At 41.9% G+C, this 121,896-nt stretch overlaps 2 protein-coding genes, 1 long non-coding RNA gene and 4 pseudogenes across 5 annotated transcripts; 4 read left to right on the forward strand and 3 right to left on the reverse strand.

Annotated features, from left to right (window-relative positions):
• Gm4982 (predicted gene 4982) lies at positions 10,748 to 11,845 on the reverse strand (annotated as a pseudogene).
• Gm9141 (predicted gene 9141) lies at positions 16,481 to 17,519 on the reverse strand (annotated as a pseudogene).
• Spopfm1 (speckle-type BTB/POZ protein family member 1) lies at positions 38,082 to 41,222 on the forward strand (annotated as a pseudogene).
• Positions 52,020 to 84,099, reverse strand: Gm36010. 2 transcript variants are annotated; one of them, XR_375841.3, is made up of 5 exons: positions 83,918 to 84,099; positions 79,607 to 79,671; positions 73,981 to 74,081; positions 65,987 to 66,033; positions 52,020 to 52,320 (listed from the first exon to the last, which is right to left on the reverse strand). It is a non-coding gene; the product is annotated as a predicted gene, 36010 (long non-coding RNA). The 2 variants fall into 2 exon arrangements; XR_867460.2 differs by lacking the exon at positions 79,607 to 79,671.
• A 78-nt stretch (positions 84,100 to 84,177) lies between these two features.
• Them4 (thioesterase superfamily member 4) lies at positions 84,178 to 106,586 on the forward strand. 2 transcript variants are annotated; one of them, XM_030252868.1, is made up of 7 exons: positions 84,293 to 84,334; positions 91,436 to 91,622; positions 93,867 to 94,053; positions 97,628 to 97,787; positions 98,323 to 98,430; positions 103,808 to 103,932; positions 105,586 to 106,586. In XM_030252868.1, exons 4-7 carry the CDS (start codon positions 97,654 to 97,656, stop codon positions 105,624 to 105,626), a joined length of 408 nt encoding a protein of 135 aa, XP_030108728.1. In that variant the 5' UTR covers positions 84,293 to 84,334; positions 91,436 to 91,622; positions 93,867 to 94,053; positions 97,628 to 97,653; the 3' UTR covers positions 105,627 to 106,586. The 2 variants fall into 2 exon arrangements, with proteins under 2 accessions (NP_083707.1, XP_030108728.1); NM_029431.1 differs by lacking the exon at positions 93,867 to 94,053 and having other exon boundaries at positions 84,178 to 84,334; positions 105,586 to 106,578.
• Gm52664 lies at positions 87,083 to 87,243 on the forward strand (annotated as a pseudogene).
• Positions 106,587 to 116,144: 9,558 nt separating the features above from the next.
• On the forward strand, positions 116,145 to 121,398 carry Them5 (thioesterase superfamily member 5). The gene is made up of 6 exons (NM_025416.3): positions 116,145 to 116,427; positions 117,301 to 117,502; positions 118,455 to 118,593; positions 120,195 to 120,305; positions 120,594 to 120,718; positions 121,008 to 121,398. Exons 1-6 carry the CDS (start codon positions 116,305 to 116,307, stop codon positions 121,052 to 121,054), a joined length of 747 nt encoding a protein of 248 aa, NP_079692.1. The 5' UTR covers positions 116,145 to 116,304; the 3' UTR covers positions 121,055 to 121,398.
• Positions 121,399 to 121,896: the final 498 nt, after the last annotated feature.

Raw genomic sequence — 121,896 nt, forward strand, 5'->3', positions numbered from 1 at the left:
TATTGCTTAAGTATAGATAACCATATATCAGGGGAGGTACCGTGTTCTAATGCTGCAAGTGCTTGAGCTATTACCATCTTGTCCATTTTTGTTTGGGCTTTGAGTTTACAGACCATCCAGAGCAAAAGCAACACTCCACCGCATAGGATCATGGCAATCAAGCCTATCCCCACCCACTCCTTAAAGTAGGAAAATGCAGAGGAAATCCAGGTGGAGAAGCACTTAGTCAGCGAAAGGTCGAGATGCATAGAATTCACTTGTAGAATAGCAACTCTCAACTCTAGAAGCGTTTGCTCAAATTCCATGGTCCAATTCTGTAACATATAATGAGACAAAGTTTTTGACAAATTTGCTGCTCTTGTAGAATTTTCAAACTGAACATAAGTAACACAAAGGCCAGGCATCTTGTATTCACAGCCCAATTGAGCCAACTGCCAAAGAATATCCACTTGCTCTTGGACTAGGTCGATGCGTTGATTTATCAACATCAACCCTCCTTGTATCTGTGAGTTGGCTGTGGCCTGTTTATCTAAGGCCGTTCTGACCATCATAGAAAGCTCGTTAATAGTTTGTGTTGTTTGAACAGTAGTAGATAGAGCGAGTGCCAAGGCCGTGACAGAGGCTGCAACCGCCGCTGTGGCCACCAGTCCAACTATGATAGCAAAAATACCAAAATCTCTTTTCCCTCGAAACAAAGTCAAGCTATTAGGGGCATCTGCAGGAACGGGAACAAATCTAGGCATGCTGGTAACCAAAGCAAAAGGATATTTCTTAGCATCCCAGCATAAGGCATACAAACATCTTTCTTGTGAGCAATCTATCTCTACCTGATTCTGATTTAAGCTTTTTCTACTTACCACCCACAAAAACGGTGGCCATGCACATACCAGGGTGGCGGTAAAATTTACCTCTTTCTGTTTTTTATATATAACATTGGAGGTGGTCCATTTAAAAGAATTTGGACTCTGTTTATCAGACCGACTGGTCTTCAAGGTACCTTTCCAATCAAAGGTCAATTCTCCTTTCTCACTAGAACCTCCTCCAATCATTACCATGGGGATGAGATCAGTACAGCTTCCATTAACCCCACAAAGCAACCACTGATCAAAAGGGTTAGTATTAGTTCGGAGGGGGTCCATAGTACTAAAATCATATCCAGCAAAAGTATCATTATATTCTCTACTAATATATGGGGAAAAGGAAAAATATTTCTCTACTGCCCAAGTATATTTTTTAGCTTGGCAACCTGTCCAAGGTAACATTACATCTTCTATGGATCTTTCCTTGCAAAAGGGTGCCATTCTTGGTTGTGAAGGCAGCTTATTTCCAGGTTTTCGGCTAGGCCACCATCCTCCAATAACTATGGTATCAGCCTTTATATCAGTCGTTATGCCCCAAGAGCTCTTTCTTAACCAGGCTGCTGATTGATAATAAAAGGATATACATTGACTCTTATCTTGTAACGAGGAAATTAACATAAAGCACAGGCTTCCCTGTAGGAAGAAGGTTCTATTTTCTAGTAAAGCCTGAATCTGTTCATCTAAGGGTAAATAAGCAAGTCCCAGTTCTTTATCTGTAGTGAAAAGGCGTGGAAATATTTGTGCATTGTGCATAACTGGCATAGGAAGAGGGAAAGTTGACATAATTCCCCATCTTAACTTTCCAGATATACTAGGAACCAGAATCCCCAGCATGAGGAGTATGATCCATCGATGTCTTGGGATCTTGTTCCTGTGACTCATTGTCCAAGAGCTGGATCCTTCGAGTGAGGCACTCCAGAATTCAAAAGGGATTATTTTCCTCCTGTGGAAAAACACATATAGCTCCCTTGGATCTTATTAAAATAGGATCCGGGCCTCTCCATTTTCCTGTCAAGACATCTTTCCACTTTACCATTTCCTTGGGGCTATCCGGTTCTGAACAGTGACGTTCAGCCACAGTATGGCCTTGAGCATCAAGATTTAAAAAATTAAGAACGAAGAGTGCCATGGAAACAGCTACTCTTGGTACTGAACGTAGAGCCTCCTCGACTCCCCACTTTTGTTTAATTAAATAGGATTTGAGAGTATGATGGGCACGTTCTACAATGCCTTTCCTTGAGGGTTGTATGGAAGACCAGTCAGATGAGTCACATTCATCTGATGGCAAAACTGTTGAAATTTTTGAGAAGTATAAGCTGGTCCATTGTCTGTCTTAAGGATTTTAGGTTGTCCCCAAGCACTCCATGCCTCGAGGCAATGTTGAATTACATGTGAGGCCTTCTCTCCTGTTAGAGGTATAGCAAATATAATACCAGAGCAGGTATCAATAGAAACATGTAAATACTGAAGTCTTCCAAAAGAGGAGATATGAGTAACATCCATTTGCCAGACCTGTAAAGATTTTATACCACGTGGGTTTATCCCCACATGAGGTACAGGTAAGAATTCACAGCAATTTTGGCATTGAGTAACAATTTCTCTAGCTTATTTTCTAGTTAATGAGAAGCAGCGATGTAAAGTCTCAGCTGTCACATGAAATCACTTATGAAATTCTTTTGCAGCTTCTGTCTGTGAAGACAGAGCAACAGCCACAACCTTAGTGGCTTTATCTGCCAAATAATTTCCCAAAGACGTAGGACCAGGAAGGCCTGAATGTGCTCTAACATGAGTAATATAAACAGGGAATCTTCTATTTAATAATACAGATTGTATTTGTTGAAAAATATTGACAACCCTGCTGGAAGGTTTTATTACTCCAGCTGTCTCAAGAAGGTTAACTGCATTAACTACATAAGAAGAATCTGATACAATGTTAAGCGGCCCTGGAAAGGTTTTAAGAACCTCCAGTACCACTAGGCATTCTACAATCTGAGGTGAGGTTTCATTATATTGTTTTGATACCACCTTGTTATCAATCACATAAGCACCTATACCAGTTTTTGATCCATCAGTATATACTATAATCCCATCTTTGAGTGGTTCTCTAGTTGTTACTTGTGGAAACACAATAGCCTGATTTAGGGCAAACTGTAAAATTGGATGTTTTGGATAATGATTGTCAGTCTGCCCTGAAAAGGAGGTGACTAAAACTGCCCAATCATTAGATGTAGCTGCCAAGGTTTGAACTTGTGTAGCAGTATAAGGCACAATTAAGAAATTAGGATCTCGTCCAAAATCATCCCTTGGAGCGCAAGCTGCACAACTGCATTAGGATACCAATCTATTATTTTAGCAGGAGATGCATTTGGATGGACCCATAATAAAGGTCCATGTTGCCACAAAACTGCAGTTGGCAACTGAGCTGTCTTAAAGACACACAAATTAAAAGGCTGTGACTCATCAATGCGCTGTAATTGAGCCTTTTGCAAGGCATTTTCTACTTTTGTAAAGCCTGATTAGCGGCAAAAGTAAGAGTCCTAGGGGAGGAGATATGAGAATCCCCTTCCAGAATATCAAATAAAGGTTTTAACTCAGCCGAGGAAATCTTTAGAAATGGTCTCAGCCAATTTATATCTCCCAACAATTTTTGAAAATCATTTAAGGTGCATAAATGATCTCTGTGAATCTCTAGTTTTTGAGGAGTTATTCTAGTGGGGGATATAATAGACCCCAAAAATGTGCCCACTTCTGAAATTTGCACCTTTTCTACTGCTATTTGTAATCCCCATTGTGCCAATATCTGTATCAAATATGGGTAGGATTCTTGCAAGATTGTCATATCCTTGTGTGAAAGAAGAATGTCATCCATATAATGTATGACAAGCAAGGTGGGGAACCAATGTCTTACAGGCTCCAAAGCTGCTTGTACAAAAAGTTGACACATAGTAGGACTATTTGCCATGCGCTGAGGGAGTACCTTCCACTGAAATCGCTTATCAGGCTCCATATGGTTAAGGGCTGGAACAGTAAAGGCAAACCGTGGCCTATCTTGATGACACAAAGGTATAGACAAAAAGCAATCTTTAATATCTAGAATAACAACTTTCCAATATCTGGGTAGGGCAGATAATAAGGGTAATCCCCGTTGAATGGAGCCAAAAGGTTCATTTCGGCATTAATTGCTCTGAGATCATGAAGAACCCTCCATTTTCCTGATTTTTTCTTAATTACAAAAATAGGTGTATTCCAGGGAGAGGTAGAGGGTTCTAAATGACCCAAGTGTAGCCTTTCAGAGACCAATTTTGTGGCTGCTTCTAATTTTTCAGAGGAGAGAGGCCATTGAGGAACCCATACAATTTTCTCTGTAAGCCATGGTATGGGCATAGAGCCCCCAACAGCCCTTAGAAAAAACCCAAACCACCAATCTTGGAGCTGGAGTTAACTATGTCTCCAGCCTGATTTACAGGAAGGCCTTTGACCACAAAGGGTCGAACAGCACCAGTATTGTTTTCTTTGTCTGACCATGTTAGCAGTTTAGAGCTTTGTAACGTTTCCTGTGTTTGACCTATGCCTTTTAAATGAGTGGCAGTGGGCTGTAAGGGCCAGGCTGCAGGCCAATGTGTTAAGGAAATTACTGTCGCATCTGCCCCAGTATCCAGGAGCCCTTGAAACTGTTTGCCCTCTAGAAACAAAGTAAGCATGGGCCGTGAATCAGTTATTTTCTGGGCCCAGTAGATTTCTGAGGATCCCGGGGAGGATGGTACTCACTCCTCTTTCATATAAGGGAAATGGCCGAATAGTGGGAGTGGTAGGGCTTGGGCTATGTACTCTCCAGCCCTAAAGGTAAATGGTCCCTGCGTGGCGGTGACTAAGATTTTTATCTCCCCATGGTAGTTGGTGTCAACCACTGTAGGAGTCACCGTTAGGTCTTTTAAAAGTCTGAACACTTGGCCAATGACAAAAAAAAAAAAAAACGTTTTTTGGGGAGGGGGGCAAAATTCACCTGTTTCGATGACCACTGTTGCCTCCTCAGGAGTTATAATCCTGGATGTGGAGGAAGACAGGTCCAATCCTGCACTCCCTGCCATGGCCCTGCACAATCTCCCGTGGGTGTTATGGGGTTGTCTGCAGTTGTCATCAGGGGAGACGGGCCCCGCAGGGGGGCCCTCTGGCCATTTCACTGGACCGCAGGGAGTGGGTGGCCATTGATGTCAGTCTTAGATTGGCAATCTCGTGCCCAATGGCGGCCTCTCTTGCACTTAGGGCAAAGACGGGGGCGGGGGGAATTTTTGTTGGGTAACAGGCATGGTTGAGACTAGGGTGCTCTGTCTTTGTGTAGGGCATCCTCTAGCAAAATGTCCAGGTTGGTTGCATCTATAGCAAGTTTTTTCTCCTTTATTTAATTGTAAGGCAGCCCCAATTTGATCATACCATTTATATCTAAACTCTTGGTTTTACCTCTCAGGGCAGCCCTACATGCCGAATTGGCATTTTCAAGAACAAGTTGTCGGACTAACAGACCCTCACTTTCCTCAGGCCCATTATTCTCTCAGCTGCTTCCTGCAATCTGGCAACGAACTGCGCATAGGACTCTTGGGGCCCTTGTATAATATTGGTTAGGGGCATAGTCAGCGCCCCTGCAGCAGGGACAGCTTGCCAAGCTCCCAGGGCTGCCTGTGCTTCTGGGCGAAGACACCAGGGGAGAGCCCTAATTGTTTTTTGTCTGCAGTGAAATTGCCTTTACCGCAGATTTTATCAGCAGTCCAGGAGGCTGTCTTACTAGTAGGATTCTTTCTATTATTTGCAGCCATATTTTCTCCTCTATCCACAAACTCTGACTTCCAAGTTAAATATTGGCCTCTAGTGAGGACAGACTGAATAACTTTATTCCATTCATTGGGTATCAAATAGCCTTCTCCTGCTAAACCTTCCAATATAGATACTGTGAACGGGGCATTAACCCCATAATTTTTGACTGCTGAATGAAGATCTTTTACATGTTTCAGTTTTAGCTTTTTTAGACTGGTTGGCTGTTGGTGTCCAACCCTTCATCGGGGGACATGCCACTCTCATCAGAATCAGAGTTTGCTTGATCCTCCTCCTCCTCACTCTCTGGTTCCCCCTGATCTTTATCAGAGGAGCCAGTGGGGAGGGGGGTCCTCATGAGCTGGAGCAGCCTGATGGGCTCGAGATCGGGTGAGGACAGGGAAGGTCAATTTTTTATTCCCTTGTTTCTGAGAGGGACCCTTGCAGCCAGTTTGAGGGGTTTTGGGGATGGGACCTTGAAGGTTCCCCATGAGGGCCCTTTGTAGACTCTGAGTCTCTAGACTGAGGTCTTGTAGCTCTTTTTGAAGCCCTAGAACATCTTTAAGATTGGTAATCTGAGTCTGAAGCTCTCTCTTAGTTTGAAGTAATCGCTGAACGGCCGGAGAAGCCAGCGATATGGGATGAGTGGTAGGGGGAATAGGGGGCAAGTAAGGAGGGGGTGGTGTTTAAAGGGCTCCATGGCAATGTAGGCACCAGGTCCCGGACCATAGCAGTCCGGTTCATAATTGAAAGCCTCTTCATCAAGTTCTGCCTCGGAGGAGGGATCAAGGGGGTCATTTGACAGTTCTTTATATATAATTGGATAAATTCTCTTGGGTTTTGTTGAGGGCTGAAGAGTACTCTTTTCTCCTGAGGCAGACCTAGCCTGGGGAGTGAGGGGAGTAGGGAGCGAATCTTTAGGAATAGGGTCGTCAGTTATCGAAGGCCGAGATACCGGAGGCATCAGGGGTTTGATTTCACTTTTACAGGACTGCAAACAGGAGTTTTCTAAAAAATCTTCAGTAAGGGCTAAGAGGCGGGTGCCTTCTCTGCCCTCCTCTGCCTGTTTAAGGAGATCTCTGAGGATTCCCCAATAGCTAAAAAAGGACTCAGAGACATCTTCTCCTTGTTTTATTAAAATATAGATTTCTTTGCCTACTTTATTCCAGGTTAAAGGGTGTATTTCAGGACCACTCAGTATCAGCCGTGGACATCTTTCGTCCACAAAACAAACAAACAAAATTATTAAATCCTTTTTCTTAACTCTAATCCCTCTCTCCTTAAAAGACCCCTTCATCTCTTGAATAAAAACTGCCTCTTTGGACAGAATCTTCCCCATGGTAAATTGGACAACAACTGAATGCCCAGGCTTACCTCTCGACGTCTGCAACATTCAAGCGAAGTGGCGTGGGAATGTCTCACTGTCTGCGCAGTACCTCTCGAATCCATTGTCCGGAGGGTGGCCGTACCTCATGCCCCACATCTGGTGCCACTTGACCCATCCAGCAGGTCTAGTTATTCAAGGGTCTCGAGGGGACCTTCTCCTAAGAACCAAATGGGGGGAGGGAGAGATGGACGCCAAGTGCAAGAACACATGGAAGCAGTCTGAGTAGCATCAAGGTGTCACTGTATTCAGCAAGGCTCAAGGCTTAAATGCACAAGCAAAAGGGGAAGTACTTCTCAGCAGGAGGAATGGGGCAGCAGAAATGCACAAGCAAAGGAGGAAGTACTTCTCAGCAGGAGGGATGGGGCAGCGGAAAATTTTCTTTTGGCAACCACATGGGGAAGAAGGAACTTGGTGGTATCAGGGTACATCTTGTGGTCAGGACATCTGGCGCTGACTTAGGGCTGGAACATTCTGTGGTTGTTCTCAGAACGGTGCATTAGTGGCCCGCTTTTGACCCCCTTTTCTTCTCGGGGAGAGAGGCCCAATTCGGAGATCAACACAATAGAGATGTCTTAATAGCTCCCAATAAGTTTCTCTCCATTTAAGATAATGTTGATTTTGAGCTAATTCTATGCTTCCATAATTATACTTAGGTATATCACCTGTATGTCATTCTCTCCAAAGCTTTTTATCATGAAGGGGTGTCTTCTTAAAGACTTTACTCAGGCCAGTTAAATGATAGTGCTTTTTGTTTTTTGCCTGTAATGAATGAATCTCCATCTCCCTTTCTCTCTCTCTCTCTCTCTCTCTCTCTCTCTCTCTCTCTCTCTCTCTCTCTCTCTCTTTCTCCTGGGTTGCCTTGTCCACTTTGATATGAGGATTTCTACCAAATTAGGCTAGGTCAGTGAATATCCCTGGGAGGCTTCCTGATGTATTTGAAGAGAAATGAAAGAGGAATGTATCTGGGGAAGAGGGAAACAGGGGTAGAAAGTGGAAGGAATTGGAGGGACATAAAACTGAGGTTGGGATATAATGTATGAGAGAAGAATAAGAGAAAAACACAGTTTTTCCTGAAAAGAGTTTCCAAGAACTAGTGTCAATCTAGGAATATAAAGCTCAGTGTTAAAGCACGGTGGCAAGCAAGCTCTAAACCTTGTTATCAGTACATAGAATAATATGGTAATTGATAATGAGATTACACTTAGGTATGGAGATAGGTTAGAAGTTTGAAGGGGTTCACAAGAGGGAGGAGATTCCACCAGAATCTGCTATTTTGTCTCCTTGGAATTCAGGGGTGGTGGGGGAGTACCCTCATAGAGGCAGGGAAAGGAGGATGGAAATAGGGAGTTTCCAGAGAGGAGGCCTGGAGAAGGGATAACATTTGAAATGTAAAAGAAGATAGTATCCAATAAAAGAAAAAAATAATTTAAAAAAGTATGTATCCTTATGAATACATTAAATAAAAAAGAATAATTAAACTTATTTTTAAAAATAGGAAGGAAGGAAGGAAGGAAGGGAGAGAGAGAGAGAGGAAGAAAGAAAGAAAGAAAGAAAGAAAGAAAGAAAGAAAGAAAGAAAGAAAGAAAGAAAGAAAGAAAGAAAGAAAGGAAGGAAGGAAGGAAGGAAGGAAGGAAGGAAGGAAGAAGAAGAAAGAAAGAAAAGAGGTTACCCTAGAATAGAAGGATTGCTATAGAGCTGGGAATTGGACTGGTAGGTATTCTACAGGAAGAAATGGAGAGGGGAAGATCTATAGACATCTTCCATGCTTCACATACAGGAATGGTCAGTGAGTTATCAGTGAGTGCATTCTGGAGTTAGGGGCTAGAATACAGCAAGGATTTAGGGGGAGGGACCTTACAAAAGAATTGTCTGTGGGAATCACAAGAGATGTAGTCAGGCAGAAAGGAAGGGTACAGCTATTGTTATGATATAGCTCTACCAAAGAACCTAGATGATTGAAGTTGGCATGGCGGAGGGAATAATTCCATAAATGTTTCTCTGCCCTGTTCTTTTGCTGTGTTCTTAGTGAATGCCTGCTGCCTTTGGAAATTGAGATGATGGGCTATGTTTGGGAAAGGATGACTAGGGAAGAAGTTTTTGTGATCCTCCTGGGTTGGCCCTTTACAGGAAAGAAGAAGCACAGCAGATTTCCTGCTATACATCTGAGAAAGAAAACAGGGAAATTTTAAGTGAGAGAGCAAAGAGAGAGATGTGGATCTGCCATTAGGTTTCTGTTACAATGGAAAGACTGGCGCTTCTGTTAGCATGAGGGAAAGGTGGCTTGGGGTCTGGAACAGTGCAAAGAGTAGGAGGAGGGAGGATAGAAGGGGAAGATGTGTGTGGTCCACAGAAGTATGAGCAATGAAAACTCTGTCAGGTGGTATGCTACAGAGATGGGGTTGAGAAAGTGGGATAGGGTCTGGTAGAACTGATGTAAGAGAAGATCTGTAAGCAGTCCACCTGGTATGCTGGCAGGCATGGCCTGCAGCCATGGTACTCAAATTGTAACTCCCCTTCCCTTTCGCAGTCTAATGACCCCTTCATAGGGGTTGAATATCAGATATCCTGTATATCAGGTATTTACAGTATGATTCGTAACAGTAGCAACATTACAGTTATGAAGTAGCCAGGAAGTACTTTAATGGTTCTGTTTGTCCACAACATAAAAAACTCTTTTAAGAGGTCCCAGCATTAAGAAATTTGAGAACAATTAGCCTAGGACATGTAGATCCGTAATGAATCAGTCCCTTCAAATGTTTTCAAAACAGATGAAAGATTTTTGCATGTGTTGACCCACAAACATTTCTCTCCCAGAAGGTGTAGACTTCCTCCACTTTGGCCTGCTCTTCTCAGTTGTCATAAGAGCATGATAATGGAGTTCTCATTTGCCAAGATTAAATTCCAAGAAAAAACACAATGAGTTTCTACTACTCGTGGCACAATAAGAGTTCTGCAAAAACATCCACACTAAGCTTGGCTGTTTGGACTACACGTTACTTATCTTAACAAACAGATCTGGAATCTAGACTGACTTCAAAAGTTTTATTCATATTAAATATTATTTGGTTAAGGTTTTGTCTACAGAGATGTTTGTGGCCATGGAGACCAGAAGAGGGCTTCAGGTCCTCTGAATAACCAGTTACAAGTGGTTGAAAATTCTTCCATGTGTGCTGGGAATTAAACAGAGTTCTCTGAGAGAGCAGTAATTGCTTTTGCAGCTGAGTTCCCACAAACTGAGTCTTTAAAAAGAAACTCTACACTGTCTTTCCTTCCGTAATGAGTAAACACTCATGTTTGATTTTTCCTTTCCTTTGACCACGGTCATCTATTCTGCTCAGTCCAATGCAGATATGTTTCTTCAAAGAAGCTCAGTTGGCCCATGCTTAGGGCCAGCACCTAAATTGAATCCCAGTTTGCAAGACATCAAACAAGAACATCAAAAGTATAGATGGCAGGTAGAGTATCCCAGACTGTAGTGCTGCCCTTCCCACCCGCCCCCACTATTTTAACATATTATAGATGATTTAAATCCTCATTTACCATGCTGCATGTCCCCAGATTCACTGTAAATTCTTCCACAACATGATTGTCTAACCAGAAGTCATTGGTAACACTGGTTGTTATTGTTGCTGTTGTTTGTTGTTGTTTGTTGTTGTTGTTGTTGTTGCTGTTGCTGCTGGAAGAAAGATGTAGATCATAGCTGGCTAGATTCTAAGACCACATTTGGCTCCAAGAAAGAACACTTTGCAGAAGCCAGGGAGTGGAATGCTTCAGCCACCAAGTGGGGATGGGACTTCCACATTGACTTCCACTCTGAGGTCTCAGAAACCTCACAGGCATGAATGGCAATGAAACCCAGGGCCTGACTCTTCAGCTTCTCTGTGCTGTTGAGGTCAGCCAGGATGAGAGTGTGTGCAGCATTCTTCACAGAGAGGCTCCTGCAGAGGACATCCTCACACAGGACCTTCAGGCCCACCAGGCCATACTTGTCAGCAGCTGGCAGCACATCACAGGCCATGGAGTGGCTGTGGAGGTGTGGTGCCTTCCCTGTGTAGATGAAACCCATCATCTCCTTAAAGACATCAAGATCCAGGTCCATGATCTCAATGGGGTTCTTTAGACTCTCCTTCATTTCATTTTCAAACATGGCTCTGAAAACTGGAGAGCGAGCTGCTAGGATTGCCTTGTGAGCCTTGAATTCATGGCCAGCTACCAGCAGGCAGCAATCTGTGAAGAGGGAATTCTCCCATAGCTCCCCTAGATCATCTGTCAACATGTGCCTTGGGTCCTTGATTGCAGGTATCCTCTTCTGTCCAGGCATGTCAAATATGGTTCCAACTATGCTCACCTTGCAGCATATGGTGAACTGGTCTTCAGGGAGAAACCAATTCATATGGGAGAGGAGAAGACCTCGAAGGAGAAACTTTTTTAATCCCCTGTGTTCGTATTGCAGAAAGCATTGGACATTGGAGATCTTCCTACTTTGATATTTCTCTCCTTGGGAATTTATGATCCAGAACTCGAACTTTGCCAGAATTGGGCTCTCCAGAGCGCTGAGCAACTCCAGATAAACTGACAGGTAATCTTTGCTTTCTTCATCAACCCCATTTGGGTACAACCTCAAACACCATGCCACTTCCTTACTGGCCTCTAATGAGAACACTGGGCTTGTAATACTTTTCTGATGTACCCCCATGCAAAATGAAAAGTTGCTAATGGTCCAATTATAGCAGAATTTCTGGACATTGATCTGTGTGTAGCCCCAGCTCTTGAATTCCAAGTCCCCTGCCATTTCTGCTGGCGATAGTTTGGAGGTTAAAGTTGGTCTGAGAAGAAGAACTAGAAGTTATTTATTCTTCCTCCTGTTGGATACAATTATAGGTATACTTTAGATTTTAGATTGAATTTCTTTTAGATTCCCTCTCTCTCTCTCTCTCTCTCTCTCTCTCTCTCTCTCTCTCTCTCTCTCTCTCTCTCTTTCTTCTTTTTCGGTCTGACTTTCTCTGCCTCTCCTGACTTCTCACCCTACACAACTCTCCTCCCCATGCTCTAAACAAAATCTATACTAATCCTGTCATATTGCTTCAGGGGGAAGGGATGCCTCAGCATGTATCCACCACAGTACCACTCCCTACCTCACCATACCTGGCTATAGCAAAAATATCCTGGATTTCATTTTCTAACACTGATGTTGTGACTCGGATTTGAAAAATTGCAGGTTAATATATTCATTGCCACATGAAGTTTCCATCCAACACACCACTCACTAGAACTCTCCATCCAAACACCAGCAAATGGGTAAGCTCCCTCTCCCACACTGGTGAGTGTAAATATCTCCTGGTTCCAAGGGAGGGCTGTTGAACTCCCAGCCACCCTGTAGTATCATTGTGGATGGAGACAGTCCCGGTCTTTATGATTGTCCTTTTTGCTGAGTCCTCATTTTAGGACATTTTCCCTTGGGTGAGATTTCCTCTCTCCTCTGTGTCTTTTTCTTTTCTCACTGCTGAGAAACCCCAGGCCTGGGTAAACCATTCTTCATCTCTCTACCCACTCAGGTACTGGCCTGAGCTCAGACCCCAATTGACTACTTGAAATCATTGTGATCTGTCCCTCCTGTTATTTTAGTTAACTTATCCTCAGGATGCTTCCACTCTCACCCAGAAAGGATATGCCTTTGCAGCCACTCCCAGGATCCTTACTGAGATGCCTCCCACTCTTTAAGGCTTCCGAATTCACAGGCTACATTTGGCCCCAATATCCACTAAGCAATGACTCATCATTGCTGTTTAAGGACACTTAAATTTTTTTTACAAGTCTCTCACTAGCCATCCAGATAAATGGAAAGATTTCTATGCAGGGTCCCCTCCCACCACCTCTATATCTTGCCATTTTACTTCTTTGCTCTCCCTCCTGCATACAGGCAGTGACAAGACTGCCTGGATTTTGGTATGATAACCACTGAGGAAACAGTGTTCCCCCTTGATTCTGACATTGCCCCTGTGGCTGAGGTTAGCCTCCTCTCTCTGCTTTCTCCATTGCATGTTTACTCCCTGCCTGACCCAAAACCACAGGGCATAAAACATGCTGTGCTAGAGCAGAGTTGCAGATAGACAGAGCACAGATGCAGGACCTGCCTCTTACTCCCTGCACCACCCCAGGTGCTTGCTCTCTTACCCTGCCCCACTTATGCCCTGCTCACACCAGTTTGAGTTCTGCCTATGCTTCTGTGCTCCTGGGCCCCCTCCCCCACCACCACCACCACTGTCAACTCTCTGGTTTCTTTCCATTCTCTTCTGTATCAGTTCTAAACCAGGTGTAACAGCTGACCTGCTCAATGAGTAGATCAGACCCACTGCTCTGGCTACAGTAACAGAGGCTGACTATGGAGAAAGCAGTGACCTCTTGTCCATCAAACAAAATGTGTCCATTTGTATGTTTGTCTTTTTAATGTTTTTATCTGCTGATAAACAATTATTTCTGCCATTCCAAGATATAACAAACATGTGACATTCCTCCAGGCAGAGCTGTAGCTTCAGCACCACCTTGGTTTGGGGCAATCTTGTGAGTGTCTGCCATTTTTTCTATGGGCAGATAAGGTTTTTCTATGCTATTGCTTCAGTGCCATTTTAGCTAAGGGAGGTCACATGAATGACTGTATCTTCAGGGCCATCTTAGTTAATGACAGTCCCATACCCACCCACAATCTTTTTTATGGACAATTCCTGCCTCACTGCCTTCCCATCTTAGAACATAATGACTTAGGGTTTCCTATGTCTATCCTGCCTTGGTAAATAATAATTTTAATATTAATTTAAAGATCTACAACAGTAAAAAAGTTAAAGTGGTCACAGGTGCGTGGTTTCATTTCTGGGTCTTCAAATCTACCTGTCTGTCACTGTACCAGTACCATGCAGTTTTTATCACAATGGCTCTGTAGTACAGCTTGAGGTCAGGGATGGGTGATTCCACCAGAAGTTCTTTTATGGTTGAGAATAGTTTTTGCTATCCTAGGATTTTTGTTATTCCAGATGAATTTGCAAATTGCCCTTTCTAACTCGGTGAAGAATTGAGTTGAAATTTTGATGAGGATTGCATTGAATCTGTAGATTGCTTTCAGCAAGATAGCCATTTTTACTATATTGATCCTGCCAATCCATGAGCATGGGAGATCTTTCCATCTTCTGAGATCTTTGATTTCTTTCTTCAGAGACTTAAAGTTCTTATCACACAGATCTTTCACTTCCTTAGAGTTAGTATTATTTGTGACTATTATGAAGGATGTTGTTTCCCTAATTTCTTTCTCAGCCTGTTTATCCTTTGTGTAGAGAAAGGCCACTGATTTGAGTTTATTTTATATCCAGCTACCTCACTGAAGCTGTTTATCAGGTTTAGGCATTCTCTGGTGGAATTTTTAGGATCACTAGGGCACATGCTCCACTATGTTTATAGCAGCCTTATTTAGAATAGCCAGAAGATGGAAAGAACCAAGATGTGTTTCAACAGAGGAATGGATACAGAAAATGTGGTACATTTATACAATATGGTACTACACAGCAATTAAAAACAATTAATTCATGAAATTCTTAGGCAAATGTATGCATCTGGAGGATATCATCCTGAGTGAGGTAACCCAATCACAAAAGAACACACATGATATGCACTCACTAGTAATCAGATATTAGCCCAGAAACTTAGAATATCCAACATACAATTTGCCAAGCACATGAAACTCAAGAAGAAGGAAGACCAAAGTGTAGAAACTTCGCTCCGTCTTAGAATGGGGAACAAAATATCAATGGAAGGAGTTACAGAGACTAAGTTCAGAGCTGAGATGGAAGGACCATCCAGAGACTGCCCCACCCAGAGATCCATCCCATATAAAGCACCAAACCCAGACACCAGAAAGATTTTGCTGACAGGACCCTGACATAGCTCTCTCTCTTTTTTTTTTTCTTTGTTTTTGTTTTTCAAGACAGGGTTTCTCTGTATAGCCCTGGCTGTCTTGGAACTCACTTTGTAGACAAGGCTGGCCTCAAACTCAGAAATCTGCCTGCCTCTGCCTCCCAAGTGCTGAGATTAAAGGCGTGGGCCACCACGCCTGGTCATAACTTTCTCTTGTGAGAGTATACCAATGCCTGGCAAATACAGAAGTAGATGCTCACAATCATCTATTAGATGGAACACAGGGCCTCTAATGAAGGAGCTAGAGAAAGTATCCAAGGAGCTAAAGGGATCTGCAACCCTATAGGAGGAACAACAATATAAATTAACTAGTACCTGCCAGAGCTGTGTCTCTAGTTGTGTGGGGAGCCGCCCTCACATTCGCCGTTACAAGATAGCGCTGACATCCTGAGTTCTAAGTGGTAAACAAATAATCTGCACATGTGCCAAGGGTAGTTCTCCACTCCATGTGCTCTGCCTTCCCCTTGATGACAACTCGGCCAATGGGCTGCAGCCAATCAGGGAGTGACACGTCCTAGGAGGAGGATAATTCTCCTTAAAAGGGACGGGGTTTCGCCATTCTTGCGCTTGCTCCTGAAGATGTAAGCAATAAAGCTTTTGCCGCAGAAGATTCCGGTTTGTTGCGTCTTTCCTGGCTGGTCGCAAACGCGTGTAAGATAGTTGCATATGTAGCAGAGGATGGCCTAGTAGGCCATCAGTGGAAAGAGAGGCCCATTCGTCGTGCAAACTTTATATGCCTCAGTACAGGGGAATGCCAGGGCCAAGAAGTGGGAGTGGGTGGGTAGGGGAGTGGGGGCCGAGGGTATGGGGGACTTTTTGGATAGCACTGGAAATGTAAATGAAGAAAATACCTAATTAAAAATTTAAAAAAAAAAGGAATGGAGATAGGTTAGAAGTCTGAGGGGTTCACAGGAGGGAGGAAATTCCATCAGAATCTGCTTACATTGTCTCCTTGGAATTCAGCAACACAGTGAAAGGTGGTCAGGCCAGGCGGTGGTGGTGCATGCCTTTAATCCCAGCACTTGGGAAGCAGAGGCAGGCAGATTTCTGAGTTCAAGGCCAGCCCAGTCTACAGAGGGAGTTCCAGGACAGCCAGGGCTACACAGAGAAACCCTGTCTGGGAAAAAACAAAAAACAAACAAACAAACAAAAAAAAAAAGAAAAGTGGTCAGACCAGAAAGATTCTATAGAGTTGGGGATTAGACTGGTAGTTGTGGTTTTACAAGAAGTGAAGGAGAAGGGAAGATCTACAGGCATCTTCCATGCTTCCCCTCAGGATTGGACAGTGAGTTATCAGTGAGTGTGTTCTGGAGTTAGGCTCTAGAATACAGCAATGAGTTAGCCTGTGGGATCTTAAAAAAGAATTGTCTCTGGGACTCGAAGGAGATGCACGCAGGCAGAAAGTAAGGCTACAGCTGGTGTTATGACATAGTTCTATAGATGAGACTGGTTGTTGATTTTGGAAGAGAGGTGTTGGTCATATCTGTCTAGCTCCTAAAATCCCTTAAGGCGTTTGAATGATGATTCTAAGAAAACACTCTGTGCAGAAGCCAGGGAGTGGAATCTTTCATCCACCAAGTGGGGATGGGACTCCACCATTGACTTCCACCCGGAGCTTTTAGAGACCTCAGAAGCATGAACTGCAATGAAATGGAGAGAGCCCGAGTCTTCAGCTGCTCTGTGCTGTGGAGGTCAGCCACGATGAGAGTGTGTGCAGCATTCTCCACAGAGAGGTTCCTGCAGAGGGAATCCTCACATATGACCTTCAAGCCCTCAAGGCCATACTTGTCAGCAGCTGCCAGCACATCACAGGCCATGGAGTGGCTATGGAGGGTTGGAGCCTTCCCAGTGTAGATGAAGTCCATCATCTCCTTAAAGACTTGAAAATCCAGCTCCTGGATCTCAAAGCAGTTTGCTAGTCTCTCCTCCATTTGATGTTCAAACATGGCTCTGAAAACTGGAGAGCGAGCTGCTAGGATGGCTTTGTGAGCCCTGAATTCATGGCCAGCTACCAACAGGGAGCAGTCTGTGAAGAGGGGATTCTCCCACAGCTTGCCTAGGTCATCTGTCAACATGTGTCTTGGATCCTTGATTGCAGGTATCATGTTCTGTCCAGGCACGTTTAAGATGGCTCCTACTATGCTCACCTTGCAGCAGAGGGTGAGCTTGTCTTTAGGTAGAAGCCAATTCCGATGGGAGAGGAGGGAATCTCGAAGGATGAACTTACTGAATCCCCAGTTTTGCTTTCTCTGAAAGCTAGGGACATTCAAGCTCTGTGTATATTGGTATTTCTCTCCTTGGGAATTTTTGATCCAGAATTCAAACTTTGCCCTAACTTGTCTCTTTGGGCAGTTGACCAACACCAGGTAAACTGACAGGTAATCTTTGCTTTCTTCATCAAACCCATTTGGGTGTACTCTCAAACACCAGGCCACTTCCTCATTGGCCTCTAAGGAGAACACTGGGCTTTTAATCTTTCTCCTAATTCCCCCCATGCAAAATGATTTATTTATTATTATACATAAGTACACTGTAACTGACTGACTTCAGACACACCAGAAGAGGGCGTTAGATCTCATTATGGGTGTTTGTGAGCCACCATGTGGTTGCTAGGATTTGAACTCAGGACCTTCCGAAGAGCAGTCAGTGCTCTTACCTGCTGAGCCAACCCGCTGAGCCATCTCACCAGCGCCAGTCTGGTTTTTAATTGGATCTATCTAAAAAAACAAACAAACAAACAAACAAAAAAAACGCATGCCCTCAAGTTTTTTATGGTACTTAGGTCCATAGGTAGTAGCACAAGAAGAATAGCTATCACCAGTTTACTTTGCTTGCTAGGGTCAGTCTTCCATAAATAAAGTGATCATGTGAATCTCTGCACAGAGATTGCTTATTTACCCTTGTGCTTGTCTTACACTGATTCCTGCCTTAAAAATGATCAGAGAAGGGGTGTTTTCCTTAACTGGTCAGAAGTCTGAGTGTTCACAAACTGGAGGGAATGTGGCAGAGCTCCTATATGGTTCTATATGGTGGGCAGGAAGCAGAGCCCCAAAACTATGAAGGTGCTCTTCTTCTTTCCTTTGTGTTATTCTAATCAGAACCACCAAGCTTATGATGACTCTGCCCAATTTGGTTAGTGATCTTGTACTTTACCTCAGGAAATCCTCATTGGAAATCCTTTTCAAGAGCCATTTAAGGGTGTGGTTTAGGGATATTCTAAATGCTTCTCAATTCAATCACTTTAATTGGCAGGAATCACCTCTTACTCTGCATTCTCCCCTGATGAGTTCTGTCCTTTATAGACTTGGACTGCCATGCTTTCTCTGCTAGTCCTGAAAAGGGAGAGATTTTGCTGCTTTCCAAGGGCTGCAGCATATATTGGAGAGATATCAAAGATTTGTTATTACTGCCCTTATGTACAATGAAGTGTAAAATTCTGCCTATATCTCTCATCTCTCCAGTGTGTCATGTCTTACACCTATAGTCTAAAGGACACAGAAATAACTACAGTGATTCAATTAGTTCATATACTCCCAGCTCTCCTGTATGTCTGTCTCCAATGCTACTTATCCCTCTGGATAAATCAATTAATTTGTTTTGATTTTTGTTTCCTTCCTTGGACTTATTGCTATTATTAACATCAGTGACTCTTTATCAGGTTGTTTTATGAACTTGGTGGGAAGGACCAGAGACTCAGATCAGAGTTCTAAAAAACCTAGAATCACATGGTTCACAGTTTCTGGACACTGGTATCTAAATTGAAGATGTCTTAACCAGACTTTCCTCCAGAGTTGATCTAGCAGTTGACTTTCTAACATGTTTATTGTAAAACTAACTATTATTCATCTGTATTTATTATCATCTCTGAGGCTTTCTGCCTCCACATGCCAACCTTGGCCTAACCCTGGAAGTTTTGAGTTTCCATAAAATCTATTCTACTCCTAGAATGTTTTTAGCATCTGAGAGTTATATCTGAATAATCTCACTCCTTCCTAGTTCATTCTGAGCGCTGGTTGGTTGATTTAAGGCTTCTCTCCGGGTAACCAATTCAATCTGAGTTCTGTCAGTTTTTCCTGAACTGCTCTGCTTGACCTCAAATTAAATTTGACAATCAATTCTACTCTTTCTGGGTCTCTGAATCATTCTGTCTTTCTATACCTTTGTCTCCATTGTTCTCTCTTCTTTCTATCTCTGAAAAACTCTCCTGGAAAACCTACCTCCTCTCTTTCTTTTCTCTGTATTCTGGCTTCTTGGTTTTTTCATTATTTATTTTATTACTTTGCATCCCAAATGTTGCCCTATCACAGTCCCCCCTCAGATTTCTTTAGTCCTTCCCCATCCCCTTTGCCTCTAAGAGAGTGCCCCATAGCACTTCCCCTCCTTGGGGCATTAGGCCTCTCCAAGATTAGACACTCCTTTTCCACTGAGACCAGACAAAGTAGGCCTCTACTACATTGCACTTGGCTCCTCCATGACCTCTAGGAGCTCACAGATGAAATACATTTTGGGGTGGACCATCTCAAACCATTGGATCTATGGTTAGATTGTCACACATTGTGTTAGCTCAGGCCTTGTGTCCTAGTTTTCCTGCAATTTTTTTTAATAGCTGAGTAACACACCATTTTGAGAATGTACCACGTTATCTTTAGTCAGGTTTCTAATTTCTGGCCATGAGGAATAAGGAAGCAATAAATATGGTTGATCAAGATCTCTGTGGTAGAGAGAACCATCCTTTGGATATATGCCCAACAGTGATATAGGTGGGTCTTGAGGTAAACTGATTCCTATTTTTCTGAGGAATCACCACAGTAATTTATGCAGTGGCTGTAAAAATGTTCATTCCCACCAGCAATGGAGAAGTGTTCCTATTATTCCACATCCTGGTCAGCATGAGATGTCACTAGTGTTACTGATCTTAGCCATTCTAACTGATGGAAGATGGAATCACAAAGTACTTTGACTTGCATTTCCCTAATATCTAAGAATGTTGAACATTTTTAAAGTGATTTTCAGCCATTTGAATATTTCCCTGAGTTCTCTGTTTACTACTTGTACTGGCTACTTTTAGGTCAACTTGACACAGGCTAGAGTTATCACAGAGAAAGGAACTTTAGGTGGGGAAATGCCTCCATGAGATCCAGCTGTAAGGCATTTTCTCAATTAGTGATCAAGGGGGGAAGTCCCCTTGTGGGTGGTGCCATCTCTCGGCTGGTAGTCTTGGGTTCTATAAGAGAGCAGGCTGAGCATGCCAGGGGAAGCAAGCCAGTAAAGAACATCCCTCCATGGCCTCTGAATCATCTCCTACTTTCTGACCTGCTTGAGTTCCAGTCCTGACTTCCTTGGTGATGAACAGCAGTATGGAAGTGTAAGCTGAATAAACCCTTTCCTCCCCAACTTGCTTCTTGGTCATGATGTTTTGTACAGGAATAGAAACCCTGACTAATACACTACTATAATCAATTTTTAATTTGCTTATTGTTTTTTCTCAAGTATCATGATTTTCTCATATATGTGTATGTACTTTACACTAACACATATATGTGTAAGTGTGTGTGTGTGTGTGTGTGTGTGTGTGTGTAATATGACAGAAATTCACTCTCAGTCAGATGATGATATGGTAAGTAAAAATCTATTTGCATTTTGTAGGTTACTAATTTATCAAAATGGCAGTCCTCTATAAAGAAGCTTTTCAGGACCATCAGTTCCTATTTATTAGTTCTTGATCTTACTGCCTACAGTATCTGTGTTCTTTTTAGAAAGCTGGCTCCTTTGACAATGAGTTCAAGCTTATTCCTCACATTCTCTGCTATGAGGTTCATTATACCTGATTTTATCTTGAGGTCTTTGATACATTTGGACTTGATTTTTGTACAGGGTGAAAGGTGTGGATCTACTTGCATTTTATATCTATATGCAGCCATCCAGAAAATTGGAACAGAGTTTGCATCGAATCTGTGGATTAATTATTTGATCCATGAACATGACAGATCTTTCCATCATCTGAAACAATCAATTTGTTCAAAGACTTGAAGTTTTTTTCATCATACAATGCTGAATTACAAAGACAGCTGAAATATGATGGTTACACCTTGGTGTTATGTAGTCTAGCAGTTTTAAATTCTTCAGACAAAATTGAAGGGTCATGAAAGTGGTCTGCATCATTTACTACAATTATACAAGGGCCAAAGAAGCATTCGCTGATTTTTAGCAAAGATTGATTTCAGCTGTAAATAGGATAATATGAGATTCAGAAGTCAGAAAAAACTGAAGCTTTGACTTTTGAAAATGCCAATTCAGAATGCAAAGGGGTGGTTAGATATTTAAAGGCAATATTAGAGCAAATAGAGGAATGGTTTAGACATAGAACTGATATTGGATCTCATGTGCATGGTGCTAATTTTAAAGAAGCAATTTCTAAAGGTATTAAGAAAAATTTAAATGGCAGATGGGTTAATTGTGGTAAGCAAGGTCATTTGAAATGGATTTTAGGCAAGGCACTCCTGGAACCAATTTTTTTTTCTAGAAATAATCCAAAGAGAAGATTTCAGCCTTCTGGGATATGCAGAAGGTGTGGCAGAGGCTGGCATTGGAGTAATGAATGCTGATCAACAAGGATAGGCAAGGATAACCATTCAGCATCAGAAAAGGGGACCTCCTGCACGCTCTGATATCAAATTTCATTCAACCTTTCCCTGTCAAGGAACAGACCTGCTACCCAACACAGGCAAATGTAGAAATTAGAATCTAAATCTTTAACCATTGCAATGCCAGAATCTTAGATGCTAGCAAAGACAACACAGTCAAAAACAGCTAGGACTTTATGTTTAGAATAGAGCTCAGGTATACTAACACAGTGCCGCAGACCCTCTGGACCCCTATGTCTGCGTGGAACGGGTCTCTAATCATGGGTGGGCAAAGCGTCGGATGAATTGACAGACAGATGCACACAGGAGAGGTTGTGTGTAGAATCTGAATGTAATTTGTCAAATTGAGCATCAGACTTTTTATGCAGAAGACAATAAGGAAGTTGGGTGACACACCAGCAAGGTACAAAGAGGTTACTGGATTTTTACATAAAACAGAGGAATGCAAACACAGAAGGTCTAACAGGAACCACCTGGGATAGAATTCATTGTTAACAACTGGGATCAACAAGGGCTTCACATAAGATTCACTTAATCTTAGAAGCCAGGGTCAAGGGCTTCATGCCCTTGCCATAGTTCCTATTTTAGTATATTGTATAGTCCACCTTCCCCTTAGGCCATTGTAAATGCGTGTGTATGGGTGTAACTCAGCTATAGTCTTAGAAGCCAGGTGTGAGGTCTTTACTCTTCTAGGGCAAGGGCTTTCACACCCAAGTCATGGTTCTAACTAGGGAGTTCCGTTCTAGCTAACCATCTCATGTATAATGTAATACTCTAAAACCACAGCCCGATCTACTTCCTAAACCATTGTAAATTCCTGTATATGGGTGTAACTCAGCTATAATTCTAAGTATCTATTCTGGTTTCTCCTACAGTCAGAAACTTCTTTCTTCCTTGGTGATGGTAGATTCCTGTGAAGGGCAGTGACCTAACTTTTACTCAAAGTGATAGTGTAATACCAGGGGCAGTACTGAATTCCAAGCCCAAGGTCTTGCTCAAGGATGTTCTAAGACTCTTTCACTGATTTATTGTGGTCTATATTAAATGCTTCTGCTTTGCTTTGTTGGATAAAGCACAAAGAGATAATGCGTTAGAATTTGAAGATTGTTGGATGTGCTTTTCTGCTTCCCCGCCGTTTTATGAGGGCATAGCCTTATTTGGAAATTTTACCCTGCTTTCAGATGCTAGGCAGCTTCCCTTCGAGTCAGTTCAGCTTACCTTGACAGAACTCTCTGGGGTAAGAAGTTGTGTGTTGGGCCCAGGCATGCTTCGAGGCCCTTGCTAGAGATTAGCAATAACACATTTAGAGTAAATAAAAATGGGTTTTAAAGAGACTTCATAAAGGTCAAAATATAGCTCAATTCTTACTGTTACCTTATTTACAACTCCCCAATCCTACATTGTGTCAAAAAATTCATAGATTAGGTTTTATTGGAAGTTAAGAAATCATTTTCTAAAACATATATAATTCATTTTGTCACTGGTGTTTTTGTTGGTTGCAGAAAATAGAGAGCGTTTTTGCAGATGGCTATAAAATATTTAACTAAGTGTGGACTGATAATGGCTTCAAAAAAGATTTAGCATGGTAAACTTTTAGGCTATTTGAGGCATTTAGTGTATAGAGATTGTGTGTTTTCTCAAAACTTTGCCCTCAGATTAAATAAATTAGAAGTTTTAGATGCTTGCCAGAAACTGTTAGAAAATTTTGGATTTTAATCTTGGTTTGACAAGCTACCTCTTACAAGCAGGAAAGGAAAGGAAGGAATAAAGGAAAATGGATTTTAGAACTCTCCCAGGGACAAAGAAAAATCGGGGAATGCCCTGTTTTATTCTCTCTGGCCCCTACAGGAGAAGCTCTCTACCCTCTTTCTATTGTCTATGTTTGGTGCACCAATCACGTGTCAATTCATGTATGTTTTTGTTTCATTGTCTGAATGACTGACTGTTTTATGTTTCATGTTAAAAAAAAGAAAAAAATAATAAATGGTTAAAACTTTACCTGCTGAATCACTCTCAGTTTGCATAACTGAGGCTCAGAGGCCCCTCCCTTTAGCCAAAAATCAAGCACAGCAAAAGAGGTCCTGCTGAAAAACTTGTTTTTAAAGAAAAGGAATCTACAGTTCTAAGACAAATAAGCTGATAGTTGTTGGGTTTTTTTCCCTAAAAAATTCTCTGCAATTTTGTGATTATTGTGTTTAGCATATGATAAATTGCTTTTTTATCTTATAAGTATAGCTATAAAAAGTAAAATTCTTTGAATGATCTAAATTTATAAGATTCATGTAGCCACTTCATTTGGTTTTTGATTGGTCTTAAAGGTATAAATATGATCTGCATATCTTGCTCATAGAGAATTGACTTATAAGTTATTTGGGTATGATTAAAAAGGTATAACACTGGTTACAAAGTTAGCTTAAGTAGTAACTCAGGGCTAGAGTCATTTTCAAACAAAAGCACCTGGCATAAACCAGCCCAGAAAACTAGTCCTCTAAAGATACTTCTAAATTGAGATAAAATTTTGTGTAATTCTTATCCCAGAAAGTAGACTTATAGAGATAAGATTTTAAAACAATGTCTCATAATGTTGTTCCACCTATAGGGTTGCGTACCCCGGAGCTCTTGACTCTAGCTGCATACGTATCAAAAGATGGCCTAGTCGGCCATCACTGGAAAGAGAGGCCCATTGGACACGCAAACTTTATATGCCCCAGTACAGGGGAACGCCAGGGCCAAATAGGGGGAGTGGGTGGGTACGGGAGTGGGGGGTGGGTGGGTATGGGGGACTTTTGGTATAGCATTGGAAATGTAAATGAGCTAAATACCTAATAAAAATGGAAAAAAAACAATGTCTCTTTAATAGAACATTAAAATTTACACTGTCATGCATTCATGAATTGGCAGCCAAACTTCGTAACGTGATAGTGATGTTTCTAGTATTGATTTTAAAGAGAATAAATTGTTTAAAATTGGGTCTTGCTTTCCAAAAGTTATAGATATATTCTAATATTGCAATAGAAACTTAAAAATTATGGTTAAAATTGCAAGTGTCCCATTGACTGCAGTTTGCAATTTGATCAAAAGCTTAAGATTTTTAACTCACCATATATTGTAATTAAGATAATTATAAGAGTAATCATCTTTGAGAAAGAGTATCAAAAATTAGAGGCATAGACAGTTAAATTGTTCCTCTAAAATCGGTCCTTATTACAGGAAGGCCAAAATGCTCAGATTAGAAAATATATACATTTGGGTTGATACTAAGCTTAGAGCAGCCTCAGGGAAGCTTGTGCAATGTTTCTTGTGTTTTGCAGACTGCGCCTAGGGAAGTTCTTGAAACTTCACCCCTCCCTGCCTTCAGGGGGATTTCTTTTCAGCTAAACAACTTTTTTTTTTCAGATCTACCCAGGTGTTGTTCATAATAAAGTCTAAATTCAAGATTTATAAAAGGTCAATCAGGCTGTAGAACTTATAAAGACATTACAAGATAGCTTGCCTACTTCATATAAAATTATTATAGATTTGAAAGATTATTCCTTTTATATCCTGTTAATTGTAAAGAGTTTACTTCTAGTGAACTGGTTACCATTAGAGGGTTTTGCCCCTAGGTATGGCTAATATAGTCTTACATTATGTAAGAAATTTTCATTGTCCAGGCTTCAATACAAGAAACTAAGACTTTGAATCTTTCAGTGTATATTGTTTCCTGGGTGAAACATATTTTAGCTAATGCCTCTAAAGGGAAGTTTAAAGTTCTGAGGAATAATTGTTGCTCCATAAGATTCAGAGGCAATATTTTTAATATTTAGGGTTTTAGTTATACTGGAAAATTGTGGTACAAATTTGCTTCAAAATTTTATTTTCAAAAGCTTCCAGGAGATGTTAATTGGCTAAAGACCTCACCTTAAACTCACCACAGGAGAACCTAAGCCTTTGTTAGGTGCTTTCAAGTGAGATTCAAATTAACTGGTGAGAACCAAAAAGGCTTTAACAGAAAGTAGAGGAAACTTCTATAATCTATTGGTATCGATTATAATTGGTAGTAATCAAATATTAGCTACACATTCTAGTTATTGTTATTAAATGTGTCCACAGCTATTCTTTGGCAAGAAAAAAACATTAATGTAAAATCATTCTTCTTCACTTTAAAGTTTTAACATCCCATTATAAAGCTGCTGTGGTGCTAATTAAGAATTCCTTGTTCCAAACAGCAATTGGTTATTGCAGAATATTGATATTTGACCTACTACATACCATCATTTTAAATAAAATTGATACTCATCCTAAAATTAAGTTAGAAATTGCTTATATACATGCTTTTGTATCTTCTATAAATTCATGCATGCATGCATCCCATTTACTGTATTTAAAAACAACCCTTCTATGAGAAGAAAGTATATGTGAATTGGATTACATGTTTATTCTTTTGAGTTTCTGCCTGCTTTAGCACAGATAATTAAATTATGTGCTGTAGATGGTGTTTTAAAATGTTGAAGATTGCCTGGAAAAGACCTCTTAAGACAATGCCACACTAGATTTATATCCCAGATAGATTATAGAACTTATACAAAAATAATTGGCCATTTAATCTCATTCTTTTTTTTTTAAAGGTACAAATAAATAGTTTATTTTATTTTTTAAGATTTAATCTCATTCTTTACATCATCAAAATAGTAATGGCTTAAAATAATAATTTGGTACTTAAAATAAATAAATAAATAAATAAATATGCATGTCATATTGAAAAGATTTGCTCTCAGTGTCCTCAGTTTCTACCTGTTCCACACATTGGTGTTAATTCTTGAGGACTTATACTTAATCAATTATTGCAAATGGATACTCATTTTTAATTTTTAAAAAAAATAAAATATGCACATATGACTATTGATACCTTTTTAGTCTTTCTAATTACAACTGCTTTAACAAGAAAAGCAACTAAAAGTATAGTTAGTCATTGCCTGTGTTGATTTTTTTTTTTTTTTTGCTTGCTTGGTGTTCTAAATCAAATTAAAACTGACTATTACAGCCAAAGATTTGAGATGTTTTGTCAACAATTTAATGTTACACATGTTACTGAGATATTTTATAATTCTCAAAGACAAGGTATTGTAAAACTTTAAAAACTATACCTTCTTTAAAAACAAAGAAGGGGGAAAATTATATCCCTGTGCACATTATTTAAGTCACATTTTTATTTAAAAACAAAAAACTAGATATAATGTCTAGGGCAGATAAAAAGGATCCACTTGTTGGCACATGCCATGATCCTGTTCAGATACTTAATATGGGGAAAAGGGGAAATGTTTCTGTTTTTTCCACAGAATTCGACAAGAGCATACTAGCTTCCAATGTGACAGGCTGACCTGTGACCTGTGAGTGTCCTGACAGTGGTGACCAGAAAGCTGTGTTGAGTGCACAAAAGAGGAGAAATCGGAGAGCAGCCACTTACAAACAGATAAAGAAACTTCGTATCTCCACCATGGGCTGCAGCAAGGAGTACCAACCTGGTGCCAACTTAAAATAAAAACAACTAAAAGAGCTGACTCGTGAGGCAAAAAGACTGTTACAGAGAATGTACAAGATGCTTTCATCAGAGACACTGTTTTTGGCCATTCAGGCCAGCTCCTTATAGCTATGAAAGTTTGTGTACCTTACCTATATGCTTATTATTAGATAATTTTAAAAGTTAAAATTGCCAATCTTGGCAAGTCTTTTCATATTCATTGAAATTCATGTCAATTAACTAATTGTGTAGATCCTAATTTAGATAAGGAATCTACTGTTATGTTTTTGTAAGAGACCTGCTTATGTTTTGCTGCCTATTAGAGTTAGAAAATGATCCTTGGTTTTAAAATCTGAAAATGCAAACTTTAAAAAGGTATCTACCACAGCTTTAGATCAGCAGCTACATACTGCCCATTTTGTTAATGATAAGCATAGGAATATTTCCATAGCTTTGTCAGAGCAACATATTATATAGATAAAAATTTGGAGGCAAAGGATAGCATCCTAGAAAGTCCTTGAGCTGACCATGGGCTTAGAATTCAGGAAGAAAGTTGCCTATTCAGTGACATTCAGAATTGCCTCTGGCATTACACTATCACTTTGAATAAAAGCTAGGTCACTGTGTTACACAGGAATTTACCATCATCTAGGAAGAAGGAAGTTTAAGACCTAAAGAGGAACCAGAGTAGATACTTAGAACTATAGATAGCTGAGTTACACCCATACACACGTATTTACAATGGCCTAGAAGAAAGGTGGACTACTAAAACTGGTTTTCAACCTCCCCCTGGCTTTCGACCTTGTTGCCCTCCCTTTTAGGGCCCCTATTGGGACTCCTATTATTGATTTCCTTCGGTCCTTGGGCATTTCAGAAATTGACCCGATTTGTTAAATCTCAAATTGATTCATCTCTTTCAAGCGCATTTGTTTCAGTTCATTACCATCGGCTGGACGTTTGTGATAACAAGCAGGTTGCTGGAGAAGAGGTAGACATGGATACCACTCATCACCCTCTTCTCGGGGAGAGAGACTCAATTTCCATTAAATGCTTAAGTAAGACCATTCCCCTCCCCCTAAATTCGGCCATCAGTCTCATGCCACAAATCATTTATAGATTGCCGTAGTCTGTGCTTCCGACATGGTAATATACATTCTCGCCACATTGGAAACTAAACAGTCATCCCAGGCTAGACACATCAAAAAATTGGAACTTGAAGCCATCGCCCGTGAGAGTTGTCAGACTAAGTACTGCACAGAGATTAGTCTAGAAGCTGTTAGTCTCTGAGAGGCATGTCTGATTGCATGAAGGTTGAGTGCCCTGGGGTCCTTCCCAAAAAAAAAAAAAAAAAAAAAAAAAACCAGCACAGGAGCAGGTCAGGGTTACACTGGGTAAAAATCTGTGGGCCTGAGAGTCAATCCTGTACATGGCCCCTAACATTACACACTGGGGATCAGACCTCTACCTCTACCCACGGAGCTTGCTTTGTTCCTTAATCCCTTGGCTGGCCCAGGTTATACCCAACAGACTGGGACCATTAATTCAAGCCTCATAGATGACTTGTCCTTGTGTCCTTCGTGGTTTTAGAGAATCACCCAGTGAGCAAACAGACGTTTAGGCGATCGTTAAAAACATGGCTACAAATTTATTATACAATATGCCTTTATAAAAATATTAAAACGGGGGGAGATGTTGGGAGCTATTAAGACAACTCTTGATCTCTGAATTGGGCCTCTCCCCCCGAGAAGAAAAGGGGGTCAAAAGCGGGCCACCGACGCATCGATTCCAAGAACAACCATGGGATGTTCCAGCCCTAAGTCATCACCGATGTCCTGACCACACCCTGATACCACCAAGTTCCTGCTTCCCCGTGTAGCTGCCAAAAGAAAGAATTTCTATTGTCCCCCTCCCACTGATAAGTACTTCTCCTTTTGCTTGTATTGACCCACGCCTCCTGCTGATAAGTATCTGTACTTCCCCTTTTGCTTGTGCATTTAAGCCTTGGGCCTTTCTCAATACATTCGGGGTCTTGATGCAAATCAGAACGGTTTCTGTGTCGTTATTCCCACAAGACCCTCGTCTCTCTCTACCCCCTCCCCATTTGGTTATTAGGAGAAGATCCCCTTGAGACCCTCGAATAACTGGACCTGCTGGACGGGTCACATCAGGAAGAGAGAAAGATCCTGAGCCTGGCTTGTGCTTATGAAACCGCAAATCCCTTGCCCAAGAATACACTTTGTTAATTCTGAGATTCACCAGAGCAAACCAATTTCACCATTTTAGTCCACAATTAAAATCAGGCTTTATTAAGTTTTAAATAACTACCAAGAGGTTAGAGATCTATATGCTGATCCAAAGGCACTCAGGATGATATTTAGCTCTGCAAACAACCATAAGGAAGCTCTTTTACTGACTGTGCAGAGCTCGAGCACAAGGAGTTGTGGTAAATCTTCAACTCTCCAACCCCAATAAGCCTCCCTCAAAGGCTGCCTACACTGTGAGTGACACAGAGAGAAGAGAGAGGAGGAGTGAGAAACAGAGATGAGAAAGAGAGAGACAAATACAGAGAGAGATAGACAGAGAGACACTAAACAGACAACTAGTAGAGACTGCCAAACATCCAGACTCCTAGAAAGAGGAGAATCTGGGGCTGTTTTTCAGTTTCTGGACACTGGTATCTAAACCAAAGATGCCTTAAAAATATTTACCTTCGGCAGTGACAGCCTAGGCAACTTTCAAATAATTTCCTGTAGAAGTAACTTTGATTTGCATGTATAAATTGTTGTCTCTGAGGCTTTCTGCCTTGGTCTGCTGCCCTAGGACTAGTCCTGGAAGGTTCTAGCCCCCATCAAATCAAAACTAGGCTTAGAATGTTCTCAGCTTCTGAGACTTACAGCTGAATAAGGTCCCCACTTTCTAGTTCTTTCTGATCTCTGACTGCCTGATTTAATTTGTTCTGGCTCAAAACTTCTCTCCACTGTAACTGAATCAACATGGCTTTTCTCAGCTTCTCCTGAATTGCTCACCTGGTCTCCTACTAACTTTTACAATCAGTTCTAGTCTTCAGACTCCTTCTCACTCTCTGGCTTGATCTGTCTTTACCTGTGTCTCTCTTGTTCTCTCTTCAACCTGCCTCTATACCACTGTCCAAGGAAAACTGCCCTCTCTCCTTTTCTGTCTGCACTGATCTCTTCAATAGCTTCTCTTTCCTCTCTCTTCTAGTAACAGTTGGGCATATCCTTTTCTGTGCTATCTTTCTCTCCTTTTTCACTTTCCCTGCAAACTGGTACTTCTTTCTACACACTAATTTTACTTTCAGTGTTTGGAATTAAAGATGTGTACTACGGGTTTGTCTGTATTCCAGCCAGAAGGATTCAAGGTGTGTGCCAAAGCTGAGCCACTCCACAACTAAAAACAGTTTTGTTTTCAGTAAGTAACACAATGTTGTGCTAAACAGTATCATCATATATGCTGTAACAGTTTACTTTTGGAGTGGAGGTATCAGGCTCCTTCTAAGTGTTTTGGGAACAAATTGATCAAAGGAAATCTTGGCAGTCAGGAACTCAGATTGAGCACCCTCTGGAATTCCTTGACCACTGCCCTCTTCCTTGCTCGGAGGGGCTCAGAGACCCTAGTGTCTCAAAGTGTAGTCTCCGGAATTTCTGTGGAGCCTCCAGGAATATTGTGGGGTGTTCTTCTGAAAAGTCTCCTTGAACATGAATTTAATTTTATGGTATTTACCCTCTAATTGAATTTTTTCTTATATATCACATCCCTACACCAGTTTTCCCTCCCTCCTTTCTTCCAAGTGCTTTGCGCACCCCCCCCCCAACACTCCCTCTTCCACCTCCATTCCTCTGCTTCCTTTCAGAAGAGAGCAGGCCTCCCAGGGATATCAGCCAAACACAACCGTTTACAATAAGACTGGCACATGCCCTCTTACTAAGTCAAGACAAAGAAATTCAGTAGGAGGAAAATGGTCTCAAAAACAGGCAAAAGAGTCAGAGAAATTGAGCAAGTAATTATAAAAAACAATCCACTCTATTCACTGTCAAAAGTGGTCTTCTCCCTCCTGCATGGTTTCCATGGCTACCTGGCTGCTGAGCTGCCCAGATCTTCTCAGGACAACCAACTGCTTTGGCTAGCTGGCAGATGGACAGTTCAGGCTCCATACCCCTACTAAGGGTCTTTGGTGGATCCCCCTTGTAGATTCCAGGGAGTATCCTTGGCAATGGATTTGTTTCTCACCCCTGAAAAGATTTTCAATTCTAGTGAACTCTCCCAGTACTCTCTCCTTTGATTATAGACCCTCAGCTTTGCTTTATCCATCCCCACCTGTCCCCAGTCCCCAGGAAATGTTTTCTATTGTTCCTTCCTAGAGAGATCCCTGCATTCTACACTTGAGCTCTCCTTGGTATTAATCCTATCAGTCTGCCATATGACTATCCTTTGTATTAAAACTAATATAGCAGCCTTATTTATGATAGCCAGAAGCTGGAAAGAACCCTCAACAGAGGAATGGATACAAAAAAAAAATGTGGTACATTTACACAATGGAGTACTACTCAGCTATTAAAAAAATGAATTTATGATATTCCTAGGCAAATGGATGGACCTGGAGGGCATCATCCTGAGTGAGGTAACCCAATTACAAAGGAACTCACACAATATATACTCACTGATAAGTGGATATTAGCCCAGAAAGTTAGAATACCCAAGATATAAGATACAATTTGCTAAACACATGAAACTCAAGAAGAACCAAGACCAAAGTGTGGACACTTTGCCCCTTCTTAGAATTGGGAACAAAACACCCATGGAAGGAGTTACAAAGTTTGGAGCTGAGATGAAAGGATGGACCATCTAGAGACTGCCATATCCAGGAATCCATCCCATAATCAGCTTCCAAACGCTGACATCATTGCATACACTAGCAAGATTTTGCTGAAAGGACCCAGATATAGCTGTCTCTTGTGAGACTATGCCAGGGCCTAGCAAACACAGAAGTGGATGCTCACAGTCAGCTATTGGATGGATCACAGGGCCCCCAATGGAGGAGCTAGAGAAAGTACCCAAGGAGCTAAAGGGATCTGCAACCCTATAGGTGGAACAACAATATGAACTAACCAGTACCTCCCCCCACCCCCCGGAGTTCATGTCTCTAGCTGCATATGAATCAGAAAATGGCCTAGTTGGCCATCAGTGGAAAGAGAGGCCGGTTGGTCATGTAAACTTTATATGCCTCAGTACAGGGAAACAACAGGGCTAAGAAGTGGGAGTGGGAGGGTGGGAGAGTGGGTGGGGGAGCATGTGGGGGACTTTTGGGATAGCATTGGAAATGTAAATGAAATAAATACCCAATTTAAAAAAAACTAATAGCCACTTTCAAGTGAGTTGATTCCATGTGTGAATTTCTGGGACTGGATTACTTCACTAAGGAAAAAATTTATTTTTATCCATTTGCTTGCAAAATTCAGTATGTCGTTTTTATGCTCTATTATGTAAATATGCCAATTTTCTTTATCCACCCTTCTCTTGAGGGTCATGTAGGTTTCCAGTTTCTGCATATTATGAACAAGCTGCTATGAACATATTTAAGCAAATTTGAGTTAGGATGGAAAGTCCTTTAGGTATATGCCCAGGAGTGGGAAAGCTGGGTCTTGAGGTAGATAGATTCCCAGTTATCTGAGGAACCACAATATTGATTTCCAGAGTGACTGTACACGTTAGCATTTCCACCAGCAATGGAGGAGTGTATTTGCTCCACAGCCTTACCTGCATGAGCTCTCACATGTGTTTTTGACCTTAGCCACTCGAAAGGTTTGAGATGGAATCTCAGAGTCATTTTCATTTTCCTGATGACCAAGGATGTTAAACATTTCTTTAAATTCTTCTCAGATATTTGAAATTCCTCTGTTCAGGATTTTCTGTTCAGATCTGTACTCCATTTTTAATTTGCTTCTTTGGTTTAAAAGTATCTAGATTCTCAAGTTCTTTAATGTACTTTATAAATTAGTCTTTTATCAGATGTTTGGTTGGTAAAATTTTTGCATTTCAATTTTACATTTCCCTGTTGTTTTGTAGCATTGTTAGGATTGCCATTCCTCTGACAAATACTATGACCAGAAAGCAAGTTTCTGAGGAAAGGCTTTATTCAGCTTATACTTCCATATTGCTGTTCATACCTGAAGGAAATCCAGAGGTAAACTTAAATGGGGGCAGGGACATGGAAACAGTAGCTGATTCAGAGGCCAGGAAGGGGTGCTGCTGACTGGCTTGTTTTGAGATGCTAAAGCTCTTAAGTTCAGACTCCATTTTAGAGAACCTGACCTAAGTTTGAACACAGGTTAACAAACAGGCTGGTATCTAGCATAGTTTTCAAGTTGACCCCCAACAAAACCTGAGCCTAGCTCCATGCTCTAGGCTAATCCCCAACAGGACCAGAGTTTCCAGGTTACACCCTCAACAAGACCAGTGTCTCTAGGTTATTCCCCAAACAATTCTGCAACCCTTGCCTAAGGACTACCAATGCAGAGGGGAGCAAAAGTCAAGTTTATAATATGACTCCCAGCACCAGCCAATCATGTTAAAGGCCACAGCAGCTTCCCAACTATATATACTAATAACTTGCACATGTACTCCCTGCTTGCTTCTTACTATAAAGCCTTGCCCCAATAGACATTAGGGGATCCCCCACCATGAAAACTGTCCTGCATGACAGTGGTGCATTGAGGATGGGGTGGGATGAGCTACCTCAAATAGAATAAAGACCTTGCTGTGCGGTGCATTAGATTGGCTCCTGTGTGTGTTCTCAGGGATCACTAACATTCCCTGGTACTACACTTTGGGGCTGTGCATTGGCCGGGAAGTTCCCCATGACACGCAGGTCTACCCTACTGGAGGGTCTTAAAGCTGGCAAAACTCGTCTAGATATGTGTGTTTTTATGTTTGGAACACTGTGTTACACCTTCTGCTTTTTCCCTGTCTGATCAATGAATTTGTCTGAGCTTTTCCTGTGAGATCTGTAAGCTTGTGCAGAGGTAACTGTGGTAATTCTTCCAGCAGTGCTGAGATGATTTATTTGTGTGGAACCTGGTGGCTCATGTTGCTGTGGTGATTCTTCTAGGTTTGAGCCTTTCTGTGGAATCTGAGTGTTAAAAGTTTTCTATGTGGTCTGAGTCAATGAGTACTTGTGCAGTGTCTCAAAAGCTTGTGATTTATGTGGCGACTAATTTTTTCTATGTTAGAAACCTTCTGTGAGATTTACAGAGCATAACAAAACTTGTGCAAAAATAAAAGACTTTCTGTTGCCATGGCGATTTTTTTGAAGATTTTCTTATTTATTTTATGTAGGTGAGTACAATGTAGCTGTAGAAATGGTTGTGAGCCTTCATGTGGTTGTTGGGAATTGAATTTTTAGGACCTCTGCTTGGAGTGGTTAAGCCCTCCACTCTAGCCCAAAGATTTATTATTATATATAAGCGCACCGTAGCTGTCCAGAAGAGGGCATCAGATCTCATTACGGGTGGTCGCGGGCCACCACGTGGTTGCTGGAATTTGAATTCAGGACCTTCAGAAGAACAGTCACTGCTCTTAACTGCTGAGCATCAGCCCTGCAAAGATGATTTTTCCAGGTTTGAGTAAAGACTTGTGCAGTACTGAGGGTTGTCATATGTGTGTGAGCACCATCTTCTGGTTGGTTCTTGTGACTACAGGCTTTATTTTTCTCTGGTTGTTATTTGTTGCTGGCTGTCTCTGTCACTGATTCTAAAGGTTGTCATACCCTTCTGGGTACAAGGCCTTGACTTTGTTTCTGTGGCCAGTTGCGGTTAGGATAGAAATATCTGGGAGCCATGACTACAGTGGGGGCAGGAGATGTCCTGGTTTTTGGTCTGTGGTGGATAAGGGCTGGGGAGCCGAGAGACGCCCACCAATCTTGTTCTTTTTTTGTGCATATACACAGCTTTCTGGTTATTTCTCATCTCTGCCAGATAAAGAGAAAAGGTTAGGCTTGTGTTTTGGTGTCATAGAGAGCTCTTTTACATGAGTGGCACTTTCTGGCTGTTTCTTCTTTCCCCTTGAAAGACAGGGAAGTTTTTATATGTGCTTTTGTATATTGTGTTTGTGTTTCTCATAACAAGATGACTTTGACAAAGTAACTTTGATGAGATGACCTTGACAGGTAACTTTGATGACATGACTTTGCCAGTTGACTCTGACAAAGTAACTTTGACTTTGACAGACTTATTAACAAGTGACAGGCTATGTCTACAACATTCTACAGGTTTCCTTCATCACACAAGAGACCAGGAAGCTGGTTGCTGGCCCCACAGGGGATCCCCCTCCCATATGCTTCCTTTCCCCTGACTTGCCCAGACAAGGATTTTTAACACCATTGAAGGTAAGAGGAGGCTCTTGGTCAGGCTCTGCAGGTAGGTCTCAAGGCCACAAGGCCAAAAATTTGACCATGATCTATAATAATAGACAGTAAAAGCCCTTTTAGAGAGGGTCATGGAGGCATTTCAACAATACACCCCAATGGACCCTGAATTACCAAAAGCAAAGGCAACAGTTGCTTTAGCTTCTATCAATCAGGCAAGACCGTATATTAAGAAAATTTTACAGAGGTTGGAGAGGTTAAGAGAAAAGAGTCTGGGAGACCTAGGGATAGTGACAAAGAGAATATTTACTAAACGTGAGACTACAGAGGAAAAGCAGGTGAAAGGACTGAAGCAACAGACTCCAAACCTAGCAAAGATATTGTTAGCAGCCATGTTCAAAGCAGAAGACCATAGCAGACACCTGAAACAGATAGCCTCAGAAGAAGGTGATAAGGGAGACGCAGAAGATCAAAGGTGCCCCTTCCCCAAGCCCAGAATAACGCTAAAATTAAAAGGGGAAACCCACCAGCTTTTTTATTGATAACAAAGTTCAACATTTTGTTTTGCTAAAATCTGAAGATAAAGTCTCTTCATCAGTTTATAAATGACTTTCCAGTGGCAACAGAAACAAAACAAAAAAAACCCCAAACACTTCTTAGGTATCCTGAAAAATTTGGACTATTAAGCCCCTGCTAAAAAGGCTTACTTTTTACTGTGTCAATTACAGGTGACCTCCCTAGATCCGGGGATATATACTCAAAATTGGGTCCCTGAATTCAGCCAATGGTCAATATATCACCAGTTGGCAGAATCTGGCTCTCATCCTGTTTACGCATCAGAGCAGCAACGACCTCCTGGTTAAAGATGATGCCAGAATGACTCATTACCATCCTCTTTGCCTGCATGAGCCCCCTTTTCTGATGGCAAAAGGCTACCTTGCCTATCCCTTTTTGATCTGCAATCATTATTCCAATGCCAGCCTTTCCACACCTTCTGCATATTCAAGAAGGCAGGAGTCTTCTCTATGGATTACTTTTCAAAAAAAGAAAAAGGAAAAGAAAAAGAAAGAAAAGTTGTTGCTAGGAACGCCTTGCCTAAAATCCATGTGAAGTGACCTTGCTTACCACAACTAAAGCATCTGCCACTTTGACTTTTCTTAATACCTTTAGAAGTCACTTCTATCGCACTAGCAACGTAAGCATGAGATCCAATGATCCTAGATTGTAATATGGAGAAAAAAAGCCACAGAGATGACAAGAAATACACATGAATAATAGTTACTTTTCCAATAAACACCTTAGAAATTCAACTGCTCTGTCAACTCTGGAGTTAAGTCTTGTTAAGGCATCTTCAGTTTAGACACTGGTGTCCTGAAAATTTGAAAGATGTGATCCCAGACTTTACAGGATTCTGATCTGAGGCTGGGGTTCCAATATCTGAAAAGAATCAGCTGAAGAGTCACTGATACTAATAGTAGCAAGAAGTCAAAGGGAGGAATCAAAAATCAAAACCAACTGATTGATTTATGCTGAGGGATGAGCAGCATTGGAGCCAGACATACAGGAGAGCTGGGCGTGGCTGAGCTGATTGAATCACTATAGGTCTTCTGTGTCCTCTAGACTATAGTTCTAAGACATGAAGAACTGAAGAGATGAAAGATATAGGAAGAGATTTACACTTCATTTTTCATAAGGGCAGTAATGACAAACCCTAATCTTTGATATCTGCTGAATGTATGCTGCAGTCTCTCCCCTTTCAGGAATAATACAGTAAGCATGGCAGTTCCGTGTCTGAAGAGGACAGAACTCATATGTGGAGGATGTAGTCTATGAGGAATTGATAAAGTGAATCGTGCCAATTAAAGTGATTGAATTAAGAAGCGTTTAGGATATTTCTAAACCATACCCTTAAGTTAAAAATGATTTCCAGTGAGGTTTTCCTGAGGGGGTCTTACAAGACCATGAACCAAATTGGGAGGAGTCATCACAAGATCTGTGGGTCTAATCAGAATAACACACTGGAAAAAAGAAAGTCACCTTAAGAGGTTTGGGGTTTTGCTTTCTGCCCACTATATAGGAGCTCTTCCACATGCCCTCCATTTTGTGAGCACTCAGACTGCTGACAAGTTCAGGACAAAACACCTTCCTTAATCATGTTTCTGGCAGGAATCAGTGTAAGACCAGCACAAGGGTAAGTAACAGATGTGCAGAGGTTGACATTATGCCTTCATTTATGGAAGAGTGACCCCAGTAATCAAAGTACACTGGTGAGGGCCACTCTTCCTGTCTGGATAATCTGGGCTGACATAACATACAAAACTAGAGGGCACAGCTTTTAAAATTTTTTTGCTTAAGATGAAGTAGTTAGATCCAGTTCAAATACAGACCCATGGGGTAGAAAAACACACACCTTTAATCTGAGTCTTGAGACAGGAAAACACACACCTTTAATCCAGAAATTGAGATCAGAAGACACACCCTGAACGGGGCCATACCATCTGATAGGAGCCTATATAAGCACATGGAAGAAGGAATATTTCATTCTTGGCCTGCTTGCTCTCACCACACTAGCCAGCTCATTTCTTCAGTGACATTAAAAACTACTTCTTCAGGATTCTGGTACATATTGAAGAACACCTGAGACTTCAAACTTTGTGGACTAAGTAAGTACTGGCTTTAGCAACTGTTATATTAGATCGACCTCCACCCGTACTCTTTGGTTGGTAGTCCAGTCCTGGAGAGAGTGTAGCCAGTTGACACTGTTGCTCAGAAAATGGGCCTGAAAACACCCTCAACTCCTTCAGTCTCTTCTCCAAATCCTTCATTGGGGACCACATTCCACCTCACTACTTGTGCTCACTGAAATGGTTTGTCCTTTGAGTAGAGGAAGGCTACTGATTTGTTTGAGTTAATTTCATATCCAGCCCTGCTGAAGTTGTTTATCAGGTTTAGGAGTTCTCTGATGGGATGTTTGGGGTGGCTTAAGGATACTGTTATATCAGCTGCAAATAGTGATTTTCTTTTTACTTCTTCCTTTCCAATTTGTATCATTTTGTTGACTAATTGCTCTGGTTAGGACTTCAAGTACTATATTGAATAGGCAGGGATTTTAGTGAGGTTTCTTCAAGTTTTTCTCCATTTAGTTTGATGTAGGCTACTGGTTTACTATATATTGCTTTTACTATGTTAAATTATGGGCCTTGAATTCCTGATCTTTCCAAGACTTTCACCATGAAGGGGTGTTGAATTTTGTCAAATGCATTCTCAGCAGCTAATGAGATGACCATGTGATCATTATTCTTTGAGTTTGTTTATATAGTGAATTATGTTGATGGATTTTCCATATATTGAACCATCTCCGAATCCCTGGGGTGATTCTACTTGATTGAGGTGGATGATCATTTTGATGTGTCCTTAGATTCCATTTGTGAGAATTTTATTGAGTATTTTTGCATCAATGTTGATGAGGGAAAGTGGTCTGAAGTTCTCTTTCTTTGATGGGTCTTTATATGGCTTTGGTATCAGCATAACTGTGGCTTCATGGAACGAATTGAGTAGTGTTCCTTCTGTTTCTATTTTGTGGATTAGTTTGAAGAGTATTGGTATTAGGTCTTCTTTGAATGTCTGATTGAATTCTGCACTAAACCCATCTGGTCCACGGATTTTTGGGTTGGGAGAATTTTAATGTCTGTTTCTATTTCTTTAGGGGTTACAGGACTGTCTAGATGATTTGCAGGAAGGGCAAATCACAATCAGAACCAGCGAGACCAACTAACACCACAGATAACCAGATGGCAAGAAAAATACAGCACAATATAAATAAGAATGTTTAAAATTTTTCAAACTCTTAAAAAAGTGGATAGAATAGCCAAAACTAGTTACCACAGACCTAAGATTCAGTAAACACACAAAGACACAGAAAGGCAGAGACAAAGAGAGACACAAACACAGAGGGGGGAGACAGAGAAAGGAGAGGGAGAGGGAGATTTAAAACTCACCATAGATCTATATTATCTTCTATAAAACAAATATTGAAACCTAGAAAAAAAATACATGTTTCCAACATAATAGATGGGGAAATTTAGGAGAAATTGACACTAAAATCTAAACTGTATCTATAATTGTATCTGATATGATGAAGGGGAAATAACTTCTAGTTCTTCTTTTACAGATCAACTTAAACCTTGAAACTACCTCCAGCAGAAATGTCAGGGGACATGGAAGCCACAGGGTGGGGATACACACATATCAGCGTTGACAGCTTCTGCCACAAGTGGACCATTAGCAACTTTTCATTTTGCATGGATGGAATTATGGAAACGATTACAAGCCCAAAATTCTCATTGAAGGCCAGTGACAAAGTGGAATGGGGTTTGAAGGTACACCCAAATGGAATTGATGAAGAAAGCAAAAATTACCTGTCAGTTTACCTGGCGTTACTCCACTGTCAAAAGAGCCCAGTTTGGGCAAAGTATGAATTTTGGATCATAAATTCCCAAGGAGAAAAATATCAAAGTAGGAAGAGCACGAAAGTCGTTAGCTTTCACAAAAACAAATACAGGGGATTCAAAAAGTTTATCCTACGAGATTTCCTCTTCTCCAATCCACATAGGCTCCTCCCTGAAGACCAGCTTACCCTCTGCTGCCAGGTGAGCATAATGGGAGCCTTCTTTAAAACACCTGGACAGAGCATAACACCTGCAGTCCCGGATCCAAGACACATGATGGCAGATGACCTAGGGGAGCTGTGGGAGAATTCCCTGTGCACAGACTGCTGCCTGTTGGTAGCTGGCAAAGAATTCAGGGCTCACAAGGCCATCCTAGCAGCTCGTTCTCCAGTTTTCAGAGCCATGTTTGAACATCAAATGGAGGAGAGACTAACAAACCGTGTTGATATCAATGGCCTGGATCCCAAAGTCTTCAAGGAGATGATGGGCTTCATTTACACTGGGAAGGCACCACACCTCCACATCCACTCCATGGCCTGTGATCTGCTGGCAGCTGCTGACAGGTATGGCCTTGAGGGCTTGAAGGTCATGTGTGAGGATGCCCTCTGCAGGAACCTCTCTGTGGAGAATGCTGCACACACTCTCATCTTAGCTGACCTCCACAACATAGAGCAGCTGAAGACTCAGGCCCTGGATTTCATTGCACTTCATGCTTCTGAGGTCTCTGAGAACTCAGAGTGGAAGTCAATGATGGAGTCCCATCCCCACTTGGTGGCTGAAACATTCCACTCCCTGGCTTCTGCACAGTGTTTCTTGGAACCCTCAATCAAACACCTAAAATAAGTTTAGGGGATGGAAATCTATGACCAACATCTGTCTTCCAACAGGTATAACCAGTGTTGTTACCACTGATTTCTGGTTAGAGTACAGTATTGCTGGAACATTTATAGTGAACCTGTGAAAAAGAAGCATGGTGGCTCAGGATTTAAAACAGCTGTTATATGTTAAAATGGTGGGTGGGGGATGGGCAGCACTGGAGTCTGGGACAGTCTCCTTGACTTCTACTCTGTTAATGTTCTAGTATGATTTTTGTCTGATATTTAGGAAACTGGGATTTAATTTAGGTGCTGTCCCTAAGGACAGACAAACCTGAGTTTCTTCTGAGAAAACTGTCTGCACTGGACTATGTAGAAGAGATGAGTGGGGCCCAGAGCGAAGGATAAATCAAGCACAAATGTTAACTCATTGGGATGGAAAAGACAATGAAGACTTTTCATTTTTAATGATTCATTTATGGGAACTCAGCAGTAGAAACAGTTAAAGCTCACTCAGAGAACTCTGGTTCAGTTCTCAGCACACAGGAGAGTTTTTCAGCCACCTGTAACTTGTGATCCAGAGGATCTGAGGCCCTCCTCGTGTCTCCATTGCTACAAACAGCTCTGTAGACAAAACCTTAACCAAATAAAATATAATATGAATAAAACTTTTGAAAACAGTTTGTGGGTTCTAGAGATGTTTATGTTCAGAGAAGTCACATGTAGTTCAGTTATCCTGCTCAGCTCTGGATGTTTGTGCAGACCTCTCACTGTCCTACCAGTATTAGAAGCCCTCTAACTTTTTCTTGGCATTTAGTGTTGACAAATGAGAACTCTACCATCATGCTCTTATGACTACTGGGAAGAGTAGACCAGAGTGGAGGGAGTCTACTCCTTCTGGGATAGATGTGTTTGTTTTTCAAGGTAGGCAAAAATCTTTTGTATGTTTTGAAAACATTAGAAGGGATTAGTTCATTACAGATTCATACTCCCGAGGCCAGTAATCTTCCAAAAGTTGTGTCCCCTTAATACAGTTCTGCATGTTGTTGTCAACCAGAACCATTTTGTGGCTACTTCATAAATGTATTGATGCTACTGTTATGAGTTATATTGTAAATAGCTGATATACAGGATATGTGATATGCACCCCCTATGAATGACTCATCAGACTGCCAAAGGGATGGGGACCCACAGGTTAAAAGCTGTAGACATCCTTTCTGTGTGCCTACACCTCCTGTGAGTCCCACAGATAATTCCCTTTAAAAAAAAAAAGATAGCATTTATCTAGTAATTCCTTATTTCAGTAGCTGCACTGTTGTTACTTTCTTCCTCTACAGGCTCAAGTTTCTTACATTTCAAAACTCCACTCTTGAAGACAAATTCTTCTCAAAAAAAGAAAAAATAGAGTTAATCAAGTCTTAGAAAGAGGGGGTAAAAAGTCAAGAGACAAAACAGGAGATAGTCCTCTTAGCCTTGTGTAACTTAGTTTAAGTTGGAATTAATTCAGTAGTTCAACCAAAACCTGACGTTTAGGCCCAAAGAAGGATTCTTTAAAATATTCTCCATACGTACGAATTCTTGAAAAACTAAAAAGATCCTTTTTGTTTTCTTTAATATAAGTAACTAGCGGAGGCGGCCTAAGCCACAGCAGCAGCGGTCGCCATCTTGGTCCGGGACCCGCCGAACTTAGGAAATTAGTCTGAACAGGTGAGAGGGTGCGCCAGAGAACCTGACAGCCTCTGGAACAGGCAGAAGCACAGAGGGGCTGAGGCAGCACCCTGTGTGGGCCGGGGACAGCCGGCCACCTTCCGGACCGGAGGACAGGTGCCCGCCCGGCTGGGGAGGCGACCTAAACCACAGCAGCAGCGGTCGCCATCTTGGTCCGGGACCCGCCGAACTTAGGAAATTAGTCTGAACAGGTGAGAGGGTGCGCCAGAGAACCTGACAGCTTCTGGAACAGGCGGAAGCACAGAGGCGCTGAGGCAGCACCCTGCGTGGGCCGGGGACAGCCGGCCACCTTCCGGACCAGAGGACAGGTGCCCACCCGGCTGGGGAGGCGGCCTAAGCCACAGCAGCAGCGGTCGCCATCTTGGTCCGGGACCCGCTGAACTTAGGAAATTAGTCTGAACAGGTGAGAGGGTGCGCCAGAGAACCTGACAGCTTCTGGAACAGGCAGAAGCACAGAGGCGCTGAGGCAGCACCCTGTGTGGGCCGGGGACAGCCGGCCACCTTCCGGACCAGAGGACAGGTGCCCACCCGGCTGGGGAGGCGACCTAAGCCACAGCAGCAGCGGTCGCCATCTTGGTCCCGGGACTCCAAGGAACTTAGGAATTTAGTCTGCTTAGGTGAGAGTCTGTACCACCTGGGAACTGCCAAAGCAACACAGTGTCTGAGAAAGGTCCTGTTTTGGGCCTTCTTCTTCGGCCAGGAGGAGGTCCAAATACAAGATATCTGCGCACCTTCCCTGTAAGAGAGCTTGCCAGCAGAGAGTGCTCTGAGCACTGAAACTCAGAGGAGAGAATCTGTCTCCCAGGTCTGCTGATAGACGGTAACAGAATCACCAGAAGAACAATCTCTAAACAGAGTCAACTATAACTACTAACTCCAGAGATTACCAGATGGCGAAAGGTAAACGGAGGAATCTTACTAACAGGAACCAAGACCACTCACCATCACCAGAACCCAGCACACCCACTTCGCCCAGTCCAGGGAACCCCAACACACCTGAGAACCTAGACCTAGATTTAAAAGCATATCTCATGATGATGGTAGAGGACATCAAGAAGGACTTTAATAAATCACTTAAAGAAATACAGGAGAACACTGCTAAAGAGTTACAAGTCCTTAAAGAAAAACAGGAAAACACAATCAAACAGGTAGAAGTCCTTACAGAAAAAGAGGAAAAAACATACAAACAGGTGATGGAAATGAACAAAACCATACTAGACCTAAAAAGGGAAGTAGACACAATAAAGAAAACTCAAAGCGAGGCAACACTAGAGATAGAAACCCTAGGAAAGAAATCTGGAACCATAGATTTGAGCATCAGCAACAGAATACAAGAGATGGAAGAGAGAATCTCAGGTGCAGAAGATTCCATAGAGAACATCGGCACAACAATCAAAGAAAATGGAAAATGCAAAAAGATCCTAACTCAAAATATCCAGGAAATCCAGGACACAATAAGAAGACCAAACGTACGGATAATAGGAGTGGATGAGAATGAAGATTTTCAACTCAAAGGTCCAGCAAACATCTTCAACAAAATTATTGAAGAAAACTTCCCAAATCTAAAGAATGAGATGCATATGAACATACAAGAAGCCTACAGAACTCCAAATAGACTGGACCAGAAAAGAAATTCCTCCCGACACATAATAATCAGAACATCAAATGCACTAAATAAAGATAGAATACTAAAAGCAGTAAGGGAAAAAGGTCAAGTAACATATAAAGGCAAGCCTATCAGAATTACACCAGATTTTTCACCAGAGACTATGAAAGCCAGAAGAGCCTGGACAGATGTTATACAGACACTAAGAGAACACAAACTGCAGCCCAGGCTACTATACCCAGCCAAACTCTCAATTATCATAGAGGGAGAAACCAAAGTATTCCACGACAAAACCAAATTCACGCATTATCTCTCCACGAATCCAGCCCTTCAAAGGATAATAACAGAAAAAAACCAATACAAGAACGGGAACAATGCCCTAGAAAAAACAAGAAGGTAATCCCTCAACAAACCTAAAAGAAGACAGCCACAAGAACAGAATGCCACCTTTAACAACTAAAATAACAGGAAGCAACAATTACTTTTCCTTAATATCTCTTAACATCAATGGTCTCAACTCGCCAATAAAAAGACATAGACTAACAAACTGGCTACACAAACAAGACCCAACATTTTGCTGCTTACAGGAAACTCATCTCAGAGAAAAAGATAGACACTACCTCAGAATGAAAGGCTGGAAAACAATTTTCCAAGCAAATGGTATGAAGAAACAAGCAGGAGTAGCCATCCTAATATCTGATAAGATTGACTTCCAACCCAAAGTCATCAAAAAAGACAAGGAGGGACACTTCATTCTCATCAAAGGTAAAATCCTCCAAGAGGAACTCTCAATTCTGAATATCTATGCTCCAAATACAAGAGCAGCCACATTCACTAAAGAAACTTTAGTAAAGCTCAAAGCACACATTGCGCCTCACACAATAATAGTGGGAGACTTCAACACACCACTTTCACCAATGGACAGATCATGGAAACAGAAACTAAACAGGGACACACTGAAACTAACAGAAGTGATGAAACAAATGGATCTGACAGATATCTACAGAACATTTTTCCCTAAAACAAAAGGATATACCTTCTTCTCAGCACCTCATGGTACCTTCTCCAAAATTGACCACATAATAGGTCACAAATCAGGCCTCAACAGATTCAAAAATATTGAAATTGTCCCATGTATCCTATCAGATCACCATGCACTAAGGCTGATCTTCAATAACAAAATAAATAACAGAAAGCCAACATTCACATGGAAACTGAACAACACTCTTCTCAATGATACCTTGGTCAAGGAAGGAATAAAGAAAGAAATTAAAGACTTTTTAGAGTTTAATGAAAATGAAGCCACAACGTACCCAAACCTTTGGGACACAATGAAAGCATTTCTAAGAGGGAAACTCATAGCTATGAGTGCCTTCAAGAAAAAACGGGAGAGAGCACATACTACCAGCTTGACAACACATCTAAAAGCTCTAGAAAAAAAGGAAGCAAATTCACCCAAGAGGAGTAGACGGCAGGAAATAATCAAACTCAGGGGTGAAATCAACCAAGTGGAAACAAGAAGAACTATTCAAAGAATTAACCAAACGAGGAGTTGGTTCTTTGAGAAAATCAACAAGATAGATAAACCCTTAGCTAGACTCCCTAAAGGGCACAGGGACAAAATCCTAATTAACAAAATCAGAAATGAAAAGGGAGACATAACAACAGATCCTGAAGAAATCCAAAACACCATCAGATCCTTCTACAAAAGGCTATACTCAACAAAACTGGAAAACCTGGACGAAATGGACAAATTTCTGGACAGATACCAGGTACCAAAGTTGAATCAGGATCAAGTTGACCTTCTAAACAGTCCCATATCCCCTAAAGAAATAGAAGCAGTTATTAATAGTCTCCCAGCCAAAAAAAGCCCAGGACCAGACGGGTTTAGTGCAGAGTTCTATCAGACCTTCAAAGAAGATCTAACTCCAGTTCTGCACAAACTTTTTCACAAGATAGAAGTAGAAGGTATTCTACCCAACTCATTTTATGAAGCCACTATTACTCTGATACCTAAACCACAGAAAGATCCAACAAAGATAGAGAACTTCAGACCAATTTCTCTTATGAACATCGATGCAAAAATCCTTAATAAAATTCTCGCTAACCGAATCCAAGAACACATTAAAGCAATCATCCATCCTGACCAAGTAGGTTTTATTCCAGGGATGCAGGGATGGTTTAATATACGAAAATCCATCAATGTAATCCATTATATAAACAAACTCAAAGACAAAAACCACATGATCATCTCGTTAGATGCAGAAAAAGCATTTGACAAGATCCAACACCCATTCATGATAAAAGTTCTGGAAAGATCAGGAATTCAAGGCCAATACCTAAACATGATAAAAGCAATCTACAGCAAACCAGTAGCCAACATCAAAGTAAATGGAGAGAAGCTGGAAGCAATCCCACTAAAATCAGGGACTAGACAAGGCTGCCCACTTTCTCCCTACCTTTTCAACATAGTACTTGAAGTATTAGCCAGAGCAATTCGACAACAAAAGGAGATCAAGGGGATACAAATTGGAAAAGAGGAAGTCAAAATATCACTTTTTGCAGATGATATGATAGTATATATAAGTGACCCTAAAAATTCCAACAGAGAACTCCTAAACCTGATAAACAGCTTCGGTGAAGTAGCTGGATATAAAATTAACTCAAACAAGTCAATGGCCTTTCTCTACACAAAGAATAAACAGGCTGAGAAAGAAATTAGGGAAACAACACCCTTCTCAATAGCCACAAATAATATAAAATATCTCGGCGTGACTCTAACGAAGGAAGTGAAAGATCTGTATGATAAAAACTTCAAGTCCCTGAAGAAAGAAATTAAAGAAGATCTCAGAAGATGGAAAGATCTCCCATGCTCATGGATTGGCAGGACCAACATTGTAAAAATGGCTATCTTGCCAAAAGCAATCTACAGATTCAATGCAATCCCCATTAAAATTCCAACTCAATTCTTCAACGAATTAGAAGGAGCAATTTGCAAATTCATCTGGAATAACAAAAAACCGAGGATAGCAAAAACTCTTCTCAAGGATAAAAGAACCTCTGGTGGAATCACCATGCCTGACCTAAAGCTTTACTACAGAGCAATTGTGATAAAAACTGCATGGTACTGGTATAGAGACAGACAAGTGGACCAATGGAATAGAATTGAAGACCCAGAAATGAACCCACACACCTATGGTCACTTGATCTTCGACAAGGGAGCCAAAACCATCCAGTGGAAGAAAGACAGCATTTTCAACAATTGGTGCTGGCACAACTGGTTGTTATCATGTAGAAGAATGCGAATCGATCCATACTTATCTCCTTGTACTAAGGTCAAATCTAAGTGGATCAAGGAACTTCACATAAAACCAGAGACACTGAAACTTATAGAGGAGAAAGTGGGGAAAAGCCTTGAAGATATGGGCACAGGGGAAAAATTCCTGAACAGAACAGCAATGGCTTGTGCTGTAAGATCGAGAATTGACAAATGGGACCTAATGAAACTCCAAAGTTTCTGCAAGGCAAAAGACACTGTCTATAAGACAAAAAGACCACCAACAGACTGGGAAAGGATCTTTACCTATCCTAAATCAGATAGGGGACTAATATCCAACATATATAAAGAACTCAAGAAGGTGGACCTCAGAAAATCAAATAACCCCCTTAAAAAATGGGGCTCAGAACTGAACAAAGAATTCTCACCTGAGGAATACCGAATGGCAGAGAAGCACCTGAAAAAATGTTCAACATCCTTAATCATCAGGGAAATGCAAATCAAAACAACCCTGAGATTCCACCTCACACCAGTGAGAATGGCTAAGATCAAAAATTCAGGTGACAGCAGATGCTGGCGAGGATGTGGAGAAAGAGGAACACTCCTCCATTGTTGGTGGGATTGCAGGCTTGTACAACCACTCTGGAAATCAGTCTGGCGGTTCCTCAGAAAATTGGACATAGTACTACCGGAGGATCCAGCAATACCTCTCCTGGGCATATATCCAGAAGAAGCCCCAACTGGTAAGAAGGACACATGCTCCACTATGTTCATAGCAGCCTTATTTATAATAGCCAGAAACTGGAAAGAACCCAGATGCCCCTCAACAGAGGAATGGATACAGAAAATGTGGTACATCTACACAATGGAGTACTACTCAGCTATTAAAAAGAATGAATTTATGAAATTCCTAGCCAAATGGATGGACCTGGAGAGCATCATCCTGAGTGAGGTAACACAATCACAAAGGAACTCACACAATATGTACTCACTGATAAGTGGATACTAGCCCAAAACCTAGGATACCCACGATATAAGATACAATTTCCTAAACACATGAAACTCAAGAAAAATGAAGACTGAAGTGTGGACACTATGCCCCTCCTTAGAAGTGGGAACAAAACACCCATGGAAGGAGTTACAGAAACAAAGTTTGGAGCTGAGATGAAAGGATGGACCATGTAGAGACTGCCATATCCAGGGATCCACCCCATAATCAGCATCCAAACGCTGACACCATTGCATATACTAGCAAGATTTTATCGAAAGGACCCAGATGTAGCTGTCTCTTGTGAGACTATGCCGGGGCCTAGCAAACACAGAAGTGGATGCTCACAGTCAGCTAATGGATGGATCACAGGGCTCCCAATGGAGGAGCTAGAGAAAGTACCCAAGGAGCTAAAGGGATCTTCAACCCTATAGGTGGAACAACATTATGAACTAACCAGTACCCCTGAGCTCTTGACTCTAGCTGCATATGTATCAAAAGATGGCCTAGTCGGCCATCACTGGAAAGAGAGGCCCATTGGACACGCAGACTTTGTGTGCCCCGGTACAGGGGAACGCCAGGGCCAAAGGGGGGGAGTGGGTGGGTAGGGGAGTGGGGGTGGGTGGGTAAGGGGGACTTTTGGTATAGCATTGGAAATGTAAATGAGCTAAATACCTAATAAAAAATGGAAAAAAAAAAAAAAAGTAACTAGCAAGGTACAGTGCTACTATAAGCAAGCTAAATTGGATTAAAAATTAAAAGCAAGGCCAAGCATGGTGACCTTTAATTCCAGCACTCGGGAGGCAGAGGAAGGTAAATCTCTGAGTTTGAGGCCAGCCTGATCTAGAGAATGAGTTCCAGGACAACTGGACCCTGTTTTGCTCATCTTGTGATCAAGCCAGAGGAGAGCATGGTTCCTTGACAGCACTCTGCAATCAAAGGTGGCATTATCCTGTGCTGGTGGACAATGTGCCACCGAATGGCTGATCTTGATGGGCTCATCCAGGTAGACATGACACTCCTGAAATGGGTGTCACTTCAGGCAGCAAGTGAAGATGGCCGAGGCTGACTGGGGTGGGGTGGGGTCTGGACCAGCGACAATGATGAGCTCAACCAGATATGAATGCTCTTCACAAGCCTACACCCTCACCCGCACAACATTTTTCAATTAAACTGTGCATTGTCTAAGCATAGACATCAACAACTCTTCAATTGGGCAGGAAGAAGCCAGCACAACACCCATCGCCTCCTTTAAAATAGAGAGGCTCCTTGACCAAAAAACGTCCTCAACTAGCAGCTTTCATTCCATCTTCCCTAGGAAGAAAAGGCTCAAACATTGTGCAGCTTCAACCAAAAAAAAAAACTCCTGCAAGACAGTTTGAGAAACTGGAGGCTTCTGAGCAGATGAGTCACACATCAGTTTTGTGTTTTGTTTGAGATCCCTGTTGCTTCTCTGCTTCTCCCCTTCCACAGCGAAAAGGTGCAGCACTGAAGCATGAAGAAGATTGACTTCTTCATGCTTCAGTGCTGCCAGGAAGGTACTTCAGGGCCCAGGGAAGAAAATCAGAGGATCTCAGGGCAGCCACTGTGGAGTTTCAGGGGCTTTGCGGGAGAGAAGAGGTGAAAGGACAGAGTAAGACAGCTAGAGCATCAGCGGGCCGGACTGCATTGCCCTGCTGTGCCTAGACCACCCGGGAGTGGCAGGGGTCGCAGGCCCAGCATGAGCCCAGGCTGTGATCTGGGCTGTGGGCATGGTAGGTCTGCCTGGGCAGAGGCGGCCTCTGGGTCATGAGTTCTGGGCACCTAGCAGGTATCCCCGCGACCAGGGCGGGGACCTGGCACTGCAGTATGGTTCGGAGAGAGAAAGGAGCTAACCCAGTGAGGCTTGGGCCACCGGGCCAGCCCGAAGATGGTTCCTTGGAGCTCTGGGCTCTGCTACTCAGCACTTGAGCCATCTCCCTTCAGGAGCACCCTCCCCAGGGTTGCATCTCATGGATTGGCAGCTCATTGAGGAGGAAGGGAAGGGAAGCTGGCTCAGAGGTGGAGGGAGAAGCCTGGAGGCCAGGGCTGGGACCACCGCAGCCTCTTCCACTTGCAGCCAGTGAGGCAAGAGGCAGGAATGTTTCTGACCTTGCCAGCATTGGCGGCCATAGTGACTCTGACTGAAACCGACCTGGTACAACACCACCTGAATGCACACCCTTTTCAAGGGCCCTCCTTTGCCTTCTCCTATGGAGTAGTCTGGACATACCATATATTTGACACTGTGGAAGTCATATTTGTCACTGGAAGAGAAGAGGGCAATCTTATTTTTGACATGATTCCCCTACCCCATTCCCCAGCCCCAACCATCCTTGTCTTCAAAGCTCCAGACAACCTTAAGGGCCATTTGAGGGGTTGGATATTTCAAAAACACATGGCAGCAAAATATGAGTAAGAAAGTACCGATGCGTACTTAATGTATTTACTACAGTTCACACTAAAAATACTAACATGAAAGGAGCATTCTTCCAGGCAAAGGAAACACTCATAAGCGCCCATCATAGCTGTGGGCAACTGAGTCACTCACCCCTGCACTACAGAGGACCAAATTGCACAAGTCCCTAGATTTGATGACACCCAAAGGACTTTTCTCCCTCTGCTAAATTCCCAGTGTTTTATGAATTCCATCCCAAATTCCCGTCATTTTCACTGATGCAACAATGTTTCTCAGAACTCCTTCCAGGATTCTAACATGGAGAATGGAAAGTTGTTGTTTGTTGATTGGTTGGTTTTTGGGGGGTGGGGGGATATTTTGTTTTGTTTTGTTTTGTTGAGGTGATGGTGGGATTAGTGACAGCTTTTCTCTGGCTGTCCAGGATCTCTTTATGTAGATTAAGCTCAACAATTCCTCCTTAAGCTCCCTCCCCCTAACTCCTTGCTGTATGCTAGCTGCTAACTCCAGCATACACTCACTGAAATCTCACTGACCAATCCTGACAGGGAAGCATGGAATCTGCCTGTAGATGTTTCCCTCTCCTTCACTTCTTGTGGAAACACAACTTCCAGTCTAATCCCCAACTCTATAGCAATCCTGGGGTGACCACTTTTCACTGTCTCCCCAAATTGCAAGGAGACAAAATAAGCAGGTTGTGGTGCAATCTCCTCCCTCCTGTGAACCCTTTCCTAAGTGTCAGCTCCCTGTACACGGAAACATTGAACCACCAGTGCCAAAACTCTTAGGTCCAAAGAAAAGTTCCACTGGGCGTGGTGGCGCACGCCTTTAATCCCAGCACTCAGGAGGCAGAGGCAGGTGGATTTCTGAGTTCGAGGCCAGCCTGGTCTACAGAGTGAGTTCCAGGACAGCCAGGGCTATACAGAGAAACCCTGACTCCAAAAAAAACAAAAAACAAAAAAAAAGAAAAGTTCCTGCCTGACGGCAATGATGCCTGTTCTCAACGGTTAACTTGACTGTATCTGGAATGTATTCTGGAACTACAATCCAGAATTTATAAAGATCTTGTAAAAATGTAAACAGAGGATTATTTCCAAGCCTAGTAGTACATGCCTTTAATCCCAGCATTCAGGAAACAAAGCCATGCAGATCTCTGAGTTCAAGGTCAGTTTACAGAACTAGTTCTAAGACAGCCAGGCCTAGGCAGTGAACCTGTAATAGAACCAAAGAAGCATGTTCCAGTTCTAGCAAGCAGCAGCAGTGGGCAGTTTTGATCAAGATGTAGAGATGTTAGCACTTCTAGCAGCAAGCCTGCCTGCATGGTTACATGCTTCCCACCGTGATGATAATAGACTGAAACTCCAAAATGGCAAGCCAGCACCAAATAAATGTTTGCCTTTATATGAGTTGCTTTGGTCATGATGTGTCTTCACAGCCATAAATCCTAAATGTCGACAATATATAGAGATCACACTCTTCAGAAATCTAGAGAGGGAACAGAAGTCAAGGATCAGAACTGCTACCCAACACAGATAAATGTAGAAATTAGGATCTAAATCTTTAACCATTGCAACCCCAGAATCTTAGATTCTAGCATAAACAACACAGTCAGTAACAGCCAGGCCATTATGTCTACACTGCAGCCCAGCTATCCAAACACAGAAGTCCCTGAACATTCCAACATGCCTGAAGCACAAGCAAAAACCTTAAAAGAATCTGTATGAAGGTGACAGAGGTCATTAAGAAGAGAATGAAGAAATCCCTTAAACCAATCCATGAATGCATATATAAACAGTGTAAGGAAAGAAAGAGATCCATTAAAGAAATCCACAAAAACAAAACAAAGAGTAGAAAGAAATTAGTAAGTATGTTTAATTTGTGAAAATGGGAAAAGAATCCATAAAGAAAAGAAATACTCAGGGAATTTTGGAAAGGAGGAATTTAAAATTTCCATACAAGTAATTAATGAAATAAGACTTGGTTCTTTCAGAAAATCCAAAAGAACAATAACTCCTATTCCAAACTAACAAAAGTAAAGAGAGAATATACAAATCCACCTACAGAGAAATTAAATGTGAGATGTAATAACAGACACAGAACGTCCAGAGACTCACAAGGTCACACTTTTTTTTTTAATGTATAGAGCTTTTTTATTACATGTTCTCTTCATTTCCATTTCAAACGCTAGCCCCTTTCCTAGTTTCCTCTCTGAAAATTCCCTATACCCTCTCCCCTCCCACTGCTCCCCAACCCATACACTCCTACTTCCTGGCCCTGGTATTCCCCTATACTGGGACATAGAATCTTTGCAAGGTGAAGGGTCTCTCCTCCCATTGATGGCTGACTAGGCCATCCTCTGCTACATATGCAGCTAAAGACAGGAGCTCTGGGGGTACTGGTTAGTTCATATTGTTGTTCCTCCTATAGGGTTACAGACCCCTTCAGCTCCTTGGGTACTTTCTCTAGCTCCTTCATTGGGGACCCTGTGTTCCATCCAATAGAAGACTGTGAGTATCTACTTCTGTATTTGCCAGGCACTGGCATAGCCTCACAAGATAGAGCTATATCAGTGCCCTGTCAGAAAAATCTTGGTATATGCAATAGTGTCTGGGTTTGGTGGTTGTGTATGGGATGAATCCCCGGGTGGGGCAGTCTCTGGATGGACCTTCCTTCCATCTCAGCTCTGAACTTTGTCTCTGTAACTCCTTCCATGGATATTACATGGTTCCCCCTTCTAAGAAGAAACAAATTATCCACACTTTGGTCTTCCTTCTTGAGTTTCATGAGTTTTGAAAATTGTACCTTGGGTATTCTAAATTTTGGGGCTAATATCCACTTATGACTGAGTGCATGTCATGTGTGTTCTTTTGTGATTGGGTTACCTCAGTCAAATTGATATTCTCCAGATCCATCCATTTGCCTAAGAATTTCATAAATTCATTGTTTTTAACTGCTGAGTAGTACTCCATTGTGTAAATGTACCACATTTTCTGTATCCATTCCTCTGTTGAGGGACATCTGGGTTGTTTCCAGCTTCTGTCTGTTATAAATAAGGCTGCTATAAACATAGTGAAGAATGTGTCCTTATTACAATTAATTATTACATATTATTCTGGGTATATGCCCAGAAGAGGTATTGCTGGATCTTCCAGTAGTACTATGTCCAATTTTCTGAGGAACTGCCAAACTGATTTCCAGAGTGGTTGTACCAGCTTGAAATCCCACCAGCAATGGAGAAGTGTTCCTCTTTCTCCACATCCTTGCCAGCATCTGCTGTCACCTGAATTTTTTATCTTATCCATTCTGACTGGTGTGAGGTGGAATCTCAGGGCTGTTTTGATTTGCATTTCCCTGATGATTAAGTATGTTGAACATTTTTTCAGGTGCTTCTCAGTCATTCTGTATTCCTCAGTTGAGAATTCTTTGTTTAGCTCTGTACCCCATTTTTTATTGGGGTTATTTTGTTTTCTGGAATCCAACTTCTTGAGTTCTTTATATATATTGAATATTAGTCCCCTATCGGATTTAGGATTGCTAAATATCTTTTCCCAATGTGTTGGTGGTCTTTTTGTCTTACTGACAGTGTCCTTTGCCTTAAGCTTTGCAATTTTATGAGGTCCCATTTGTCGATTCTTGATCTTACAGCACAGGCCATTGTTGTTCTGTTCAGGAATTTTTCCCCTGTGTCCATATCTTTGAGGCTCTTCCCCACTTTCTCCTCTGTAAGTTTCAGTGTCTCTGGTTTTATGTGGAGTTCCTTCACACACTTAGACTTGAGTTTTGTACAAGGAGATTAGAATGGATCAATTTGCATTCTTTTATGTGATAACTGCCAGTTGAGTCAGCACCATTAGTTGAAAATGCTGTCTTTTTTCCACTGGATGATTTTAGCTTCTTTGTCAAAGATCAAGTGACCACAGGCATGTGGGTTTATTTCTGGGTCTTCAATTCTATCCATTGATCTACCTGTCTGTCACTGTACCAGTACCATGCAGTTTTTAATCACAATTGCTCTATAGTACAGCTTTAGGTCAGGCATGGTGATTCCACCAGAGGTTCTTTTATTGTTGAGAATAGTTTTTGCTAGGTTTTTTGTTATTCGAGATAGATTGGTAAATTGCCCTTTCTAACTCTGTGAAGAATTGAGTTGGAATTTTGATGGTGATTGCATTGAATCTGTAGATTGCTTTTGGCAAGATAGCCATTTTTACTGTATTGATCCTGCCAATCCATCAGCATTGGAGATACTGCCATCTTCTGAGATCTTCTCTGATTTCTTTCTTCAGAGACTAGAAGTTTTTATCTTACAGATCTTTCACTTCCTTAGAGTCACACCAAGGTAGTTTATATTATTTGTGACTATTGTGAAGGGTGTTGTTTCCCAAATTTCTTTCTCATCCCATTTATCCTTTGTGTACAGAAAGGCCATTGATTTGTTTGAGTTAATTTTATATCCAGCTACTGCACTGAAGCTGTTAATCAGGTTTAGGAGTTCTCTGGTGGAATTTTTAGGGTCACTTATATATACTATCATTTCAACTGCAAATAGTAATATTTTACTTCTTCCTTTCCAATTTGTATCCCCTTGACCTCCTTTTGCTGTCGAATTGCTCTGGTTAGGACGTCAAGTACTATATTGAATAGGTGGGGAGAAAGTGGGCAACCTTGTCTAGTCCCTGACTTTAGTGGGATTGCTTCAAGTTTCTCACCATTTAGTTTGATGTTGGCTACTAGTTTGCTGTATATTGCTTTTATTAGTTTAGGTGTGGGCCTTGAATTCCTGATCTTTCCAAGACTTTTATCATGAATGGGTATTGGATTTTGTCAAATGCTTTCTCAGTGTCTAATGAGATGATCATGTGATTTTTGTCTTTGAGTTTGTTTATATAGTGAATTATCTTGATGGATTTCCTTATATTAAATCATCCCTGCATCCCTGGGATGAAACCTACCTGATCATGATGGATGATCTTTTTGATGTGTTCTTGGATTCAGTTTTCGAGATTTTTATTGAGTATTTTTACATCATTATTCATAAGGAAAATTGGTCTGAAATTCTTTTTCTTTGTTGGATCTTTGTGTGGTTTAAGTATCAGAGTAATTGTGGCTTCATAGAATGAATTGGATAGAGTACTTTCTGTTTCTATTTTGTGGAATAGTTTGAGGAGAATTGGAATTAGGTCTTCTTTGAAGGTCTGATAGAACTCTGCACCAAACCCATCTGGTCCTGGGCCATTTTTTGGTCAGGAGACTATTAATGACTGCTTCAATTTCTTTAGGAGATATGGGTCTGTTTAGATCGTTAGTCTGATCCTGATTTAAATTTAGTTCCTGGTATCTGTCTAGAAAATTGTCCATTTCATTTAGGTTTTCCTGTTTTGTTGAGTATAGGCATTTGTAGTAGGATCTGATGATGTTTTATATTTCCTCAAATTCTGTTGTGATTTCTCTCTCTCTCTTTTTTTTTTTTTTTTTTTTTTTTTTTTTTTTTTTTTTAGTTTTTTGAGACAGGGTTTCTCTGTGTATTCCCTGACTGTCCTGGAACTCACTTCTGTAGACCAGGCTGGCCTCAAACTCAGAAATCCGCCTGCATCTGCCTCCCAAATGATGTCTCCCTTTTTATTTCTTTTTTTAAACTTTATTAGATATTTTCTTTATTTACTGTTTAAATGCTATCCAAAAAGTTCCCTATACCCTCCCCCCACCCTGCTCCCCTACCAACCCACTCCCACTTCTTGGCCCTGGCGTTCCCCTGTACTGGGCATATAAAGTTTGTAAGACCTAGGGGCCTCTCTTCCCAATAATGGCCAACTAGGCCATCTTCTGCTACATATGCAGCTAGGATGCTGTTCCTGTGCCTTCAAGTTAGTCTGGCTAAGGGTTTATCTATCTTGTTGATTTTCTCAAAGAAGCAGATCCTGGTTTGGTTGATTCTTTGTATAGTTCTTTTTGTTTCCACTTGGTTGATTTCAGCCCTGAGTTTGATTATTTCCTGCTGTCTACTCCTTTTGGGTGAATTTGCTTCCTTTTGTTCTAAAGCTTTTAGGTGTGCTGTCAAGCTGCTTGTGTATTCTCTATCCAGTTTCTTTTAGCAGCACTAAGAGCTATGAGTTTTCCTCTTAGGACTGCTTTCATTGTGTCCCATAAATTTTTGGTATGTTGTGGTTTCATTTTCATTAAACTCTAAAAAGTCTTTAATTTCTTTCTTTATTTCTTCCTTGACCAAGCTATCATTGAGTAGAGTGTTGCTCAGCTTCCACATATATGTTGGCTTTCTATTATTTATTTTGCTATTGAAGATCAGCCTTAGTTCATGGTGATCTGAGAAGATGCATGGAATAATTTTAATATTTTTGTATCTGTTGAGGCCTGTTTTGTGATCAATTATATGGTCAATTTTGGAGAAGGTACCATGAGGTGCTGAGAAGAAGGTACATCCTTTTATTTTAGGATAAAATGTTCTATAGATATCTGTTAAATCCATTTGGTCCATAACTTCTGTTAGTTTCACTGTGTCCCTGTTTAGTTTATGTTTCCAGGATCTGTCCATTGATGAGAGTGGAGTATTGAAGTGTCCCACTATTATTGTGTGCAGTGCAATGTGTGCTTTAAGCTTTACTAAAGTTTCTTTTTTTTTCCCCTTTTATTTTTTTTTTAATTTTTTTTCTTTCCATTTTTTATTAGGTATTTAGCTCATTTACATTTCCAATGCTATACCAAAAGTCCCCCATACCCACCCACCCCCACTCCCCTACCTGCCCACTCCCCCTTTTTGGCCCTGGCGTTCCCCTGTTCTGGGGCATATAAAGTTTGCGTGTCCAATGGGCCTCTCTTTCCAGTGATGGCCGACTAGGCCATCTTTTGATACATATGCAGCTAGAGTCAAGAGCTCCGGGGTACTGGTTAGTTCATAATGTTGATCCACCTATAGGGTTGCAGATCCCTTTAGCTCCTTGGGTACTTTCTCTAGCTCCTCCATTGGGAGCCCTGTGATCCATCCATTAGCTGACTGTAAGCATCCACTTCTGTGTTTGCTAGGCCCCGGCATAGTCTCACAAGAGACAGCTACATCTGGGTCCTTTCGATAAAATCTTGCTAGTGTATGCAATGGTGTCAGCGTTTGGATGCTGATTATGGGGTGGATCCCTGGATATGGCAGTCTCTACATGGTCCATCCTTTCATCTCAGCTCCAAATTTTGTCTCTGTAACTCCTTCCAAGAGTGTTTTGTTCCCACTTCTAAGGAGGGGCATAGTGTCCACACTTCAGTCTTCATTTTTCTTGAGTTTCATGTGTTTAGGAAATTGTATCTTATATCTTGGGTATCCTAGGTTTTGGGCTAATATCCACTTATCAGTGAGTACATATTGTGTGAGTTCCTTTGTGAATGTGTTACCTCACTCAGGATGATGCCCTCCAGGTCCATCCCTTTGGCTAGGAATTTCATAAATTCATTCTTTTTAATAGCTGAGTAGTACTCCATTGTGTAGATGTACCACATTTTCTGTATCCATTCCTCTGTTGAGGAGCATCTGGGTTCTTTCCAGCTTCTGGCTATTATAAATAAGGCTGCTATGAACATAGTGGAGCATGTGTCCTTCTTACCAGTTGGGGCATCTTCTGGATATATGCCCAGGAGAGGTATTGCTGGATCCTCTGGTAGTACTATGTCCAATTTTCTGAGGAACCGCCAGACGGATTTCCAGAGTGGTTGTACAAGCCTGCAATCCCACCAACAATGGAGGAGTGTTCCTCTTTCTCCAAATCCAAGCCAGCATCTGCTGTCACCTGAATTTTTTATCTTATCCATTCTGACTGGTGTGAGGTGGAATCTCAGGGTTGTTTTGATTTGCATTTCCCTGATGATTAAGGATGTTGAACATTTTTTCAGGTGCTTCTCTGCCATTCGGTATTCCTCAGGTGAGAATTCTTTGTTCAGTTCTGAGCCCCATTTTTTAATGGGGTTATTTGATTTTCTGAAGTCCACCTTCTTGAGTTCTTTATATATGTTGAATATTAGTCCCCTATCTGATTTAGGATAGGTAAAGATCCTTTCCCAATCTGTTGGTGGTCTCTTTGTCTTATTGACGGTGTCTTTTGCCTTGAAGAAACTTTGGAGTTTCATTAGGTCCCATTTGTCAATTCTCGATCTTACAGCACAAGCCATTGCTGTTCTGTTCAGGAATTTTTCCCCTGTGCCCATATCTTCAAGGCTTTTCCCCACTTTCTCCTCTATAAGTTTCAGTGTCTCTGGTTTTATGTGAAGTTCTTTGATCCATTTAGATTTGACCTTAGTACAAGGAGATAAGTATGGATTGATTCGCATTCTTCTACATGATAACAACCAGTTGTGCCAGCACCAATTGTTGAAAATGCTGTCTTTCTTCCACTGGATGGTTTTAGCTCCCTTGTCAAAGATCAAGTGACCATAGGTGTGTGGGTTCATTTCTGGGTCTTCAATTCTATTCCATTGGTCTACTTGTCTGTCTCTATACCAGTACCATGCAGTGTTTACCACAATTGCTCTGTAGTAAAGCTTTAGGTCAGGCATGGTGATTCCACCAGAGGTTCTTTTATCCTTGAGAAGAGTTTTTGCTATCCTAGGTTTTTTGTTATTCCAGATGAATTTGCAAATTGCTCCTTCTAATTCGTTGAAGAATTGAGTTGGAATTTTGATGGGGATTGCATTGAATCTTGCCAAAATCTTGCTTTTGGCAAGATAGCCATTTTTACAATGTTGATCCTGCCAATCCATGAGCATGGGAGATCTTGCCATCTTCTGAGATCTTCTTTAATTTCTTTCTTCAGAGACTTGAAGTTTTTATCATACAGATCTTTCACTTCCTTAGTTAGAGTCACGCCGAGATATTTTATATTATTTGTGACTATTGAGAAGGGTGTTGTTTCCCTAATTTCTTTCTCAGCCTGTTTATTCTTTGTGTAGAGAAAGGCCATTGACTTGTTTGAGTTAATTTTATATCCAGCTACTTCACCGAAGCTGTTTATCAGGTTTAGGAGCTCTCTGGTGGAATTTTTAGGGTCACTTATATATACTATCATTTCAACTGCAAAAAGTGATATTTTGACTTCCTCCTTTCCAATTTGTATCCCCTTGATCTCCTTTTGTTGTCGAATTGCTCTGGCTAATACTTCAAGTACTATGTTGAAAAGGTAGGGAGAAAGTGGGCAGCCTTGTCTAGTCCCTGATTTTAGTGGGATTGCTTCCAGCTTCTCTCCATTTACTTTGATGTTGGCTACTGGTTTGCTGTAGATTGCTTTTATCATGTTTAGGTATGGGCCTTGAATTCCTGATCTTTCCAGAACTTTTATGATGAATGGGTGTTGGATCTTGTCAAATGCTTTTTCTGCATCTAACGAGATGATCATGTGGTTTTTGTCTTTGAGTTTGTTTATATAATGGATTACATTGATGGATTTTCGTATATTAAACCATCCCTGCATCCCTGGAATAAAACCTACTTGGTCAGGATGGATGATTGCTTTAATGTGTTCTTGGATTCGGTTAGCGAGAATTTTATTGAGGATTTTTGCATCGATATTCATAAGAGAAATTGGTCTGAAGTTCTCTATCTTTGTTGGATCTTTCTGTGGTTTAGGTATCAGAGTAATAGTGGCTTCATAAAATGAGTTGGGTAGAGTACCTTCTACTTCTATCTTGTGAAAAAGTTTGTGCAGAACTGGAATTAGATCTTCTTTGAAGGTCTGATAGAACTCTGCACTAAACCCGTCTGGTCCTGGGCTTTTTTTGGCTGGGAGACTATTTATAACTGCTTCTATTTCTTTAGGGGATATGGGACTGTTTAGAAGGTCAACTTGATCCTGATTCAGCTTTGGTGCCTGGTATCTGTCCAGTAATTTGTTCATTTCATCCAGGTTTTCCAGTTTTGTTGAGTATAGCCTTTTGTAGAAGGATCTGATGGTGTTTTGGATTTCTTCAGGATCTGTTGTTATGTCTCCCTTTTCAGTTCTGATTTTGTTAATTAGGATTTTGTCTCTGTGCCCTCTAGTGAGTCTAGCTAAGGGTTTATCTATCTTGTTGATTTTCTCAAAGAACCAACTCCTCGTTTGGTTAATTCTTTGAATAGTTCTTCTTGTTTCCACTTGGTTGATTTCACCCCTGAGTTTGATTATTTCCTGCCCTCTACTCCTCTTGGGTGAATTTGCTTCCTTTTTTTCTAGAGCTTTTAGATGTGTTGTCAAGCTGCTAGTATGTGCTCTCTCCCGTTTCTTCTTGGAGGCACTCAGAGCTATGAGTTTCCCTCTTAGAAATGCTTTCATTGTGTCCCAAAGGTTTGGGTACGTTGTGGCTTCATTTTCATTAAACTCTAAAAAGTCTTTAATTTTTTTCTTTATCCCTTCCTTGGCCAAGGTATCATTGAGAAGAGTGTTGTTCAGTTTCCACGTGAGTGTTGGCTTTCTGTTATTTTTTTTGTTATTGAAGATCAGCCTTAGTGCAAGGTGATCTGATAGGATACATGGGACAATTTCAATATTTTTGAATCTGTTGAGGCCTGTTTTGTGACGTATTATGTGGTCAATTTTGGAGAAGGTGCCATGAGGTGCTGAGAAGAAGGTATATCCTTTTGTTTTAGGATAAAATGTTCTGTAGATATCTGTCAGATCCATTTGTTTCATCACTTCTGTTAGTTTCAGTGTGTCCCTGTTTAGTTTCTGTTTCCATGATCTGTCCATTGATGAAAGTGGTGTGTTGAAGTCTCCCACTATTATTGTGTGAGGTGCAATGTGTGCTTTGAGCTTTACTAAAGTTTCTTTAATGAATGTGGCTGCCCTTGTATTTGGAGCATAGATATTCAGAATTGAGAGTTCCTCTTGGAGGATTTTACCTTTGATGAGAACGAAGTGCCCCTCCTTGTCTTTTTTGATGACTTTGGGTTGGAAGTCAATCTTATCAGATATTAGGATGGCTACTCCAGCTTGTTTCTTCATACCATTTGCTTGGAAAATTGTTTTCCAGCCTTTTATTCTGAGGTAGTGTCTATCTTTTTCTCTGAGATGTGTCTCCTGTAAACAGCAAAATGTTGGGTCTTGTTTGTGTAGCCAGTTTGTTAGTCTATGTCTTTTTATTGGGGAGTTGAGACCATTGATGTTAAGAGATATTAAGGAAAAGTAATTGTTGCTTCCTGTTATTTTTGTTGTTAAAGTTGGCATTCTGTTCTTGTGGCTGTCTTCTTTTAGGTTTGTTGAGGGATTACCTTCTTGTTTTTTCTAGGGCATTGTTCCCGTTCTTGTATTGGTTTTTTTCTGTTATTAACCTTTGAAGGGCTGGATTCGTGGAGAGATAATGTGTGAATTTGGTTTTGTCGTGGAATACTTTGGTTTCTCCATCTATGGTAATTGAGAGTTTGGCTGGGTATAGTAGCCTGGGCTGGAATTTGTGTTCTCTTAGTGTCTGTATAACATCTGTTCAGGCTCTTCTGGCTTTCATAGTCTCTGGTGAAAAATCTGGTGTAATTCTGATAGGCTTGCCTTTGTATGTTACTTGACCTTTTTCCCTTACTGCTTTTAGTATTCTATCTTTATTTAGTGCATTTGTTGTTCTGATTATTATGTGTCGGGAGGAATTTCTTTTCTGGTCCAGTCTATTTGGAGTTCTGTAGGCTTCTTGTATGTTCATAGGTATCTCTTTCTTTATATTTGGGAAGTTTTCTTCAATAATTTTGTTGAAGATTTTTGCTGGTCCTTTGAGTTGAAAATCTTCATTCTCATCCACTCCTATTATCCATAGGTTTGGTCTTCTCATTGTGTCCTGGATTTCCTGGATATTTTGAGTTAGGATCTTTTTGCATTTTCCATTTTCTTTGATTGTTGTCCAGATGTTCTCTATGGAATCTTCTGCACCTGAGATTCTCTCTTCCATCTCTTGTATTCTGTTGCTGATGCTCAAATCTATGGTTCCAGATTTCTTTCCTAGGGTTTCTATCTCCAGTGTTGCCTCACTTTGAGTTTTCTTTATTGTGTCTACTTCCCTTTTTAGGTCTAGTATGGTTTTGTTCATTTCCATCACCTGTTTGTATGTTTTTTCCTCTTTTTCTGTAAGGACTTCTACCTGTTTGATTGTGTTTTCCTGTTTTTCTTTAAGGACTTGTAACTCTTTAGCAGTGTTCTCCTGTATTTCTTTAAGTGATTTATTAAAGTCCTTCTTGATGTCCTCTACCATCATCATGAGATATGCTTTTAAATCTAGGTCTAGGTTTTCGGGTGTGTTGGGGTGCCCTGGACTGGGCGAAGTGGGAGTGCTGGGTTCTGTTGATGGTGAGTGGTCTTGGTTCCTGTTAGTAGGATTCCTACGTTTACCTTTCGCCATCTGGTAATCTCTGGAGTTAGTAGTTATAGTTGACTCTGTTTAGAGATTGTACTTCTGGTGATTCTGTTACCGTCTCTCAGCAGACCTGGGAGACAGATTCTCTCCTCAGTTTCAGTGCTCAGAGCACTCTCTGCTGGCAAGCTCTCTTACAGGGAAGGTGCGCAGATATCTTGTTTTTGGACTTCCTCCTGGTCGAAGAGGAAGGCCCAAAACAGGGCCTTTCTCAGAAGCTGTGTTGCTTTGGCAGTTCCCAGAAGCTGTCAGCTTCTGTGGTGCAGACTCTCACCTGTGCAGACTAAATTCCTAAGTTCCAGGGAGTCCTGGAACCAAGATGGCGACCACTGCTCCTGAGGCTGAGGCCGCCTCCCGAGCCAGGCGGACACCTGTCCTCTGGTCCGGATGGTGGCCGGCTATCTGCAGCCTGCAAAGGGTACTGCCTTAGCGGCTCTGTGCTTCCGCCTGTCCCAGAAGCTGTCCGGTTCTCTGGCGCACCCTCTAACCTGTTCAGACTAATTTCCTAGGTCCCGCGGAGTCCTGGAACCCAGATGGCGACCGCTGCTGCTGAGGCTGAGGCCGCCTCCCAAGCCAGGCGGACACCTGTCCTCTGGTCCGGACGGTGGCCAGCTGTCTGCGGCCCGCCAAGGGTGCTGCCTCAGCGGCTCTGTCTAAAGTTTCTTTAATGAATGTGGATGCCCTTGCATTTGGAGCATAGATGTTCAGAATTGTGAGTTCATCTTGGTAGATTTTACCTTTGATGAGTCGAAGTGCTCCTCCTTGTCTTTTTGATAACATTTTGTTGAAATTCGATTTTATTCGATATTAAAATTGCTACTCCAGCTTGTTTCTTGGGATCATTTGCTTGGAAAATTGTTTTCCAGCCTTTTACTCTGAGGTAGTGTCTGTCTTTGTCCCTGAGGTGGGTTTCCTGTATGCAACAAAATGTTGGGTCCTGTTTAGTAGCCAGTCTATTAGTCTATGTCTTTTTATTGGGGAATTGAGCCATTGATATTAAGAGATATTAAGGAAAAGTAATTGTTGCTTCCTGTTATTTTTTTTTGTTGTTGTTAGAGTTGATTCTGTTCTTGTGGCTATCTTCTTTTAGGTTTGTTGAAGAATTACTTTCTTGATTTTTCTAGGGCATACTTTCCCTCCTTGTGTTGGAGTTTTCCCTTTATTATCCTTTGAAGGACTGGATTCGTGGAAAGATATTGTGTGAATTTGGTTTTGTCATGGAATACTTTGGTTTATCCATCTATGGTAATTGAGAGTTTGGCTGGGTACAGTAGCCTGGGCTGGCATTTGTGTTCTCTTAGGGTCTGTATAACATCTGTCGAGGATCTTCTGGCTTTCATAGTCTCTGGTGAGAAGTATGATGTAATTCTAATAGGTCTGCCTTTATATGTTACTTGACCTTTATCCCTTACTGCTTTTAATATTCTACTTTTATTTAGTGCATTTGTTGTTCTGATTATTATGTGACAGGAGGAATTTCTTTTCTGGTCCAGTCTATAAAAAACTGTGCTTCACCACGTTAGAAAATCTTAGATAACTTGAGAGATTTTTGCTTAGGTAACATTTCTCAAAGCCAAATCACTATCACATAGTCAATTTAAAAACATATCTCTGAGTAATATAGACATAGTCTATAAATGTCACCTCACGTGTCCCCCTTCCAATCAGTCTCCCCCAAACCTCTTTCCTCCTTGTTGCTGTGTACAAGCCTCCTACTCAGGGGGGCAGTGGGGGATTCCTTCTTGGACCAGAGGCCACAGAGGCCAGGCCATGAGAATGCACGCAGGCCAACTTCTAACAGACATAAGACATATTATACTCTCTCAGTGCCCCTCTATTCCACAACTATCCCTACTCTTCACTGTGTCCCAGTTCCCAACATGGACCTAGACCCCTTGTCACCTGACCCTGTCCACTCTCACTTTGGATCTGCAATGCTGCAGTGTCCTTAGGCACAATAGGGCTGTTGCACACCTTCCTACCCTTTCTCCTGCCTTCCTTTCAGAGTTGTCTATCATCCCTCAGCTCCCCTAGGTCTTCATGGCTTTTGTGACTCCCTGTGTTTCCCTGGCCCTTTCTTGTGGATGATATTACTCTCCTAGAGATTGGTTTTTCATCCTTGCCTTCTGGACTCCACAAAAGCCCTGATGCCAGATGCCAAATCTCTCCTTGTCATTAGCCAGGCTAAGTCCCTAACCCCCACTGAATGAGGTGACAACCCACTGAAAAGCTTGTGTCTTCCTCCAGTCTGACCTGATCTCTGGAGCCTAATAAGCCCTTTCCTCTCCAAGTTGGTTTATGATCATAGTGGTTTACTACAGCAATAGAGACCCTAACTAAGAAAAATGGGTACACATCCAAACAGTTTTTTTCTCATTAGAGAAACTCAAATGCCCAAGTAATACTTAAAGAAATGTTCAACATCCTTAGCCATTAAGAAAAGCAAATCCAAACTACTTTGAGAATCCATCTCACACCAGAAAAATACTTAAGATCAATAAGACAAGTGTCCAGGAATTGGAACAACGGGAACACTTTTCCATTTCTGCTTGGATTGCAAACTTGTACAGCAAAGTTGTAAAAAGTCAGGATGAAAGTCAGGATGGCTGTTCCTCAGAAAGTTGGGAATTTATCTAGCTCAAATCCAAATATATTGCTCTTTGGAATGCACCTAAAGGATGCTGTACACTACCACAAGGACACTTAAACAAACATGTTCATTGATAACTTGGTTTATAATGTCAGAAATTGGAAACAACCATACACTTTCCAAAACTGAGGTGTGCTTTCCTACCTCAATATCTAGATCACTGGTGGGTCTTCCTTCATCAAAGCTCCAGACTAGAAAGGGATTTAAACAGAACAAAACAAGTAATTAAGGTTTTGTAGGTATATCCTCCATTTCTGAATCATAGTTCATTCCAGTTCATAATCAAGAATAACCATTACAAGGAGTTACTGATGTATATGAATTTGAGTATTTATTATGATTCTTATTATTGTTATTTATTATTGATATTAAATTCTTCTCTCATACATACCTCCGAACCAGAGTTTCCATTGCCTTATGTTTTTTTTCAAGCTAATTTGCTGAAAGTGTTTATTAGCTAAGGAATTTCCTGGTTCTTTATTTCCCCTATGTGTACTACTTTTACTTATATGTACTAAGTTACCTGTACAGTTTTACACCTAACTTATGAGTATTATCTACAAATAAATATTCTTTCTGAATACACCCAGGATCATAGGATAATAGGTGAGAAGGACACAACATCTGTCTGAACTTCAGGAGTTACTGGAACCAGCAGGATCCAGGCATGCAGGAACTTCTCCAGGCCAGTAGCACAGGTTCTTTCTGGTATGGGCCAATGCCCTGAGCAGAATTTGGGTGCAAACTCCACAGCCAGTCCCATAACACCCAGAAGAAGCTCCACTCCCAGGTGCTCTAACACATCCAGAATCACAGGATTCCGGGAGCTTGGTCACATCAGGATCTCAGTGTCCCAGAGGAAGCTTTACTTCCAGGAGCTCTAACACACTCAGGACTCAGGATCTCAGGATCCCAGGATCCCAGGATCCCAGAATCACAGAATCACAGGATCACAGGATCACAGAGACAGCTTGACTCTGAGGAGTTCTGACACAACCAGGATCACAGGAAGAATGAGCTCCAGTCAGATATAGCCAGGGCAGGTAGCACTAGAGATAACCAGATGGCGGGAGGCAAGCATAAGAACATAAGCAACAGAAATCAAGGTTACTTGGCATCATCAGAACCCAATACTCCCACCATAGCAAGTCCTGGATACGCCAGAAAAGCAAGATTCAGATCTAAAATCACTTCTCATGATGATGATAAAGAACTTTAAGAAAGACATAAATAACTTTCTCAAAGAAATACAGGAGAATACAGTAAACAGCTAGGAGCCCTTAAAGAGAGAACACAAAAATCCCTTAAAGAATCACAGGAAAACACAATCAAACAGGCAAAGGAAACAAACAAAACCATCCAGGATCTAAAAATGGATGTAGAAACAATAAAGAAATCACAAAGGAAGACAACCCTGGAGTTAGAAAACCTAAGAAAAAGATTAGACGTCATAGAGGCAAGCATCACCAACAGAATACAAGAGATAGAAGAGAGAATCTCAGGTGCAGAAGATACCATAGAAAACATTAACACAACAGTCAAAGAAAACGCAAAAAGCAAAAAAAAAAAAAAAAAACCTCCTAACCCAAAACATCTAGGAAATCCAGGATACAATAAGAAGACCAAACCTAAGGATAATAGGTATAGAAGAGAGTGAAGGTTCCCAACTTAAAGGGCCAACAAATATCTTCAACAAAACTATAGAAGAAAACTTCCCTAACCTAAAGAAAGAGATAGATGCCCATGAACATACAAGAAGCCTACAGAACTTCAAATAGACTGGACCAGAAAAGAAATTCCTCCTGTCACATAATAATCAGAACAACAAATGCACTAAATAAAGATAGAATAGTAAAAGCAGTAAGGGATAAAGGTCAAGTAACATATAAAGGCAGGCCTATCAGAATTTACCAGACTTCTCACCAGAGACTATGAAAGCCAGAAGATCCTGGAAAGATGTAATACAGACCCTAAGAGAACACAAATACCAGTTCAGACTACTATACCCAGCGAAACTCTCAATTACCATAGACAGAGAAAACAAGATATTCAGTGACAAAACCAAATTTACACAAAGTCATTCCACAAATGCAGCTCTACAAAGGATAATAGATGGAAAACACCAACACAAGGAGTAAAACCACACCCTAGAAAAAGCAAGAAATTAATCTTTCAATAAACCCACACAAACATAATTCTGCCTCTAACAACAAAAATAACAGGAAGTAACAATCACTTTTCCTTAATATCTCTTAATATGAAAATTAATGTTACCAACATACCCTAATCAATTGAAATTCAAAAAAATGAGGAATCAGAAATTTGTTGGCTGTCAACCAGTGGTCTCTCTAATTTGGTAATTAGAGAAATAGGTCCGGGTGAGATGGCTCAGTGGGTAAGAGCACCCGACTGCTCTTCCGAAGGTCCAGAGTTCGAATCCCAGCAACCACATGGTGGCTCACAACCATCCATAACAAGATATGGCTCCCTCTTCTGGTGTGTCTGAAGACAGCTACAGTGTATTTACATATAATGAATAAATAAATCTTTAAAAAAAAATTAAAAAAAAAATAGGTCCAATATTGTACAATCCATATACACTTTCTGCTTGTTTGTACATGACAGTGTCTTGCTGTGTATCACATAATGATCTTGAAATCATGCTTCTATCTCAACCTCTCTATTAGTAGGATTGTTTATTTAATGTTTTTACACTATACTATGGTTTTTACAACAGCTTACATATTTCAAAATTATTTATACAGACAAAAGAAATGTAGACAATTAATTTGGGAGGTGGCTTTTAAGAGAATAACAAAGAGTGAGACTGAATGTTTTGCTTGATATTTATAATTATTGTATCAATTTTGAAAAAGAGGACCTTATAAGTTACTCTTTTTCTTAGATGAATGCTTTTCAAAATCATTATAGCCAATGAACTAGAATCTAACCCTCACCTAATGTCTGTGCCCCACTCCAAGCAGAAGCATTGTTCATTGAAACAGTTAATGAATGGCTTCATGGATAGACCATCTTAATACACACACCATTTCTTAAATGAATGTAACCTGTTCCCTGTGGGCTGAAAATGATGACAATCACTCAAGTCAAATATCTTTGACCATATCAAGAAATCTGTATCCAAAAATTGTGCCTACAATTCATTCCTTAGCTGAGCTACTTTGGAGGTAAAATCCTGTGGTGATGTGAGGGACATTGAAGTACAGCCTTATTACAATGAACTCCAGTGTCTAAAAATTGTTCTTATTTTGAATTTGTACCACAGTAAGAGCCAATATTTTAAAACAAACAGAAAGACTTTATCTATTTAGCCAGGCGGTGGTGATGCACGCCTTTAATCCTAGCACTTGAGAGGCAGAGACAGGCAGATTTCTAAATTCAAGGCCAGCCTGGTCTACAAAGTGAGTTCCAGAACAGCCAGGGCTACACAAAGAAACCTGTCTCGAAAAACCAAAAAAAATAAAAAAATAAAAATAAAAAAGACTTTATCTATTTATGTTCCTTTAATAACATGTCCATCATTTTTTATGATTGGTATAAAAACATATATTGTGTTGAATATAATAAAAAAAATTAGTTAAATAAAAAAAGAGATTCTTTCTTCCAGCTTTCCAGTATTTATCCTGTTGATTGCCAGTTGCCTTATTGCTCCAATGAAGACTTCAATTGTTTTATTCAGTAGCTTTAAGAATGTAAGAAACCAGGCTGGTGAGATGGTTCAGCAGGTAAGAGCACTGACTGCTCTTCCAAAGGTCCTGAGTTCAAATCCCAGCAAATACATGGTGGCTCAAAAACATCCGTAACAGGATCTGACGCCCCCTTCTGGTGTGTCTGAAGACAGCTACAATGTACTTACATATAATAACAAATAAATCTTTGGGCTGGAACAACCAGAGTCTGAGTTGAGCTAGCGGGGCCAACCAGAGCAAGCAGAAGTCCTAAAAATTGCTACAGTGTACTCATAAAATAAAATAATAACTGTTCTTTTAAAAGAGAGAGAGAGAGAATGTAAGAAACCATGACTTGTTTTGGGTTTTGTACAATGGCTTTGAGTTTCTCTCCATTCAAGTCGATATTAACTATGGGCTTGTCCTATATTGACATAATTATATTTAGGTATATCACCTGTGTGCCAATCTCTCCAGAACTTTTATCATGAAGCGGTGTCTTCTTAAAGACATTGCCCAGACACACTTTAATGATCATGTTTTTTGGTTTTGGTTCTTTTGATTTTGTTTTGTTTTTTGTTTTTTGGTTTTGTCTTTCAGTTGATTTATGTGGTCAATTTTATATATATATACATACATATACATATAGTATATTGAAGCATCCCTACACATCTTGAGACAAAGTCTATTTTGTTGTTTTATATAGAGACAAAGCCTATTTTGTTGTTATAAACTAAAAACACATTTTTAGTGTGTTCTTGTCATCGTTTGCAATTTTTAATGAGTATTTTTGCAGCAGAATCCATGAGGGAAATTGATCTGTGGTTTGGATGTCAGTGTAATTGAAGTTTCATAAAATAAGTTGGGCAATTTTCCTTCTGTTTCTATTTTGTGAAATAGTTTGAGGAGTATAGGCAATAACTCCTCTTGGAATGGCTGGTAGAATTTTGTGTGAAAATGATCTGGCCCTGGGCATTTTTTGATGGGGACACTTTTAGTGGTCGCTGCTATTTTACTGATAGTCTGTCACTACCAGTGTATGAGAACCACCATGCAATTCAAAGTGGAGTAGTGTTGCCCTTGCAAACTTAGGTGCCTTTGATTTGGTGCATACATGATAAGAATAGAAATGTCAGCTTAAGGCCTTCTTCCTTTGATGAGTATGTGATGCCTTTACCTACCTATCTTTTTGGATCAGTTTTCAGTTAAAGTCTATTTGGTTAGATCTTAAAATATCTACAATAGCTTGCTTCTTAGGTCCATTTGCTTGGAATTTCTTTTTTCTAATCCTTTACTCTGAGGTACTCTCTATCCTTGAGTTGAGTTGAGTTTCTTGGGTCAGCAGAAAAAAATGGAACCTGTTTTTACATGCACTCTGTTATGCTGTGTCTGTTTTATTGGGGAATCAAATCTGTTGATACAGAGAGATATTAATGGCCAATAGTTGTTGATTCCTTGTATCTTGTTATTATTCTTTTGGTGGTGGTGGTGGTGGTGGTGGAGTGGTGGTATATCTGTTTTGGTGGTGGTGGTGGTGGTGGTGGTGGTGGTGGTAGTGGTGGTGGTGGTGTGTGTGTGTGTGTGTCTGTGTGTGTGTGTGTGTGTGTGTGTGTGTGTGTGTGTGTGTGTGTGTCTATAGCTTACTTCTTTTGCAATTACTGGTCTGAGACTACTTATTTTCTGTAATTTTTGTGGTGGTAAATTAATCTCCTTAGGTTAGAGTTTTCCTTGTAATGGCTCCTGTAAGTCTGCTTTATTCAAAAATATTGCTTAAATTTGATTCTATCATGGAATACCTCAGTTCCCTTATCTGTGGTGATTAAAGTTTTTGCTGGCTATAATAGTCTGGTCTGGCATCTGTGGTCTAGTAGAGTCTGCAGCACATGTGTCCAGACTCATTTGGCTCTTTTTTTTTTAAGATTTATTTATTATATCTTAAGTACACTGTAGTTGACTTCAGACACACCAGAAGAGGGCATCAGATCTCATTACAGGTGGTTGTGAGCCACCATGTGGTTGCTGGGATTTGAACTCAGGACCTTCGGAAGAGCAGTCAGTGCTCTTAACCGCTGAGCCATCTCTCCAGCCCCTCATTTGGCTCTTAGAATATCTTCAACACTTGAGAATCTCAGGCCGGGTGTGGTGGCGCACGCCTTTGATCCCAGCACTTGGGAGGCAGAGGCAGGCGGATTTCTGAGTTCGAGGCCAGCCTGGTCTACAAAGTGAGTTCCAGGACAGCCAGGGCCACACAGAGAAACCCTGTCTCAAAAAGCAAAAAAAAAAAAAAAAAAAAAAAAGAGAGAATCTCAGGTTACCCCATACTATTACTTCAGGTTAAACAGAGATTCCAGAGACAAGAACTGAGACACCAGGGGTCTCAGTATCCCTCAGAGAAGGAATATTGTAGTAGTCAATGAATCTGTAGGAATTGCAAAATCAGACTTTCTGGTCCTCAAGACTCCCTTTGATCAATTTCTGCCTAACACTTTAGAGGCATCTGAGACCTCTACCTGGGCTGTCACCTCTGTATGCTGAATCTGGCATTACTATTGGACAGATAGAAGTCAGACATGGCCAGCTGATTCAGTGTCCAGAATATGTTTGATTTATCACTGGATTCAATTTTGGAAGTCATCCAGGCTACAAACCCAGCACTTAGAGAGCACCATCTGCCAAAACCAAAACTAAAGCCTGTTCTATCACAGTCCATAGTACTGTGGAATTTTCTAAATATTCTAACCTTACTTTTTGTCTTCCAAATTTCTGCTCCTCCCTAACTCTTCTTATTAACTAAATTGTATCAATGCAGAATACGAGAAAGGTTCCCTAGGAAAATGGGTTCCTAAATGCCCAATGTATGTGCCAAACTGCTAATATATTCTTTCTATTCACTTAAATCCAAGACAAAGCAATCTTCGCTGTGGCTACCCTATATTTCTAAAGGTTTATTCTTCTAAGATTCCAGAAACCAGACATGGATATACTTGTGGTCTCAGAGCCCCTAACAGTGTAGCCACATCAGGTGTTCAAAGAGCTCCTGAAAGTGTTCTCCCTGAGTTCCAGGTACCCAAAAACCACTTTGAACAAATGTTGCCTAACACTGCAGAAAGATCTGATACCAGCAATATAAAGGAAACAGATCAGAAGGTAGACTTGTCTCTCAAGTCTGGAGCAGAGTTTGGTGAAGGAGTCTTCTGTTTGGACACATAGAAGAGATCACGCTGCAGCCACTATCCATGGTACAAACTCTGTGAGAGAGACATCACTAGATTCTTCGTGTATGTCCAGGGGTATGAACATGTGTTGACCTTTCATGCAGTGTCTGTGTGTGTGTGTGTGTGTGTGTGTGTGTGTGTGTGTGTGTGTGTGTGTGTGTTCCTCTCTGTTTCTGTCAGTTTTGTTTTCCTGTGATGAACAGTGACTTTCTCTGACATAAGGACTACCCCTACCCTGACTTAAGATCTGAGCCCCCTCCTGTTTGGGGGATGTGAAACTGAAATTTTGACCCTGTTGTGTTCTCCTGAAAAAATCCCCTACCAAAAACAAATTCCACCTGTAATTTTGCTTTGCCCTAGGACATTGATCTACCCATACAGGATTATGTTTTAGTCATTTTAAAGCTAGGGTGGCTGTTATCTTTGAAAGACCAACACCAGTCATATCCTGCTTGTGGACAACCTGGACAGCCTGAGCTTTTTCTGTTTCTTTGTCTGTTTGTTTGTTTTGTTTTGTTTTCCTCTGTGTAGCTCTGGTTGTCCTGGAACTCACTCTGTAGACCAGGCTGGCCTGGAACTCAGAAATCCATCTGCCTCTGCCTCCCAAGTACTGGCATTAAAGGCATGCGCCACCACTGTCCTGCTGTGCTTGCTCTTGATAATAGCTTTTAATATTATTCTCAGAAGCACTCTTCATTTTATTGTTTATTTCTGATTTTGAAAGAATGTTAATCTGTGTTTTCCATTGCTATAACAAATCACATCCCCATAAATTCATGGCTATCCTAGTCATATATGGTTTTAGTTTACCTATTTGTCCTTCTGACCCTATTCCCATCTGAGATAAAGTTCCAGTTCCTAGAAGCTGAATATTTACTTCCTAAAGAGGCCAATCTGCATGCCAAGATTTTGATGAAATCATTGTTACATCTGCTCTTATGTCTACTAAAGCTTCCATTTCAATGTCATTTATCTGTGTTTTTAGTTTTGGTCTCTGATCCTGTATATCAGGTTGACAAAATATTTGTTTGCTCTTCTCTCTGAATTTTTTGTTTTAGCTACTGAAGCTCTTTTTACTTTAAGTATCTCCAGAACAATGTTGTTTTTTAACAACAGGCATTAAATCTTTTAATTACTCTGTGACTGAGTTTCTCCCAAGCTGACAAGGAATGATTGAATCAAATTTGATACCAGGGCCTGCAAAACACCCTCTTTTCTTATTGCAAAGGCTTACCTTGCCTATGCCGTGTTGCTCTTCATTCATTACTCCAATGCCAGCCTTTGCCACAGCTTCTGCATATTCCAGAAGGCTGAGTTCTTCTCTTTGGATTATTTCTAGAAAAACATTGTTTCAAGGAATGCCTTGTCTACAATCCATTTTCAAATGGCTTTGCTTACCACAATTAAAATGTCTCCCATTTTTATTTATAATACCTTTAGAAATTACTTCTATCAAATTAGCACCATACACATGAGATCCAATATCAACTATATCTCTAATCCATGCTGCTGTTGGTGGTGATCTTGCCTTTAAAGGTCTAATCAACCTTTGGCATTCTGAATTAGCATTTTCAAAAGCCAAAGATTTAGTCAGTATTTTTCTGACTTCTGAATCTGATATTATTCTATTTGCAGCTGAAGTCAATCTTTGCTAAAGAAATCAATGAAAGCTTCTTTTGGCCCTTGTATACTTGTAGTAAATGACACAGAACTATTTCAAGACCCTTCAGTTTTGTCCCAAGCATTTAAAGATGCTAGACTACATAGTGCCCAGGTGTAACCATCAAATTCAAGGTGTGCCATTGTAATTCAGCATATTGACCTTCATCTAGCAACTGATTCCGGGAAATATTAATGCCTATAGTCTGATTTCCTTGTTCTAAGACCCTGGCTTTCTGTTTCCACCATGTTTGTCACTGTAACTGAGGACCAGCTTCCAATATTGCTGTTGACAAATCTTTCCCATCTTGAGGATAATTCTGTCCTGAGTTGCCCATGAATTTAATCTCTGCTTCACATAGGATGAATACATACCATAAGAAATGACCATGTCTTTAACTCTCCTCAAATATAAAATGTTATAGGATCCCATTTAACTTTTTCACAACCTTGGGGGTGCCTATCTTCTCCTGGTACATCTTGTATAGTAACTAGATACTCTAAGGTTGGGTTTCTAACAACCTAGGGCCACTCCCTTTCAGTGTCATTATGCAGTGGTGTTGTAGGCTCTTGTCTAAATTCCTCTATCTGTGTCTGAATCTCTAAATGTTTTTTTTTTCTTTAGAAAGCCATTTTGGCTATTAAGGATATTATGAAATACCAAAATGATAATAATCATAATCTGTATTGAGCCAATTTCAGTTAAGTTAGTTAGCTTTTCTATTTTCAAACCCTATAAAGTGTCCTAAAGCCATCTATCATGGTGCTTCCTTAACTCTCTCTTTAAGGGCATTCCAGATGACTTACCAAATCCCATGACTTGTCAGTTTGTCTGCAGGTGGAGTGACTTCTCCATGAGAGCCCTTCTGAAGTTTTGCCTTTTGTCCTCTTCACTAATACATTATGAAAAGGCACTAAGCTTGTCAGCTTTTTACTATGGCAGCATTGGAAGACTAGCGTGTGATCTTTTGTCTTAGCTGGTTCAACTGAAGTTTGGTGAGAATATATTCATCAAAATAATCAACAAATTCTGTGACTCTTCCTTTGTGTCTAGACAGTGATGACACCATAGCATTTCCAAAGAAATGGAAGAAGTAACTTCAAAATTAAAATTAAAAATAAAGGATTGGGCTAAGACAGCCTGGTTTTAAGGACTCAGATATCAGAGTTACATCCAAGGACACACAAAGGGATAATTAAAGAATGGAAGAATCTGTTGTACCTCTAATGCATCTGCACATAAGCTGGTAATTGGTTGCAGTTATCAGGAGGCTACTCGACACACTGAAGGCCCACTTCATGTGTAGATATCAGCCTAGAAGCCCAAACTGACAATTTCTCAAACATGACAATGGGCTGTATTTGAGAGATATGTAATGAGCCCACGGGTACACAGGACATTATGTTGCTTCTCACTATTTATCAGAATGTTATGCAGGGTTGCCCGATCCTCTTCAAAGCCAGAATAATCTCTCAGTTTGAAGGTACAGCAGAGTAAGCATGCCAGTTCTTAGTTTGAAGAGGCTAGAATTCACCAATGGAAGTGAACACTTAGGATATTCATGAACTTCACACACCCTTAGGTGAATCTGAGAGAGTCTTTCCAAGAAAGACTATGGAGCGTGTGGGGGAGACCACCACTGAAAAATGGGTGGAACCATCCCAGGGAAAGTGGGTCTGGGTGGAACAAAAGTCAGAAAGAAAGCCACTTTCAGTGGTTCCTGATTCTGCTTCCCACACACAGCATAAGAACTCTTCCACCTGCCCTCTGTGATGTGAACCCTAAGACCGCCGACAAGGTAAAAAACAAAAACGAAAAACAAACAAACAAAAAAACCCTCTGAGTTAAAGATTAGCCTGCTCTATAGAGTTCCAGGATGACTATGGCTACACAGAGAAACCCTGCCTCAAAAAAAAAAGTAGTCTAATATGTCTACTTTGTCTACTTTGGAAAACTTTCATGAGTTAATTCTAAAAACTTGGATTCTGTCACTACTGGATGAAATATTCTGTAGATTTTGTTAAATCCATTTTCTTTCCAGTCCAAAATTTTATTTAAAAATGTAAAATTAAAATATAATTACGTCATGTCTTCCTCCCTCTCCTCCCTTCAACACTTCTATATCCCCAACTCCTCTCCCATCTCACTCCCTCTCAAATCTGTGGCCTCTTTAACTTATACATAATATATATAATATATTCATTTTAATATACATATATACATGCATGTATGTGCCACCTGCTGAATTGAAAAAAAGAAGGAAAAATTAAATTATATTTTAATTTTTAAAAATAACAGATAATTGCTCCTAGCCCTGTGTGTGAAGTCATAGTGTCGTCAGCAAAAGAAACTCACCGTCAACTTCTGGGAGGTAACCAAGGCTGTCATAAATAGCCTATATTATTTAGGGAGTCTCTTTGAACTGCCCTGACCAAAAGTTTGAAAGGAGATCTCTCATGTCTGACACTGAAGTTTTGGTTAGATGGTCTATAGCTCTTGGGTGGATCCTTTTCACTCCAAATGGCACAATTTCATTTAAACTATATACATATGCACACATATACATATATGTGTATTTTATATAATTTTAGGTAAATATAAAATAACATGACTCCCTATAGCTTTCTCAAACATCCTTAACATTTATCTATCTGCCATCTTTTCCTCTCCTTCCATGTTCCTCCCTTCATATCATCTATACCTTGCTATTTCCACCTCTTGAATCCCACCACTATGGTTCCTTTTGTTTCCTGGTGTCTGACGTTAGCTCAGGTTATATACTAATATTGGAACATTTGGGGCTAGAAACCACAAATGAGAGAGAATATATGGTATTTGTCATTTTGGCCTGAGTTAACTGCTGCAGTTGTTTGAATAAGAATGGTCCCAATAGGCTCATATATTTGAATGCTTAGTCACCAAGGAGTTACTCTTTTAAAGGATTAGAAGGATTACAAGGTATGGCCTTGTTAGAGGAAGTATGTCATTGGGGGTGAGCTTTAAGATTTCAAAATCCTGGGCTGGAGAGATGAGTCAGCAGTTAAGAGCACTGACTGCTCTTCCAGAGGTCCTGAGTTCAATTCCCAGCAACCACATGGTGGCTCACAACCATCTGTAATGGGATCAGAAGCCCTCTTCTGGTGTATCTGAAGACAGCAACAGGATACTCACATAAAATAAATAAATAAATAAATCGTTAAAAAAAATATATTTCAAAATCCCATGCCAGGTGTCTTAGTTAGGGTTTTACTGCTGTGAACAGACATCATGACCAAGACAACTCTTATAAGGACAACATTTAATTGGGGCTGGCTACAGGTTCAGAGTTTCAGTCTATTATCATCAAGGCAGGAACATGGCAGCATCCAGGCAGGCATGATGCAGGAGGATCTGAGAGTTCTACATCTACATCTGAAGGCTGCTAGAAGAATACTGACTTCCAGGCAGCTAGGATGAGGGTCTTAAAGCCCACACCCACAGTGACACACTACTCCAACAGATAGCGCGTCATTCCCCAGACCGAGCATATACAAACCATCACACCAGGCCTGGTCTTACTCTCCTCTTGCTGCATAGGGATCAGGATGTACACCTCTCAGCTGCTTCTCCAGCACCATGACTGTCATGAATGCTACTGTGCTTCCCACCATGATAATAAAGGACTTATCTTTTAAAAGAAAGCCCCAATTAAATTCTTTGCTTGTACAAGAAAAAGGGTGCTTCTTCATAGCAAAAGAACAGCAACTAAGATGCTTGATCAATATAATATTTCCTAATTCCATCCACTTCCCTGCAACTTTCATTATTTCATTTTTCTTTACAGATGAATGATACTCCACTGAGTTTGTATATCACATTTTCATTATCCATCATGAATAGATAAGTTGAAGGACATTTAGGTAATTTTTATTTCCTAGAAATTGTGAACAGAGAGAGCAATACTGTACATGATCGAATAAGTATCCAGGAGTAGAATGTCAAGTCCTTTGGGAATACATATGCCAAGGAATAGTTGAGCTGGATACTATGACATATTTTCTTAGCTTTTTGAGAATTCACCCACTGATTTCCAGAGTCACAATTTGCAGTTACACCAACAGTAAATAAGTATATTTTTTAATTTACTCATTTAACTTTTTTTGAGAGAGAAAGAGAGCATCCTAGTATGAATCCCTCCATGGCCTGGAAGTTACCATGGAGACCAAGCAAGCCTTGAATTCACATAGACTAGTATGGCTCTGCCTGTTCAGTCTAGAATTAAAGGCATTCACTACCAAACCAAGGTTTCTTAAGTGAAAATCCTGTGAAGAATCTCTGACACTTAATTCATTGCCAGAATCTTCATGTATCAGCTTCATTGATCCATTAATTAGGTGTCCACATAACAACTCCTACAGTGGTCTTGAACTCTAAATTCAGCAAAAGCTGTGTTCATAATTATGAAACCAACTATGATAGTTTGAATAAGAATGGTCCCACAGGCTCATATATTTGAATGTTTGCTCATTAGGGAGTGGTACTACTTGACAGGGATTAAGAGCTGTGGCCTTATTTGAGTAGGTGTGGACTTGCTGGAGGAAGTGTGTAATTGGAGGTGGGTTTGGGGGTTTCAGATGGTCAAGCCAGGCCCAATATCACTCTCTTCCTACTTCCTGAAGATCCAGATGTAGAACTCTCAGCTACCTCTCCAGCTCTATGTCTGTTTCGATGCTGCCACACTTCCCACCATGCTGAAAATGGACTAAATCTCTGAAACTGTAAACATGTCCCAATTAAAATGCTTTCTTTTGTAAGAGTTGCTGTAGTCATGGTGTCTCTTCACAGCAATAGAACACTGACTAAAGACATTAACATTCTGTAATAAAAACAGTTTAGAGGAAATTTTATAAGGATGCATTAAATACCCATGAAATCCTGCATTTGATAATAGCATGAGAACATATAATTTTCCCCAGGTGCTTCAGCTGTAAAACTGAGATAATAATGGACACTTCACAATTAGCCTCATTATTAATGAAGAGAACTTTAAGCTAGTGATTAAAAGTTGGGACTTAAAACCATGAAACTTATTAAGTTACAGTAAGTCTAGATAGAAAAAATTCCAATCCTTCTTCCAAATGTCTCCCCCTCTTTTCTTCATACTATAATTACTTTGGAGGGTGGGGAGGAAGAGAAGGGCTTTATAGCAATATGATCATACCAGGAAGGACCAAGTCTAATGACCAAAATCCATCTTCAAAGTGCTTACAGGAGACTCAGCATAATCTAGAAAAGAGGAACAAGGGCAAGGGTTCGGTTGGTGGGGGAGGCCTCCTACATAGCAATACAGGCTCTCTTAGTCTGGCTGTGGTCTACCCTATCATTATCTTGGTCCATTGTCTGAGGATCTGCCTTGCAGAGTTGTTAGCACCAAGAAGGTCTCTGACTAATGAGTAATTACTTCCCTTTGTTTATGTTCAATTAGGTGTTTTGTTCCTGGAATCTAAGGTAACTACAGAGAGGAAAGACTCTAGAGCAATCAGAACTCAAAAGGAAGGCAATAAAGGTAGAGTCTGAAACAAAATGGAATTAGGTTAGTCAGTACTCGGTCCTCTTTCAAACCCCCACTGTCAAACCATCATTCTAAGTTTTTATAAACACTTATTGATTGTGTGTATGTGTGTGTGTGTGTGTGTGCGTGTGTGTGTGTGTGTGTGTGTGTGTGCACATGTTTATGTCACAGCACATGTGGAGATTAAAGAACAACCTGTAAGAGTGATTATCTTCTTCCACTATGTGGATCCCAGGTATTGAACTCAGGTCATTAGACGTGGCAACAGGTACTCTTACGCATCACCCATCTTATCATTCCCCTCATCCCATTACTGTTGAAGTGGTCTGGAGTGGAAGACCCAGTTATAACTCCCCCTTTTTCTTGCCCATTCCTCAGTCTTGAGGGATTTGGAACCCAGTGCCATTGACTTGACTGAATACTGATGGACTGGTACATAGATCACATCCAGGTTCCTGAAGTATGTATATCAAGAGAAACCAGATGCTTATGTCTATAATCCCAGTACTTGGAGAGCTAAGAAAGGAGGACCAACAGTTGAAGAACACCCTTTGGCTATATAATGAGTTCAAAGTAAACTTAGACCAAGTGAGACCCTATCTTGGATAAGGCTTTTTTTTTCTCCTCTCAAGTTCTGCTTTCAAGTGCCTAGGTACTACAGACGCAGAACAAAGCCAAGAAACATTAAAAACAAACAAACAAACACATGGTTTTCTGAAGGAAACTGGAAGCTTACAAATTTAGATTGAATTATAACTATGATAATTACCTAAAAGGAAATTTTGGCTACTTTAAGACAACTTAATGAAGGTCTAACTCAGATTAAATAATCATGTACATAAAGCAATTATAGCATCTGTCACACTGCAAACACCTTGTCCAGGGAAGCCCTTTCTGAGAAATCAGAAGCTACATTGACACCAAAGGAGGGGGAGGGGTTAGCTATGGGAGAAACTAGGGCAAATCATGGCAAGCAGACAACAGACACCAAGACAGAAAGGACTATGGGATATTCAAGGAGTAGAAAAGAAATTTGGAAGGCCAAGGCACACACCAGTAAATGAGAACATCTGCCAGACTGCTCCAGGAATAAAAAGAGAATATACAATAACTATAAATACTGAATCAAAATACCAATGATGCAAACTAATTGTAGTAGCCTGAAAATGGGCATGTACTTCCTCCTTCCAAGTACCTCTTCAACCATTCAAAGGAAAGATTTGCCTTTCACTGACCCAGATCCTCACTTCAGGGCCTTGCCCTATGCATAACAATTAAGGAAGGGGACATCCTTCCTGAAAGATGACTGGTGAGAACAGGTCCAAGGGAAGCACAGAAACAAGCAGCAAAGTGGCAGTATCAGTAACTCAGGTTAGCCACTCACCTAAAAGAATGCCTTGGTTACCACACAGACAGACAAGATACACAAAACAATGTCAAATTACTTTTCATTTACAAACAAAATTATGTAGTCAACACAACATTTTGTCTAAAACATGTTCACATTGGAATGGCTAGAACACACTGACTAACATATGCAATACCTCAGATACCTATGACTTTCTGTAGTGATGACACTCTATCAGTGCCTGTCGAGCATAAAATACACTTATATTAATTACAGTTGCCATGATGCTATATAATAGCCCTATTAAGCTTTCTTAACTGAAATTTTGTTTTCTTTAACCAACATCTCCCCAGTCCCCAACCCTTCCTCACTGAATCTGACAACCATCTTACTGTCTGCTTGTACAGGTTCTATTTTTTTTAATTATACTTATAAGTATGGTCATATGACATTAGTCTATCGGCGCCTATTTCATTTAACATGTGCAAGTTTACCCACGTTGTTGCAATAAGTTTTCTTTTCATAATTCTTTATTACATTTGTTTACTTATTTACTTGATAGTGTGTGTATGCACACATTACTGCATACATGTTCAGAATATGTTTGGAGGTCAGACAACAAATTGAAGGAGTCCCTTCTCTTATTTTACCATGTAGATCATGGGAATTGGACTCAGGTCATCAGGCTTGGTGGCAAGATATACATATGCAGATATAAAATTTTTTGATTATTGGGTCTGAAGAGAGTAAGTTGGAAGACTTTGTGCTACAAGTATTAGTATGATACTAATGATGATAAAAGGATGATAAACACACACATGCACACAGTCTCATGTATCTCAGAATGGCCTCAAATTCAACAGTGGCTGAGAATGACATTGGACTCCTGATCCTCCTGTCTGACTTCGAAGATTTTAAGTAAACCTGCCATACACATCAACAGCTTCCATCTTCTTCCATCTGCTTCTCAAATCACTGCCCGATCTCCATTTTGTTCCTCTAACTTATTCATTCTCTCTGTTATTTCTACTTCCTAGGATATCTCAAATTCCAGAAACAGTGAGCCCTGAAGGCTTGCACCCTATAATGGGAACTGGAATTAACTCACAGAGCTAATGATTTCCCAATTGCAATCGGGACCTTGAAAGATGAAATCTAAGACAAGGAGCCACCCGACCAGATCCTAAAATTGCTACAAGTTTCTGGGCTAACAACTTACATACCTACCCCAACCACAATTTGGTTCTTACCCTGTACAATCTTGCAGCTATCCCTAGCCCCTGGAGGCAGTTCTCAGGATGTCATTAGACCACTGTCTTTCTGACCTTAGAAACTCAAAAATAAAGTCCCTAATCCCTTTCCTATTGTACTCTCGCTGTTGTCTAGAATTGTGGTATGTAACCAACTCTATTCCTTCATGTCAGGCACCTCTAGCTCTAGCCTCCAACAAAAGAGAAAGCTTTCAGATAAAAATGGGTGTCTTGGCCAGGCGTGGTGGCACACGCCTTTAATCCCAGCACTTGGGAGGCAGAGGCAGTTGAATTTCTGAGTTCGAGGCCAGTCTGGTCTACAGAGTGAGTTTCAGGACAGCCAGAGCTACATAGAAAAACCCTGCCTCGAAAAACAAAACACAAAAAACAAAAAACAAACAAAAAAAGGGTGTCTTAGGTAAAAGACAGAAGAACTTGAAGGCATATAAGACTCACTGTGAAACAGAGTAGAGAACAACTATTATTATTGTTATTTGACTTTATTTATATGGGTGTTTTGTCTGTGCACCACATGCATGCCTGGTGCCCACAGAAACCAAAAGAAAGAGAGGGTATCCAATCCCCTGGAACTGGAATTGCAAACAGCTGTGAGCTGCCATGTGGGCGCTCAGATTCTAACCATTGCTTTTAAACTTACGAACCATATCTCCAACTCAATGCAGATTTCTCTTCCTTTCTTTGTTTTTGTTTTGCTTTTTGTTGTTTGGTTTGGTTAGGTTTTTGAGATAAGGTATCATTATGTTGTCTTAGCTGGTTTGAACCACCCACCTCTGCCCCTAAGTGCTAGAATTAAATGCTTTATGACACCACTATCCAAATATTAGACTATCCACAACTCCTTCTATTAGTTTTTCATTTCCTTTGTAATTATCATTTTAAAACTAGTCAATCACAACAAACGCCGGGCAATTGGGGTCAGGGGAGCGTGGGGCAGTCACCACCTGTCCCCTGTGTGCTTGCTAACTGTAGTTGGATCTTGGTGCACCCTTTGACAAAAATAATTGCTTTGCTTCTGTATTCCTTTGTGGGACACTGAGATTCTTCTGTTCCCAGCACAGAAAGAACAAATCAGTGAATCAACGGATAGTCTTTAAACTAACAGGCTCCCATTAGACAGTTTGGGCTAACTCTATCGAGCCAGACCAAGAGCAATTTCTTTGATAGAGACGGTTCTTACTAGAGTAAAAGTTGATATACATTTTCAGTACACAGACACATATGCGCGCGTGCGGAGAGAAGGGGCACCTGAAGAGTGTACCTGTTAAATAGTAGAGACTGACAGAGTTTTAAATGTATGTGCACGTGTTCTACACCCAGAAGACCAACACCATCAACCCGCACCTAGTGGTTATCCACTCCTTGTGTGTGCTCCTGTTCGGCCGAGATGATGAGTCTTTCGCTGGCTGGAGCGTTAAACTGCCTGTGAACAAGGAACTAAACTAGGCTGTCTCGCTGCGCCAGTGCAGTAACCGTGGCTGAGAGCCGGACGCAAAATCTCCCGGAACCAAAAGCGGGTGTAGAGGATTCGGTCCGCCCGGATTCGGAGAGGCGCCAGCACTGTGGGCGGCGCGCGGCTCCGCCCTCCACCCGCCCGCCTCCACAGTTAATAGCCCAGAGTCGGCGTGTGGATAGTGTGGCTCTTTCTGGAACAGAGCAGAGAGCAGCGTCCTGCCCTCGGCTTGAGCAATGCTGAGAAACTGCGCTATGCGCCTGCGCACTCTTGGGGCCACGCCTGCGAGGCGGCCAGGAGCAGCTAGGGTGAGTCCCGGGACGCTTGCTTTCGTGGGGCGAGAAGGGGAGACAGCACGACCGAGACTAAGCTAACACCTGCCCCTGGCTGTGACGGGGCTCTTGGGCTCTTCTGCCCTGAGATTCGAATCGGGAGGAGCCGGAAGGGAAAGTGACTCAAGGTTGAACTAGGTCTGCAGGGATGGGATCGCCACTACTAAGACTGAGATAATAAGAAAGGATAAGCAAGGTCACCCAGAAAACTGTGAAAGAGCCATTATTGACCCCTGGAGAAGACCATTTATCCTTAGCAGGGATCTAATCCTGATAGACTCTGATTCGTTATAACCAATTCAGGAAGAAGTAGACTTCTGATTGTCAGATAATTACTCCCTCTCTAGCCCGTTTTCATCATCTTAGAGGATGTTATGAGACTAAATGAGATAATGCAAGGGAAGCATTTAGCATACCTGGAATGTAAATCTTAAATGTTGCCTGTCCATATTTTTATCCCTGCCTTTGTTCTATTGATGTAGTCAATACTTGTTGAGCTCCAACTCACGCCCGCGTGTGTGTCCGTGTGTACTGAAAATGTATATCGACAGTAAGAACTGTCTCTATCAAAGAAATTGCTCTTGGACTGGCTCGATAGAGTTAGCCCAAACTGTCTAATGGGAGCCTGTTAGTTTAAAGACTATCATATATGTCAGGTGTGATTGGCCACTGACGATAGGTCGTATTATAGTTAGCTAAGGGGAAAAAACGTTCCGCCCAAGAAATTTACGGGTTTAATTTGGGAGAATGGGATCAGTTTGCCAAATCAAATGTTTGTATACAATGTGTTGTAATAAAGAACGACAGCTGACAGGGAACAGCTCTGTATTGAGAAATGAAAAAGAACTTTGATTATTAGGGGAGTGGCATCTCTCTCAAGCTATTGCAGCTTCCTGCTAGACAATAAGAGGGCTGGAGGCCCTGGGTGATAGACACACACACACAATTTTAAAATAATGATGAATGTTGATGTATTGACATCAGCCAGGTACCATCTTGCCGATTAGAAAAGAAAATGATTCGTGCTAGTCTTACAACAACAAATATGAATTAGTTTAATTACATGTTGGAGCCTGGCAGTCTGTGCTGAGCTGAGAACATTACAGCATTAGTATTTGCAGGCCTTTTTTTTTTTTTCATCATGCTGCTTTTGATTTAGTAACGTATCTTAAAAGGAGGCAGAAAAAGTCATAACTTATTTTACAAGTACAAGTCCAACTTCCATAAATGTATAACTAAAGATCAAGCATGACCTTTCCCCTGCTGAGAACAAAGGGTAATGATTATCCCTACAACTTGTCCTTTATTCATAGCCTGTGCTATGAATTTACAAGTGCATTCACCACAAGTAGCGCTTAGACCTCGCCTCTTTGAACTGAAAGTTGAGTTTCTTTTATTTCCCACAACACTGTGGTGTCCAGAAGGTAGCTCGGCATGGCTCCAACTGAAATTAGTAGCTTCACTCCCATTCTCTGCCATCTGCACGTTCACACTAGCAAGCATCTTTTACTTCTAACCTTGCCATCCAAACCACAAGTCTGGAATCATCCAAGACTCCTCTGCTTCCTCTTTCCTGGGGTTAGTAACTCCCATTTCCCTGGGTTCTAGCACTGAGTGTCACTTGAACCTTCTCTTCTTGTTCCTCTGTACCTAGTTCGGCTCTGGGCTATAGCTAGCCCAGATTTTTATCAGTCTTTGCTACTTTTGCTTTTTTCTCACTATTTTAACTCATCCTTTGCACTTGGTGAAACTTTGTAAAAACCAATGCTGTTACTGTGCTGAAGGCTCTTTATGGGAATTGAGCATTTCAACACACCAACTTCATGATTCTTACATGATTGCCCTTTATAAAAAGAAAAAAAAAAAGAGCTAGGCAGTGGTAGTGCATGTCTTTATGCCCAGCACTCATGAGGCAGAGGCAGGAGGATCTATATGACCTCAAGGTCTATAGAAGAAGTTCCAGGACAGCCAGAGCCACACAGGGAAACCCTGTCTCAAGAAACAATTAAAAACAAAGAAAAAGCAAAAACAAAACAAAAACAGAAAAGAAGGAAAAAACTTAATTTATTTTTTATGTGTGTTGCCTCTCGTATGTCTGTGGCAGTGCCTATAAAGGCCAGATGAGGGTGTTGAATCCCCCTGAGATAGAGTTATGGACAGTTGTACAGCCTTGGGAGTGCTGGAAATGACCCTGCATGCTCTGGAAGAACAACCAGTGCTGTTAACCACTGAGCCATCTCTCCAGCCCCATGATTGTCTCTTTATGTAGCTTCATCCTAAGTAAAAACACTTTTACTGTAACAAGTGTGATGTGCTACTCATGTTCTTCTGGGTTACATAACTATATATAATGTACTTTATTATTACTGTAATTATATATTATGTTACTTATAATATTTAAAGCATACGTCTATCTTTGTCCTTGTGCTACCTAAAATCACCTTTCACACTGATTTTTTAAAAACCATTAACCTAGAAGGTTACATTCAAGACCTGAGTTGTGATCCTTCTTCTGAATTGTCAGCTGTGTCTGGCTACACCTCTTTTCTCTGCACTTTCCATGTGTGAAGGCTGAGATCCTAGCAGTCCTCCAGTATGTCTGTAGCTATTTCATTCTCCGGGCCTTTGCTTAGAGTAGCCTTTAGTACTCCCTTTCATGAACTTTGGCTGCAAGAAATCAGTCTGGGTTTTTTGATGATGTGTGTTGTTTAAGTATTCCATGAGATCGCTTCTCGGCCTTTTGGCTAAGATCAAGTGAAGTATTCCATGAGAGCACTTGTATCCATATCTATGTATAGTTATATTTCCCATTACCTGAGGCTTCTCACATTTAAAGGCAGAGCCTAGGTCTTTTCTTTTTGTCTTTCCTGTTCCCTGCATAAAAACAAGGTATATAATAGAACTCAAAACAATTTATTGGATTTTATTTTAAAAGTTAAAATCAGACTGGGTGTGGTGGAGCACACCTTTAATTCCAGCACACAAGAAGCAGTAGATTGAGCACAAGTAGGTAGAAGTAGGTCTGGTCTATGCAGTGAGGTCCAGAGCAATGAAACCCTGTCTCAAAAAATAAAAGTTTGGGCTGGTGAGATGGCTCAGCGGTTAAGAGCACCAACTGCTCTTCCGGAGGTCCCGAGTTCAAATCCCAGCAAACACATGGTGGCTCACAAGCATCCGTAGTGAGATCTGATGCCCTCTTCTTGTGACTTCCAGAACAGCCAGGGCTACACAGAAAAACCCTGTCTCAAAAAAAGGGGGTGGGGTGATTATTAAACCGAGCATTGTGATATGATAACACACCTTTAATTCCAGCACTCAGAAGGCAACTCTGTGAGTCTGAGGCCAACCTGACCTACATTGTGAATTCCAGGACAGCCAGGGCTGCATAATAAGACCCTATCTCAAAACAAACAAACAAAAATGGTTATTACTGGGTCCTGGAGAGATAGCTTAGTAGTTAAGAGTTCTTCCTGCCTTAGTTACTTTTGTATTGCTGTGAAGATACCGTGACCAAGGCAATTTATAGAAGGAGTATATTGGGGGCTTACAGTTTTAGAGGTTAAGTCCATGGCTGTCAGTGGGGTGCATGGTAGCGGGCAGGCATGGTGCTGCAGGTGCTACAGAGGGCTTACACCCTTACCTTCAAGTAGGAGGCAAAGAGCTAACTGGGAATGTCTGAGATGTAAAAAATCTCAAAACCCTCACTCAGGGATACACCTCCTCCAACAAGGTCAGGTATGGTAGTGCACGCCTTTAATGCCAGCACTTGGGAGGGAGAGACAGGTGGATCTCTGAGTTCAAGGCCAGCCTGATCTACATATTGAGTACCAGGCCAGACAAGGCTACATATAGTGAGACCCGAGACCCTATCCATAGATAGATAGATAGATAGATAGATAGATAGATAGATAGATAGATAGATAGATAGATAGATAGATAGATAGACAGATAGATAAGAGGCAGCAGAGATGGGGTGAGGGTGCTGTGCTTACTAAATACAAGCTTGAGTTCAATCCCTGGGACCCCCATGGTAGAAGAAGAGAACTGATTCCTCCAAAGAGTTGGCATGCTAGTACACACCTTTGATCTTGGCACTAGGGAGGCAGAGGCAGGCAGAGGCAAGCAGAGCTCTGTAAGTTCAAGACCAGCCGGGTCTACAGAATGAATTCCAGACCATCCAAGGGCTTCATAGTGAGCCTTAGTCTTGAAGAAAGGAAGAAAGGAGGGAGGGAGGAAGAAAGAGATGGAGGGAGGGAGAGAGGAAGGAAGGAAGGGGAAGAAGACTGATTTCAAGCTGGACACCGTTGTACATGCCTGTAATCCCAGTATTTAGGAGACAGGAAGATTACAAATTTAAGGCCAGGTAGGGTATTATAGCAACATCCTGCCTCAAAAACAAAATAAAACAAATTTTTTGAGATTGCATTTTAATTGCATCATTTCTCCCTTCCCTTTTACCCTCTAAGCCCTCTCATATACCCTCCTCATTCTCCTTTAAATTCATGACCTCTTTTAAGATCAGTTGTTTTTGTAAGTTTATATATATATGGATATATGCATTTATATATCCATGCATAATCCCAGGTATAGCCTGTTAAGTCCATATAATGTATGTATGTTTTGAGCGCTGACTGTTTGGGACTGGGCAACCGATTGGGTGCCTTTCCCTGAGGAAGACCACGTCTCCCTCCCACTCCCTTCACTGGTTGGTTCCCTGTAGTTCTTTGTGAAGGGCGGAAGCCTCTTGCACTGTTCACTGTGGTGGTTTAGCTTGTTTGTTGGTGTCCTCATCCTCCCTGTCCAGCTCAGGTTTAGGTAGTCATGTTGGTGAGATTTTACTGGTGTAGCTTCTGACATTACTAGGAGCAGTATAAAGAGAAAAGAGAAAAGAAAAACAAAACAAAACCCTGCTGAACGAAATTAACTATCTGAGAACTATGCAAGGTTTTTGCTGTCAGAGGCTTGCCAGGAAAATGTGAAATGAACTTCGTTAGCAGTATAAATCAGGGTACAGTGCAGTAAATGGGAAGAACTTGGAGGAAATGCATCAATATTTTACCACAGTTGTATTTAGAGTAAGAAATAATGGGTGGAGCTTGTCTGTCTTTCCCAGACTATCTAGGCTGGGTTCTGAAGGGATTACCTGATCAAAGCAGCATAGAAAATAGTTGCTTATCCTGAGCTACAGGAAAATGTTGTTTCTGTTTTTTTCCTCAATGCTCTAGTACCACAAAATCAGGACTTCCTTTTTATCTCTGACGAAGGGTTTGGTTGTTCTTCTGTTTGCATTTATGTATTTGTGAGTGGAACTTTGTGAGCAACTTTTCCTTCTCTCCTCCCAGCATACAAGTTTCAAGGATCCAGCTGGGGTTGTGAGACCTGGTGCAGGCTTTACCCTATACCCACCGAGCCATCTCACCAACCCAGTTTGTTGTTGTTGTTGTTGTTGTTGTTGTTTTCATAGAGTACTTGAGGCAGGGTCCCTCTGTTCTTCCTATTGAACCAGGATTGGAGTCAGCCCAGGCATCAGCAGAAGCTGATTCTCCCATCAGTGAGCGCAGCATAGTGTCAGGGGTGTGGCCCAAGTGACACACACAGCAATCAGGATGGTGACTACAAGTAGAACTCCGAATGGTAGATACCTTCTGTGATCATAACTGTTGTGAGGTTTCTGTAGCAGCTTTCCTGTCTGCTGTCTGGGAGCATTTGAGTATGCTCCTCCATAGATCACACCCTGTCTTCCCAATCCTGCAACCTTCTAGTTGTCGACTGGAATAGTGGCAATGCTCAGTGCTCCAGAGAAGTATCATGGTTGGAAATCGTAGTTACCATGATACCAACCTCTCTTCTCCCAGCTTCCTCTTGTCCCTCTTGTATTCTTTATTGTAATTAATTATCATTTATTTCTATAGTGTAATTCATACAACAGGGACTGGCTGTAGTATTTACCTTATTCCCTCATTGCTTTATGGAAGTTGTCCCCAAGTTCTGCCTTACGATCTCATAATTCTCACTGAGTTACCCAAGTGCCTCCAAGGAAAACCCTCATTTGCAATCTTAGACATTACCACTCTCTTTCCTATTATGGCCAAATCTGATCACATCACTCCCTGCTTAAATAATCTGAGAGTGCTGCAGATAGAATTCAAACTAGTTAGCATAGCATTGAGGCTTTGCCTACACCTCTATATACTTCTGCACCTTCTCCTTTTTTTCTATTAATAAATTATTTTATTTATTTATATCCCAAATGTTGCCCCCTCTCCTGGTCCCCCCTCACAGAGTTCTTACCCCAACCCCTTCAACTCTGAGGGGTTGCCCCGCTCTGGGCATCTCCCATCCCTGAGGCATCAAGTCTCTACACGATTAAGCACATCCTCTCCCACTGAGGCCAGACAAGGCAGTCCTCTGCTACATATGTGCCAGAAGCTTCTGACCAGCTCATGTATGCTCTTTAGTTAGAGGCTTAGTATCTGGGAGCTCCCAGGGGTCCAGGTTAGTTGACACTGCTGGTCTTCTGAGACCTGGAATGGAGGAGGTTCCCAGGATTCTGTTCCTTCTCTTATACTTTGACATTACCTAGCTTCTTTTAGACTTTAATTTCATTTGTAAAATGGGGACAGTTGTTAGTTCCTATTGCATAGAGTATAATAAAACCCTTCAAAACTATTTCATGCCTCCTTGCATTTTTATAAATTCATTTCAGGTTTTGTTTATGTTTGTTTGGTTTTGGTTTTATATACACTACTCTTTCCAGATGGCTACTTTCTGTTTGTCAGTATTTATGTCAAAGATCCAAATACTAAAACAATACTATCCCTTGTGTTCCAGCTTCCTATGTGTGCCTCACCTGTATACTTTTGATAATATCAATCCATCTCTCTATGTCTGGTGACTGGTTCACCTGGGCCTAATGCTATCCCCACCAGTAACTAGCTGGGAGAAGTTAGGCAAATCACTGACCCTTTGTCATTCTCCTTTTCTGTGAAGGTGTGTAGGACAAATGAACTTAGGAACTTGCAGAAAGTATGAAATACTACACATTTCCTATTCCTCGCTTTCTTGTCTGTCTTCTAGAGGTTATTTTCTTCTGAGAAAGTCATTCGTAAGGACTATGCTCTCCCTAACCCCAGCTGGACTAAGGACCTCAGACTCCTTTTTGATCAGTTCATGAAGAAATGTGAAGATGGCTCCTGGAAACGCATGCCTTCACACAGACAAAACCCTACTCGAGCTATTCAAGAGTTCCAAACCCTTTTTGTTGGTAAGAATAATGCATAAATTATTTCCAATAAATAATATTTGGATATCAGGGTAAAGTGTTGTTGCAGACTGAAGCACTGAGTATTACTTAATGGGAAGTTAGAGCTAGGTATGGTAGATCTTCCATGTGTGTAATCCCTCGCAGTAGGGTGAGGCAGGGAGATCCTGAGCTCAAGGTCAGCCCGGCCATATAGCAAGTTCAAATCCATGGGCTACATAGCAAGGCCCCCTTTCTGAATGGGGAGGAAGGATAAAAGGGGGTGGGAAGCAGAGCAAAGAAGGACTGAAGGGTAAGGAAAGAAGAAAGAAGGGAAATGGAAAGCAGGTTAGAGAGAAAGGAAAGAGACTAAATAAATAAACTGGGGACCGTAGAACCAGACCAGAAATCTCGCTAAATTTTGTGAATTATGAGAGGATAGAAAGCACACTGTCAAAAATGAGATGATTCATGTAGGGTAAAAGGGCCAAAAGAAAAGTACCCTATACCTGACACCCGCTGCCCACCCCACCCCACCACCCCCAGCCCAAAACCAGGGCCAAGAAACAGAATCCTACCAATCAACGAGCTTGCCACAGAACCCTGCCAATCCATGAGCAAAAGAAAAAAAAAAAATCCCTGAGCTCACCCCAAGCTTAGGACTTGAAATCCTACCAGCTCTCACCCTGGAAATTTCCACCCTAGGAAGTGCCACCACCCCAAGAAACCTCATGTAAACCCTGGCTTCTGCAGCTTCTCAGAATCACCCACTGGGCTTTTCCCTTACAATAAATTCCTTCTGTGAGGTTTGTTGTGCAGTATGACTTTGTGGTATTCCTTGGCTCCTGGCTACCAGGGTACCTCTTGAAGCAGAGCTGTTACACTTGCATTGGGGAAACCTTCCCCACAGCCAGAGCAGAGCTGTAACACTCCTGTAGGTGAAGCCTTTCTCTTCAGAACTGCAACACTTACAGTCCCAAGCTGGCATCTTGAAGCTGACATCACCAATTTCTTTTCTCTTTATCTCAGAATCTGGCTCCATCCCTCTGAGAAGGTCAGAACACTTGAATCACCCTCTGTCTTAGTTGGAGTTACCGTTGCTGTAATGAAACACCATAACTAAAAGCAAGTTGAGGAGGAAAGGGTTTCTTTGGCTTACATTTGCATGTTTCATTTCATCTATAAAGGAAGTGAGGAAAGGAACTTAACCCAGGCAGGAACCTGGAGGCAGGAGCTGATATAGAGACCATGGAAGAGTGCTGCTTACTGGCTTGCTCCCCATGGCTTGCTCAGCCTGCTTTTTTATAGAACCCAGGATCGTCAGCCCAGGGTTGGCACCATCCAAGATGGGATGTGCCCTCCCTCACTGGTCACTAATTAAGAAAATGCCCTACAGTCAGATCTTACTGAAGCATGTTCTCAGTTGAGGCCCCCTCCTCTCTGATGACTCTAGCTTGTGTCAAGTTCACATAAACTAGCCAGCACAACCTCTAATCTCTCAGATTTTAAGCCCAATGACAACCTACGTCATACTCAACACTCAGAAATTACACTTCCTGACATTCTGAGTTTGTTTGCTTTTTAACATATTTTGTATCAAATAATTATTTTAATTTTCAGAGAGGTTGGTTGGTTTGATTGATTCTCTGAAGTTAATGACTTCAAAATAGCCCTTAGTGTATCCTGACAGTATGTCCCCTGTTTTCCTGGTCTATTGACCCTCCTGCTCTTCTTTTTACTCACACTTCTAATTCTTTCCTGGTCTCATTCTCAGCAGGTCTCACTTTCTATTTCACTCCATGAAAATGAAAGCCAACAGAAGAGCATTTCCAAGCTCTCAACAACTCTTGTCCCCTCCTTCCTATACCTAAGCTTGATCTGCTTCTGCCCTGCAAGAATGAACTCACCATGAGTGACTTGTGCACTGTGTTCCCTTCCCTTGGACTGCTCTGGACATTCCTCCCTGCCACACCTCGTCAGCAACAGACCTTCCAGAATGCATTACTCTTCCATTCTCTCAGGAACTTTCCAGCACACTGACATCATCGGTTGCACCAATTTCTCAGGACACCGTATTCTTTTTTAATTTAACTTTTTATTGTTTCTTTGTGAATTTCACATCATGCATACCAGTCCCACTCATTTCCCTGTCCTCTCATACCTGCCTCCACCCTTGCAACCTCCCACACAAAAGAAAAAAAAAAGTCTCATTGTGGGAGCAGTAGTGTATCACAGTGCATCCCACAGTATACCCTTTTGTCCACACAGCTTTCCTTGGAAATGGCCATTACAATGAGTCATTGGTCTGGTTCAAGGCCTCTGACTTCTGCTACACTATCAATATTGGATCCTCACTTCTCTTGGATGTCCTGTTGTTGCCCTGTGTCATGGAGATCCTGCAGCTTTGGATCTACAGGACTGGCCTCTTCACGTGCTCCAGCAGTTTATCAATGAGGTAGATGTTAGAGTGGGCCAACTCAAAAGCCCTGGATCTCGACCTGGATGGTAGCTGAGCCAACTCTCCAGCACGCACACCACCTGAGAAAGCCTTTCAGCCTTGTCCCACCTAGCTCATCCAATGATGCAGCCAGCAAGGGGCAAGGTAGCTCTCCTGCTATAGTGCCATTGAGAGTAGCTCACCCTTGCCCACACCAGCAAGGTCAGCTCTATTGCACTGCCCAGGGGAGATATAGTGCCTGCTTTCCCAAGTGCTACAACCCATAAGGAACAAGGCTAGCTCTTCAGTTCTCATAACCCCTGGGGCCAGCTCATCTGTCTTAGTCAGGGTTTGTATTCCTGCACAAAACATCATGACCAAGAACCAACTTGAGGAGGAAAGGGTTTATTCAGTTTAGCCTTCCCCATTGCTATTCATCACCAAAAGAAATCAAGATAGGAACTCACACAGGGCAGGAACTTGGAGGCAGGAGCTGAGGCAGAGGCCATAGAGGGGTGCTGCTTACTAGATTGCCTCCCCTGGCTTGCCCAACTTGCTTTCTTATAGAACTCAGGACTACCAGTCCAACGACAGCACCACCCACAATGGGCTGGACTCTCCCCTCCTTAATCACTAATTGAGAAAATGCATCTCATAGAGGCATTTCCTCAAGGGAGGCTCCTTTCTCTGTGATAACTCCAGCGTGTGTCAAGTTGACACACAAAACCAGCTAGTACATCATCTATTTATTGTAGGGGGTGATTAGGGTTAGGGTTATTCAGGGTCAGGGTTACTCAGGGTTTAGGGTTGGGGGTGGACATCTCTCCTTTGCCCACACCACCCCACCCCAAGGAAGACAAGTGGCAGGGCCAGCTTTCCCATGCTCATGCCCTAGGGCCTGCTTACCACAAAACCCCACAAGCAGGGTGAGCTCTGCAGTAAGTACACTGTATTCTTTATTATTGTAATTCTATTTGGTCTTATGGTCTTAGGAGCCATTCAAAAGCGGATCATTTCTCAAGTTAATCATTAGAACTTAGTGTCCTGGCTTGCTTTCTGTTGGTATAAACACCATGACTAAAAGCAACTTTAGGAGAAATGGGTTTATTTCATGTTTACTGCTTTAAAAAGCAGTCATAAAGAGAAGCAATAACGAAGCAGAAGCCACAGAGGAAGGCTGCTTTCTGACTTACTCAATGTGGCTTGTTCAGCCCATTTCTTATATCACCTAGAACCCAGGGATGCCACCACCCACAGTGGGCTGGGCCCTCCCAAATCAATCAATATTCATGAAAATGTCCCTCCAGCTTGACTTTGGGCAGTATGATGGAGGCAATCCCTCAGTTATGGCTCCCTCTTCCCAAATGACGTTAGCTTGTGTCGAATTGACAAAAATACCAACCATCGCCGGGCAGTGGTGGCACATCTTTAATCCCAGCACTTGGGAGGCAGAGGCAGGCAGATTTCTGAGTTTGAGGCCAGCCTGGTCTACAGAGTGAGTTCCAGGACAGCCAGGGCTACACAGAGAAACCCTGTCTCAGAAAACCAAAAATTAAATTAAATTAAATTTTAAAAACCAACCACCACACTTAGTTTTACACATGCTTGGAATTCTGGTTCTACACAGCATAGAAAAAGTACTTTCCCATTCCATATCTCTGTGTCCTCATGGCTGAAGGGATAAATGAAACACACGTCAAATTACTTTAACATGAATAGTTGGTCATTTTCAGGTTTCTGTTTAGATTCTTCAGTTTAAAGCCAAGAATTATCAAAGGAAGAGAAGAACTTTAAGTAACTAACATTAAATTTTACCTATTAATTTATTTAAAGGTAAATTTTAATGCTATGAATGGTGGAAGATGTCTATAGTTACAATACTCAGGAGACACAGACAGGAGGATGAGAGTTTGAAACCATCCTGGGCTGCATAGACCTAGTTCTACTGAAACCAACCCCTGCCCCATTCCACCAGATTCTTTTTTTTTTAAGAGGAGGTGACCAGTGTGCACAGAGCCTTGGGTCTGATCCCTGGCACTATAAAAATGGTATTTTTTTGTTGTTGTTAAAATTATTCTGACTTCACGCAGTTCATTGAATGCCCTTAACCCGGTGGAACCTGGCTTCTACCTGGTCGGCTTTACTGAAATGATGTAGGCATGGAAGCCACTACTGGTCTACGTGACAATTTTGGAGGCCATTGTTCATTTTCTGGTGTAAAGTTGGCCCTCACCTCTTGTATTCCATCTGAGCCCTCCTCCCACCTGTAGTCATGTGCTTCAGTGTGTCAGTCTTCTGCTGTTGCTCTACTGCCCTCAGCATTAGCCAGTCTTGGGCTTTAACCCAAACGTGACACCCCTGGGAATCTTGGCAAAAGAGCATTTACAAAAGATTCTGCCTCAGTTAAACAGGGGTAGAACCTGAAGCTCAAATTCTCTTAACACATTTGTTCTATGTATTTTTCTCATTTTTATGAGATCCCTCACAGTTTGATATTCTTGACCAGAAATGTTGAACTCTTAAGCTGATTTCAGAGCCCATATGGTTCTAACCCAAAGACGGCAATGTATTGTACTGAACACTGTTTCTGATTCAGGATAGCAGATTATAATCACATCCACCTTCACGTGGCATCTGTTCTGGTACAGCCTGTCCCATCCCCATGCTCTACTGCTCTGATTTAATGTTCCTTTTCATCTCTGAGTAGTTTCGCTCCATGTATATGTGTTTTTAAAACAGTCTATTATTTAAATGTGTCTGTTTTCGAAATGCTGTAGCAAGTGGATGGGTATTTTGTTGGTATTAGGTTATTCATTCTTGTTAAAGTCCATTTAAAATAGACTGACGCCAAGAAGAGTTTCTGACTGTACCTCACAATTTTGCTTAGTTTACTATTAGCATTTATATACCATATTCAGTAATTCCTATGTGTGCGTAGGTACTATGCTTTCTTTTTCATTCTGTCCATGTATGTTTACATGTATGTTAAGCTGCTTCACGTGTATGTTTACATGGTTGTTTTGGTTGGTTGGTTTTGGGTTTTGGTAGGTTGATTGGTTAGTTGATTTGGTTTGGTTTTTAATTTTTTCAGACAGAGTTTCACTGTGTAGCCCTATCTGTCCTGGAACTCGCTCTGTAGACCAGCCTGGGCTCAAAGTCTAAGATCCACCTGCCTCTGCCTCCCAAGTGCTGGGATTAAAGGCGTGCACCACCACTGCCCAGAGTTTTATTTTGTTTTGAGACAAGGTTTCATGTAGTCCAAACTGGCCTCAAACTCACTATGTAGCCAAGGATGGCCTTAAACTTCTCATCTTCTACCTCCCAGTGCCAACATTATAATCTTCTACTGCCATAGAGTTTTTTGTGGTGCTGGAGATCATGCTTTGAGCACAATAAGCATGCACTCTACCAATTAAACTACAACCCTAGCCACTGTGCTGTTTCATGTGTCCTTTCCATTCCTTTCATTGACATTTTAATCAGTTTTCTATCCATGTGTGATTTCATCAGTATACAGGAGCTTAATTCTGGTATGGCATTTATATTATACCTGGTTTTTTCCTCCTCTACCCATATCCCTATTTCTTTACAGACTCGAAGTTTAAGAAAGAAGAACAAATGTCAAAGGCCCAACAGTTCACCAGAAGTTTCGAGGAAGGGCTAGGCTTTGAGTATGCGATGTTCTATAATAAAGTTGAGAAGAGGACGGTCTCCTTGTTTCAAGGAGGACTTCACCTGCAAGGAGTACCTGGGTAAGAGCCATGTCCTAGCAACATGGAGCTGATAAAGTTTTACTCTCACAAACCCAGGAACTACAAAGATGACATTAAAATAGTAATGAAGATACATCCTTACTAAAATGGAAAGATGTCTATAACATACTATTGTAAATTATCTATATTGGTTACATTTGAAAATGTCAACATACTATTAAATGATATATATAATATATTATTATAGGACATAGAATAACAGAGTATGATGAACACATTTGTATTGGTTTAGCCATGATGTGGTGGTAGTATTAAGATACTTAAGGTTTCTCCCTTCTATTTATCTGTACTTACATAAATTTTAGCTTTTTTGTGCTATGATATGATTACTACTAAGCTCCAGCTTTATTATAAGTATCCCTTCTGCTATTGACAAAGTTAAGGATATGAATTTTATTTAACGTTAAATATACTGAACATAAGGTAAATGTATAAAGACACTTAAATAATTTCTGTCTTAAGAGGCTATCTCCTGAGCTTCTTAAACTTTATTTTCCACTGCTGTTGTGACTAGATTTGTTCACGGAGGTGCCATTGCAACCATCATTGATGTCACTACTGGCACGTGTGCAATTTCCGAAGGCGTTGCCATGACTGCCAACCTCAACATCACCTATAAAAAGTAAGTCTGTGATAATTCTCCTTACATTCTTAAGTCAGAGTCTCCAGCAGCAGATCCTAAGTCAAGATGTATGTCTGTTACTATACAGGAAGTGCTCCCAAAGGACTAGTAAAGGACAGGGACAGTGAGGAAGCCACCAAGCCTGAGCTCTCAAAGTTCTGCAGAGAGCTTCAGACAAACTGTACAAAGAAGTTCTGAAAAGAGAAATTCGTGCTTCAGAATTAGTCCTTCCATCAGTAAGGAGGCTGGGATCTATGCCAGTTGTAGGCTGAGGACTGCCCTGGCTCTCTGTGTTTGAGTAAAACATTAGGGAAATAATCTGTTTCTATTTTTTATTAACTTGTATATATGAGAGAAGGGTATATATCATGTTGTGCATACAGAGCTTGTAGGGTAACCCATGGGAGTCAGCTCTCTCTTTCTACCATGTGGATCCCACAGATTAAACCCAGACCCTCAGGTTCAGCAGCAACCAAATATTCCCACCTGTTAAAAAAAAAAAAAGAGAGAGAGATTTCTTATAACTTCACACAGAAAAAATTGAGTACAAATAAGATGAGTTTGAATCCATCAAAAGCAAGATTCACCATGATCTTCACCATCCAGCTACAGTCCTACATCAGACAACAGAATGGCCTCTAACAACTGTAGGGCAAAACAGTGTAAGAGCAAAGCTTCAAAATAAGAAGTCTCTAAGAGAGGTCACAGGTTATTACCACAAACATATAGTACATAGTTGCTAGTCATCTCCCTTTTCATGTCACAAACGCTGTATTACTTGACTACTAGTTTTTGGAAGCCATGCTTCATAGATTGTAAGTTTATTGTCTATAGATAATCCTTAGTTGTATTATGCTAAGATCATCCAATAGAAAAGTTTATTTTAGATGTGAGTAAACTTTTTCTGTTTTTATATTTGTGGACTGTGTAGGCTGGGACACAGACGTGGAAGCACAAGAAGCAGTTTCTGATAGTGTGTAAGGATAGCTTTGCTCGAATAAAACTTCATTTATAAAATCGTAGCCAGTGTAGTTGCCAAGCCCTGGTTACCCAGAAGTCCAGTTAGGGAAGAGACAAGAGCTACTTACCTTCTTTTGTAGTTTCTGCTGCCCCTTACCATCCCTTTGGCAAAAGCAGGGATTGCTAGTTTAACTTCTTCCTCTCTAGTGGCCAATAATAGTAACCTCAAATTAAAATTAATTATACAATTTACCATCTAAGAGAATCAGGAAAGGTGTCCTAAGCCACTCAGGCTCCCACTGATGAGGGTCTACATTCATTCTTTTACATGTAAATATCCAGGTTTTCCATTTGTATTTTGCCCATTGTGCCCATTCTTGACCCTTACTATGAGGGAAGAAAGATTACTCACTTGGTCAAGTTTGTTCTGTGCATGCATGAGGGCCTGAGTGCAGGACCCCAGCACCCACTTTAGAAAAGGCTATGCATGGTACCACATGACTGCAGTTGCAGCGCTGGGGAGGTGAAGATAGGACTCCTGGACTTGCTGACCAGATAGTCTCAGCAGGTCAGCGAGCTTCAGGTTCAGTAAGAGACCCTGGTTCAGAAAATAAAATGGGCCAGCCTGGTCTACAGAGTGAGTTCCAGGACAGCCAGGGCTACACAGAGAAACCCTGTCTTGAAAAAACCAAAAAAGAAAAAAAGAAAAGAAAATAGAGAGTGGCCAAAAAAGACACCAGACACTGAGCTCCTCAGAGGCCTGTGCCACCACTGTCCAGCTTTGTGATGTATTCTAAGGCCAAGAAATATTATGCCGCAGCCAGCTTTCTTCTTTCTCAAGGTTGCTCTAATGGGATCAGTTATGTTGCCACTCAAGTCACAGAATAGCATTTTTAATTAAAAAAAAGTTGAAATCTTACAAACATTGCATCCTTTTTACCTTTTTTTAAAAAGGTATTATTTTTTTAATTATTTTATTTTCTGTGCATTGGTGCCTGTATATATGTCTGTGTAAGAATGTCATATCTTGCCGGGCATGGTAGTGCATGCCTTTAATCCCAGCACTTGGGAGGTAGAGGCAGGCAGATTTCTGAGTTCGAGGCCAGCCTGGTCTACAGAGTGAGTTCCAGGACAGCCAGAGCTATACAGAGTAACCCTGTCTTGAAAAACAAAAATAATAATTAATAATTAATAATAATAATCTAATGCAAATGTTCTAGAGAAGCTGCAGAGACAGCTCTGGTGTGATGGTCCACACCTTTAATCCCAGCAGTTGGGAGGCAAAGGGCAGGGGGATTTCTGAGTTTGAGGCCAGCCTGGTATACTGTAGTGAGTGCAGGACAGCCAGGAAACCCTATCTCAGGGAAAGAAAAAAAGTCAGAGACAAAGGAGCATCTATTAGACAGCTGTCCCAGACACAAGGGGACACCATTACCCTAGCAATAAACCTCCCCACAGCAACAGCAGAGGCTCAGAGACAAAGTCCTCACCTCAAGTGGTTTTCATTGAACCAAAAACTTGAGAAAGGTTATGGAAAAATAGGGCAATGCACAGAGAACATACAGAGGACTAGCACAGAGGGAAGGAAAGCCATGACAGAATGACCAAAGGCAGATGATGGAAGAAGACAGTGAGCAAGTAAATGATGCATGTGCAAACACAGGTCTCAACAGCAGGGTCAGGGTCTGCATCCTGCAGAACAGCAGAAAGCTAGAACACGGAGCAGCTCTGGAGTTGGAGAGAAGCCAAACAGTGGGGAGCAGATTAAAATGAGTGATAATTAGTAGATGAAGCAGTAGAAACGCACAAATAAAAAAGAGGAAAACCCTCAACTCTCTAGAAGAATAAAAAGATCAGAAAATGTGAATCAGATAGAAGACAAAGTAAGACAGTGCAGCAAGTAAGTCACTACTTGTACATCAGTCTGAAGTAAGTCAGTGCCTGTACATCAGTAGTAAGTCTGTTTGTGTACATCAGTCTGAAGTAAGTCAGTGCGTGTACATCAGTCTGAAGTAAGTCAGTGCGTGTACATCAGTCTGAGGTAAGTCAGTGCGTGTACATCAGTCTGAAGTAAGTCTGTTTGTGTACATCAGTCTGAAGTAAGTCAGTGCGTGTACATCAGTCTGAAGTAAGTCAGTGCGTGTACATCAGTCTGAGGTAAGTCAGTGCGTGTACATCAGTCTGAGGTAAGTCAGTGCGTGTACATCAGTCTGAGGTAAGTCAGTGCGTGTACATCAGTCTGAGGTAAGTCAGTGCGTGTACATCAGTCTGAGGTAAGTCAGTGCATGTACATCAGTCTGAGGTAAGTCAGTGCGTGTACATCAGTCTGAGGTAAGTCAGTGTGTGTACATCAGTCTGAGGTAAGTCAGTGTGTGTACATCAGTCTGAGGTAAGTCAGTGTGTGTACATCAGTCTGAAGACAGGTTACAAAATCCAATTAGATATAAAAAGCTGAGAACCATGTGATACATTTAAAAATACAGAAAACATTTTGAGATTTCTGTTTGTTCCTTTTTGTTTTTGAGACAAGGTCTCTATGTAGCCCTGGCTAGCCTAGAGCTCTATATAGATCAGGATGGTCTTGAACTCACAGAGAACTCCTGCCTCAGCCTCCTGATTGCTGGGTGTCCACCACCATACCTGGCCTGACACAGTAAAATTTTAAAAGAAGGAAGATGTGTGAGATAAAAGCTAACCAGAAGAAAACTGAGATCAGCAAAAATCAATTTGTACCAAAAAAAAAAAAAAAAAAAAAAAAAAAAAAAAAAGGAAAAAGTGAGAGTAGATACATGCAGAAAACAGCTTCAGAATAGTTAAAGAATACAAGCTGAGCATGGCAGGAATCTGTAACCCAGCACTACTGCATTAAAACTGAAGACAGAGATAGAATCAGCCAGCAATGTGCAGGCCAACAAGCCTGGAGTAGATCCTACCTTAGCAAAGTAGGAAAAAAAAACAACTCTCAAAAGTTGTTCTCTGACCTCCCTTATAAACATTCTCCATAAGACATACACATCTGCCCTTATACACATACAACAAGTAAATAGATAGATAGATAGATAGATAGATAGATAGATAGATAGATAGATAGATAGATAGATAGATAGAAGTTTATAGGGACCTGGGTAGACGGGTCAGAGGCTGAGCACTGCCTGCTTTTGCAGAGGACCTGAGTTCAGTTCCCAGTGAGTTTACAACTACTGTAACTGAAGTTCTAGGGGATCTAGTGTCTTCCTCTGGCCTCTCTGAGAAACTATACTAACCTGCATATACTATCACAAAGATAAGCATACATAATTTTAAAATTTCAAAAGAAATTTTAAAAAAAGAAAATGAGATGCTGAACAGAAAAGAATGCAAAATGTCCCCAGGACCTTGGCAAATCTTGAGTAGACACCAAAGCCCGATGTCTCTCTCCATCAACAGGGTCAGCAAAAGCTAATGGGGATGGAATGTTAAAAGGTGAGGAAGGGACACCTGGGCTTGGACAGTCACAGTGACAACTTCCTTGTGTCTTATAGTCCCTTCATCCACAAGGTGGGGCTGTTGGAGCACAGGACACTTCCATGATTTACCTTTCCCATCAGCCTCTGACTTCGACGGTCCTTTGCATTGTGGTACTCCATTCTACCTCCAGGATTCCCCAATGACTAGCCACTAGACACATGTACCTACTTAAATCTAAGTACATTTAATTAAAATAGAATAAACTGTAAGATTCAGTCTCTCATTTATAGTAGCCACATCTCAAGTGATCAGTAGCCACATGTGGCTACCGCATAGGACAGCTCAGTTCTGGGATGTTTATCTCATCAGAGCAAGTTCTACAGATAGCACTGGCTGTTGCCAGACAAGTGCTCTAAAAAGAAGTTATAAGAAAATGTTTAATTACATCTGTGTATTCATTAAATCCCGGTGGGTGCATGTATGCCCCAGCATACATGCGGGGTCCAAGGACAACTTGCAGAGTCTCCTAACGCCATGTGCATCCCTAAGATTGAACTCAGGCTTGGCTGCAAGTCTTCACCTACTGAGCCATCTAACTGGTCCAAAAAAATGTTGAGAAGAGATGAGAAGCTGACAAGGACTACCTCATGGCCTGTTTTCCTGTTGCTGGCATCAGACTAGGTTCTGGATCTCCTAATGGGAAAATCTCTCCCACAACAGCTGGAAACCCCAGTGATCTCTTTGAACTGAAGCCTAGACGCCCAGTCTGGGACCACATGCCTGTTCCTCCCTGCAGGCAGTAATGTAGGGAAAGTAAGCAGGAGAAACTGTTGGTGTTGGAGCTCAGAGGAATGTTCTAGCTGAGATAACCACTCACTGGCATTTGGGTATGACTCTCCACTCTGTTGTGCACCTGATAATCTTTTGGTATTACACAGATTTAATGAAAATTTTTTTCTTCCTTCTACAGGCCTATCCCCCTTCTTTCTGTTGTTGTGGTAAATAGCCAACTTCAAAAAATTGAAGGAAGGAAACTTTTTGTTTCCTGTACTATTCAAAGTATTGATGAGAAGACTTTATACACAGAGGCAACGGGTAAGAAGCTGCCACTGTCTCTCTTGGAGGCTGGGTTGGACTAGGGTTGTTTGCTTTCATTGTTTAACACACAGAAATTTTGACTTTCATGCCATGCATGCACAGAACACGTTAAATGTTTTGGAGTTGGGTTTTAATTTGATTGCTTATTGTTTGAGACAAGGTTTTGTGTAGCCTGGGATGGCCTTGAAATTGCTATGTGGCAAAGGATAACCCTGAATTCCTGATCCTCTGCCTCTACTTCCTGAGTACCTGAATTATAGACTTGATTTACCACATAACACCTGGCTTAGGTTGGTTGTTGTTGGTTTTTGGTTGGTTGGTTGGTTGGTTGGTTTGATTTGGTTTGGTTTGCTTTGGTTTGGTTTTGCGGATAGGACATATTTCAGTGCTTGATCAAACCCCAAGGCTTTGTATGTACATGCTAGGCGTCAGACAGGCACTCTGCCACTGAGCTGTATACCCAGATCTGTGGCTAGAGGCATTCTTACAGATTGCTAGTGAAAGGCCTATTTGCCAATATCCATCAGAATTGGAAGTGAGATATCCTTTGATCTGATTCCAGGACTGTATCTCATAGCAACATAGGAGGCTGCTATGGTTCCAGGATTGATGCATCCCAACCTCATTTTCAATCGGGGAAAAAAAAAAAATGAGCAAAGCATAGACTCACATCGGTGGGAAACTGGCATTAATGGTCTGAATCCACAGTCAGTCTGTAGCTCCATTCCAGGCTGTAGGCTTGGAATCCTAGTCTTTCTGTTCTAGGTCGCTTCTGTTGTTGTGATAAAATGTCCTGACCAAATTCAGTTTAAAGAAAGAAAAGATTGATTTTAGCTCACACTTCAGGTCACAGTCCACCATTGAGGGATGTCCAGGATAGAACTCAGGGTAGTGTCCCATGGAAGTACACTGCTTCAATGAGCAGGCTCATGCCTAGTCTTCTTAGCCCAGAACCTTGTGCTCCCACAGACCAATCTGATACAGGCAATCCCTCAATTGAGACGCCTTTCTCAGGTGCCAAGGCTGACAGGTTGACAAGAAAAGCTTGTTAGGACACTCATTAAACCTTTCCATATCAGTTGGCTCAGGCTACCTACCTCCTAATAGAAGTATTAATCATGAAGTAGTGGAGGACATGGTAGAGGTGAGGGAAGGTAATGACTTTGAAAATCAAAAATTAATTTATTTTTGAGACGGGTTTTCACTGGTCTAGAACTTACTATAGAAACCAGGGTCACCTTAAACTCACAAAGATTCCCCTGCCTTTGCCGCCTGTGTGCTGGTATTAAATATGTATGCCACCACCAGCAGCAGCCAAAAGTTGATTCTTAAGTTTTCTAAGAGGTGAGAGTAGAAAGGTAGAGATTCTGTCTCGAAAAAAGGAGGAGGAGGAGAAGGAGGAGGAAGCAGCAGCAGGTGGATTTCTGAGTTCGAGGCCAGCCAGGGCTATACAGAGAGACCCTGTCTCTAAAAACCAAAAAATAGAGAGAGAGAGAGAGAGAGAGAGAGGGAGGGAGGGAGGGAGGGAGGGAGGGAGGGAGGGAGGGAGGGAGGGAGGGAGGGAGGGTAGAAATGCCTTTGTGTATTTCCCTGCTTGAATTCATCAAACAGAAAACAGTTGACTTACAATCATCTGTTCTTTTGTTTTAGCCTTATTTATAAAGCTGGATCCTGAGAAACCTTTGACATAAAAGAACTTCTGATGAGTTCCACACTGTTCTGCATGAGGCTCTCCCCCTCCAGAAGCAGCACCCATCTCCACTCCTGTCACAGCTGCTGAATCTCCCAGGGAAAGCCTGCTCTCACAGACCCTTCAGAACAGCCTCTGAAATATGGCTGCAGGAACTCACTCTCCACCTTCCAGATTTTTTGTAAGAAGTACTTCCTGGGAGAGTCACAACAATAATCTGTATCTCTCTAGGACAAATGTGTAGTTCTAACACATGAACAGACTTTAAAGCTAACAAGCATAGGACCTGCTCTGCTGTGGACTGCAGAAGAAAAAGACAAAAAGAAAAAAAGACTGTATTGAAACTTTGACTGCAAATGTGGAAATTCAAGAAAACCAAAGGCAGGGATAAATATATGAAGTGTTGTGAGTGAGGTGCGTGTGTGCGTAAGCCACACTGCGTGTTACAAAGCTAGGTTTGTTGTATCTGAACAAACATCTCTCTGGCTGTATTAGGGAACACAGCTCACTTCTGTGGGAATGGCCCCCACATCTCAGTTGTCTGGGGCCCTTGAGATTAAAATACTGCTCTTTTTTCCTACCTGTGCAATTGTATCTTAAACAATTTGTCATCCCTGGAAGAAGGTTCTATTAGCTTTCTGGGACTATAATGAAGAACTACAAGTTAGGTGGTTTAAGCAAACAAAAACATCCCTGTCGCAGTCCCAGACACCAGAAGTCTAAAAGTATTAACAAAATGTTGCTTCTTAAAGTTGTGGGCAGGAACTCTCTCCTGGCTTCTACCAAGGAAGCGTCCAGCTTTCCCTGGTTTTCAGACACAGCATAATTTCTAATTGTAATTCTTTATCGTCTGCTCTCTGTTGTATCCAAATTTCTCTTTGTGAATGTTTATTTATTTGTCTGAGTGTGTGTGTGTGTTCAGGTGCTAAAATAAATTGGGAGATTAATGTTCTAGAAAGCATATTTGCTTCTTGTTTTCACATTTATTTGTGAGATATTTATATGTGACATTTATATGTGAGTGTATGTGAGCTATGACAGTGTATGTGAAGAGGTCAAGGAACAGCTTAAGGCAGTTGGCTCTCTCCTTCCAATATGTGGGTCCTGAAGATTGAACTCAGGTCAGCAGAGTTAGTAGCAAGTTCCTTTACCCTCTGACCCATCTCTCTGTTTAAAAATCTGTTGTTGTTGTTGTTGTTTTTCTTTTCTTTATTTCTTTTTTATTATTAATTAATTTATTTGTTTACATCCCAAACACTGTTCCCCTCACAGAAGAGTGCCTTCTCCTCCTTTTCCTCTGAGAGGGTGGGGCCCCTCTGGGTATCCCCCTACCCTGTCGTATCATGGCTCTGCAAGTGTTAGGCTCATCCCCTCCCACTGAGGCCAGACAAGGCAGACTTCTCGGGAAAGAGACTCCATAGTCAGATAACAGCTTTAGGTCCAGCCTCTGTTTCAGTTGTAGGGGGACCCACACGCACATCTGCTACATATGTATGGAAGGCCTCTGCCCAGTCTGTGTATGCTCTTTGGTTGGTGGCTCAGTCTCTGAGAGCTCTGAGGGGTCCAGGTTAGTTGACTCTGTTGTTCCTCCTGTGGAGTTCCTATCCCCTTCAGGGCCTTCAGTCTTTCCCCCAACTCTTCCATAAGAGTCCCCAACCTAAATCCAATGTTTGGCTGTGGGTATCTGTCAACTGCTAGGGAGAGCCTCTCAGAGGATAATTATGCTGAACTCCTGATGCAAGCACAACAGTATCATTAATAGTGTCAGGGATTGGTGTTTACCCTTGGGATGGGTTTCAAGTTGGGCTGGATATTGGTTGTTCATTCCTTCTATCTCTGCTTCATCTTTGTTCCTGTATTTCTTTTAGACAGGACAAATGCTGGGTCAAAAGTTTCATGGGTGGGTTGGTGTCCTTATCCCTCCATTAGGGGTCCTGCCTGACTACAGGAGGTGACCTTTTCAGGTTCCATATCCCCACTGTTAGGCATCTTGGCTACAGTCATCTACATTGTCCTGGGAGACTCCCCCCATCCCTGGTCTCTGGGACTTTCTAGAGATTCCCCCCACATCCCTCACCCCCAGGAACTACAGATTTCCATTCATTCTCCCGTCCCTCTGGGCTTCTTTCCTGTCTCTCCCCACACCTGATCCTAATCTCCCCATACTCTACTCCCCTACTCCTGTCCAATTTCCTCCCTCTGCCTTCTATGACTATTTTATAACACCTTCTAAGTAAGAGTCAAGCATCCTTGCTTGGGCCTTCATTTTTGTTTAGCATCTTTGGGTCCATGGAATGTATCATAGGTATCATGTACTTTATGACTAATATCCACTTATAAGAGAGTATATACCACACATGTCCTTTTGGGTCTAGGTTTCCTGACTCAGGATATTTTCTAGTTCCATCCATTTGCCTGCAAAATTTATGATATCCTTGTTTTTAATAGCTGAATAGTATTCTATTGTGTAAATAAACCACATTTTCTCTATCCATTCTTCAGTTGAGGGACATAGTCTTAACACATAGTCAGGTGTGTTAGGACATCCAGGGCTTGCTGTAGTAGGAAAGCTGGGCTCTGATGGTGCCCTATTGTACTGGCTTCTGTCGATTATCTTTTTGAGCTTGTTTTTAGTCTCTTTGGCTGGCCTGGTAGTCCATGGCAGTAGCAAGCCTCTGGGACTGGTTGTCTCAGATTGCAGCAGAACTCTCAAAAGTCAGGCAGAGCTGTGGGCTGTAGTGTGGGGTGCAGATCCTTGATTGCAGGTGGAGGTGTGGACCAGAAGATGGACTGTACTGGGTGTCTCAGGTGGAAGTCAGCCTCCCGGGATGCAGGCAGAGCTGTGGGCTCGCTAGTGGGATGCCAAGCCAAGATTTAAGTAGAGATGTGGACCGGAAGGAAGATGGAACTGCAAAAAGGAAAATGGAGCTCAGAAAGGATGTAGCAGAGCTCACAGCTGCTGGGCTTGCTGCAGGCTGAGGACTGGTGTGTGGTAAATACATAGGCTTGAATTAATGCTACTGCGAATTCTAGAACTGTGAGTAGAAGTAAAATAATAAATGTAATGGTAGCTGTGGGTGGGCTAATATTTATTAGTACTAGAGTAGGGTGTGTCTCATCTGGGTGTCTTGAGTGGGAGCAGGCCTCCCAGGAAGTGTGCAGAGCTGTAGGGTGGGCAGTGGGGTGTAGATCTGCGATGGTAGGCATAGGTATTACAGTGGTTTGAATACGCTTGGCCCAGGGAATGGCACTATTAGGAGGTGTGGCCTTATTGGGGTGGGTGTGGCCTTCTTGGAGGAAGTGTGTCACTGTAGGGCTGGGCTTTAAGACCCTCCTCCTAGCTCCTTTAGGAGTCAGTCTTCTCTTGGTTTCTTTCAAAACAAGATGTAGAACGCTCAGCTCCATCTCCAGTGCCATGCCTGCCTAAACACTACCATGCTTCCTACCTTGAAAATAATGGACAGAATTTCTGAACCTGTAAGCTAGCCCCAATTAAATGTTCTTTATAAGAGTTGCTTTGGTTATGTTGTCTCTTCACAGCAATGGAAACCCTAACTAAGACAGGTGTGGACTGGAAGGAAGATGGAGCTCCAGTAGGATGGGGCAGAGCTCACATCTGCTGAGCTTGCTGGGGTCCCAGCAGTCTGGGGGATTGGTGTGTAGGTGTCTCACCTTGGTATCCCAGGTGGGAGCCAGGAGGAGCTGCCAGGTGGGCAGTAGGGTGCAGATCTGTGATTGCAGTAAAAGTATGGACTGGAAGGAGGCTGATTGGTTGGTTGGTTAGTTGGTTGGTTGGTTGGTTGGTTGGTTGGTTGGTTTTTCTTTTGGTAATTTTTATCTGTTTGTTTTTATTTTGGTTTTGGTTTTGGTTTTTGAGATGGTTCCTGGAGCTTTCTAATTAAACCAGGCTAGCTAGCCTTGAACTCACGGAGATCCACTTGCCTCTGCCTCTGAATACTGGGGCTAAGGGTGTTTATCAACACTATGGGCTTAGCCACCATATTTTGCTATTGCTTGATTGATTGATTGATTGATTGATTGATTGATTGATTGCTTTGAAGACTTATTTTTGGCCCTGGGTGGTGATGTACATCTTTAATCCTATCAGTCAGGAGTTAGAGACAGGTGGATCTCTGTAGATTTGATATCAATATGGTCTTCAGAGTGAAACCCTGTCTTTTAAAAGACTTATTTCTTTTTATTTATGTATATGTGTATTTGGATTGTGAGTGTATATTGTGTGTGGGTCCCTGGAGAGGCCAGAAGAAGGTGTCAGATCCTCTGGAACTGGGAATCAAGCTCAAGTCCTCTGTAAGACCCATACTTGCTCTTCAGCCTCCCATACTTTGCTTTTTAAAATATATTTTTATTAATTTTTCGATAATTTGATAGATGTATACAATATATTTTGCTCATTTTCTCCCCCATTCCTCCCTCTAACTCCTCTCAGATCCACCCTGTCACAACTTTGTCTACTTTCTCTTTTTACAAATAATATCCCCCGAGTCCAATTTTGGTCACACATGTACATATGGGGAGAGGCCATCCACTGGAGCATGGTCAGCCTACTAGAAGCCACACCTTTATAAAGAAAAGTGACGCTCCCTCCCTGAGGGGATACCCATTTGTCCATGGCTCCTTAGGGCTGGGGACTTGTCAGCTATTCTGGAATGTTGACTGGTTTGATCTTGTATGGAGCTTATATAGGGAACCACAGCTGTTTTGAGTTCATGGATTCAGTGGTGCTGTCATGTCCAGAAGACACTGTTTTTCTCCAGTCCTCCCTGACCTTTTCCTTCACTAGTCTTTCCCTCCCCCTCTCCCACAATGGTCCCTGAGCCTTATGGGACATGGATATGGTATAGAAGGCCATCATGGCTAAGCACTCTACAGGCATTCATATACTGTACTTGAACCATTTGAGAGATTCTTTGTTAACCACCATCCACTGCACAAAGATGATGCAAAGATTATCTGATGAAGTCTGAGACTGTACTGATCTATGGGTATAGAGATACTTTTAGCAAAATAATAGTAGATCCCTGGGGGCCTACAAGTTCCCCAACAATGGGTTCTTGGCCAGACATATGTTTTCTCCTGTGGAGCAGGATCCAATCAGAAAGCAGTTGGTTGTCCCGATAACATTCGCACCACAACTGCATCCACAGACATGGCTTTCCACATCAGTTATTACTGTAGCTCACAGGGCCACATTTTGCTTCTTGATGCAGGCAATAAATATTTTGAGAGCTGTTTTCTTCTTTTCTCTCTTTTTACTGAAGGTTTAGACTAAACCATAAGAAACTGAAGCCTTTTTTGAAGCTCAGAATGGTCAAGTATCAACAACTTCCAGTATCTTGCCCCAATAATTTAGGGGTAGTTGTTGAATACAACCTAAGGCTTTCCCTGAGCCCTGATAATGTGAAGGTGTAGCTGCCAGCGGCCACAGAGAACTGGGTTCCTGAAAGGAAAGCTGGAGATGGATGGGAAGGATGGACGAGAGAGGAATGAGACCAAGACAAAGTTTCTCTGATCAAGGCCCAATGTTTAATTCATAAGTCTGAATTTAAAAGGGGAAACCCGTCCCCCACTTTGACAGGATCTCATCAGGAAGACAAGCTCAGCTGCTCAACAGGTAGTGCCTTCTTCCAGGAAGCTGTACATGTGGCAAGACAATAGACTTCGCCTAGGTCAGAAGACTCCACCCTAGGCAGGCTAGCCAGACTGTGGCAAAACAAGGTCTGATTTAGCCCGCTCAAGGCTGGGGGCAAGGGCACATGAAGGAACATAGCTCCTTCTTCAAATCAGAGCCAGTAATAGCCTAGGACCAGCTGCAGCTTTGGATCTTGAGAATCCAACTCTTCCTACTTTAAGGAGCTATGGTTATCAATCTCAAGGCTGCTGTGTGCTTGATCCATGCTGCTCCTGAGATAACCCTGTTTCCTTTGTGTACCATTGTTTGATTATCTTCCTGATGACTTCATCCTTAAGGCTGAGGTCCATATGACCTTTGAGTATGGTCTTCTCCTTTCCCAGATACTTTCTAGAAGTCTCAGGAACCAGTCTATTAACTTTTATTTAGCATGAAAACATGTGGTGAAAGTCTCAGGAGCTAAGTGTATACACAGTAACCACCATGTGATCTCATTTAAGTTTCATAGCAGCTCCAGACCCTGAGTGGAGACCAAAAGACTCTGGTCAAGTGTTCTCTAAAAATTCACAGAATTGATATCTGGGCCTATAGTATGAGGGGACCTGGGCCATTTTGGTCCCTTTCCAGACACCTGTGGGAGCCTACTAGCTTTATAATGCACAACCACTCTGGCTCAGCTGGCCTTGGATCCAGAGCTCACATGAGGGTAGGCCAGTTTCGGCATGAGCATGGCAGCCAGCCATTGGCTAAGAGGAAAATGAGCCATTCCAGACAGACCCTTACAAAACGCCTCATGATAAGATTGCAGAACACATTCAGTGGGGTTCTGAACTTAGGACTAATGTCTGGGTTGGGAATATAGTTCCAGAGGATATAGTGTTTCCTAGGAATGGCATCTAGGAAGTTCATTCCTCATCCAGAAAGGCTGGGGCGGGAGGGAGGTCATCCCAGACAGAACCTCCCCAAAGTGCTGAGAAACTCATTTGAGGCATTGGCCAAGCACCCCTCTACCTCCCTGGACAGCTGGCCTCAATCAGAGCTCTCACTAAGAAGGGCCCCATTCTACAGAGAGCATTCATAAGACAAAAAACATCTGCAAAGACATGTATAGTGGTAGACAGAAACAAAGAGGTGGACAGTAGCCTTTTGAGGTCCAAGTATTCCTCGTTTGAGATAGCTTTCCAAGGCTCTTCCCTTCTCCAAGCTTCTAATTAATATTAATTAATTAATAGAGTCCCTCTCTAGTTACCTTTCTAGTTACCTCCAGTGTGCAGTGAGCACACTAAGTCCGTTCTTCAAATATGGCAGATATCACCAGAGGGGTTTTTTTTCTCTGTTCTGAATGTTCATTCTTCCCAGCTAGGAAATTAAGGTTGGTCACCTCAACAACTTGGTTCCTCCTGTTCTCTTATATTTTCCTGCCAAACCTTAGTAATTACCAACACAGGAAAAATAAAAGTTACACAAGAAAGGGGACGTCATTAGGTATTTGGCAAGGCTGAGGACAAAGTTGCATAACTATAATTATGCAAACACCTGGAATTTTATTTAACCAGCCTTCCATCACTGACAAACACCATCGAAAATCAACTTAAAGGAGGGAAGGTGTATTTCTTCTGAGTCATGGTTTTGGAGGTTTTCTGCCATGGTTGGCTAGTTCTGTTGCTTATAGATCTGTGGAAAGGCAGAGGTGTGATGGAGCTAGCCAACTTACCTCTTGCCACTTAGAGCAGAGAAGGACAACCGGAGAGGTCAGGAACAAGGCATGGCCCTCGGGACGTGGCAACAATGACCCATTTCCTACAACTAGGTCCTCCCTCCTAAGTGCCATTTCCTTTCCATCCTTTTCAAGTTATGACCCCGCCTGCCAATTAATGCACAGATCCAATCTCTTTCCCAAAAGCATCACCATTAAACATTGTTGCACTGGGACCAAGCCTTCAATGCATGAGCATTCCAGACCTAAACTGTGACATTTCATTCCTGGCTCCCAAAGGCTCTGGGGCCATTGACAATGCAAAATTTGTCCAGAGACTCTCAAAGAATCCCCATTGTCTTGATAGTCTCAGCATTGCTCAGAGTCCAAGTCCAACATCTTCTCTGAGACTTGAGACAAACTCTGAGCTACAAGCCTCTATAAAATTAAAAAGCCAACCTATACACTTCCAACATGTAATGATGGGACAGGCACATAGTGAACATTCCCATTCCAAAAAGGGAAAATAGGATTAACAAGAAGGATGGACTAAAGCTAGATCAATTCCAACAGGACAAGCATTAAATCCTAGTAGGGATCAATCCGAGTAAACTCTTTCTTGAAACCATTTTCTCCCTGGTTGGTATTTTGTGTGGTTGATAAAATGGCCTTGGTTGGTAATTAAACAAGCCTTTACCACTCCTAATAAATCACTTTGATTTTTCAGAACCAGCCAAAATATTTCCACTATTACCCTATCTTTGTTCAGTTCTGATCTTTTAGAACATGCTTTATTTTAAGAAGCTTAAAACAAGAACTTTTTGTTGAAAGCTGGAGTTTTCGCTGGATCTGTTAGTATACACCTATAATCCTAGCTCTTGGAAAGCCATAACATGAGTTCAAAGCTAACCTAGGGTACAAAGCAAGGCCCTATCTCAAGAATAAAAGAAAGAGTGGTCAGAGAAAGTGATTTTAATTCAACAACAACAAAACAACAAAAACCAGAATGCCACCAAAAAATTAAAATTCATAACTTATCAGGCATGGATTGAACACTTGATATAGTTTAGGAGTCTTAATTGGACCCATTTTTTTTTCTGCCAGTTGAAGAACTCACACAACAGGCGGCAACAGAGACCTCTCAAACATGGCAGACAGCAGCAGACAAAATCAGCAGTGGAAAAAATTGGGGGTGAATGAACACATGCACACAGCAGACATACAGACAGAAAGATCCTCTGCAAAGCAAAGCAGGAATAGTGACCCCTCATAAAATTCAAAAAAACGAATCTTTGTACTTCTAACATACAAAGATGGGACATTGTCATTGCAAAAAGGAAAAGCAATAGTAGATAAAAAGTAGAAACCCAGTCTCTCCTTAAGGGCTGGGGTTTAAAACTTCTGAAGAGTTTCCCTCCCCTTACTTAGGGTGGTTAGTTTGAAGAAAGATAAGATGGCTAGTTAGTCTGCAGCTGTTGCGTAACATGTCTTGACCAGCCTTGAACTTGCTGAGAATCCATTAACAGGGGTCTTGCTAGTGGAAAACAAAGGCCTACAAGACCTTTCTTTTAAGCAGCCAAGCTTTTGTCCCAGGTCAGAAAGGCAAGGAAGAAGCCAGCCTTCTTGGAAATGCATCACCTTTAGGACTTAGTCATGGGCCCTCTCACTCTCTGTCCACCTGCCAGGGAGTCTCTCACATCACTGAAGCTTCAAAGACTTCTAGGCTTGCTGGTGGGACTGGGAAAGGCAGTGTAGAGTGTTCTTCCAGCTTGTATTTTTGCTGAGGCCATTTCAGGTTTAACAAGATTTTGATCTCCTTGATGGAGAATCCCACAAAAAACAAAAACAAAAAAAACAAACAAAAAAAAAAAAAAAACCTACCCAACTCTAGTCTAGGTACCCAAGATCAGGATGCGCAGCCCCTCCTACCTCCCCAACCCCCACCCCTGCTAACTTTTCATAGCTTCTGTTAAACTGCTTGCTTATGAAAACCTTCCCCCTGCATCTCTTGAGAGAAACACCAGGCCTTTAAAGTTTCTTGATCTAAATTCTCAGGGCTACATTTGAGTCCCAGAATACCTGAGTGCAGTCCCAGCCAGCTGGAAAAAAAAAAAAAAAAAAAAAAAGTTCAATCAACTATCAACTGTGTCTGCGTGGTCATCCCTAGTGGGGTTCCTGTGACACGTGCACCTGGCAATGCCTCCACTGCCTGCGTCACCTCGTTCTCTGCACTATCTGCTGCCTTCACCCCCTCCTGGAGTTCCAGTGCACACAAGGTCCTTTGCAAAGCAGCCTCCTCACAGTCATCTTCTGCACTCCCACCCCTATTCCACATCAGCTCCTATCAATAGCCAAGAACTAGCAAGGAGAAGCCTCATTGTGCTAACTCTTACCTGGGACATAAGAGGAAAGCATCTAAGGCTGTGGTCTGTGGGTTTGTTGGTTTTTGTTTGTCTGTTTTTTTGAGTCCCAAGATCATATCAGAACTTTCAAAACTGTGCTGCTCTCCACTGAGGGACAGACGTGCAAGGTCTCAAGGGGAACAGTGAGACAGATGGTTAGGAGTATGGAGTTAATTAGAAGCATCATTTGCCATGGACAGACTGACAGAAACAGAATGGTAGGATCTCTGAGGAGAATTCGGGGATAGATAGTGTGGCAGATTCTGCTCAGTAGAATCGGGGCCCACAAGGCTGAAGTGGGGATTTCTTCCTGTGTTTTCTGAGGAAGAAGAGGTGTTCACAGCATGAGACTGCAGCCAGGTTCTTTGATTTCCCAACAGGCATCAGGGAAGGGCATCATAGCCTTTTTTGATGTGCAGGAACCCACAGATTTCCCCCAAGTGAAAAATCTGTGTTCCTGGGAGTCTATGAGCTAGAGAGTCACAGTCACAGACCTGTCGGGATCTGTAGGTGGGGAGGGGCTGCCTCAGGGACTGTGGCTTGTGCAGTCCAGTCTAGATTCTAACAAGACCACTGTGATCTTTCTGGAAGTTCTCTTGACTTCTGCCCCCAGAAACCCAGCCCTGCCTCTAGGTCTCTGTATTCCCTACCCTCCTTTGTGCACAGGCCAAGCCTCCTGCCCATTCACATTCAAGCAGCATCTACCCCTCCCCAACACTGGGCAGGGCTCTGGAGCCAGCTAAAAGCACCTATGGGTGTTGTAACAGCCCAGCCCAGTCTTGCACAGTTTCTTCTTCAGCAGGAACTCTCTGCTAGAAGAAAGCCCGTGTTAGGTGTGCCTGGTCCAAGCAAGGCTGCCTGGCACTCACTTGTCCTCTGGAGTCAGCCACTATTTATCCAAGCAAAGCCGGGATCCTGGCACTCAGCCATGTTGAGGACAAGTTTCCAGGGAGTGGCAAGACTTGTCCGCCACAAAGCTCTTTACAGAAGCCCCTGTCTCCTGCCCAGAGTCCACCTGGCCTCAGCATTTGGTTCCTCCACAGAGTCCCTGGTAAGTTCCCAGGCAGCCAGATGAGCTCCCTTCCTCTCTAAGGGCCTAAGGCCTGAGCACCCTAAATCCTCTCTTCCTTCCTTATATCTGGGGTGATAAGGACCAGTTTGGCTTGGCAAAGGGAAAATGCTTTGGGGTAGTTACTACATAAGCCATATCCTGAACTAACAGTATTAGGACAAATACTGGTCCAAATCCTGTGTGGCCATTGGTAAATATTTCATAGAGTTCCCACTGCCACAGATAAGTAGGGTATCCCCTGACAGAAGCTCCTGTCTGTGGGTTTGGCAATCCGCTGCTTATTATCCACAGAAGAGACTAATGCATGACATCTGGCAGATAAACACATTATCCCTGACTCTGGCCATGATTTCACACTTCCTTGGGGCCTGAAAGCATTTCAAAGGAGCTGCCAGACAGGCCCATAAGCTGACTAGCCCCTGTAGTGAGGGGCTAATAATGATCTCTCACTAACTGTGGGCTTATCCCTCAGGAAAACAGTGTCTAGCTCACCCATCTCTCTCCCAAGTATAACAACTTTAAATCATAGTTTCCCCACTTGTTCAATGGGTCTAATAGTAGCAGTTCCCCATTTCAAGGAACTACCCACAGTAATAATGCTGCACTTCCATACAGCTTGTCTGGAATGACTAGCCCCATCTCCGTGCCAGACATCCCCACTTCTTTGTCTTTCACACCCCACTTATCCACAGAGGTTCCCAAGCTCCCTACAAGGAAGATGGGGTCTTTCCCTAGGCTTAGCACCCCAGCAGACAGGACTGAAAGCCCCAACCCCAGAAACAGATGTCCCCTACCCAAAAACATCCCAACCTTCCAAGATGTCATTGTGTCACCCTGAATTTTCTTGCCTAGGTTGCAAGATTCTGCCCAGAGAAGACAGATTTGAAAGATTATGCCCTTCCCAATGCCAGCTGGTGTTCAGATATGCTGAGTCTGTATCAAGAATTTCTGGAAAAAACCAAATCAGGCGGCTGGATTAAACTACCCTCCTTCAAATCCAACAGAGATCATATCCAGGGCCTTAAGCTCCCATTTGGGCTGGAAACTGCCTCAGGTAAGACAAGTAAAGGTCTGAGAGGGTCCAGGAGCACACACAATCCACCCCCCAGCACACTTTACACACACCTCCACACACGAACACCCTCCCTCCACCACATACACACACCTAATCCACACACATACACACTCACACCTACACACACACACACACACACACACACACACACACACACACACAAACACACACACACAAAGAAGGGGCCCTGCCTGAAACCCTCAGTCAGTTCAGCCTGCTGCCTTCCTCTGGTTTGAAGACACTCAGGAAGGCTAGCCATGGTGGCACACAAATTCCAGCACTTAGAGTGCAGAGGCAGACGAATACGGTCTGCAAAGCTACCCAGGACTAGAGAGTAAGAACTTTTCTCCAAACAGGAGAGGGTGAATATGATTAAAACACATGTATGAAATTCCCCAAGAATTATTACAAAAAAAAAAGTTAAGACATTCAGGAAGGATACGCAGGAGCCCCCTCCAGTTCTCAGACGGGAGGTTCTTCCATTCTACCCACACCTTCCTCTCCTACAAACCAGCCTTGCATGGGTAGCATGTCTGCACTGGTCTCTCGGCCTGGCCCCTTTGCTTTCCTCTGAAGGGGACCACATCCAGCTGAAGTCTGGCTGGAATGAGTTTTAAGACATCCAGAGCTTAAAAAGCAGAAATTGTTAATTCCAGACTGAGGATAGGGCTCAGTTGGTGGTATTCTTGTCTAGTCCTGATCTTGCCTTCACCCCTAGCTGGGGACTTTATTAGAGTTTGTTTCCCCAAGACACAGCTCCTCTGAAGACAAGGACCATGTTTTGCCCCCCCCCCTCCTCTGTGGAAGGGCTCCCTAGCAACAGAGCCTAGATGTCTTCTGGTTCTCTCTCCTCAATCTTGCTAAACTCACATGTCCTGACAGATCCCCATGCCCTGAAGTATCTCTGCTTCAAATTGTGATCTCTCCCTAGACAAACAGGACTGGCGCCTCTTTACCAGGTCCATACAACTGGAAGGACAAGGCTATGAATACGTCATCTTTTTCCACCCATCTGAGAAGAAGTCTGTCTGTCTTTTCCAGCCAGGCCCCTACCTGGAGGGGGCACCAGGGTAAGACTTCACACAGGCCAGGGTGGTTGCCTCTCAGGCTTGGCTCCCCAGGGTGGGTCCAGCACCCACCAGGTTCTGGAGTCTCTAAGAGACCTAAAATGGGGCACAAGAAACTGGGTGTCAGCTTTTCAATGCCAGGTCTGGCAGGAAAATCTGGGTTAGCTTGTCGAGGCTCCATTGTGCATGTATGAAGAACCCCTTATTGAAGCCTCAGAATGTTCTAAAATGAAAAGTCCTGAGAGGCCAAGGATCTTTTCCTTCTTTCCCCCAAGAAGACAGGGTAGAGAGAAGTTGGATGAGTTTTATTCAGATATATGTGGGACTATTTAAAAAAAAAAAGAAAGGCAGATCAGATGAGGCCAGTCAGTGGACTAAGAGCGCAGAGAGATTAATATCGCCTAAGTCCCAGGCATGGTGTGGGAAGGAATTTCCCATTGTTTAAGAAGTGCTTTGCAGAATCACAAGTTTGCCAATAGATCCTTTGTCTGGCCAGGGAACACAAAAGAGGCAAGGGAAGGTCTGGGTTCTTTGGCATCAACTCATTTTCTCTTCACAGTAATGGAGGCAAGTGCCCAGAGGTGTGGGTGAGATTTGGGGAACTTACTAAATGAGGTAGTGATTCTTTTTATTCACAATATCTGGTGAAGGCTCAAAGTGGTTCAGTAAGTTGGTCAAGAACTAGGAATCCAGACAGGTGGAGTGACGTCACCTAAGCAGGAGGGGAGGGGCCTGGAAACCCCACTGCAGCCTTGGCAGATTAGCAAGAGCAGCTAGCAGGGGTCTTTGATGAATTGTATTTACTTTTCAGCCCCAGGTCTGTTTTATGTCATTTGCACATTAACTTAAGATGCCCCCAATACTTTCTCCTAGCCTAATCAACAGTGATAAAGGTATGTCACGAAGGTCAGTTTGCATAAATGATAATGAAGGTTTTATTTACTTGAAATAAAGCAAATATCTGTGGCATCACACCGAAATGGGCTCTTAGGTTTTTCCAGGCAGTACTTCTCAGGAGCCTACCTTGCTGGCCTTAGAAGCTGTGGGCCCCACATTGGCTGAGTGAGTGAGAGACTTATCAAGTCTTTGGTGGCTCACAAATACAGTCTAAGAACTCAGGAGGCTGAAGCAGGATTGCAGTGAGTTCAAGGCTAGCCTAGACTTCAGAGCAAGATCGTGTCCCCACAAACAAAATAACAAAGGACTAAGTCAGAAAGTTCAGACTTTTCCCACTCCTTTCAACACATGCAACCTTCTAAGATGTGGCAGCTGCAGCCAGCAATTAAGTGACGGATCAGAAAGATGTCCCCCATTAATTCTGTAAGGAAAAAACAATCCTGTTGATAAAATAAAATGGTTGTATCATCGGTTAACACATGCTGAAGCAAAAAAGAGAGAAGTTAGTTATATTTGACCTTCTGAAGCCCACAGGACATATCTCTGTGTCCGTTCCTATTTGGCTGCCTGGGGTAGAAGATCCCCTTTGGGGAACTCTTGGGAAGAAAAAATGCTTGAGAGGTGTGGTACAGTATGGAGAGGAAGCCCAGCATAGGGGTCTGCCCAGCAGCCCTAGCCCTAGTCTTGCTCCCCATCCCGATCCCCAGGTTTGCTCACGGAGGGTCACTGGCAGCCTTGATGGATGAGACATATTCGAAAACTGCATATCTGGCTGGAGAAGGACTATTCACACTAAGTCTAAACATCAAGTTCAAAAAGTAAGTGTGGGTCCTCTCGCCATGGCTGATGTCTGGGTTCTGTTTTTATCGTGGGGTTATAAAACTTTGCAAGTTGAGTGTGAAGATCCTGCCTGTCTCCCTCCTTTCCTGGCAAGCATATCCCTAGACCCAGGCCAGAATACAACCTCTGCCATTCAACACCAGAAGCCAATGCATAGCCCCAAACCTGGGGCTGCTTCTGAGTCCTGGAGGCAGGGTGAGGTGAGCCAAGAATGGAGCCAGTGTGGGAGCAGGTGGGGAAATGAATTCAACTGTCACCTCTTCCAGCTTGATCCCCGTGGGCTCTTTGGCTGTCCTGGACATTCAAGTAGAAAAGATTGAAGACCAGAAACTCTACATGTCCTGCATCGCCCAGAGCAGAGACAAGCAGACCGTCTATGCCAAGTCCTCCGGTAAAGAAATCTGCAGCCTCAGCCTGGGCTGCCTGCCACTACCCCACCCACAACAAAGGGTAGGGAAGATGAGGGCAAAAAGTCAAATCCTAAGCTGGAGTCTAGGACTTTTAGGAGTGGAAATGTTACTTGCTAGAGACATGGATGAAGAGAAAGGGAACAAAGTGAGGATTACCCAACCTGCACCGCAGGACAGTCTCAAGTGATGGGCTAATCTACAATAATGTTCCATGCCCAGGCAAACTCCTGCTCGAGTGATCCTGGCACTCAGTTCACTCCTTTCTTGCAGGTGTTTTCCTTCAGCTGCAGTTGGAAGAACAGTCCCAGGAGCAATGACCTTGACCTTGATGACTCAGTGGCCACATAACAGACAAGGGTCCCCAGGAATCAGGTGGCAGAGGAGGGAGAAAAAGGCATTTTTACCACCCCACGGTCAGTCCAAGAACCTTCTGTAGTTGGAATCAAAATCGTCCGTAGGCCACAGATAACTCAGCAGTTAAGAACCCTAGCTGCTGCTTGATTTCCAGCACCAACAAGGTGGTTCACAACCATCTGTAACTCCTGTCCCAGGGAATCCAATACCCTTTTCTGGCCTCCATGGAGTACCAGGTACACGTCCAGTGCCTTCCGTACAAACCCAACACCCGTATACCTAAAAATAAATGAATGTTTTAAACCTTGCTTTAGTTGATTCTTTTAGTCTTCCAATGTCCTCCTCCCATCAGCTCCTGCCAAGTGCCAGGCACTAAACCAGGCACCTGGAACACTGCAGTGCAAATCAGGGTTACTGGCCTAGAGACACACACAGAAGGAGAACACAGCTCCATATCAAGATCTTCCTGTCCATCCCTGGTTCCTGTCAGCACAGCAGTGTATGCTGGGGAAAAAAGAGCCAGGTCCATTTAACTCCATGAACCAGAGATACTCAGAAGGAAGCTTTGCCTAAGCTGAATGAAACTCAAAAGTTAAGTAGTGTGATGACACATGACTTTAATCCCAGCACTGGGGGGTGGGGATGGGGATGGGGTGAAACAGGAGGACCCTGAGTTCCCAGCCTTCTTATGCTGTATGGTGAAGCCTTGTCTTAAAACAACAGGGAATGGGGTAAAGCTGGGAGGTAAAGCGCTTGTGTGAAGACCTGAGTTTAGATGCCCAGAACTCATGGAGGTTAGGAATAA

The sequence above is a fragment of the Mus musculus genome, chromosome 3 (assembly GCF_000001635.26).
Source record: "Mus musculus strain C57BL/6J chromosome 3, GRCm38.p6 C57BL/6J".
Taxonomy (NCBI): Eukaryota; Metazoa; Chordata; class Mammalia; order Rodentia; family Muridae; genus Mus; species Mus musculus.

What these genes read in the sequence shown, in the direction of transcription:
- Them5 (NM_025416.3), top strand. Translation starts at nt 116,305, where the DNA reads ATGTTGAGGACAAGTTTCCAGGGAGTGGCAAGACTTGTCCGCCACAAA. An exon ending in GTTCCTCCACAGAGTCCCTG is followed by an intron (nt 116,428 to 117,300) that starts GTAAGTTCCCAG and finishes TTTCTTGCCTAG; the next exon opens with GTTGCAAGATTCTGCCCAGA. An exon ending in CGTCTATGCCAAGTCCTCCG is followed by an intron (nt 120,719 to 121,007) that starts GTAAAGAAATCT and finishes CCTTTCTTGCAG; the next exon opens with GTGTTTTCCTTCAGCTGCAG.
- Them4 (NM_029431.1), top strand. Translation starts at nt 84,263, where the DNA reads ATGCTGAGAAACTGCGCTATGCGCCTGCGCACTCTTGGGGCCACGCCT. An exon ending in GTTCCAAACCCTTTTTGTTG is followed by an intron (nt 91,623 to 97,627) that starts GTAAGAATAATG and finishes ATTTCTTTACAG; the next exon opens with ACTCGAAGTTTAAGAAAGAA. An exon ending in CACCTGCAAGGAGTACCTGG is followed by an intron (nt 97,788 to 98,322) that starts GTAAGAGCCATG and finishes TGTTGTGACTAG; the next exon opens with ATTTGTTCACGGAGGTGCCA.